This window comes from Episyrphus balteatus, chromosome 1 (genome assembly GCF_945859705.1).
Source record: "Episyrphus balteatus chromosome 1, idEpiBalt1.1, whole genome shotgun sequence".
NCBI lineage: Eukaryota > Metazoa > Arthropoda > Insecta > Diptera > Syrphidae > Episyrphus > Episyrphus balteatus.
Window position 1 is genome coordinate 153,738,334 of NC_079134.1, and position 144,179 is coordinate 153,882,512.

A 144,179-nucleotide genomic window follows, 5' to 3' on the forward strand; every position below is an offset into this window, starting at 1 on the left:
CCGGTGTGGTCAAGCCTTTAATATAAATATATATTTATTTCTTAAGTAGCCGGCTTAGCACCCAAAAAGGCGTTTTGGGTGTTCACATTATCAACCTCGCGACGATCCGACCAAAAATTATACGTCTGTCCGATAAGTTAGCGAATGAGAACCTTCCCTTAAAGTTAAGATACTCTTTAAATAAAGGCTTGACCATACCGCCCAACAAACAATATCACTTCTATAAAGCTTTATAGGAGCAATATTAACACCTGTAAGGCTTTATAGGAGCAAAATTGTTAGTCGGGCGGAAGGTATGCGGTAGCGGTACGGGTAGCGGTAAACCACCACCAACCACGAACAACATTCAATTTCAGTGAAAAAAAAATAAATCTTGTTCTTTTTTTTGTTGCGAATGCGAAACGTCATCCCTTTTTTGTTCCTCTTTCTGGTAGGTTTTCGCTACTCCGACTCGGGTCCGACTTCGGCTCCGTTTTCTCGGAATGGAGATTTTCGCCACACCAATACATATGCAATCGACTTTGCGGTGATTATAATTTCCATACTATTTTGAGCCGCCTTCGGACCAGTTTCTGATCCGAAGTCGGACTCAGCTCCGCCTCAGGCGGAGTGGATTCGGACCGAGGTCGGACTTGTTTGCTTGAAGGGCAAGTACCGTACCGTACCGTACCGCTACCGCATACCTTTCCGATGTGGTCTTTCCTTTAAACATTGATGTTCCAGTTTGGATTTGTTTTTATACAATTTTACCCGTACCACAGATATCTTGTCTGCTCAAAAAAATATGAACCATTTTTTTTTCTTACCAGATAAGCCTTAAAGCCTGGTACGCTGCTCGCGCTAAATTTTAGCTGAGATAAAATTCCCATACAAGTTATCGATAACTTGTATGGGATCCATTTTATCTCGGCTAAAAATTTTCGATAATTTGTATGGGAGCTAAAATTTAGCGCGAGCAGCGTACCAGGCTTAAGCATGGTACGCTGTTCGAGATAAAATTTAGCTCCCATACAAATTATCGAAAAATTTTATCTCAGCTAAAATGGATCCCATACAAATTATCGATAACTTTTATGTGAATTTTATCTCTTCTAAAATTTAGCGCGAGCAGCGCACCAGGCTTTATCAGACAAGGAGCTTTCAAAAATAAATCTGAAAAAGCTCTTTTTCGTTGGACATTTTTTTCTTACTCAGGTTTTTTTTCAAGAAAGAAAGAAGATGAGCTAAATGATTTTGTGTGTATTTACTGAAAATTTTAAAGCTTTTAGAAAAGATTTGTTTTTGTCAATTTCAGTTTCATATATATCATTTCTCTCCATATGAATAGGACATGTGTATAATTTATTATTATCTGATTATATGACCGTTACATATGAAATTGAGTCTTATTTTAGCGGAATATTGAATAACAAAAAAACTAATCGAGCTACAAAATCGAGGTTTTTGGATTTCGTCTTAGTCTAGGTTACTTCAAATTTCTGGAAAAAAAAAAATTTGGAATTTGGCATTTTTTTGGATTTTGAAAGGGTACTTTTGAGGTGTATTTTTAAAACAAAATCTTGAATATTTCAAAAACGGTTTGAGCTACAAAATTGTGGTTTGTATCAAAAATAATGTATTCAAAAGCTACAATTAATGGCAAAAGAAAAAATTTAAAAAAGTCTTTTTTTTTAATTTCGTGCATTGGTACAGCGAACAGGAAGTGCACTTTTTAAACTTCAAATTTGAATTGAAAATGACTGGATGGAGCTACAAAATTAATTTTTGCGCAACAAATTTTGTTTTGCAAAGCTACAATTTCTAGAAAAGAAAAAAATTTGAAAATTCAACTTTTTTGAAAATTTTGACCGTTACATATGAAATTGAGTCTTATTTTAGCGGAATATTGAATAACAAAAAAACTAATCGAGCTACAAAATCGAGGTTTTTGGATTTCGTCTTAGTCTAGGTTACTTCAAATTTCTGGAAAAAAAAAATTTGGAATTTGGCATTTTTTTGGATTTTGAAAGGGTACTTTTGAGGTGTATTTTTAAAACAAAATCTTGAATATTTCAAAAACGGTTTAAGCTACAAAATTGTGGTTTGTATCAAAAATAATGTATTCAAAAGCTACAATTAATGGCAAAAGAAAAAATTTAAAAAAGTGATTTTTTCAAAAAGTCTCCACTGGCCTCGTCAAACCGGAAGTGCACTTCTGAATCTTTAAGTTTAAATAAAAAATGACTGGGTGGAGCTACAAAATTAATTTTTGCGCATCAAATTAGCATTTAATTAGCTACAATTTTGGGCATCAAAAAAATATTAAATTTCCTACTTTCGTCCGCTAACTTCAGTCTTATTTTAGCGGAATTTTTAATATCAAAAAAACTGTTAAGGCTACAAAATCCAAGTTTATGGAATTGAAAAGCATTTAAAAAGCTACAAATTCGGAGACCAACTTAACTCATTTATTTTAATTATTTCAGATTTTGTCCGCTAACTTCAGTCTTATTTTAGCGGAAAATTCAATAACTCAAAAACTAAACGAGCTACAAATTTTTGGTTTGCGCAACAAATTAGCATTTAATTAGCTACAATTAATGAAACTAATTTGGTTTTATTCCGCCACAAAGTGTCCGCCAAGATAAGGGACGTAAGTAATCCGGTTTGTGCATTAGATAAACCCTCTGCAGGAAGACCTTCGTAAGGCCATTTTAAGCTGTTTGTCACAAGCTATTAGCTTGTGGATTACCTGTGAAGGAAAGTCCTATGCAATTTCGGTAAAATGCGCCAAAATGATTTGCATAAGACCTGTCCTTCTTGTTATGAAAGCCAAAAAAATAGCTTGCATTGACCCTTATGAAAGCAAAATTGTTACTTGGGTTATAGAAGCAAAGTTGTTAGTAGTTACTGAATCTCGCCTTTATTTTTACGAAACAAATGTTTAAATTAAAAAAAAGTTACGTATACACCACAGTCTCCGAGTTAAAACTTTGAAAATTGTAACAAACTACTGTCTATTCGCAGAATTTTTCGGTACTAGCTCCAAATCCTCCTATTTGTCCTTAAAAAAAAACACTTTTTTCCCTGATATATTAAAATTCAATTTCTAGATTCGTCAGAGTTAAAGAGTTTAAATATTACACATACACCACCGAGCACCTGCAAAAATGTTGTTAAAGTTTTGACTTCTCAATGCATACATTGAACTACTAGGATGATCAAAAAAATAACAGTTTTTTTTTTTTGGAAACGGTTAAATTTATTGCAAACTTAAATTTATAGTAAGAACCATATTGCTATTTTGGGCTAACTAAAGGTATGGTATAGTGATAAAAATTCAACTCTCCCAAAGGGAGATCTAAAAATAAAAATAGGCTTAAGCGTCAAGCTTTTGGTATTAAAATAAAAGGTACGCTTAAAAAACAATAACATTAAATTCATATTAGCCCCCCGTCAGGTAGTCTCCTATGGTTGTCAATGTTATTTTGTTTTCATGTGTGGGAAGTTGTACCAGAGCCAAAAAAAAACTACAAGAAACACCTTTGTTCGCCTAATATAAAAATGTAGGTATAAATTTCACTAGGGAATATCCTTTTCTATATCCAAATCGCATATCTACTCTACACCCACAATCAGCAAAAACGACTATAATTTTAACATAAGCATGGTCAACAACAACGTATAAAATTCCTCATTACTTTGCGTCAAAGGATGCCCATGTCCTCCAGTCCACATCTACACGTCCAACTCTACCCAGAAGTTAATTAAAACATTTTCCCGATTTTATTTGTTCGCTTGTCACTGTTTTTGTTTGTATGTTCTCTTTTGCTTGTTTTTTTTTTGTTGTTGCTTTGTTTGTATTTTCAACAAAGTAGCTCTGTTCAAATTATAATATATAAAAATCCTTGGAGCAAAGGACGAGTGGGGGACAGGTACTTATAGTCATGGACTGTGGACTCGGACTGTGTGGACAAATGAACATGCGGACAGTGTTTTCATATTTAATTTTGCAGAGGAAACTTCAACAAGTTCAACATCAGGTTCTTTTCAAACACAAACTTGTATATAAAAAGAGAGAAACAACGAGAAAGGTGTGGAAAGTTGGGGGAAAAACAAAGTTCTTAGACACGCGTCCTTGTTATTAAGTATAAAGCAACTTTGTATACTTTCTCATTAAATAATAAAAATAAAACAAAAAAAAAACAGGTGAGATTAGAACAGAAAACGCCAAGGACAAGTCGCGTTCTCCAAGTCGAAAAGAGATGATAAAACAAAAGGATTGCGATAAGGACACTATTATACTTCTTTGGTGGAGAACTTTATTTCGTTATACTTTTTTTTTTTATGGCTATCTTCTTGTCAACCATTAATCAGGACCTTACCCCGGAACGAGCGCTGCCGGAAAAGGCAAGTAAATTATTTAAACCGTTAACAATAAATTCCTCACTGGGAGCTCTGGATATCGTTTTTACAGGTGGACTTTTACGTTAGACGTTTTCTCTTCCTGCAATTCAACCCTAAAAATTGTGTGGTGATGTGGTTTGGTTAACCACAGGCGCGTTCGCAGGACACCTCTGTTTAGTTCTGACTATGAGTCAATATGTGTGTCTTTCTTTCTCTGTTATCCTTTCACCAAAACAAACCGACACAACTATACTACAACATTGTGTATAAAAATTTACTACTTCGTTTATCCTTGGTGTCACAAGGATTAAGAAGTTGAATAAATTTTAATCCTCGAAATTGGTAACATAAACTTTGGCCATAAAAAACACGTAAGGAATAACAAATGAAGGCATCCGCAAACAATACAACGACGACCGAGCCACTTGAATACCTACATTATACGATTATAGTCAAGGAATATAAAGGAAAAAGGATACTCTGTGCGATTCGACATCTTGCTTGTCTTTAACTTATGGTTTTGGGGCGTTTTAATTCTATAAGGATATACACGCTCATAAACTGAGTTTTTCTTTCGTCCTTGCATCCCTATGCTGATGATGCCTCTAAAAGTTGGAACTGAAAATGAGCATTCAATTTGATTATTGTTGCCTTGTTGATTTTTGTTTTAACTTGTGTCGTTTTTTTTTGGGATAATTTTTGTTTTTGGGGGAAAAGGATATACGACAACAGAGAATCACATGTACACATATCTGATTTGATATGTCTGGGTAAATATTTAGAATATTTTATATATGGGTTAGACACATCCGCAACAGCAGCAGATTTTGATGGCGTAGAATTAACTTTATGAAGGTCTATTTTTATAAGGCAAAGCATAATTATAAAGTTTTCAACGGGATATGTGGCCTGCATTTGATTGAGATTTTGAATGAAATTTTTTGGATTTAGTAAATTTTGGTTTGTTAAAAGAGAAATCAGCTAATTTGGACATTTAAACAAACGAGGATTTAAAATATTTTATTTTAAAACAATCATGTTAACTATCTTGTCACATGTCATTTCCAAATTTCTAGCATTAATTTTATTTTGACTCGTCTCAAATAAATTTACTACATTTGATTTTTCATTTCATTTAATAAGATAAAAACTATTTTAATTTGTACTTCGAAATTACAAAATAAAAATAAGTTTAGCTTTTAAGTTCAATAAGTGAGTAGATGAGAGGCAAAACTCGCTATATCCCATAATCATTAATTTTGAGAAAAACCGAAAAAACTTTTCAAGTCTTAAATGGGGCTTGTACACGGAGAAAACAGACCACATAGAATTAAGCGGATCGCACATTAATTTCTTAAATGCGAAAATTAAAAAAAAAAAACTGGCAGCCAACGGGAACTGATCCTACAACTGTTGGGTTACTAGGCAAGTTATCTCACTGTTGGAAATAAGTATGATAAACTGGAAGTAAAGCTAAATTGTAACTATAATTTTAAAATTTTTATTTTTGGTCGTTTTTTTTTTAAGAGGAACATTCACATTAAAATAAGATGAAGTTCACATTAAATTTAACTGATTTTATGTGGAATCACCTTATTTTAAACGGATATCACCTTATTTTAAGGTGGTGAAATTTAATATGCGCATCATCTTATTTTAAGGTGACATTTTTTTCTCCGTGTAGTTAAGCCTGATATTTAACTTGAATTTTGAATTGGATTTAAATAATTTTTCTACAAACCTAGATGGCAAAACTTTTAAATGATACATATTCTATAAATGTGCCACAAAATCTCATTTTTGCAAAAAAATGGATATATCGAGTTTTGTTTCTCATCGCACACGTGGACAATTTTTGCTCGAAATATTTTTGTTCGCGCGGAATTTAAAAAATCTATTATAAGTTTCATCGGAAGTAAATTAGCATTTTTCGCTGAACGGGTTTATTGTTTTTCACCAACATTTAAGTGAGCTGCTTACCTCACTTATTAACTGAAAAATACGAGGAGTTTTTTGGTCGCCCGAAACTCACAATAGAGGAAAAGTGAAATTTTATTTTTCCGTTACCAACTTAATTCGAAACTTGTGCGAGCGGGGCACCAGAACGACAAACTAAGCTTTGTCAATTTTTTAACTGTATAAATGGTCCAAAAACGGAACATAGACCGACCGACGAAAATACTCTCCTGGACCTCCTTCATAATTGTCTCGGTTCCTCTATTTTGCAATAATGTGTGTACTGCCAAAAGCAATTCCATATTATTAGAAATTTTCATAACTGCAGCAAATATGCTTCAAAATCATTCTTCGTAAAGTAGTTCAGTCAATGGGAAAAAATCTGAAAAAAGTTGTGGCGTCAGCTTAGTTTGGATGGAGCATTGAAGAGGCGTTTGTTCTGAGTAGTTTAGTTTTAGTTTAGTTTAGTTTATTGACTTCAACCCTCAAACCCCCCTCCTCCTGCCAGTAGCGTTGTTTAACACTTATATCACGAACTGATATTTCGTTTCTTGAACACACCATTAAAAACGATTTCAACGGGTTCAATCTTATTTTATTAAATTGAGCCCACCCCTGAATATGTAACAGATTTTCATTTATTCGGACTACGCAGTCTTCTAGACAGATAAATGGTAACATCACCTGCATAACTATGCACATTACAGTTTATAATAGCATCAGGGAGATCATTTATGAAGGTGCAGAAAAGAAACAGGCCTAATACAGATCCTAGCGGGACACCTGTGTTGACAAGCAAAGGATTAGACTTTCCAAGTTCTGTTTTGACTCGTAATAAGCGATTTTTTGTCATGGCCATGGGTGTTCGAAGAAAAAAAAAAAAAACAATTGAGCTCCGATCCGGATGAGGATATCCATGGTACGAAAAAAAACATACATTTTATTAAAGTTTGACGCGAAAAAAACTTAATTTGCAAGATACCTACCGTCAAAGCTGTTGCTGAACGCATTTTCAAAATCGTTTGAAGAACGTCGAATACAGAAGACAAAGAGGAAATAATGCCTTCGATTCTTTTCAAAAATCTTAAACAAATCGATTGGTTTACCTATGAACTCATATTTTTAAACCAAAACTTGTTTCGACACTGTGTTTCGAAGATATGTGCTTCCAAAGTATCTCAAAAATTCTTTAAAAAAATTATATATTCATCTACCTTTCTCGCTGCGTGTTTATGTGAAAATGTTATTTAGCAACTTAAGAAGATTAATGACCAGAAGGTATAATTTTCCTTCAACAGCTTGTGAAAAATACAAAAGTGACGATTAAGTACCATCCCATTTAGAAAAAAAAGGCTTTACAAAAATAAAAGCAAATACACATCTCTCTACATCAACTTTATTACCTACCTTTTGAAGCTTTTTGAATTACTTTGAGTTACTAATTCAAATTTATATTACACAACCCTTCAATAGCATTTTAAGTTATGTTGAACACCTGATGCCATCAAAAAATCAACACGTTAAATAAAGGCAAAAGAGTGTAGATATAATTTATTCAAAACCATCCATCCTAATAGCAGTTAAAAGTAAAAACTCATTTCAAAAACTTTATAAATATTTTAACATTTTTTTTTGTGTTATTTTTATTATGTGATAAGGTTTATCATTTTTTTAATACCTTGTTCAAGAAATGTTGTACTTTTGATGATTTTATTTAAATTTTTTATTTGAAAATTTTAATGTGTACTTTCCGGTAACAAATTAACTTGTTTTAAACCAAACTTTAAAATTTGTTTAAGATAAGTAGAAAAATCTTTCAGAAGTCGTGTCTTCATCCAATTATCACAGATCCAAATCCAAAATGTCTCGTTTATCCAGTTCTGAGCTCCACATTGGGCGCCATTTTCAAAGATACGCCTCTATTTATTTCAGAATTTAAAACAGAATGATAAAATTTTTTTTGCATTCATCTTGTCAGGATGTTCCTTACTTTTCAAATCGTAATCAGCAAAAATCTCTAGTAAACAGATGCTCCTGTTTCAACACACTCATTCAAAGAAGCTATTTTTTTCTTGCTCATTTTCAGGATTTTTTTTTTACTTTTTTTTTTCAAATCGAAAATGTGTGCTCTTGACAATGTAAGAGCTCCTTTTCAATGTTTGCCTTCAAATACTACAACATTATTTATTTCCTTCATTTCTTCAAATTCTTCGAAAAATTGCATCCTGTGAGACATGAGTTGTAACCATGAAAACGAGTTGAAAAAAAAAAAAAAACACAAAATTCTATCGAGAAAAAGTCAACAAGTCACCCAAAGCTGTTCACTTTTTCTCCCATATTGGTATGAAAAAAGGATGGGAAATCACAGACGATAACAAAAACAATAATCAAACAGTCAACAGAAAAACAGAAACAAAAAACTTAGTAGCTTCATGGATGGCTTCGGAATGGAATCATTCGAAAATGGAGAGCTTTTTTCCGCAGAGTATCAGAATGTGTGATGATGAAATGCATGCGGCATAAGGACACGACACTGAAAAAGGAGCAACATCAAAAAATAAAACCAAAATGACAATTCCCAACCTACTCCTTTCCCTCCTCTTCTCGTCCTTATCCGTGACAACGCAGTCAATATCGTCTAAATAACAAACCGAGTATCGGGAAAAATACTTTTTGTTGTTGTTGTTTTTTTTGTATAAAATCCCTCTGTTAAACAAAAGGATCTATGTGCGACATCAGCAGTGTTTTGTTTTGTCCCAGAGAAATCCATGGCACAATCAATTTATGCTTGAGGTTGGGCGAAAAGACGAAAAGGAATCGTGACTAAAAAAAAAAAACAACAAAATAACCGCCAACCATTAAGTCTGTGTGACAGTATCACACGGTATTTTTTGACATCGATTTGGAGACATAAAGAGAAGATTGCAAAGAGAGAAAAGAAGGAAGGACTTGGTTCGGTTGCCTTGACTCCGATTTGGCCTGGCTTATGCTTGGGGGGGCTATGAGAGAGAGAGTGATGGTACTTGATAAGTGCGTGTGAAATTTATGAAGTTCCACCAGGCTAGATGGTGAAAACTGAAAATTCTTTATTGGGGAAGAGCATATAAAAGGACATCATCGTTCGTTTGGTCGATCCGTGTCGGTGGGCTTCTCGTTGAAATTGGCATTGGAAAGGACACAGAATAACAAGTAGAAGAAGAGAACAAGGGAAGAGAAGAAAGAAATAACGAAACGGTATTTGATGTCCTTTGACATGGAGAATATCGATTACTTGTAATAGCACACTCAAGCTGTTGGGAATTCCTCCTCTTTTTAGCGCGCACAAAACTTATCCTTTCACAAGGATACCAGCAAGCACCAAGGACTAAAATATGTATATGTATACAAAGAGAAAAGAAATTGAAGGTATTAAATATAGGTGCCTATAGATACATATAACTGTTGTTTTGAATTAGCTTTTATGAACAACGGTGTGGGAAAAATTTCTCTTCTTACCGGGGAATTTAAGTGCTTGGGAAAAATGAATAATGTGGGCATGTGATTGATAGACTTATTTTTGTGTTAAAAGGTCACTCGGTGTATTTTTTTGTCTTCTTTTGGGTTGGAGAGAATTAACCATATGGCACACCAGAGAATTATTGATAGACGAGATTATCGATTATCACTTGACTAAACATGCACACACGTTAAATCGTGTATTTAATTTTGAAAATTTTGTGTTTTGGGAAATTAATGAAGGAGAAAAAATGTTCACTGACTCTTGCAGCAATTTAATTCAATTTTGATGTCTTTTATTTATGATAAATTCTTTTATTTGGTTGGAAGTGTAGGTAATAATGAAGGTTAACAAAACATTGAATTGAAAAATTTAGTGGAGGAGGTCTTTAAAAACAAGAGCTTTAACATTTTAGTTTTTCTGGTTTGTTCTGACGTCTTCGAAAATTGTTCTCACAAAAAGCAAATTTTACAGGGGATGATTTTTAAGTTTCAAATAGGTTTAAAGCGACAATTTTCTGCTCGTTTACCATTCAAGTTATGTTTTTTAAAAAGTTTGTTCTTTTCTCTTGAATAAAATATACAAGTTTACCTCATTAGTAGGTGCATACTATTTTTAAATATTTTTTTAAACTAAAAACCCAAAATTGGACATAGAACAATTCCTATACAAGTAGGTTTTTTCCTTAAATAAAAAGTGAACTTAGAACAAAAACGGTTTTCAAATTTGGAAAGAGCACATTCAAATTAGTAAAACTGCATCATTTACTCATTTTTGGTAAAAAGTGGATTTAGAACAATATTGCTTTACGCCCGCCCGACGAAATGTTGATCTAACTTCATTTAGATATCTTTTTACTAATCACCATAAGGACAAAATTGTGCCTTATCAGGTAGCTGTTGGTTGCTTTAACAGGAGCATTCCCTTTTTTAATTGCTTCGACAAAGTTTTTAGTTCAATATTGTCTACACTAGTCTTTCCTATTGAAATTATTTATAAGTCAATCAAATATTTCTTATTAATAAATGTAGCCAAAATATACAGGAAGAATTTTTTGTCGACTTTTGGGCAGCATTTGACTCCAATCACACGGGTCTGCAAGGAAATCCTCCTTTAAATAAAACTATACTTTTCTAAAGGATTTTTGTATGCTGATTCCGAATGCGAAGTCAGAATTGATCTAGCACACCACGTTTTTTTTTTAGATATTCCCGTTAGAAAATCTCAAAAACCCATTATTTTTTGCTGTTTTCGAAGAAATATTTTGGCACAAAGTAATCTTTTTCAATTAAAATTGATACGGTTTATGAAAGAACTTATTTTTTTCTTTCAAATACAATTTCAATCTTCTCAATATCTCTTTCTCTCTTTCTTCTCCGATATATCTTAATTTATGTAAGTTTGGTAGGTTTGGCATATCTTACCATAAAGAAACTGATCTCAAAAAATTAATATATCTTTCTCCCTAAAACAGAGGTATACTTTTTTAATGGACTTTAGTGTGCTGATTTTGAATCCGAACACAAAAAATTTCGGTCAGCTCTGGTTTTTGAGATTAAGTAGTTTTTTTTGGATTTACTTTTTCTAAATTAAAAAGGTCACTGTGGTGTATACGTACTATTTTTTTTTTTTGCGAGGTGAATAAAAACTAATGTTTCTAAAATTTTTAAACTAAGAATAGGATAGCGAAAATAAAAGTTGGGCTATTCTGGGCAAACAAACCACGGTTTTAAACTAACGATTTTTCTTACATGAATAAAAAAAATATATATAATTTTTTCGGTTTCTAATAATGAAAAAAAAGTTTTTACTTGCTCTATAGGGCAAGTATTGGTTTCGTGTCGAAAAAAAAAAAAAATTGAAATTTTAATCAAAACCAACATTACGATGATGGAGAATTCCAAAAAAGTGGGTCTCGCAATTCCGTCCGTGCGTCTGATGTGCGTCTGTGCGGTTGTGCGTCCATCTGTACACATTTCCACAGCCTAAACGGGTGGACGGATTTTCTTCAAATTTGGTACAGATGCTTTTTATGGAATTCTGAAAGTTGGTTTTTTTGGTTATTTTTTTTTTTATATCTCGCTTAGAAAGTGTACCTCTCATACAAATTTTTCAATTCAAACCAAATAACTCGAAAACGGCTCTAACGATTTTGATTAAACTTTACAAACGTAATATTCAAAGCAATTGCAATAAAACTGCATTTTTATTATTTTCAAAAAAAGTCAAATAAAAAACAATTTTTTTTTATTTAACAAAATTTTGCCTTAAATGTCGGCTCTTCCCAAAAATCAACAAAATTTCTTTAATTTTATATAGAGGCAGCTCTTAAAATCTACTAGTAAACTAACATAAAAGTGTTTTAAACTGCAAGAGCAAGTACGTGCGACCACAGTCGTGCATTTTATTTGTTATATCTTTTGAAAAAATAGCGGAATAAAGAAAACTAATTAGGCTATCCTGAGCTAATATTGAGCAAACGATCCACAAAACCAACAATTTTTACACTGAATAAATAAACAAATTTTTCTTGTGATTTTTGAGGTGAAAAATAAAATAATTCCGTTATAATTTTAGAACTAAGGATCTATTTGGGATATGCTGCGCTAACCTTGTACAATCGAACCAGGTAAGTTTGGTGCCAACTTAACATAGACCATTTTTTTTTTGGCTTCAACAGTGTTTTTGACAAAAATGTCCAACATATACCTTCTAATCTGCTCTAAGCAACAAATTACCATTTGCGTACCACACCTTTAGTAGAGTTGAGCTCTTTATCGCAACCAAATCACTTAAGAACAACAAAGCGGTAGGATTTGAGGATTTGATGGTATTCACGCACAATCGGCACCAATGATATCTACCGTATTGCTGCTGGTGATGAAGTGCGAAAACCTTAGACGAATTTGTATTTCGCCTACATATTCAGAAAATAAAAGAAAACTTATTCTGGAGTTGACCTGGAAGGCACATTTGATGCTAAACAAGAAGAACACTGCACTGAAGCCCGTATATTAAACACATCAACACCATGAGGGTCATTATTGAGCTGGTTGTTGAATAACCTATCATAATTTCACCTACTTTTCAACGACTTTCAGAAGGTTTTGAACTCTGTAACTTTATAAGTGTTATTTACACTATTTCGCCAATAAAATAAGCTCACAATTTTGCAAAATAAGTTTATTTATTTCTAAACCAAATTCACTCCTTTGCAATTCAAAGTCACCTTCAAAATATAAGCTCTTTAAACTAACTTTGATAGAGAAGGTCTATTTGATTTGCAAAAGAGGTGAATTTGCTTTGCAAATTATAAATATAGTTAAGTTCATTCCTAGTGAGGCGGCTTAGCATCTAAATCGTGCACTTTGTGATAAAAGCATGAAATTTATATCATGGGTATTACTCACTATTAGAGTTATTTTGAGATATTGGTCCACTTTTTATTCCATCCAGGAGCGTAGATACAAGAGATTTTCTGTGTTGCACCCGCATTGTTGCATATCATAGTATAGCTGATGAAACCTTTTTATTAATATAATACATGATTTCGAGGTAATTTTTAACGCCCGATCGAATAAAACCAATAGCAATATGCCTGGACCGTCATGTAAAAAGTTATTGCACTTTTTATAAATTGTCTTTTACTCTAACAGCAAGATTCAGAATATTACCAAGTACTCCTTGAAAAAAAGTGGTAGGTTGATAAAATTTAGTGTGGACTTTTCTAATACCATAGAAAAAAATAATAAAATATGTCCATTAGACTGGGCCAAAAAAAAAAAATATTTTTTTTTTTGAAATTAATATCGAAAATCTTGTTCAGGACGATGAAAAAAAAATTTGGTGAAAATTTGAGCCGTTAAAAAAAATTTTAAGAGGTCTATCATCGGTGTTTTTTATTTTTATACATGATATGACGTTTTACAACAGAACTGCTAGACGATCAAAGTAAAAAAAATTTCTGTTCATTTTTTCTTATATAAAATTAAATTTCCTACAAAAAAGATCTTATTGAAAATTTTCGTCAGACGAGCCGTATTCGAGTAATTAAGCTTTTTAAATCGAAGTGTTTTTTCAATTTGACTGTTTCACTTTGGAATTTTGTGATGAGCAAATAAGTGAATAAAAAAATAAAATCACGACAGATTCTTATAGGAAATTTAATTCTCTACAAAAAAGGTCTTGTAGTAATTTTCCCTAAATTGAAATCTAAAAAAGTTATTCACGATTTAAATCGAGAAAAAAATTAAAAAATCAATTTTCAATTTAAAAATTTTCTAATTCACTGAAAATTCAATATTTTCAAATTAGCAAGATGTTTTCTTGTAGGGAATTAAACGTTCTATAAAAAGTTCCTTGGCAGCAAATTAATTGCTTTAACCGTTAAGAAGATATTCGTATCAAAACCAATGCCCACTGATTTCAATAGTTTTCTTATGACAAGTATGCATTTGCGATTTGAATACGATTATCTTCTAAACGGTTATAGCAATTAATTTGCTGCCAAGGAACTTTTTATAGAACGTTTAATTCCCTACAAGAAAACATCTTGCTAATATGAAAATATTGAATTTTCAGTGAATTAGAAAATTTTTAAATTGAAAATTGATTTTTTAATTTTTTTCTCGATTTAAATCGTGAATAACTTTTTTAGATTTCAATTTAGGGAAAATTACTACAAGACCTTTTTTGTAGAGAATTAAATTTCCTATAAGAATCTGTCGTGATTTTATTTTTTTATTCACTTATTTGCTCATCACAAAATTCCAAAGTGAAACAGTCAAATTGAAAAAACACTTCGATTTAAAAAGCTTAATTACTCGAATACGGCTCGTCTGACGAAAATTTTCAATAAGATCTTTTTTGTAGGAAATTTAATTTTATATAAGAAAAAATGAACAGAAATTTTTTTTACTTTGATCGTCTAGCAGTTCTGTTGTAAAACGTCATATCATGTATAAAAATAAAAAACACCGATGATAGACCTCTTAAAATTTTTTTTAACGGCTCAAATTTTCACCAAATTTTTTTTTCATCGTCCTGAACAAGATTTTCGATATTAATTTCAAAAAAAAATATTTTTTTTTTTTGGCCCAGTCTAATGTCCATCAAAAAATTTCAGGTCAAAGGGTGTTTTTTTTTTTAGCGAGAAAGAACACTTTTGAAATGGTACCATTGCAACACATGGAAAATTTATGAATTTTTTTGAACCGCATATATATTTTATACATCGTATGAGAAACAAAAATAATCAAAAAATGAATTATATTTACCATTTAACATTGAATTTTCAGGCAAAACTTAAATTGCTTGCTTTTATTTTTTATTGAATTTTCATACAAATCAATGTTTTGAAGGAGTGAGGTGCAAAAGTAAAAGTATGAAAAATAATTGTGCAGTTTGTGACAAAGGGATCAAATTAATAGGATTGTTAGTACAATATATAACCCTCATTTAAAGATATTGGGCCACTTAATATTTTACCTTTAAAGATGTTTATAACGATGCACAGAAAGCAATTTAAATGAAGTTTTGTGAAATTTGTGATTATTAGATGGCTCATGTACATCCTCATAGGTGAAATATTAAAAGGCCCAATATCTTAAAATGAGGGTTACATATTGTACTAACAATCCTATTAATTTGATCCTTTTATCACAAACTGCACAATTATTTTTCATACTTTTACTTTTGCACCTCACTCCTTCAAAATATTAATTTGTATGAAAATTTAATAAAAAATAAAAGCAAGCAATTTAAGTTTTGCATGAAAATTCAATGTTCCATGGTAAATATAATTCATTTTTTGATTATTTTTGATTCTCATACGATGTATAAAATATATATGCGGTTCAAAAAAATGCAAAAATTTTCCATGTGCTGCAATGGTACCATTTCAAAAGTGTTTTTTCTCGCTAAAAAAACAAACTTTGACCTGAAATTTTTTGATGAACATATTTTATTAGTTTTTTCTATGGTATATGAAACGTCCACATGAAATTTTATCAACCTACCACTTTTTTTCAAGGAGTACTTGATAATATTTTGACTCTTGCTCTTTGAGTAAAAGACAATTCATAAAGAGTCCAATAACTTTTTACATGATGGTCGAGACATTTTGGTATTGATTTTATTCGATCGGGCGTTAGAAAATACCTCGAAATCATGTATCAATATTTCATTGCCTATACTTCGATATGCAACAAATCGAGTGCAACACAGAAAAAGTCTTGTATCTACCCTTCCGAATGGAATACAAGGTGGCCCAATATCTCAAAATAACTCTTAAATTGAGTACTACCAACGATGTTAATTTCATGCTTTTATCACAAAGTGCACGATTGAACTCTTTTTTAATGCTAAGCCGCCTCACTATCACTATCCCTCAAATCACCTTTTAAAGTAAGTAAATTGAATTTTATCTTTAATTCTTCTTCCAAATGTTTAAGATTACAGATTTAATGACTTTATCCGTAGACAATAAGATTCCAATTCTAAAATTTAAGCAAAACAATTATTATCACAGCAAAATATTGTACTGCATTTAATACACGCAGTTAAAAATGGTATATTCATTCGTCGCCCCTATAAATTTGAAGAAGAAGAAGATATCTGCAGTGCAATTTCCCTTCAGAGTATGCTGCAGCATAAATTACCAGAAAACCCAAGAAGACTTAGAGCGAGGGTTGTGCAGCTGCAACAATATTCATAACATTTTGGTAATAATAATAATTAATGCATCTGGAGGAAATTTGAAATTATATTTCTGCATTTATACCGCAAAATTGACCACCTGAGCCTGGATGAAGGTACCTACCAGGAATTCACAAATAACTTTGTATATGTAACACGGACATTGCACTGGACTCTGTTGTGTGCTTTTCTTGTTGTTTTGCCTATAATATGCAACCCCAGACCGAATAGTTCAACTGGAACCACTTCTCTGGGGAGCATATACGAGAGTATAAAAGGTACCTACTAGAAGCCAAAAAGCCTGCCACATCTTGCATTCATGTCGCCCATGCATTATTGATAAACAAATGTGTCCCGAGTCTAATTACCCAGGCTACCTACATATTTCCTTCCTTTTCTATACCTATTTCATGCCGGCGCAGATAGTCCAAGGAATAGGTAATATTCGTTATCTCTCGTCTATACTGGCCAGCCGTGTCGTTGTTATATGTTTGTTTGTTGCTATCTTTTATCCTCGAATCGGCTCGTATCTCATAAATGCCATCTATTTTGTGTATGTACCCTACCTGCCCTAGCCATCTCTATAAGCACTTTTGCATGCGATGCGTGATGGTAGACAAACAAGTGCAAGATGCTAGAAGGACGTTATATAGCCGTTGGTCACATCCGAATGCACGCCGCCGTTGGATTCACATGGATGATCTTAAGGGAAATAGGGACGCAATTTGCACAACATATTTTATAGAAGAGGGTGCGTTGTTTTTGCGCAATTGTTTAAATTGTGTGCTACAACTTGTGTATGAGTGTCCCTAAGGAAGGTACCGACTTATGCAGAAGTAACGAACAAGAAAAAGAGATTTATGTTCTTGGGATAAGGCATTGCAGCAGTGCACTGCTTATAGTATTTTTTTCTTCTTTTAGAATAAAATATGAAGTATTTCTGACAACTGTACTTGTTCTACACTATACAAAACTTAGCAAACAAGCTAAAATGCGGTACTTTCGAGTCATAAAAGTAACACAACTTAACACATAATTCTTGTTATTTTTTTTTAACTTACTGTAGGTACCCTATATTTTTTTTCTCAAGTGAACTAGCTTACAGACAAAAATAAGTTTTATTTTTAATATAGAATCTGTTTAATACAGTAAAATAAGGAGAAAAAAGGGGTAAATCTCGGAATGAATGTTAGTAGAAATTTTTTTTGCTCAATATCTTCCTTTTGCCATTCTATAACATATCTCAAAAGTCTAGAAAAATCTCATGTCCGCTTGTCGCGATTTCAAGGTCAAATCGCGAAATGGAGATTTTCAAAATTAGCAAAAATAGGCTATGGTATTATATACACAAATGATACATGATTTCAAGGTATTTTTTAATGCTGATTCCAAAAAATCTAAAGTCAAGGTAATCTGACGTCTCTGAAAAAAGTGATACCTGTTTTTCATCTGTAAACCCATATTATTATAACAGTTGCTAACTTACTACCGAAAAACCCTTAAAAGTAATGGTAGCGGAATCATATTTTGCATGAGGGTTTTCATATCCATTATCATTAAGAATCAAAACAATGCAGTGTAAAAAAAACATTTATATCTATGACAAAATGGTATTTTTTGAGAAAAGGGGAAATTTTGGGATGTGCACTAAAAAACATCCTGGTACAATCTTGGAATTAGTGCTAATATGCTAATTTTTTTGTTTCTATCTTTGTTTGGATATTCTATAACTTATGTCAAAAATCTAAAAAAAATCTCATGTCCGCAAGTTCTAATTTTCCAGGTTAAACTAAGTTAGGTGCAGATTTAAAAAAAATAATAAGAAAACTTTAGATTCTTATATGTATACCAACATAACACATATCATTTCAAGGTATTTTTTAACGCTGATTCCAACAAAACCCACAAACAAATCAATATGACCATCCCTGAAAAGTAATTTACCTTATTCATGTTGATCTGACACAAATATCTGAAGAGTAGTTTTTCAATTTTTTCAAATCTGCACCTTATCTTCAAACCAGGAAAATTAGGACTTGCGGACATGAGATTTTTGTAGATTTTTGAGGGTAGTTAAAGAATATCCAAACAAAGATTAAAATGAAAAAATTAGCCTATTAGCACCTATTCCTAAGATGAACAAGAATCTTCTTTAGTGCATATCCTAAAATTTGCCCCTCCATCAAAAAATACCATTATTTCGTAGGTATATATATTTTTTGTAATGGATTGTTTTGATTTTTAATAATGATGGATTCTAAAATCTTCATGCTAAATTTGGTTCATCTACCATAACTTTTAAGGGTTTTTCGGCAGTAAGTTTGCAACTGTTATAATAATATGAGTTGACAGATGAAAAACAGGTATAACTTTTTCCAGAGACGTCAGATTGTCTTGATTTTAGATTTTTTGGAATCAGCATTAAAAAATACCTTGAAATCATGTATTATATGTGTATATAATACCATAGCCTATTTTTGCTAATTTTGAAAATCTCCATTTCGTGATTTGACCTTGAAATCGCGACAAGCGGACATGAGATTTTTCTAGACTTTTGAGATATGTTATAGAATGGCAAAAGGAAGATATTGAGCAAAAAAAATTTCTACTAACATTCATTCCGAGGTTAAACCCTTATTTGACTGGATTAGTTAGGGAAAACTAAAATTGTTATATCCCAATAATGTTATTTTGAAGTTAAGCCATTATTTAATAATTCTAGTTCATCATTCAAACAAACGATAGTGTTATAGAAAAAATACATAGATAGAAAATTTATTTTTGATAAGTAGGTAATAAGGAGCTAATGTTAATGGGATATTTAAAAAAAATGGTGTTCCACAGGGTTCTGTTCTGGTTCCGACTTTATTCATAATTTAAATTAAGTTCTAACAGATGATATAGCTTTTAAGTTCACCTAATTTGAAGTTATTTTCCCACTCGCATGATTGCCAGTTGTTAGCTTAACCCTCACATCTAATAAATACCAAGACGAAGTTAAATACGAAACAAAAGCATTGCGTGTTTTTGATTAAATTTTTACAAAATCTTGAAAAGTAAAGTTTGTGCATATTCCAAGTTTAGCAATGAAGTTTTGTGAGCGGGAAAAAGGATTCGAAAAGGAAGTTTAAATTCTGAGAGGTGGAAAAGCGGGCAAGGTATAAATAAATAAAAAAAAAATGCAATTCACACGTGGTTAAAGTGAAACCTTAAAAAAATCATTTTTCATGAAAAAAATGCACAATTAAAAAGCTAACAAATTTTCTTGAAGAATAGAGCCATACTTGAATTTTTACAATCCGTAAAAAGTATAAACATAATTTATTCATATCAATCATTTTTCATGAAAAAAAAAAAAATTAGTTTAGTTTTTCTCTTCTAAAACCATTTTTTAAAATGACAATCTATAATAAATTATATATCATCTGAAAGCTTATTATTTCACCTCTTATATGACGCTTCAATTATATTTCTACGATGCCTACAAAAGAAGTAAGAATTTTTTAAAGTCAACCATGTCGAAATTTCAAACTGAGATTACGGTACTTCCTACACTGGTGGCTGGTCATGGGCAACACAGGTGTTTTGATGTATTTTGTGGAGCACGTACCGTTGTGTGTGATATATCCAATGAAAGGTAATATTATCATGCGTATTAAAGTTAAATCAGTTACGTGTTCTAGATCAAAAGATATAACGTGTTTACAGAAAAAACATCTTTTCACTGTTATCTCAGGATTTTGAATATGAAATTGATTGAAATTTTGTACAATAATAGTATATTCGATTACCTATCTACATTATAAATTTTATTCATCTATCTATAAAAAAAAAGTTGTAATCGATTAATTTTTCCTGTCGTTTTAACTTCAAAAAAAAAAAAAAAAAAAAAAAAAACAGTTGATTTTAGCGACTTTAAATATCCTTACTAATACGCCCACAAAACATTTATTTTTTATGACTAATAATATTTCTAAAAAAAAATAAAACTTAGTTTTTCGTTTAAGACATTTACAAATTTTGCAAACTTTTTATCAACATTTACAGTTTTACCTAATTTTTTAGTAAAACACTTCAAAACTACTTGTAATTTATTGATATTTTGTATCAAACACTGAAAATTAATTCGGCACCGGTTAATGTAACGATAGACATCTGAAACTTTGGGAATATTTTTTACTTGCGATATAGGTACTATAGGGCAAGTTTAGGATTCGTAAAAAAAATCGAACTCGAGATAACAATTTTACATGACATTACGATGATGGAGAATGCCAAAAAAGTGGGTCCGGCAATTCTGTCTGTCTGTCTGTGTGTCTGTCTCTATCTGGAGCTGCAGCCTAAACGAGTGAAGTGATTTTCTTCAAACTTGGTGGTTAGCAGTTTTTGGTGATTCCCTAGAGGGGAAATTGAAATTTTTTTTTTATGACCAAAACTAACGGTACCTGCCATATAACGGAAATAGAAAAGTTAATTTTTTTTCAAAAACGGCTCTAACGATTTTGATTAAAATTTTTGTGTGTAGTACTACACATAATAGCCAACTTTTTAAATAAAAAAAATATTTTTTGTACCGTTATTAACGGTACCTGTCATAGAACGGTTTTTTTCGTTTCTGAATATCTCGTACAACATTAACCCTATTTAAATGAAAATTTTTATACAAAAGTGTGTAAGTAAAGATAATATTAAAATTTTAAAAAATTTTCAAAAAACGCATTTTTGGTTTTTTTAAAAATATTTCAAAATTTTTTTTTGAAAAATCAATTTTTTGAAAACGAATCAATAAAAAATTTTGAAATTTAGTTTTTATGTGTAAATTAATTATTTCTTCAAAATGGCATACCAACTTTTTTTTTGAAAAATGTTAAAAAATTTGTATATATAAAAAATTATTTTTTTAAAAAACGGCTCCTACAATTTTCGAAAATTTTTTTCTAAAAATACCTTTTTATACAAGAAATAAAATGGCATATTTTTTATTTTTTTTAAGATAATTTAAAACGGAGTTTAATTAATTATAAAAACAGATTTAATTTTTTTATACTATTTATGAAATTTCTTCAAAATATCAAATTTTAAATTTCTTGAATGAAAAGCTTTAACATTATAGTTACTTTAAGCATAAGAGCAAGTACGTGCGACCCCAGTCGTGCAATTTATTTATACTTATTTAAAAACTTTTAACCCCGTATAAATTTAAAAAATCAGCCTTGTTCAAAATAAGAAACACCCTAATGTAAATTTATAATTAGTATAGCTTAACTTCTGAAAGAGAGTTAAAAGAGTAATTCTGGTGTGTAATTGTAATATTGATATTAATATTGTAATATTAAAAAACAACGTTTTTTTTTTGTCAGTTTAAATGATTTAAAACCTTAAATTCCCAATTATTTGTTTAATGTTTGGCTTTTGTAATGTATTCATAAAAATAGAAGAGAACACTTTACGAAGCCCAATATTTTAAATTTATAATAAAGCAGTAGCAAATCATTTCATACAAAAAACGGTCACTGTGGCGTATGTGTAACATTTTTTTTCTCAAATAATGTATATAAATTAATATAATTAATAAATTTAACTCTTGGATAGTTCAAAATCAATCAGCATACACTTTGTTGAAAAAAAAAACAAATATACATAAAAGAAGAATATTTTTTTTGAAGAGAGCTATGTTTCGCATGAACTTAACTAAACTAAACTAAACAACTATTCTTTGCCGCAAAACTTCGATATGATATTAATATTTTTAATTAACGCATTGCAGGTGGCAGAAAAAAGTGTAAATTTCTTTTAATTCGAAGGACTATCTGATGAGTCAATTGGAATTGAAACTTTGAGAAAAAGTTTCTCCAACTTGTCCGAAATAATTTCTTTTGAAAAGATAGAAACTAACTACTACTGCTGTTCTTTTTTTAATTAAAACACCAGAGTCTTTAATTTAAAAAAAATATAGACTACGTAGTTCAATAATTACAAAAAATTAATATCATTTTCACCAAATAATTCTGTATTAATTAGATTTGTGAAAAATAGCTTTAAGCTATCATCTAACTAAAACAACTTTCATAATTATACTCGTATTTATTAATTCTTTTAAAAAAAATATACTAAACTTAAGAAAACAATTTCAGACTTGAATTTCTTCAAAAATTCATAAGATCAAAAATAGTGTCCTTTACTCTGATGTATATATTCGTATATACCCAATACCTACTTTGAAGAATAATTACAAAGTTTCAAAATATATATAACTTTCGCCATCACACCACACCCACAACATTGAATAACGACAAGGACATCATTATACCAAGTAACTGATGATGATGAACTTTTTAATAATAAACAAGAGTAGCGAACAACGAATGGCTTGTGGCAGTGTTTTGAACTTATCCGAAACACAGCCATGGCGTAGTATCATCATCGAACAAGCCTTACAGCAAAGTCCAGACTATATAAGTTATATCAACCACTTAAAATTCTCTAATGGATTCTCGCAAGGAAAATTCTCTTGCCGATTATTATCAAGGCTTCCCACTATCCGCTTTAATTAGCAGTTGAGATGCTCTGGTGTATACCACTACCACCACTTCTAACAGTTTCTTATACCCATGATAGAGCCCTGAAGATAAAAACCAACCAAAAAAGTTTCTCAAGGACTTTTTAGTGAATTTCTGCGTCATCTGTCCATTCATCTGTGCATTCCTATATTTTCTTCTTGACAATCATCATTAAGATGCATATTCAAACAGTTTGAAGTCGTCGATGATGATGATGATGATGATGATGATGATTTGTCGTTTGAAGAAGGCGAACCTAGCATCCAATCGAAACCAATTTGGATCTTTTGTGCAACAAATTGGTCAAATTCATTCCTCTTCAAATCCAAAGTTCTAATCCAAATCTCTTTGTCCTCTAGCTTCGATGGTAAATAGGGTGATGAAAGATGTACCAATACATTTTGACTAGAAGCATACAGCACTCAAATCCAAATACCCAAGCTCAGTTCGTGGATGATATGATAAAGCCCTTGGTATACCTCTACTTTGCTCCCAGTCAAGTCGGATGTATACCTCGATCCTCTCTGTCACAGAATAGTAAGTCCAATGTCAACAAGTAACCACTAAAATCTACTGAAGCGTAACAAGTTCTCCCAAGCCACTTATTCACCCACACCCACACACTCTATACCGAGACCAAAATTTTCCTATCCACGAATCCTTTCAAAACTGGCACTTTCATAATATAAGAGAGTTTATTTGAATGTGTATATCTTTTCTCTGTATAATATTGGTGTGTAGCAGATAGCAGCTTATTCGTACATTTGCCTGTCTGCCAAACTACTCTATGAATGGAAACTTGAAGTGGAAATAGGTAAACCACGAATACGACCCAATGAACTTAAAATTAATATACTTACAACTTCAATAGAAAATCTATATAATCACTGAATGAGGGAATCATGGAAAGCTGGCTGGATTAACTTGATTTCAAAACAGTGTTAAGGTAAAGTAGGTATAAAGGATGAGGCTTGAATGAATGTTCTAAATCGTGTATAGGTAAGATAAAGGTTTTAAAATGGTAATTGTTGTGTGGGTATTTTTTTTTTTTAAGGAGATTATATGGAAATAACCCAAAACCAAGTTTTCATAAACTACTTTAAATAATTTTGATTTGTTACAATTTTTTAATTTTTATCGGCGTTATTATTTTTTTTGCACTTTGGTGGCACTTTATAATAAACCCTTTATAGCATTGTTTAATAAATAAATTATACTAGTTTATGAGATTGAATAACTATTTTTTTATGTGATAAGTGGAAAGTGATAAGTGACAACTGAAAAGTGAAAATTGATAAGTGATAAGTCAAAAGTCACAAAAGGAAAAGTGGCTAGTGAAAAATGATTACGCAAGTACAGACTGAACATTTTAAGTGATAAGTGATAACTGATAAATTATAAATGATACCTAAAAGCAAAGAATGAAGATTGAAGAAGAATAAGTTATATTTTAAGAGCATGCTCAAAGTGCACATATATTGCTGAAATAATAAATAATGCCATGAATTGACAAATGCATGACTTGGCCGCACGAACTTGATCTAGAAGTTGAAGTTACTTAAATTTCTTCTTAATAAACTTCTTAATAAAAAAAAATAAAATAAAAATAAAAAACGGTTTTCAAAAGAAAAACAATTTTAGCTCAACAAATTTTAGAAAAAAAAATTCAAAATTGTTAAAAACGTTTTTTAAAAATAATATTAAAAAATTGGGTATGTCATTTTGTTGTAATTATAGTTAATTAATATTAATTTATCACCCATTTACCAAAATTAAAAAAAAAATATCGGTACACTTTCCGAAAATTTGGTTTTACGAATAAAAAAAATTTGCTTTTTAAATTCATAAAAATACTTTAAATGAAAAAAAAAGATTCTATGGAATTAACCAATGATGTTAACAATGATTTTCGAAATTTAATTTGTCTTTCATCGAAAAATAGATCTCTTTTTCAAAAAATAAAACTTGTATTTTTTTGTATCAAATTTTTATACATACCTATTTAATAAATATTGGAAGGAAGGTATTTCTTCTAGGAAAATAAAAACTTTCAGAATCCTAGAATAGTACCGAATTGGAAGACAATACTTCAACCTGTTAAGGATGTGGAAATGTATTCTGATGAACGTAGGGACCTACAGACGACATGACAAAACTTACAGTTTTGAATTTCTCTTTTATCGTATCGTTCTGTTGGTTTTTATTATACCTAAAATCTCGATTTTTGCAATAAACAGAGTGCTGAAAGTTTTTGCAAAACTTTGACTTTAAAAGTTCATATGTATTTGTAACAAAATATTGAATTGTTCAAAAAAAATTAAAAATTAGATTTTGTTTAAATATAAAGAAACTTTAATTCTATAAGAAATTAAACAAAATCTCAAACAAAAAAATTTTATTTTAAAATCTCAACTTGAAACTCCGAAGCTAAATTTTTTTTTTGTAAAAAAATTTTAAAATAAATAGTTCGATCTTTTTTGTAAGAAAAAAGGTTTTATGAATACAATTTTCAAAAAAAGAAAACAAAATTGATACGCCATTAAAAAAGTAATAGGTAATATTTGAAATATAAGAAAGTTAGAACAAATTCAAGTTTTCCGCTTTCAAAAAATTGATTTAAAAAAAAAACGTTTTTTAAGTCCAAAAATGATACTTTTGAAATATTTCTTCGCAGTTGCCCATAAAAAACACTTATTTTAAAAAATACTTCACTGTTGCAAAATTAGTTGTGTCAATACAAAACTTTGAAAGAAATTGCTGTAGACAATTTCCAGACAAACTCCAGTTACAGAGACGTATTAGGGTTCGAAATGTTCTGAACTTTCACTGTTTTCAATTAACTATCTTTGTTGAACAACAGCTTTATTCTCTTTGTTTTAATATAAATTTCTTGAATAACTCTTTGTTATTGTCCTTTTCTAATTTCTTCAAGTTTAAAAGAAGATTAATCATTTCCTATATATAAAATATTATATAGTCGATTATATTATATTAATATAATATTATAAAAAGTATAGTAAAAATTAGATAATTAATTGCCAAAGCTCCAAGCACTTCAAAATGATGTAATTAAACTATTATTAAAATTATAATAAAACTCACTTGACCAATAGAGAAATCATAATCAAATTTTCTTTCCTTAAAATAAAGGTAATTTTCTCTAAAATTTCTTCAAAATTTCATATTCTTCTTTGTTTATTTATTTTGTAAATACAAATTTCAAGGAAGTAAAAGGAGCTTAAAACCATTCAACATCAATCTTTCTTTTGCAGTTGAGTGATTTAAAATTGGGTCTTGCTAATTTTTGAAAACCTCTTTCACCTTAAAGTTCAATTTATCTTCTTTTCATTTCTTTTTTTTATAAATCGGTTAGTACCGAAATGAAAAATAAAATATTCCTTTGCTTTCTCTTCCCCCTCAGAAAAAAAAAACAATCTGATTGAACTCACCAATCGTTGTCGTGGCCACAGCAGACAACACAGTCGTCATCGTCGTCGGTATTCAGTAACTCTAAATACTGAAAAGGACTCTTGCAATCTACAACAACTGCCACTGCTATTGCTATTTGCGCTGGGGGTCTACCATAAATCAAGGACTCTTTTGTAGCAGAATTTATCATCTGCTTGTTTGCATCCGCCAGATGATTGCAATTTGCATCCTTCGCACAATAAAAAACCAGAAATAAAAATAAACATAAAAATACATCAAACAGAGAAAGAGAGAGAGAGAGAAGCAATTTATACAAAGTTGTAGAGGAAAGGAATTCTTTTATTCCTCCGAACACGATTTGCATTGGGTCCTTCGCTCCTTTTTATGGATGTACATGTACCAGCTAACTATTTATAACCAAACAAACTTTTAACCCACTAAAAAAAAAAAACACCAACAGGTTCGTTCTCCCGAGTAACCCGACTATAACCAATTCTGATTCTGACACCTCCATCAGACAACTTCGTTTTGAAGTTTCTTCCTTCTCTGGTTAAAATCTGGTCACGACCATCAGCGTCATCCCGGGAGCTCTGTAGATATAATGATGTAGAACTTTTTTTTTTTTTGAATTCCTGAAAAATTATCCTTTTATGCCGATTGCTCAAGGAGTTCTATCAATGCCAGAAAAACCTCAAACCACAAGAACACCACCAACAATATTTATGCAAAGACACAAGACAAGAGTGCTGAACAGGTAAATCGGCAGGATAAAAAAAAAGTAAAGATGACGATGACACACATCAAAGACAGAGTTATAAAGGAGAGAGGTCCTGGGACTGAGTCTTTGGGTATGGGTTTCGGGTATTGAAACAGATATTTTCTATTAAAAGAGAGAACAAGGATATTATTTAATGCACCTGCGACAGATGTGAGAAGTACTAAAGAATAAGCAATCTGGATATTCGATATCTCAAGAATTTTGTTTCAGTTTTTTTTCTACATCTTCTTATTTTTGTTCTTTTTGTTTTCTTTCGTTCTAGATTCGAATTCAATGTGGAATTATTTTTATGTGCATGAAGATATTATTCCTGTCACATGGCATATAAAGCAGGTAATACGGAAAATTCAAGGATTAAAGAAGAAGAAAAAAGAAATCATTTTCAACATTTTATGTTTTCTTCAAAAATTGAACATCTTGAATGTCCTTTTTAAGGATTTTCCAGGAAGTGTTTAGATATAGAAGAAATATTTACAATATTGTTATGATATTAAAGTGGGAGGATAATTCTGAGAATGTATACAATAGAAACCTATGAAAAAGGATGAAACCATTTTTGTTAAATTAACTGGTTTCAATTGTTATAATGACTTATTGGTATATCCCTTGGATTCAAACACCGTTGATGGTATGGAATTTCCTGCTCAAAAGGATAACCTTTACCATTCCGTTGATATGTTTAATTATTTAGTGAAATATGACATTCCACGTTTTCGATAATATTTAAATTTTTGAAGAATTTTTCTCTATTTTTTTATATTTCATTTTTTTATATCGATTAATCATTTCTCAGAAGCCAGATAGATATAAAATAATATATCAGCTTACCTCGTGCTGATAGAGTCATATCAAATTTACCTACTTCTATATTTTTTTATACATATATTTTGAAATTAATTGATTTGTGTGTATCAAAAAAAAATATAGTATATATCAGCACGTGCTTCAATATAAAATACGTGATAAATCCAAAAATATTTTCAATTGATATAACACATTGCGCATAAGGTTGGTTGGTATTTTATTGTTCCAATGAAAAATTGCAATAATTTATTTTAGAAATTCAAAAAGAAATTTTTAACAGTTATGTGATTGAGATGGTTATAGTCGTATATTGAAAGCATTTAGGTAATATTATATATTTGAGGTTAAAAGGATATATGCAGAGGTAGGTAAAATATTGCCATACATTTTAGAATATAAATGGAAAACAATTTTTAGGCCAATTAAGGAGGAAATTGGTTATTGAGTTATTTTTAAAAAGGATTTTTAGGATGAAAAAAATATTTTTATTTTTTTCTGAATTTCTTTTTTGAGATCTATGTAATTACCTATTGTAGTTAGAAAATACCTTATAAAATTTGAAAAAAAGGGTAAACAAAATTCTTTCCCTAAACAAGTTGTTGATTAGAAATAAAACATGAATTTTCAGAAAAAAAAAAACAGTCATAGTGATGGCTTTTTCTTAAATTTTTTTTTATTGTTTTGAGTTTAAAACAATAACCAAGTCGTTTTTTCCGTCTCGTTAGTTTAATGTTGTATATGTTATGTATATCGTGAACATTGTTTTTAATTAATTTTAATTAATTCTTTAACTGTTTAAATTTGTCTTAATTATTTTAAACCTTATTAAAATGTTAGTTTTTAAAGTTTCTGCCTCACACCAAAAAAAAAAAGAGTTAATAATTTACAACAATCAAACTAACATTTTTGAATGAAAAATGTAGTCCAACAATTCAAAAATGTATTTTAACATGATAATCATAGTATTATGACGTTTTTTAATTGTCGATTTGAAATATTGATTTCAAAGTTTTAATGACATAAATTAAATATTAAAATGCTGATATGGTATGGTTACTATAACATTTTTAATGTGGATATTATTTATAAAATGTAAATTCACCAAAAAAAACACCCTTTCATAAAAAGGCTCCTTTCATTTTTGGTTCCTATGACAAATAAAACATTTTTATTTAAGTTCCAAAACCTATAAGTGGAGTAACTAAAGCAAATTATTAGGGAACCCGGCCGAACAGCTCTGATTTTGACGATTTTTTTTCGAACGTAGGTAATTAAAAATACTTGTTTAAAGTCTATAGATTAAAAATTGCCGATGTTGCCGTATTATTTTTACAAATTAAAACTACATTTTTTTTAAACAAATCCATTTTTTTTGCTTAAATTTCATAAAAATAAAATGCACGACTGGGTCGCACGTACTTGCTCTTCTAGTTCAAAGTAGGTATCATTATCTTAAATATCTATTGGAAATTTAAGATTTTGTTTAGTGTCGGGAAAAAATACTAAAAAAAAAATTGAAATTTAAAAAAAATTATATTACAATTTTTTTTTCAAAAACCTTTTAAAAAATTTTTTTCAAAAACTTCTTTATAATTTTTTTTCACATTCGACACTTCAAAATGATGTCTATAAATTTTGAATAAAATTGACTTATGCTTTGAAGAAATATATGAACTTTAAAAATATGTCAATTTTTGAAAAACGGCAACGCCATATTTCCGTTCTCCGCATTTTTTGAGAAAAACTAAAAACGCAGTTTTGTTAGAATCAATAAGATTATTACGTACACCAAATTTAATCGAAATCGTTAGAGCCGTTTTCGATAAAATTGTAATACCTCGAAAACGTTATATGGGAGATATGCGTTAAAATGGAGATATTAAAAAAATAAAAAAAAACGGGTCTAGGGAATTACGTAAAAGTTATCTGTACCAAGTTTCAAGCAAATCCATCCATCCGTTTAGGCCCTAGCTCGATGTACAGATGGACGCACAGACCGACGGACGGCATGACCAAAACTACTTTTTTTATCTTCTCCATTATCGTAATGTTGGTTTTGATTTAAACCTCGAATTTTTTTCTACACGAAAAAAATACTTGCCCTATAGAGCAAGTAAAAATGATAGCAAGAAATTCTCTATGTAATTTAAGGAAATTAAATCAAGGACAACCTTCCATCGTTTAAGCGATAAATGCAATTTTCTCACAAACTAACTTAAAAAAAAAAAAAAATTTTGAACACAACGGCAACACCTACAATATTTACAGACGCGTTTTTAAAAAGCCAGAATCTCATTTCTATCTGTAATATTTAAATCCACTTAACTTAATCAAGAGTTTTTGAAACAATAGTCCTCAACTCAAAATTTTGAAAAAAAACTTTATTAAACAATTTTAAATGGCTTTTTTTTTCAAACTTTTTTTGTAGTAAAATATGAATTTATTTTAAAAAATATTATCAGTTGAATTCCGAAGAGGAAAAGTAATATAATATATATTACAGTTTTGAAAAAAAAAATATACAAATTACTTCAATTTCATTGGATTTTTTTGATGAATTTTCTCAAAGACTTTGGCAAATAAGAACTTTAAATTTTTGTTTTTTAGCTTTCAACAATAAGAGCTGTTGAATGAATACAAAATAACTTAATATTTGAATGTTGAACTTAAAAAAAAAAAATAAGTTAATTTTTTTTCAAAACTTCTATTAAAAAAAGTTCTTCGAAAATGAAATACTTTTTAATTTTTTTTCATAAACCGTAATACATATTGACATTTCCTTTTAAAATTTCAAATCATAATAAATGTAGCTAAAAAAATTTGAAAAAAATGTATTTTACGAAAAAGTTTTAAAACCGACATGTTAAAATTTTGTCAATATTTTTTTTTTTTTTTCAAAAATAAGAGTTTAAATAACCTTCTTTCAAAAGCCCTTCATTCAATTAACTTAATTTTAATTAAGCTTCTAGCTATTCAAAAATGTATATTACAATATTGTAATTGTTGCCGTTGTTTTCAATTATTTTTTTTTTGTGTTTGAAGTCAATTAATGAAAAAATTGCATCTATCGCTTAAACGATGGAAGATTGTCCCTCACTTCCATATATTTTTGTTTCCTTTAATTTCCTAGACAATCTTTTGGCATCAATTAATTTATGGATATAAGCAAAATTTTTTTGTTCAAAAAAATCTTCAATTAAATTTAAAAAATCAAAATGGCAACACCGGCAATTTTTAATCTATAGACTTTAAAGTATTTTTAATTACCGATGTTTGAAAAAAAGAAACTACTACTAAACTAATCATTGCGTTGTATTGACCAAACTTTCTTTCTCCACTAAAATATCACCCTTTTAACCAGAATTATTCTATAAATTCTCTAAATTCTTGGTTCCTTTCCTTAAAAATAGTAAGGTTCTTTCATGAATTATATTCTGTTATATTTTTCTTATACAAAACTCCTAAAACCACTAAAAAATCCTTTTATTTTAAATTAAGATTTTTCCAACAAATAAAAATTTAAAATTTGAACAAAAAAAATGATGTTGATGAAGTCAAAAATTAACGAATAAAAAAATAAAAAATCATATTCATAAAATCAATAACTAGATTGCTTCAACTATTAGAATTGAACTCTTTAAACTTTTTGAACCGTAATAAAAGCACTTAAAAAAAAAAAAACTGTCTGTTATACCAAAAAAAGAATAAAGAAAAAAAAATTACTCATAAAAGAACATTCTTTTTCCGCATATACCACATTGTATTTCCTTTTAAAAAGCCAGCCAACAACAGCCTTTGCATATAAAAGGAACAAAAAGAACTGACCAGGAAATACTTTTTTTTTCGACAAAAGAAAAATACAGATGATGATTTTTGTTATTTTTTCATTAAAAAATATAGAATCGGAAACTATATTGCAGTTTTTATTCTTTATTGGAGGAGCATTCTTTATGTCTGCTGGCTTTTTCTTTTTTTTTTTTTTTTATAATTTTCCAATGCAGCAGATGCATTCAAATGGCTAGCCAATGCAAAATGAAATAAAGCCATTTGTGTTTTTTCATAAAAAAAAGTTATACATAGTAGTTTCCGGAAACAACAATAGAGAAACCATATTTGTCATAAGGATACTATCGCAATGACATGTGTTGTGTATCAAATTGAAACCAAATAAAATTCATTTATTTTGTTTTCATCTTCTGTTGTATTACAATTTCACAACATTAAAGTTTCTCATCATCTTTAATTTCATAATAATAAAATCTAATAAAAAAAATGACTTGCAAAAAAATATCCTTATTTTTTGTGTGATATTTTGATTTATTTTGTAAACAATAACAACAGATGTCATCAAAATAACACACATAAAATTTTAATTCGTAAAAAATGATGCTTCTCAGTGACCAACTTTAAGCAATTTTATCCTTCGTTGAACACCTGAAGTTATAAAAAAAAAGAATAACAAAAAACACGTACGTAAACACCTTTCTCAACAAAACTGCACGTGCATGTACCGAAAATAGATATCCTTGTTGTGCGAACGAATTATTTTCTCACACATGATTACAAAGTACGTTTTTTTTTTTTTTTTGGTTTTTCGCAAAATCTCTCATGAGTGATATGATCCGTGATGAAGAGAATAAGATTAACAAATGGGTCGCATGAAGTTGCTTAATATTTTTGTTTATGAAAAATATGAAAAACAAAACAGTAATGAAATTGATCTCTTAATGTAAATTACCTTTGAAAGGACTTGAAGTTAATTTCTTTTATTGATTGATTTTCGTTTTAACGTGCGTTTTTTTTTCTACAAAAATTTCCTTGAGGTATTCTGAAAATTGCCTGTAAATTTAAAACACATGTACAGGCGACTGAAGTTATACTTCTCACTCAGAATTTCCTTTGATATTTTTAATTTTTATTATTTTTGTTTTATATTTTTATTAAAATAATCAAACAGCGTAATTTTTTAACAATCTCAGCTTATGGTGATCTTAGGACAAAAAAAATGCAATCTGCCACATACAACTTGCCACATGTAACTTGCCACATTCAACTTTCCACATGCAACTTGGAACTTGTCACATGCAACTTGGCACATACAACTTGCCACAGACACTTCCACATTTTGCTTACTGAATGCCACATGCCTAGTGCTACTTGCCACATGAAACATGCACTTGCACCATGTTTCATGCTATATGGTACTTTCCACATGCAACATGCGACATCAAACATGCAGCTTGCCACGTGTTGTGTTTTTTTTCCGTACTTCAGCGTATTGGATTTTTAAATACTAATTTCTGCCAAATCTATAGGTGAAACGACAGCCCTGCTGCCCAATTGTCAGTCTCGAAAATGGCGATCGCTTCATAGTCCCTTTGACATCCTTGTCAAAAAGTAAATTTTCATGGCTCACCGCCGCAAAAGAAGTATAACTTCAAAAAATGAAAAATCAAGGAGCGACATTATTTATTCGGCTTTAAATAAAAGGTTTTTGACAAAAAATGGTCAAAATTTTAAGGACGATAGTTTTTGGTCTCATTTTGATCATCATCTACCTATATAGGAATTGAAATAAATTAATTTCAAAAATTGAGGAGGTGGGGGAAAAAATCATAGAGAGCGTTATGCGCCAATTAGTAGCTATTAAGAAATCATGGAACAGTAAAATGCAAAGAAAGTCTTGGTAATATTTTTTCTTATGTCATGATTTCGTTCGTAGAGAATGCCAAAAAAGTGGGTCTCCTTACTTAATCTGCATGTCTTTTTATACAAATGCACTTCCAGCCACAATGATTTTAATTTAACTTGGTACTTAACAGTTTAAGGCAATTCCTTAGTGTTAAAAATGAAATGTTTGTTTAGGACCAAAAGTAGCGGTACGTTTCATGTTAACGAAAACAGAAAACTGGTCTAAAATGTTTGTTAACCCTTTGCTTCCTAGTGGTTTCAGCATGAAACCACCTATTAATTACTTTGTTAGTGTTTTTTTTTTTTTTTTTACTAAAAAATGGACTTCTCCTTTTGTACTCTCAGCTCAAAACATTCCTTATACAATGTTATTACTAGTACAATCATTATTTTTTCATTTTAGTGTGTAATTAGAAAATATCAAAACTTTTTTCAAAATATTTGTATTTTTTTCCGGGAGCAAAGGATTAAATTTTTTTGCAATAAACAAGATGGTACATTTAAGAAAATACTCACCAGATAGGGTTTTTTTTTATTTTTGAGTTTTCGTAAGCGATTTTGCCGATTTCAACCAAAATTGATTATAAAAGAACCTAAAAAAAAACGTAATGTTAAAATTTTAAAAGTGTTACAAAATTGTTATGCACAAAAAATAAATTTTTCAAAATCCTTCTAAAGAATTAAAAATTTTTTTTTTGTCAAAGAAATAAAAATTCATACTTTACCTCTTTTGGGTCAAAATGATCAAAAACGGATGTTCAGTAATTAAAAACGCGGCTAATCCGAAAAAAAAAATGTACCTTAAAATTATACTGCCCATAATCTCGTAAAGGCCCTAACTACACTTTTCTTAGTTCTGAGCTATAGAGGGAAATAGTAAATGTAATATCGCAAATTTCATATAAAAATGAAAAAAATCAAAAGTTCGTTTTCAATTTTCTGACGTATTTGAAGACCTAGGCTAAAAAAATAAATGAGGATAAATCAGAGACAATGCCCTAACTCCAAATATGCAAAAAAATCAAAATCGAAAATTTGTAGATAGGGCCTTTACGAAATTATGGGCAGTATATTATAAATTTGTTTACATTTCTGACTTAATTTCTTAAAAAATCAAATTATAATTAAATATGGAATTTCGGAATGGTCACATCTCCTAAAATTGAAAATGTTGAGAAAAAAAAATAATTTTGAATTTTTCCTATTAAAGTAGTAGGTATATGTACACATATTTTTCATCAGGTGTTTTCTTATGTAAAATGGCCTTTTAGTAATTCACTGAAATAGACAGACCAAAATAAGAGAAATATTGTATCAAAAATGAAAGAGAATTTTTTCAGAATCTTCTTTTTAGGGATCAATTTTTTGTAGTTATAAATAAATTACGTACATTTTTAAAAAGGACAACTGTCTTATAGAATTCTAATTTGTTAATATTTATGTCAATTTCGTATTTTGTAAAGTTTGGAATAAATTCAGGTTTTTTGAGCTAGAAGATACTGGAAAGCAAATATATACATTTCAAAATTTGAATGTGTCAAAATCAACTTATTTCAAGTACTAACCTTTTTTTTATGACAATTTTTTTGTATTCTTCATAAATACTATCTTTAGAAAATTAGAATATTTTTTTGTTTTGTTAGGAATTTGCTGGCACACAAATAAGAAAATTGAAAAAAAAATGTTTTAAGTTTAACAGTTTGATAAATTTTAAAATGGGTATGTAAAATATTTTACATTGAAAAAGGACATCCGTCGAAATACTTTTTTCAAGGGCAAGTCCGTTCCACACAGTCGTGCATTTTATTAAAAACGATCAAACAATTTTTAAAAAGTATTCACGGGCTGTCATAATTTTGTCTGATAAGTATGGTAAAAATTTGGAAAAAGTTTTAGAAGAATTCGTGCAGTGTTAATTTTATACGATTTTAATGAAATTTAGGTGCATAATTACCATTGCATATACTGTAAATGCGGAATAAAGATCTTATTTAAATTGGAAACCTAGAAAAACATCTCAAAAGTTTTAAGCTTATTTTTTCGTTAGTTTTTATAATATATTCACTTGGGCGTATACTTACTTTTTTTTATGAAAATATTTTACGTAAATACCAATCTTTTCATAATTTGAAAGAATTGATGATCAACCCAAACATTTGGTCACAAAAAAAAAAAAAAAATAACAAAAACTAAATTTTTTAAATTTTAATACCGATCTGAATGACATTCACATTCATTAACAAATGACTCCTTCCTTATGACAATGCTTTTCCAATTGCAGCGCCAAAAAATCACAAAATCACTTTAAACCTTGAAAATTCAAATTTGTTACGGTTCCAAAATGATGCCCTTATGAAAGTAACTATTCACATCACAATTTTTAAAAATAAATCCCCCATCAATCAAAGCCAATCTAAGTATAAAGAAAAAAAAAAAAAAAAACGAGAAAAGATACCACCCGCATGTTAGTATGAACAATTTCAGCAAAAAAAAAAAAAAAAACAAAAAAAAAAAAAATATAATCCTAAAATTAACCTGAAAACAAATCTGTGCAGCAAACGAGATGTGAGAGATGTCCTTGGTCATTTGCCGCAATGCCTCTTCGTGATATCTTCTCAAACCAATAACAAAAGAAAAAAAAAAAAAACAAAAACTCTTGTTGTTGTTTTGCTGCTGCTGAAATTGATCCACATGGTGCCGCGTAGCAATTAACATAACAATTTTCGATCCGAAACCGAAACTACAAACAAGGCCTCATCATCCAGTCCTCCTGCAAAAACTGACCTCTTGAGAGCAAATCACTTAAAAACAGGTTCCACCACCAAACCAAGCTATGGCCTCTGCTTCTGATAGAATGCCATCAATGCTTCAAACTTACGTGTTTTATCCAAACGGCAGGTGCAAATGTTTGCCTCTTCACCATCATCTACCTGATTTAATTTCGTGTGTTGTCGTCGTCGTCGTCGTCCTCCAGTCCTCACAATTCTCACCGAGTCTACTATACCTATTCTCTGGCTCTTGACTCCTCCTTGACGTTAATCGATCGGTCACCGTCACAATGTTTTATCTTTTTTTTTTTGTTGAATACATTACCGAGCCATGGAACATAAAAGATGGAACTTTTTGGGCTGATAAAGAAGACAAGGAGAGTGGAAGAGATTGGGAAATGGGCTATAATGGGATTGTGTTTTTGGGCCAGCTGGTCGGCGTGTGCATGCGATAAGGGAACGTATGGCCAGCATAAGGCATAAGGATTTCACTCTTCTTTCAGCCGCCTCTCAGCATCATCATGCGACCAGCTGTTCCTCGCATTTGGTGGAACTAATCAGCAAAAAGAAACAACTAAACCATCAATGCTGAGCTGATGCATGTGTTTAGTTTTCTGCTGTACACAACAGGAGTTGTAGGTTGGTATTGCTCCTAGCAGAGTAGGTACCTTTTTTTTTTGTAGCAGGTTCTAAAAACTCAATCGTCCCGTCCGTCCGTCGTTAGCTCTCTTGTTTTACTCTTTAGTATGATTACCACGTAGGTGAGTATTGAGAAGAGTTTAATATTTTTTGGCAGCTGCTGCGCATTGAGAAGGTCGATGGATTGTTGTTTTGTGTCTTTTATTTCTTCCGAAATGAAGTTTCGGCTCATGGCATGACATTTTGAACAATGTTTTTGAGAATAAATGGTACAATTGTATTTGAAATTAAAGTGTTGCCATATTAGGATTACTATGGTATCAAAAAAAAACTCAAAAGTTGAGTTAAATTGAAGTGTTTATTCATCAAATAGCAAAAACACAATACAATTTAATAATATAAATTAAGTAAGTCCTTAACAATGTTAAATTAAAGTGATTTACTATTTAATCCTCCGTTGTTAAGCCTAGTTTTTAAATCAACGTTGTCACAAAAAGGTTAATAGACGAAATTTCATCATTGACTGTTTCCAAGGTTATGGCAAGTTTATACAACATGGTTACTTTATGTTCTAATTTTTATAGTGACATTGCTAATCTCTCCTATCTAAAAAACTTATTCCGTGAAGTTCGTCAAAAGTTTGAAACCAAAAAAAAAAAGAAGATCTTAATTCACATGTACACTAAACGAAAGAGCTGATCTGCGAACTTACAAAAAAAATCAAATTAGACTAAAATATATTAGTTGAATGTGATTAACCAAAAAATAGCAAGTCAAATTAATAATAGCGTTATGTGATTTTCTATGAATTAAAAAAAACTAGACAAACTTAAAAAAAATATAGGCTATAAGTGCGGCCTACAATAGTTAACTAAATATCCTATGTTGTTTTTTTTTTCTTAAATTTAATTATACAATAACATAAAAGTTGTTTCAAAGCCTGCGTGTAAAAATTGTTGAAATATATTCAGTTGTACACATATTTAAGACGTAAGTAAGAGTATATTGAACTACCCTCGTTTTTCATTTTAAAACAGTAATTGCTCTCGATGTAGTTGAGATGCAATAAGGTTTAAAAAGCTTTATTCATTTGGATTCATACTAAAAACCTATCAAGGCTATAAAATATTCCGTTTCAAAATGCATTCGCTATTGGTTGTACGTATGTCTAATTTTTGTCTGCTTTAAACGCGTTGGGGTCAAAATCCCGAAAACCCAAAATTCAGTTATATTTAAAATTGTTTTTTTGTTTTTATTGGTTTAATTAATTAATTTAAATTAATATTAATTTTCAAATAATTAAAAAAAAAAATTGTTATTTGATATATTTGAACAAAATTTCAAAGAAAATTATCAGCCTTTTTTTCAAAAAAATTGATTCTTCAAAAAAAAAAAATTAATAATCAATAAATTAATAATTCATGTTTCTAAAAAATCCAAAAATATTTTTTTTAATGAAAATAAAAATAACGTTTTTTTTTATTTTTAAAGTAGGTACTCATTTCTTTTTATTTAAATCTGTTAGAGCCGTTTTGATAAAAACAACCTTTTCTTTTATGGGAAGTAGCGTACCAACAAAATTTCAGGGCATTGAAAAGTTTTCTTATTGTATGACTTTCTCGTATTAATCAAATTCAACGAAAACGGTACAAAAAAGTTAAAACTAAGAAAAATAAAATCATCTGTTTATTACACTGGCCAACAATTTTCAACTTTTTAAAATTTTCCAGAAAGATTTATATCTAATTTTATAGATTTGGATTCAGTAAGCTCAAAAATCATATTAGTTTCTTTCTAGCAGCTCTAGTTTTTGAAATATTTAATTTTTTATAATTAGGGAATATTCATACTAATTTTTCAGTTTTCCTTATTTTGAGCGTTTATTCGAATTTTCCAGAAAAATTTATATAAAACATAATGTATTAAGGGTCAGTAAAAATAAAAATCACATTCATTTATTTCTAGGAGCTCTATACAGGGTGTCCCACAGTCACCAACCCAAATAAAAACCATGGATTCCTGAGGTCATTTTAAGTCGAAAAACTTAAGAGGTAATTTTCTCGTTTTCGTCCCGTTTTCGAGTTACCACGGTTTTTATGATTTTTGCTCTCTTGTCCTTTAACTGGCCTTATCTTTGCCAAACTAAGTTTGATTTGAAAGATTTTTTTACAATCAAGCAAGAATTTATTACAGTTTAAGTTTGTCTCAAAACTTTTTTTTCTGCGGACAACCGTTTTTCCACAATTTTACATCAAACACAATTTTCTTCGTTTTTTAAGTTGTTTTTTACACTTTCATATCATTTAAGTCAAAAAAACACGTTAATGAGTATTAATTTTGTGTCCTTTTTATTAAAGCCCAGTTTATTCTCATAAAAAAAATAAGTTTTATTTCATAAAAAAGGCTACTGAAGGTAATTAATTTTGACTTAAAATAAACAAACTGAGTGAATTAAAAAAAAAAAAACAATTTTTAAATAAAAAATTGATTTAAATGACTTAAATTTTTTTCTGAGCTTTATCTATTTGTTCTTTTCTTAACCACAATAGCTCAGAAAAAGTTTTTAGTTCATTTAAATCAATTTTTTATTTAAAAATATTTTTTTTTTATTTCACTCAGTTTGTTTATTTTTTTTAATTATTTTCAGTAGCCTTTTTTATGAAATAAAACTTATTTTTTTTATGAAAATAAACTGGGCTTTAATAAAAAGGACACAAAATTAATACTCATTAACGTGTTTTTTTGACTTAAATGATATGAAAGTGTAAAAAACAACTTAAAAAACGAAGAAAATTGTGTTTGATGTAAAATTGTGGAAAAACGGTTGTCCGCAGAAAAAAAAGTTTTGAGACAAACTTAAACTGTAATAAATTCTTGCTTGATTGTAAAAAAATCTTTCAAATCAAACTTAGTTTGGCAAAGATAAGGCCAGTTAAAGGACAAGAGAGCAAAAATTATAAAAACCGTGGTAACTCGAAAACGGGACGAAAACGAGAAAATTACCTCTTAAGTTTTTCGACTTAAAATGACCTCAGGAATCCATGGTTTTCATTTGGGGCGGTGACTGTGGGACACCCTGTATAAATAAGTTTTCCACAAAGTGTAAAAAACAACTTAAAAAACGAAGAAAATTGTGTTTGATGTAAAATTGTGGAAAAACGGTTGTCCGCAGAAAAAAAAGTTTTGAGACAAACTTAAACTGTAATAAATTCTTGCTTGATTGTAAAAAAATCTTTCAAATCAAACTTAGTTTGGCAAAGATAAGGCCAGTTAAAGGACAAGAGAGCAAAAATTATAAAAACCGTGGTAACTCGAAAACGGGACGAAAACGAGAAAATTACCTCTTAAGTTTTTCGACTTAAAATGACCTCAGGAATCCATGGTTTTCATTTGGGGCGGTGACTGTGGGACACCCTGTATAAATAAGTTTTCCACATTTTGGGGATAATTACGTACTAATTTTAAAGTTATGCTTATTTTAAATGTTTGTTAAGATTTTATAAAAAAAAATTTTTTCGAACCTATTGCATTTGGGCTCATTAATCTTAAAAATCACGGTGGTTGCTTTCTAAAAGCTTTAGTTTTTTTAGATATTTCCATTTTTCACATTTTGGGGTTATCTCATACTATTTTTTTTTTTTAATTTTTTTTATAACAAGCGTTTTTAAAGTATTGCTGGAAAAATTTGTTTTGAATCTATTATATTTCGGTTCAGTAAGTAAAATAAAAATACAAAAAAAAAATTTTTACATAAAAAAAAATTAACAAAAAAAAATTTGTATGAATTTCTATGTCTTTTCATGTATGAATAACTTAAGAACTAGAGCGGCTAGAAAAAACTAATGTTGTTTACGGAATCAGCACCCTAAATTTAGTAAGAAATGATAAACAACGCTCTGGAAAATTTTTATGTGTTGGCCAGTGTTATTATTTAAAAAAAAATCATATATTTTTTTTTTGAAAAATTAATTTTTTGAAAACAGACAAATTTTATAACACTTTGTTTTTATAAGTCGATTAATATTTTCATTTATTAGCAAAATTTTTTTTTTTTTAAATATGTACTTTAAAAATTGGTATACAATTTTCAAAATAAAATACTTAACACTTAACTGAAAATAAAAACATAGTTTAAAAATCTCACATTTTTAAAAGTGTATATTCTTGGCTTCTGAATTTTTTACATTCGACTTTTTGGCTCTAAATTATTATTCTTGCAACACTGAGTCTAAAAATATTGCTTCTTTTTTAAATGTTTTTTGTTTTTTTTTTTTTAAACATTGTATAAGCCTTTGCAGGAGTTATAATCGATAAGCTGAAAACTGATTGAGAATTTCGGCTCAAACTGTTTTTTCTAGCAGACCTACAACTGTAGTTAAATTAATACTTTTATGCCCAATATTTTACGTAATCCCACATTTTTCTTAAACGATCTAACCATATTGATACCTAATATTTTTTTATGCGAATGAAGCCTTATAATATCCCTCTACTCACTCAATACACAGCGTTGTTATTCAGTTCAATGTTTTGCTCCATTTCAAACTTGCACCTGTTATAAAAAGTACTTTTTGCTGCTACAGCAACACAGCTCTACCATTTCAATGCTCAACTTCACATTTTCATACATTTCTCTTTAACCTCATTCGTTTAGACTCTTTCGTTGTTTTTCCATAAAAAAAAAAACATTTCTGCATTCGCCCTTCTCTGGCAGGCAAAACAACATAGAAATTCTGGCAAAGTGGTCGTTCTCGTTGTTGTCATTTTCAGTACTAAAAAATACTCCCCCCCGTCTGGTATGTTCCAATATTCTACCATCCGATAGTATAAAAGGACCCTCCACTTTCGCACCGGCTTTAGTTCTCAGTTATTCGTCAGTCCGTATTGTAGTTAAAAATAACGACAAATTTTCGATATTAAAATCGAGAATAAAAAAAGGAAAATCCTTGCGAGTATATTCCATAACCATTTCGTCGTGTCGTGGGTTTTCTAGCTCTGATCTACTACAATATCTAGTAACATAGTCATGCTTAAACGAATGGATACACTAGTTGCTACTACTGACCGAATTCACTTATCATAGTGTTGTTAAGGGTGTGTGTGTCGTTTTTTGTTGTTTTTTCTTTTTGTTGAACGAACGCGTGTTCATCATCTATTTTGTGTTTTTTTGTGTATATGGTGGTGACATAATTCCCTAACACGCGAGTTCCGTTATATTTGATTTGATTTGATTCATTTCGCAAACCTTTCGTTACATTTTTTTTTTTACCAAACCCCTGATAGATTTTTTATTATTTCCTTTTTTTTTGTATTCGATACTCCTTTTTGTATTCTGTTCGTGCGGCTTAAGGCTTAAGTTTAACGGTCATTCAGGATGACGTGGTCGTGGTCGAACTCTCATTCAAATGTCCTTATAGGACTTGTGCTTCTGTTAGCCTCAATGGGATGGTCTAATTCAAGTGTTATTAATGGCCGAAAAAATAATAGCTTCGATTCGGATAGCATGCTGCGTGACAGTAGCACAACTGTCAAAGGTGTAGTTGATAATAACGATTTGATGGGTGGTAGCTTAAATGGCGCCCAACGTCAGCAACCACAATATCGTAGTGTTATTGTTGTTGGCCAACAGCAGCAGAACAATATCGAAGATGATTCCTTGTCATCATCAATGATGATGAATGGTAAAGGCGCTAAATTACACTCATATGTTGCGGATTCTGATGGTCGTGTTATGGTAGCCTCGTCGTCGTCGTCGTTGAATAACGGTGATGATGGAACAAGTAGTGATATTAGTGATTCTGATGATAATGGTGTTGCAAACAATAATAATAATGATGATGTAGGCATTAAGGACACCAGTGACGATAACGACGATGATGATGATAATATCCTTCTTCCGTTAAATGATCAAGTGCGTTTGTTAACAAAACAGTTGAACGCCCTAATGACACGCCGTCGAGAGGATTATGAATTATTGGAGAATAATCTACGCAAATCACTAAGGATAACGAACAATGCTCAGAATATGGATATGAATATTCGTTCTGAATTGGATCAACTCAGGTGGGTACATATAACAAAAAAAAAAAAAAGGACAAAAGCATTTAACACATAGGAAAGAAAAGAAGAAAAAAAAAAACTATACCTATTTCGTGTGACATGAATTTGAAAGGATAATGGCTTGGCAAAATATTATTTTTTAATTACCTTGCTCATTATTGCATATTATTTCGTCCTCTTTTGTTATTTTTCATACTTGATGGTAGAGAGTATAGATTGAAAAAGGGGAGGAGGGGGTCGATGGGTGGTTATGAATGTATTGCGCAGTTTAACACTGAATAAGGATATCCAGAGGGCTGAGTAGGTATCAGGAAGGCTTTTTTTTTTATATTTCTGTTCGTCGTTGTCTCATTTTTATTGGGAAATTTCGTCGGGTTACAAATAGGTTATTTATGGTAATTGTATAATATGCCCCAAAGCTATATGGGAATTGATGGGGCCTTGAGTGATTTATGGGAATTGCTCTTAAGCAATTTTTTTTATTTTTGTTTTTGCTTACTGATGTGGAAATTTGTATTTTTTTTTTTAGTTTGTTTTCGAGGGTCCTTCAATACATGGATACTCGATTATTTTTATCATCAATTCAAGGATATAGTACGAACTTTGATTTGAAAAATTTTTGAACTTTCGTTATTTTGGGCTAATTCCCTTAAGGAAGGAGGATGAAAAAAAAAAAATAAAACAAAAAATAAAATGTTTTCTTCGTTATTTGTTTTAGGAAAGAAAATTTTCTAACGAAGATGTCCTTTTTTTTAAGTTTTTTTTTTGTTTTAAGGACGTTATGTCTGTCTTTTCTATTCTGTTTAGTACTTGAGACATCATTCGATTTAAAGTTTGATTTGTTTGAACTTTTTAAACTTTTCTTTTTTTTCTTTTTTCTACTTTCATTGTATTTTGTTGAGTAGGGAAAACTTTTTTTTCTGCAGAGGCTTGAGAGAATTGAGACAAGGAAATTTTTGTTATTTGTCTAGATGTTTTGTTTTATTTTTGTGGATTGAAGGGTATTTTATATTGGAAGGTATAACTAACGAGAACAGTTTTTTAGGTTGATTTTGAGTTTTTTTCTTCTTTCTGTTCCTTTAAGAACTTTTCAATTTTTAATTGGATAAGTTTGCTAATTGATATTCATTTATTGATGATGTCTTTAGTTTTTAGGAGATTTGAAAGAGACTTTAAGTTGAATGATTTCTATGAATAATTGAAAACAGTGGTAATGGATCTATAAAACTATTTTTTTTTGGTGGAATAAGGATTTTTGTGGGTAAAATTTTTGAACTAAAACCATTTTCATGACTTTACTAATAATTTTCTTGAAAGTAGGTACTCAGCCAACATTCGAGAGGTTTAATGTTAATAGTATTTATTTTTCGATTAGTAAATTTTTTTCTTAAAAATATCTTTTAGTTGAATGTAATTCAATTCATAATGATGTCACTTTGTAGGTACTGACTTAGCTTTCGACTGCATGTTTTTTAATACATTTTTCACTGCAGAACTAACAGTCAGTACTTGTTTTCTGACTGTACTTAGTTGATAAAAAAATTAAATGGATTTAAGGATACCTTACTGCAGTGTGCAGTTCTTTTTTTACATTCGATTGTTTTTAGCCAATTCGATTTTGTCGATTTATGTACCGAAGTTTGTCTGGTTCTTGACAAATAGGTTTTATAAAAATAAATTGTTTTTTCAAGTCAAGAAAACAGTATTTTATAAGTATAAAGAAGATGAACTGAAGAAATGTTTTCAAATCTTTTTTTTTTTTCTAAAGTTTTTTAGGGGTGGTCAAAAATGTTAAAGTGAGTGGTCAATGGTCTGGTCAGTAATGTTTTAATGGATGCCTATCAAATTAGTTATAAAATTTGAATGAATCAATTTTGTGTTGGTTGTGTTTTGGGTCTCAATTTTTCTAAACAAAACAAAAATTGTCATCTTTAAAGAAAAATTTGATACATTTTGGGGCCAAGTTCATACAGCTTCAAGTTAACGCAGTTTGCATTTTTTTAAATTATTTTTTTTTTAATAGCTGAATCTTTCTGAATTTTACTAAATCTTTCTAAAATTTTACTTTGGTTAGTTTTTTCAACTATCATAAAAAATGTTTTATATGAACATTTGAGAATAAGTACTCCCAGTTTCCCAATGATTTTTTCCTTGAGATAATAGTGGTTGGTATAAAAATATTATGATTAAAGTAAAGTAGTATAATAGCCCAGTTAAAAGTTTACTATACCAATCAACAGGTTGAGTAGAGACTCGACCTTGTTTATACAAATAAGATTCAAAATGTAACGAAAGACAAACATAAAAAAAAACTTGCAATTTGCATCTTCATAACAATTTTTTTTTGGTATCTATTTGTTTATAGACTTTTTCATACAAAATCGAATGGTATAAAATAGCATAAGGCATGTTATTTTTTTACATTCCAAATTAAAACAAATTAAATTTTTTTTGCCACAAAAAACAAAAATATAATAAATCATTAAACATTTATTTCATGGGAAAACGATTATCTTAACGCAAACAATCTTAAAAATGTTTTTTTTGACTAGTTTATACCAGTTGAATAATAATAATACATTATGTATTTATAAAAAAATTGTTTGCACTTTATTCACTAAGAAAATTGAGTATCAATTCTGATACTATTCCTTAGGAAAATGATTTTTTTCTTCGTTATACCATTCAGACCAACACAATGCAATAAGACACATATTTTACGGTGGCTCCGCGAAATTAGGCCCCAGGAAATAAGGCCCCAAAAGAAAAAATGAAATAAGGCCCCAAATTGGGGTATTTTTTCATAATGAAAATATGCCCCAGTGAAACAAGGCCCCATCGAAATGAAAAAAATGTCCCAAAAATAAATGAAATATAGCCCCAACTTGTTTTGAACTTTTTTAGAAAAATGAAATAAGACCCCAATTTTTCTTTTTCATAATTAATTTATTTTTGGTAATGAAATATCACCCCAAACCAACAGAACCATCTTTATGGACGGAACTTTTAAAATTGTTCCTCAAGGATGTTTCAAACTGTTGATGTGTTTTTTTTTTCGGTTATTCTGTTACTTATTAATGCTTTTTTCAATGATCCCTGATGGTTTTTTACATTGAAAGGCATTTGCTTGCAGTGCAGTACGATCTTTACATTGAAAAGCATTATTAAATAACAGAATAGCTGAAAAAATTGCGCGATTTTTTTCACCTATTCTGTTATTTAATAATGCTTTTCAATGTAAAGATCGTGCTGCAAACGAATGCCTTTCAATTTCTTGCTGCTTTTCTGTTACTCCCTGTTGGTTTGCAGCAAAACTTTACATTGTAAAGCATTAGTAAGTAACAGAATAGCTTAAAAATCGCGCGATTTTTTCAGCTATTCTGTAAAGATATTGCTGCAAACCAACAGGGAGTCCACAATGTGCGATACTTTGCCAATTCTGGGTCCTTGATAAGCGGAATTTTACAATAGTTTTTTTGAAAGATAATTTGGTATAGCATTTTTATGTACATAAATTATGAAATATGAAATAAAGTCCCAAATTGTTTTTAAAATAAAATAAAAGTAAGCCCCAAAATAAGTGTTGGGGTCTTATTTCATGGGGGCCTTATTTCGTAATGAAATTATGCCCGAAAAACAAAATGAAATAAGGCCCCAAAAAATGAAATAACACCCCAAAATTTGAGAAATTTCGTTGTTGTTGTTTTGTGCGTATTTTTTTGGGGCCTTATTTCATTTTTTTATTGGGGCCTTATTTCCTGGGGCCTAATTTCGCGGAGCCTTTTACGGTTATAAAAAAAACGTAACTCAAAATTTGAAAAGGAAATATAATTCAAAAATAAGTATGTTCGAATTTATCCCATAGTCTTAAATGTTTTGTAAATATTAAAAAAAAAAGAAAATATAAAGGATAAATAAGCTGTTGTAAATATAACCGCATTCTTCAATGATAAAAAATTAAAGAACCAGCTTTGAACTGAGGGTACAACCATTTTGTAATAAAATTTAGACCAGTTAATTATTACCAATCATATAAATCAGTCCTAAAAAGCAAATACGTGGTTTTGCATGACTCTTGGCATTATTTCTTAGGAATTCAGTTCGGTTTGTATTTATACCATTCAGAAGTACATACAGTTGGTACTTTAAACGAACTCTCTCCATTTTCCTATTCAAAACATAAATTCAAAAGAAAGATGTTAAACTGGTAGGTATAACATGGTATAAATTCATGAATATTTTATCAAACTCTGCATAAGTTAGTAAAAATAAGTAAAGTGTTATACCAGTTTATCATTGAAATCAATTTTAATTTTATTATGATTTTCGACCAATTAATCTAATGGTATTTTGTTCAAACGGTATTTTTGCAAATCAAAGAAAATCCAATATATTCTTTGAAAAATTATCTAGTTTTCCGAACTTGAACAAGGGTTCAAATATATTCTTGTTTATAAATTTCCCAGTTTATACCAATTACTAAATAATGAAATTGTACAGAAAAGTTTTGAAACTTTATGACATATTTCACTGCAACACTTCAAATTCATTTTGTTATTTTCTTCTGAGTCCTTTGAACTTGATTAAAAATTCAATCCTGTTATTTTTAAATTAATACTGTCTCAAAACATCAAAGATATGTCTTTCATTGTCTATATTTTTGCTACACACAAAAAAAACTTGATAAGGATCAAGAAAACACAATAAGTGTATAGATGTGTTTCTCTCTATGTTAAAATCCATTTCCTGTTGTTGAAAATGAGAATCAAGAACAGCAACAGAAGGCAATTAGATATCATTTTCAAAATTTTGTTATTGTATATATAACAAAATCTGCTAGACAAATCCGGTCACAATATGTTCTTCCAAATAGCAAAACCCCAATATCAAAACCATATTTGTGTGTTTGTATGTGTTTGTGAAACCCTAATCTGTATACAACACAAAAAGTAATAAAAACGAAAAATATATATTTTCTGTTATTGTGTTTGGCATTTGTCAATTATTTGAAAATTTTGCAGAAATTTAATCTATCTATCTTGATGTTTTTGCATCAGTACAACAAGGAGATTTGAATATCATAGCTTCAAGGAGGATGTGAGAATATAATGTGTATAGGAGAATATCAAATTAAGTACATCCTTATATCCCTATTTGTGATGTTGACTTGCCATTTCCGTCTCTGTTTTTGCTATTTTTCAGTATATTTATTTATATTCTTCGTAAACGTGCGCTCCTAAAAATATGCAATGAAAATAAACACCAACAACAAAAAACACATGGTAAACATCATAAAAAGGACTCGTATAAGGACCAAAATATTCACAAAACTTTGAAGGATATAGAAAATTATTATAAACAAGACTCTTCTCTATCTTTCTCTTTCTATCTCATAGTTTTATTAAAGAAGTGCGATATAGCATTAAGCAAGATGAATGAAAACTCTATGTCACTGACAAAAACCAACCAAAAAATAAAATACCGTTTTATGATTTATCCTTCATCCCACCAAAACAACAAAAAAAAAAAAATAAAATAAAGAAAACAAGGATAATACAGTACGATTAACTAATTTACGTGTCAACTTTGATATATGGAATAATTAGCTATGAGAGAGAAGATACGATAGAAAGTAGGACACACAAAATCCTTATGCATTTGACTTGATGACAAATATTTGTTTAAGCACACAAAATAATGACTCTTCTTACTTGAGTATACTATGTAAATTTTTTTTTGTAGGAAACAAAAATTTGAAGGATGGTGCGTTAATTTTTTATAATTTTCCTCTCTATGTATTTGAAATATTTTTTTTTTGTAAATCATTCTTATTTTTCTGTTTTTTGTTTTTTTTTTTGTGATATAAAAGAAGATGAAGAAGATATTATTATGCCTAGAAGATTTATATAAAAAACAATGGCCATCATAAAATATGAAAAATAATATTTCTTTTTTTTTGTTTTAAGATAAGTTTTTTTTTATGGAGAACGAAATATCCAGTTAAGTTTTTTTTTGTTTTTATGTCTTTTGTGTGCCAGTGTGTGTTTTTTTAACTTTTTGGTTAGAATAAAAGGTCAGCAAATGGTTACAACCACATGACATTTGGTCTTCTAAGTATAAAAATATATCTAAATGATTTATATACAAAAAATCTTTTGACATTTAAGGCTGACTTTTAGTAGAAGTCAGTAACAATAAATTATAAAAAAAAATTATTTTTAAAATGTTTTTTTTTTTTTTTTTTTTTTTTGAATTAAGGGCTTTTAGTGGGTGTTGCATAATTTAATGCTTTATAAAGGACCTCTTCATTGTAATTACCTTGAAATTTGTTTTCTGTTTCATAATACGATTCTGTATATCTATTTGCCTCAAAATATGACCTTAATCACTACAATTTAAATAAATTTATAAATCATGTCCATCCCCATACTAAAATACATATTTCCACCAAATTTTATCAAAATCCGATAACTAGTTTAGGCTTTATGGAGGAACATATACACAAATAAATGTTCAAATCACCCAAAAATTCGATTTTCTGTAGAAAAACAATGTGGTTCGTTACAGAACGCTACTTAAATCTGTAAATCCTGAAAACAAAAAGACAGGTCAACCTTTTTCTTACAAAACAAACATCCCAAAAGACTTAAAAGCAAAAATCTAAAAGATTTCCATAAGCCCTATGTTTCAACACCAAAAATTAAAAAAAAAAAAATAAATTGAAACAAATCCTTCAACCTACATTTTACATATACATAAATGGATTGTATATATATATGCTATACTGGACATTCCAATCAGTGGAGCATTAAAAACTTCAAACTTGGGAATCTCCCTTAAATTCCCATTAATAATCCATTACTCATTCTTTTAAAATATTTATATTTTTATATAAGGCTCAGTCATTCAGACGAGGACCAAGAATATATATATATTTTTCACTCAGTGTTACAAGTAGGCAGATATAATGTATGTATGAGGACAAAAAAGGGACAATTTTCATTTTTGGTTCGTTTCATCGTTGACATTGTTATACATATTTATATAGCTAGAGGATCTCTGGTCCTTTGTCCCCAAATAAAATTGTATTCCCATAGCCTTATACTTTAAGCTTGATATTCAAGAATAATATTATAATATCCAAAATAGCCCTTATCACTGTTTTACTCTTTCCTCTGGACATTTTTGTTTGCCAGGATACACTTTTCATGCATTTATACCCAAAAAAAAAAAAAGGATCAAAAAAAAAAAAAAAAATGTAAAATAATATTTTCCATTGAAAAATCTAAAGAAACAAGAAATATTGTGTATTTTTGCTTGTTCACATCTCACAAAATCTTCAAAAAAAAAAAAAAAATCATAAAAGGAAAAATAAAGGACTACAAAAAAAAAAAAAAGGAATATGTAACCTAGTATATCCAGTGTCCCCAAAAATAACAAAAAAAGAAACATATAATAATTCAAGAGATTGAATGTATAAATTCATGAGACAAAAGAAAAGGAGTTTTGTGTTGCTTCAAGCAGCAGCTAACAGAAAATATAAGAATATCATGGGAATATATGAGACTGTCCTTAAAAAAAAAAAAAAAATCCCCATTGTTATTGTTATTAGTGCGAACGTTGTTGATGGATACCTATCCTATGCGCTTTTGGGTTCGTTTCTTTTTTTTTCCATTTTCTCTTTTTCTTATTCATTTCTCAGCCATCCATAAAAAAAAATATTTCAAAAAGTTTTCGACTTAAAAAAAAAAAAAAATATGAAAAAAAAAAATAAATTTCCTTTTTTGTGATTTTTCATTTTTAATTGAGTAACTGAATGACAATGAAAAAGATTCTGTTTCTTATGACAAAACAGAAAAAGAGAAAAAAAAATTATGGTTAGAGCTGTAGGAAACCGTATGTATTCGTTACTTAAATGCGGGTATTCACTTCAGTAACGAGTAACGAAACGTTACTGCCCAAATAATTTCGTTACTCGTATGTTTCGTTACTGGTACTGAACAAGTAACGAAACATGCGAAACATACGAAACGTGCGAAACGTGCGAAACATACGAAAAATACGGAACATACGAGTAACGACGATACTCCAATTCCAATACCAATTTGGATTGGATATACGAAATGCGAAACGAAAACAAAATGGTACACTGCATTTGTCGTGTGCGCATTATTTCGCATCTCGTATCGGTTCGGTATCATCATTTATGTATTTTACGATTTTTTTGTTCTGTTTTTGTGTATGTATATCAAAAGGGGTAAATAAGAATTCAGTTTCTTTCTCTTTCGTACCTGTTTTTTATGGACATGTGGGAGTGAGATATGTGAAAGTGTGTTTGAGTGTAGTGTAGATACATTCCAATTAGAATACCAATTTGGATAGGTATACGAAATGTGAAACAAAAACAAAATGGTACACTGCATCTGTTGGGGCATAGCCGTACTTGTATTCTGTTTTCTCCTTTTGTAATTAATAAAAAGAATTTTTCTTTTCCTTTGTTTGATTTGTTTAATTTATTTTATTCTTTAGTTTGATTCAAACAAATAATTACAATTTTGGTTTTATTCGTGGTTTTAAGTTTTTGTTTTTTTTTCTTTTGATTTCAAGTAGGTACTACTTTCTTGCTTGTGTGTGGTGAGGTGGTGTCTGACATGAGTGACGACAACTTTGAATGAGAATATGGAATGAATTTGACTGAATGAAATGATTGAATGGTTTTTTATTTTAGGTTGGCTGCAATGACAATTTTTAAGTTTGGACCGGGAGGAAACGAAACATGGGCGTGTTCGGGAGTGAGGATAATTTGCGTTCCGCAATTTTCCCTAAAACTGAGTACGCTTTTTACGTATTCGTTTGCGGTTCCCTTCGGTAGAACATTCTGAATTGAACAGCATTTATCGCATCTCGTATCGGTTCGATATCGGTATCATCACTTCATCACCACGACGCAACCAATCTGTTTATGGCCTTTGTGTTAATAGTTGATATTTAGCTTAAGAATGTACAAAAGTTTTTTGGTTTTTCAAAAAATTAATTTATTTTCGGTGCAAAATTTTCAACACAAAAAAAAAGCAGAGAAAATGAGGTTTGAAAATCACTCTCAATAGAAAAAATAAATGAAAAATTGCTCGACATGGTTGTATTGAAGTGTTAATATTTCGAGATCTGCGCGTTGCACTTTTGAAATAAAGGTCTCTAAAGAATTGTGATAAGATTACTGAAAGAATATAAACAAAAAATTACCCAAGTTTTGTCTAAAAATTTGGAAAAAAATCAAAAAAGTTTCCACGTTTGATTAAAAACAAAAACGAAAAAAATTCAATATAGCTACCTTTAAACTCTTATTACATGAGAATGCCGCAACTAATTTTAATGTTTATGACCTTAAAATGTAGCTTAGATTATAGAAATTGTTTTTGGTTTTTTTCAAAAAAAAAAAAAATTAACACCCTTATACCAATAATGTACGAAACATACTTAAAATACCAAACATACCAAACGCATCAAAGACATGAAATATACGAAATGTACGAAACACACGAAGCATGCGAAAGTAACGAAAGTAACGAAACATGCGAAACACCCGAAACATACGAAATATGCGAAAAATGCGAAACATACGAAAGTAACGAGTAACGATATTATTGATGCGGGTACTAGTATCAAAAGTAACGTATACATGCGGGTACTCATTTTGTCGTTACTTTTACAGCCCTAATTATGGTCATTCAAAGAAAATGTAAATTTTAAAATATAAAAAAAAATGTTTGAAGAAAAAAAAAGTTATAAAAATACATTGAAATTGCCCTGGTTTTTTTTTTTTTTTTTGTAGCTCCTAAAAGTAGACCATAACTGAGAATGAGCGAAACGGAGAATAACTTTTTATAGCTTGAAAATCCAGTTGGGCGTTTTTTTAAGTTATATTACGAAGGAAGGTCCTTCTCTACAAAAAAAAAAAAAAAAAAAAAATATAATGTCTGCCACACCTCGCGACGAGGAAGAGTGAATACAGATAATAATACCCCATAGAAGCTGTATAGACTAAATGTGTTTACTTGAAATGTTACATAGTTAAAAGACACAAAAACAGTTATTTTGTTTTTTTCTGGTTTCTCTCTTTTAACTTTGTTATACGTAGGTACTTTGTATTCACACTTAAACTGGTTGTAGAATTGTTTTTTTTTTTCTTAAGTGGCGCCCAACAGTTGATAAAAAAAAAAATAATACAAAACAACCGACAAAGAGTTGTAAAACATTTATTGTTTTATTTTGTTAACCCTATTTTCGCGAAGAGTCCTTTAGAGTGGAGGGAAACCATCGATGAAAATGTTTTTTTTTTTTTTTTTTATTGAATATGTCTGAATGATCAAAGAAAAAAAAAAACTTACATGCTCGAGAAACAGAAAAAAAAACGACTGGAATTTTGTTTTTTTTTTTTTTTTTTTTTTTCAAGGATAAAACAACAAAACAAAGAAAAATATGTAGAAACATTAAATTTTACGACGAATCCACCTTCCTCTTTAAGTTATTTTTTTCCATCGAAACAACAACAACATTTACAACAGAAACAACAAAAAAAAAATGTTGTAAATGTTTCATCATTTAACGAAAGGAGGGCAAAATTGTTGTTTTTATGAGCAAAATAAGGCCATGTGGTTTCGAATATGTGTGTATGAAGAAGGTATAAGAAGCTATAATGTATTCCTAGGCGGGCTTAAATGCTATTTTTTTTTTTACAAACACATAATTTGACGATTGTTAATGCAAATTGAATTTTTGGGGCTTGGGTATATATTTTTTTGCTTGATAATGAATTAATAATATGGTCTTGGTCTATATTGGAAAAAGCGGATGAAGAAGCGATTTTGATGATGACCTTGTTATAACGATAAAGGTTATATAAGTGAAGTTATTTTTATAGTGAAATAAATTTTTAGTTCAAGGTTTATAAGGATTTTATGTGTAGTTGTTAGAATTTGGGCGATGAAATTATTCGATTTATTGATTACACAAAATTGAAAAGGATATAGAAGCAAATATTTTCTCATAAATTTAGGCAAAGTGCAAGTTATATTGTGTGACAAATTTGCTGAAAATTGGGTTATTCAATTACAAATGACTCTATTAGAAGGGTTAAAAATAAAATAATTATATTGTTTGATATGGTGAGAAACTTTAGTAATTCTACTACAAGACATACCTATAATGGTGCTTATAGGAGTAAAAAATGATATAAATTTTAAATTAAAGTATTCTTTGGAGTACTTTGATTAGCTTTGCAAGATTATATAATATTAACACGTTTGATGATGAGTGTTTACTCAAAAAAATGGCCTTATAAGATCGTTATATAAACCTTATTGTATGTCTTAAAAAAGAAAAAAAAAAAATCAAATTTTTTTTTTTTTGTTCAAATTTTTTTAAATAAAAAATATCAAATTTCTTTATACAAAAAAAAACGTGATCCTTGTTGATATTTTTAAATTCTTGTAATTTAAATCAAAATTTAAAAAAAAGAAATTGAAATAAAAATTTATTTTCAAAAAAAAAAATTTTTCTTAGAAAATGTTGTTAGTTCAATAAACAAAAATATTATTTTTTTTAGACTTTCAACCAAGATTTAAATTTCACAAAAAAAAAACATAAAAAAAAATTTTGAGGAATAATTAAAAAAAAAAAAATAAAAAAAAAAACTTTTTTACTTTTCGGATTTTCAATAAAAACCCAAAAAAAAAAATTGAAAAAGAAATAAATTTGGATAAATGTCCTAATTATTTTCTCTTTTTTAATATTACTCTTTTAAAGATTTCTTTTAAACAACAAAATTCGTACAAAATAAAACCAAAACAAATTTAATGAAACTTTTCGAAAAAAAAATCACAAATTCCTTAATAAAAAAAATTAAAATAAAAAAAAAAAATTAACTTTTCAAAAAAGAGATTTTTTATTTTTAAATCAAATAAAATTTCATTTATCTTGATTTGGTCAATTTTAAATATTTTTTTTTTTAATTCCAACTCAGAGTAGAAAAAAACTATAACAAAACATTTAGTTTTTTTGTGAGTTTTAGGTATATTTTGAAAGCTGAAATTTATTTTAGGAAGTTTAACAAATTTCACAAATTTCAAACCCAATTATTTTATACATTATAAATAAATGCGTTTTTAATGCAAATATTCATAAAAAAAACAAAAAATGTTTAAAAAATCAAGAATATGAACCAAAGTAAATTTTGAAGACAAAAATCATGACAATTTCACCAATAGAAACTCATATTAAAGCTCTCAACAAAAAATGTAATTTTCATTGCAGCAAATTTTATAGATTCATGAGTTCTTCATACTTTATTTTACCAAGAAACGCCAATATTAATTTTCTAATTTCAAAAATGTGCTCTGAATATGTTGTTTTTTATGATAAATTTCTTCTAAGAAAAGTCTCTTATAAAAATGCTCATAAAAGTATGCAATATATCCTCGAAAGTGTTTTTTTTTTTTGGTGATGGCAATGCACCAATAAAATATTCGGCATATCAGCATGAAGTCACTATACCAAAATCAAAGAAATAAATCAAAAGAACTCGACTATGAAAGTTAACTTTTGAAATTCCTACAAATATGCAATATTTTTAAAACAAGTGGCAGATAGCATTATTATATGCTTGATATTCTTTATCTATAATTTGGCATATGTTCGCCATAAATTTACAACATTTTTAAATGAATGAAGTTTCAATTTTATATGGAAAAAAATACGCCTTCACGTATGCAATTTAAAAAAAAAGATACAAAAATAAACTAACTATAAATGGCTCAATTTGCTTATAACAATATTTCAACAACAGCTAATTACTCTTATATCAATTAAAGGATTGTGTATGATTACAAAAATATTCACAAAAAGACAATTTTCATCATCTGTTTCATGTATTATTATTATTATTTTTGTTCAGGGTAATTGACTTTTCAACATAAAAATTGAATCTATAAAAAAAATAAAAGTATATTAAACTTTGCTGAATACAAAATTAATAATTTACGAGTAAAAAATAGCAGCCATATAAATTGAATCATATTACCCATTAAATCTACATACATTTATATATTTTTTTTTATTGAAAAAGCTATTTAAAAATGAAAATGGCAAACACAAAATGATAAATTGTTTACTCTTTGATTATATTGATTGATGAGTTTTAGATTAAAAAAATGTTTTATATTTTTTTTTTCAATTGATATTATGCCGGTCTGACAGTAAAAAAGTAATTTCCCATAATGGATTGCATGGTGTATAAGAACATGTGTTAAAAAAGCCTAAAAGTATGCATGAAATCATGTTTTGCGTATGTTATTTTTTTTTTGTGTATTATGTTGTTCATTGGTTAAATAAATGGTGGGATAAATTAATGTTATTAAATTTTCAATAAAAAAAAAAAAACTGAATAAAATATTCAAATTATCATTTTGTAATAATAAATACATAATAATTTTAAATTTAATTACTGTTCATTGGTTTATCAATTGGAAAAGAAAAATTTAATCAAATCAAATTTCAAATATTTTTTTTTTATTTTGATGTAGTAAAAAGAAATTAATGTTTTGCATACATTTAGGCGTTTTCAAATTATTTTTTTAATGAATGAAAACAAATACCCCAAATGAACATATGAATTAATTTTTTGGTTAAATGAAATTGCATGTTAAAATAAATTAAATTTAATTAAAATGTTCTGTAATTTAAAAAAAAGAAGAGAAATGAGGTCTACAAATGTCAAAAGAAAATCTCCAATAAGTTTCCTATTAATAGGAGCTTTTACTAACATAATTAATGAAAATATTCTAAATAATTGCCTACTTAAGGGAGCAATTCTTAATAATTATTATTTCTTCTTCATTTTCAAACATAAAACATTAAAAATCTGTCATTTCAATTTAGATATTAAAAAAGAACAAAATTACCCAAAAGCAAATTACAAAACTTAAATCATCTTCAAGACTACCAAAAAATCTTTCTAAATGGCTCATTAAAATAATTACATTATTTTTATTTATTTTTTTTTTTATTTTGAAAATGTCTAAAAGTGAAGAACTCAAACTGTCATCATGAAAGAGAAATCACCAAAGTAACCTCTTGTAGTGGCAATTGCCCATTAAGATGTCTCTATCTCAACAAATTGGATATATCCGATTGTAAATGTAGGTAGGGTATAGAGAGTAGAGAAGTAAAGGAAATTGAAAGGACTTTCCCTCTCCTTGTTTCTTAATTTATTATTATTTTGGAGGTAATAAATTAAGTTTAACTTATATATAGCCGAGGGTCAAAATAATAAAATTGGTTATCATTATATGAAAGAAAGGCATAGACAGTGAAAGAGAGAGAGAGAGAGATGATAAAGTCTGAAAGATTGAAAGACATATATAAAGTAATAAGTCTTTGAGAATAGAATTAATAAGATTATATTATTTATATATTTTAAACCTGAAGGCTATTAAAGGTGAAGAAGACTGCACAGATTTATTATTTATCAAGACATGAATTTATTATTAAATATTTATCACTATGATGAGCCCAAAAAATCTGTAGGAAGAATGATTAGTTTGTGTTTTAATCTGCTTTTCTATAATGAAAAAAAAGGACATCAATCAAAATTAAGTATCGACTTGTTTTATAAATGATTCCTTAGATTTTTAAAGGCTTTATTTAATGTTATATTTTGTCATGTTGTTAAAATCGATGAAAATTCTGATTTATACAAAATCATTCCCCCTCCCTGAGCATCAGATTAAGCGGGAATTAGATTTCTTGTGACTAAAGTTGCTAAGGAAATCATATTGACTTGCTTGTTTATAAACAATATATTATGACTTTTTTTTATAACGAGTTTACATTCAGCACAAGTTAAAACGCCAAAAAGTATGCACTTCTTTAAAAAAAAAAACATGAAAAAATTGCTTGTCCCATTATTCATTATGAAGAGGTTAAAGTCCCAAAATATTTAGACTGAAAACTGACTTGAAACCCAAAAAAAAGTTAAGACTAAAATTCTTTATAGCGATAGTATAAAAAAAAATAGTTACTTTGGTAAAAGTTATAGTAATTCATGCTTCAAATACTCAAAAACTGACAAGCTAGTAAAATCTTAAAAATACCTGAATCTTTCATAATAAAATCTACTCCCTTAAAAAATGTGAATTCTAATTTGTAACTTTTCAACAACTTTTCCACAGCTTTGAGTCACATAAAGAGCATCAAAATAAATCAAAAGACTTAAATTTTTATATATTTTTTTTTCATCTAAAGTCCAAAAGCATTTATTCTTCTTTTATTTTCATTTCTAATTATGTTATATGTAGGTATAGTATTTCTGTGCCCTTTCTAAAAAAATTTAAGGCGCATGGAAATATTTTAATTAAATTGTAATTTCAAGCTTTTTGATATGTAAATAAAAATATTATAAATCGTTGTGTATATAATGAATTAACTTTTCCAGAAAACCAACAAATTTTCCATCTGTGTGAGAGAACGAATTTGAATTTTATTCTGTGAATGAATTGTACACAGGAATCAAAAAGATACCATAGTGATTAGATAGAAAGTTTTTTTTTTTTTCTTTACTTCCTCTTTTACTTTTTTTTCCCTTTGCCTTATACCAACAAACAGGGACATTGGTAAGACTTCACAGAGAAGAGCAGGCAGATCCTTACGGAAATATAAAATACTTTCATTTTTGTATTTTTGTATATTGTATCTAAGGGTAACCTTTGAGAAAATCTGGGAAAATTCATGCAAAAGCAAAACGTACTTTCGTGTCTATTTAAATACATTTGGTACAGATTTTTCTCACCATCATCATCGTCGTCGTTCTTTTTTTCTTTTGAATGTGTTTTTTTTTTTTTTTTTGTATATTTCCCTCTTCTGAATGAAAAGGAGGATTTTTGTTTAAATACTTTGAAAGGAATTTAATTTTTTTAAGAAAAGTTAAATCGGGGTTACAAAATAACGTTACTATAACTTTTGAACTTTTTGATTGACCTTTTAACAAAAGAAAGTCATATTGTAGGATTTTGAATAAAAAAAAACTTATAATTTTATTTGAGAAATGTGGCAAATATGAAAAGAACAAAAAATACACTTAATTTTGAGAGTCATTTCCTATTAAATTGTAAATTGTTACTTAAATAACACACTTTTTTAATTTTAATTTAAATACGAAACTGGAAAAAAGTTGCATACTTTCAGGCATTTAAACAAAAGCAAAGCATATTTTATTATTATTCTCAAAACTCCAAAGCTTCCATTTTAAAACAAATATTTAATGTGACGTTATTTAGCTTATAACTAGCGGACTTGCAAGACGATTCTATCGATACCTCATTTATTAAAATACGATAAGTAGTTTAGAAGTTATGGTGGAACATATGAACATAAAGTGATAAGTAGGGTAGAGTATGAAAAATATCCTATCAAGCCTAAGGACCTTTAGATGAGTGTCCTTTTGTTCGACATTATCAATCAGACATTGCAAAATTGCCTGTCAATGGTATTGGTATAAAAGTGCATTCATCCCATAAGGGATTCAAAACGAGTAAACAAAAAAAAAAGTTAAAAACCACATTTTTCTATCTCCGTTAGGCAACATGATTGGATTAGTCCTTTTTTATGTTTGTTGGATATTGGATAGGTACTGTGTTATATTCAAATAGTTTTTGTGTCTTACCAAAATCTAAATGGACTTTTAAAATTTAGAGTAAAAAAAAAAGAAAACCATTTTTAATTCCCTCCGTTTTAGACTCTTTTTTTTCTTATTAACAAGATACAAGTCCGATAAAAAAAGAAGGATGAGAAAAAGGGCAAAAATATATAAACTCTCAAATCGATATATTTTCCGAATAAGTTTTCTCGTTCATTTAGGAGTGTTTTCTTTTCTTTTTTTTTTTATTTTTATTTTTTTATTTATTGGAAAAGTTGTTCGGATTCGAATACAAAAGTGAGATAGGAGGATAATATACTCTCTCAAGCCCTTTGGCTACCACAAATATATGTCTGTATATCCCTAAATCGAAGGTTATTCCTCTTTATAGACTTCAATATTATTTTATATATATATAAAATAGTGTTTGTTGTGGTTGTTTCTATAAAAATAAAAAAAAAAAAAAATACGGTTTTTCTCGTCCTTTTTCTGCGGCTAGCCTCCAATATGTGGCATGATACGTGCTTTGATACGAAATTGCTATAAATGAAATCTACCCTCTATATACGTCCTATCTACCTCAAAAAACCCATATACAAAACACTCAATATGGTAGAGGAGTTTTTTTTTTTTTTTGTAGGTATGCAAAAAAAATATGAGAAAAAAAAGGACGACTGTTGGGAGGAATGTGGTTTTAGTCGACATATGAATTTTTTATAATCGTTTAATGGCATACAATCACTAATGGAAGTTGAAAGGTTATATTACATGGAAATGGATAATATTATACCTACCTTATACAAGACATGTACAAAACTGGAGAGTGTTTTTTTTACCTTTTCCTTTTTTCCTTTATTTTATTTTAGATCTAAGAATTTTTTGTATTTAAATTAACATTGAATTTATTATCAATTCTGATGAATATCGTGAGTTTATAAGGAAAAAAAATATTCTTTTTCTGTGTGTTTTTAAAAGTTAAGGTCGAAAGTATGTAAAAATGTTGAAGGTCGATGGTTATTTCGGTAAAAATAAAAATCAAATGTAATTAAATTGGATTTTCAAGGACTTTGACGATGATGGTAGGAAAAAAAAACTAATAGGAAATGGAATAATTGAAAAAAATGTTTCTGTGGTTTATAGACTTTTATCGATAGCTAGTGTTTTTAACTTTTTCAAATTCTGAGAAGTCCTTGGTCTTGTGGTCACGTTTAGTGCAGTTAGGCCATTTTTAGGTTTAATCATCATATTTAGGGTTTTTAAATAACTTTCTTTTTGAAGAAAAAACTGAAGATATAGTTTGAAATGTCACACCCGTAACGTTTTTTTGTCACATCCGCAACGGTTTCAAAACGAATCCTTTTGATAATAGGTAATTATTCAATGGGAATGGATCTACCTTTACTAACAAATCCTATCTTTTATGAAAATGCTTGGTGCTTTTGAACTTCACACCCGTAACGCAACTAAATTAAACATTGAAACCAAATAATGGAAATATTAAATTTTATTAAAAATGAGCAATGCCAAACTTGTTGCAGGAAAAATTCAAAATAAAGCATGAAATGTCACACCCTTAACGCTTTTTTGTCACACCCGCAACTTTTTTAACATGATTATTTTTGATAAAAGGTAGTTATGTAATTGGAAAGGATCTACCTTAATTAAAAATGCAACATTTCGTTCTCTAACGACATGTCTGGTGTTTTTAAACCTCACACCCGTAACGCAACTAAATTTAACGCTGAAACTAAATCATGTCAATTTTCAATTAATTAAATAATGTTAGTATAAGAAAACATTCCATTCATATCAAATGGCTGAATAGTTTACAAAATTATGGATACATTTGTCACACCCGTAACGGTGACAACTTCCTAACATAAAATATCAAAATTGTATGACAACAAGTTTCAAAAACCATAATTTTTGAGTGATTTCAAATACATTTTTAGAAAAGATTGAAAAGGTTTAAAGCATGTAGCACTGCACCCTTTAAATCAGTAGTTCTGCCAAAATAATGAATTCAGTCAGCAATTTTATTTAATTTCATTTAAATTCATTACGATTCATAAAACTAAAAATACCTTCAACCTTTTATTAATGGAAATAAATTTTGTAAAATTAAACTTTGAGTAAAATAATATTTCCATCAAAAAATTGTCTTATATTATTTTCATAAATCATAATACCTACATTCTAATGTGCCAACGCACGATGCATTTTTAAACTGATTTACAAAAATGAATTTTAATATTTTCCTCCTTCATTTTTTCCCTCATTATAACACACAGCATTGATTTATAAATAGCAAATTAGATGGAAAATGTAAAAAATATCTATTTAATGAGAGAAAAATATATATATAGTACAAAACACCATCACCACATTACACCAAAACGATAATGTATAATGAATAGAGTTTTTGTTTTCAAAACCAAAAACAAAGAAATATATGTGTATATAATCTGTATTCGATGTAACCGATGCATAAATCCTTTTTTCAAAAACCCTAAATTAGTGGTGGCTTGATTTTATACAACAAATTCATCAGAAACAATAGAAAACATCCATTTGTTTTCGTTATTATTAATTTTGGTTTTTGAAAATTTGTATTTGTAATGTTTTATCAATTTCATGGAATTGATTACTCTTAATTTTTTTTTATGTTTTCAACTGGTTTTAATAATTATTGTACTAGCCAGCCAGCGGTGTTGTTTATTTTTCCTAAAAGTATACTTTCATTCATTACTTCTTCTTCTTCTTCCTTTTTCTCGGCGCTGTTATGATCTCGATGTCGAGGGGATCATAACTATCCCACGTAACTGCTTCACACTAGTGATCCGCCTGTGGGGTTCGCCGGGTTGACCTCAGAAATCGGCGGCAAGCCTCCCGGTTTTGTATTGTTCCATTTCTAAGGCCAACTGAATGCTGGTGGTTTTGCATTTGCTTGTACCAGGAGTTTTTAGGCCTACCTTTCTTTCTATTTCGTGTTGGAACGTTGTATGATATTGCTTTTTTGACGGGGTTCTCAGGATCTCTCCTTTGAACATGGCAATACCAACTGAGTCGGTCGTGTTCAATTTTTTGGGAGATGGTGTTTTTAACATGAAGGCTTCCTCGGATCTTCGTACTTCTAATTCTATCAAGCTTTGTTACTCCTGCTGTCATACGAAGCATCTTCATCTCAGCTGCCGTTAACTTACTCTCATACTTTTTGTACATTGTCCAACATTGTGAACCGTATGTGAGTGCTGGACGCACAACTGCGGTGTAGAGTCTTCCTTTCAGCTTAGGGGGCATTTTTCGATCACAGAAGATGGCAGAATTTTCCCGCCACTTCATCCACCCTACGCTTACGCGATGATTGATATCGTCATCACAAGTACCTTCGTTATTTATCATAGACCCCAGATATTTAAACTTTTCACACTTGGGAAGCACTACACCATTCAAATAAATGTCAGGAATAGGCCTGTGTGGATCAGAAAATGGGCAGCATAGGTATTCTGTCTTTTTCGCGCTTATGCGGTACCCACTACCTTCTAGAACATCCACCCATACATCAAGTGCTCGTTGCAGGGATATCGGGTCTTCACTTATGATGGCTCCATCGTCAGCAAAGAATAACTGATGCACTTTTGGGTCCGTCACTTTGCCTTCAAGCAGGTAATCAAGAACGGTAATAAAGAGCAGAGGACTCAAGACGCTTCCCTGGTGTACACCTACTGTGATTTCGAATTCTTCGGTGACTCCAGCTGCACATCTTACTTTAGTTACTGCTCCATCATACATGTCCATAATTATCCGCACATAGGTTTCCGGAACTCCTCGTTGTCTGAGGGCCACCCATATCAGATCTCGTGGTTGTCGATCGAATGCTTTTTCAAAATCAACCAATACCACATGCAAATCCTCCAAGGAATCTCGATGTTTTTCCATAATGATTCTTATACTCTGGATTGCATCTGTGGTTGATTTACCCGCAACAAACCCGCACTGGTCATCAGATAGCCTTATTATTTTTCGCAGTCGGCTACCCAAGACTCGCTCAACGATCTTCATGGTGTGTGACATCAGCTTAATCGAACGGTAATTATCACAGCTTCGAGTATCACCCTTTCCTTTGTATATTGGAAGAAGGTAACTTTCCCTCCATTGATTAGGCATTCGATCACCTCGTATAAGCTTGGAAACAAGAACCATGAGCCATCTAGACCCGATGTCTCCCATCTTTTTCCAAAACTCTGAGGGTATTTCGTCTGGCCCAACAGCTTTTCCCTTTTTGGAGTATTTTACAGCCTCACTAACTTCTTCGACTGTGACATCGGATACTTCGCTTAAGTTAGGTGAAGCTATTGGAAAGTGTAGCCTTGGAAATTGTTCATTTAGAAGTTCGTCACAGTACTGTCGCCACCTGTGGAGGATTTCGTCGTTTTCCACAAGTAGTTGGCCTTGAGCATTGTTAATAAACTTCGGCGAACAGATCTCCTGAGCATTTCTTCTTCTTTGAGCGGCTATTTTGAAAATGGTTGCGCCCTTATTCACGTTTTGTCGTAGCTCTTGAATAGCACCAGCAGTCGGGGTAGAAATTTCATCTAGCTCCCGATATAGGTCTTCCGTATTCTTGGCTTGAATTTGGGCACATATCTTCTTCGCTTCTTTCTTGCAGTTTCTGTATTCCACTTCGAGGCGTGACTTTTGCTCTGTATTATTAGAGGGGCACTTCGACCAAGCTTTGAAAGCCATTTTCTTTTTACTTACAACTGCTTTAGCTTCATCATTCCACCACCATGTTTCTTTGCCTTGTTGGTTGTGTCCTTTTGAAACCCCTAACAGTGTTTTGGCTTTTTCTATGCAAGTTCGCTGTAGGAGGTCCCACATACTTTGTGCTGTACTCTCTTCATTTCGAAAAATGTTGGTGTTGTTATACAGATAGTTTTGCATATTCGAAATAAAAGCTTCGCCTTTTTCCTTACTCAGATTATACCATTTGATCTTCCCAAAAGTCTTTGTCTGTTTGTTGTCGTTCACTGTCTCCATAAAAAATTCTGTCAGTAGGAGACGGTGTTGGTGGGCGATCGCTTCTCCCAGTATCACTTTACAATCCTTGACCCGAGGTTTCATGAAACTAGATACCAAATGGTAATCAATCTGGGTCTCATTTCCACCACTGCTGTAAGTGACCAGGTGTCGGCTTTGTTTGATGAACATGGTATTTAGTACGATAAGACCATATGTTTTGCACGAGCTCAGGATGTCTTCACCAGGAGAGTTCCTAGTGCCGTATCCGAGGCCTCCATGGCAATCTTCATAGTCTTCGTTTGTTTTCCCGACATGTCCATTTAAATCTCCGCCCACGAACAAAAACTCTTCCTTTGGGATATCCTTAAGTTGGTTGTGAAAATCAAGCCAAAATGCATCTTTTTCCACCTGCTCACATCCAATTTGGGGAGCATATGCAGTGACAATATTCCACAACTTTCCTTTAATCACCAATTTAAGGGACATCAAACGGTCACTGGATTTCGAAATGGATAATATGCTGCCTAAGAGGTCTTTTGTAAGGATGATTCCGATTCCGTTCTTACCCTTTTCCGTTCCATAGTAGAACATTTTGTAATTTTTTGTCCTTGTATCCAAGAAACGAGCCCTATTTCCCGTGTTACGCCATTTCGTTTCTTGGACACACAAGATGTCTACTCGCCTTCTTATCATCATCTCTTCCAGCTCGAAGCTTCGACCTGTCATACTCCCAACGTTCCAACTCGCAATTCTCAGATTCTGTCTAATCTGCGGCATTACTTTGCTAGCCCCCGGAATCCGTCTAGCTCTGACCCGAGCATTGCTGCTCGGTCCAGGATCAGTACCATTAGTAATGGTAGTGCCTGGCGGGGTAGTGTCATTTCCTTGGACGAGTACTTCCATAATGCTTCAGTTCACAAAATCTTGCGAAACGTTGTTGTTGTTTTGTTTCGACGCGTGCATGCTCCAGTTTTGTATTTGATCTATCTTTAACAGCACCGGTGATCTCCAGTCGTGCCAACCCAGGGACTGGCATGCACACTTTTGGGAAAGTTTACAGGTGTTAAGTGTCGCTAGGTTCACCTTGGTGTTTGTGGCCTAGTTAAATTTACTCCTTTAGTCGCCTTTTACGACAAGCGGAGAGGCGCTGCAGGAATATTCTAACCCGTCCCTGCACTTTCATTCATTACTAATGAGGTTATAGTTATACAATTATAAATTTCCAAAAATCAAATTAAAACTGGGCTGGAAATATCAGTACATTTCTAATATTATATTTTTTTTCGTGTAAATTGAATATACTAGCACCCAAAAGCATGGAATCTATTTAAGGTTCTGTATGGAATTTAAGAAAAATGTTTTAATAGATAAAAAAAAGCGATAAGTTTTGGAGAAAAATCAAAGAAAATAAGAAAAGTATGAAATGTCACACCCGTAACATTTTCGTTTATAATACCCCTAACTCCTTTAAAATGAATAGTTTTTATAATAAATACAATTATTGAAAAAGAACTTCCTTAGTTACACATGCAATGTTTTTTAATTTATAGGAATGTCTACTGCTTTAAACCTCACACCCGTAAAGCATTTAAATTGAACATTTAAACTTAACCATGTTAATTTTCAATTTATTAAATATGTTATAATAAAGAACAGCATGCATTGTATTCATAACTCTATTCAATTAATAATAAATAATGGCTGAATAGCTCATAAAATTGTGAGTAAGTGTCACACCCGTAACGATGGAAAGTCCTTATAAAAAAATCAAATTTGTGCAACACAACAACTTTGAAAACGTGTTTTTTTTTAATTTTGTACTGTCTTGTATGTTTTTGTGTGTTTTTGGTCTTTTTGATTGTGAAGATCATTAGCATAAAAGTATTCTCATGTGTTATGTCTTCGTTGCATTTTACTTGCAACACTATTGTACTTTTCATGTTCAAGTTGATACTTCTTATTATTGTTGAGTTTACCACATCTGTTTTCTCAGCCAATTTCCAATAGATTTTTTTCATAAACATTAACTATTGGTGGGATATATGTATATAGACCAATCGGCTAATATGGACCACCAATTTTTCTTTTATTCCTCAGAACCAGTCCATATTACCCTCCACACTATGTTTTTGAGTTACTTAACTATTTTGAGTTTTAGCTTGAAAAAAAAAAAAATACAATGCTTAAGCTGTGTTTTTTGTCTGTTTTATGATAAGTGGTCCATATTTACCCAACTCTCCTTCTTTCCCCCAAAAAAGGAGGCATACAAAGTTTCGTGTGAAACTAAAAGAAACATTTTAGGAAAAGTGAAGAAAAAGACAAAATTTTGAGAAATGTTCTGAATCAATAATTCTATGCGGTGAATTTTGATGGCTATTTACATATGTGTTAGGAAAAATTTTCGACGGCAAAATCACCATCAACAATAAATTCATTAAAAATAAAAACAGAAAATTCATTTAAAAGTTTTTAATTTTAATCCCTTTTATTCAATTAAAAATTAAAATAACAATACATTTTCAAAAAAATAATAAAAAAAAAATTATTATTTTTTCGTGTAGATTATTTTTTTTTTTTTACTTCAGTACCGAAGAGAAGACCATTGAAGTTTAGACTTAAATGAGTTTGAAAGTGAAATTACAAAAATATTTAAAAAAATTGATTAAAAAATTTTTTGAAGTTATACTTCTTATGGGAGGGTGGGTATGAAAATTTACTTTTTGACAAGAATGTCAAAGGGATTATGACGCGATCACCCTGGGTAGCAGGGCTGTCGTTTCACCTTTAGAGTAGGCAGTACTTTAGTATTTAAAAATGCAGTACGCCGCAGTACGGCAAACATAAAACACACAACACGTTGCAATTTACATGTTTCATGTGGCAAGTTGCATGTGGCAAGTCGTATGTGGCAAGTTGCATGTGGCAAGTTGCGTGTGGCAAGTTGCATGTGGTAATTTCCATGTGGCAAGTTGAAAGGGTTGCAAAAAGCTCACATTTCAGCTCAGCTCACAGCTCAGCTCAAATTTGAGCTAGGTACCATAGCTTAGCTCATTTGAGCTGAGCTGAAAGTGAGCGCCCCAACTTCCAACGCCTATATCTCGGAATTTTGAAGAAAATGAAAAAAATTTGTTTGATGCCAAAAGGTAGCGGGGACTCTAACCTACATTTGGGTACAACTCTCATTCCTGTAGGTTCACGCGTTCTCAAACCGGGAGTACTTAAAAGTAAAAAAAAAATAGGCACGATTCTGAAAAAATAGGCATGATGTGGCGGTTTAACATGGAAGGCGATTTTTTAAAAATCTGATAATATGCAAAGCGTAGGCCCATGACACAAGCTATCATTTGGCATCACTCCCAAAAATTGCTCCCAAGCGGTTTAGCTTCCAGGAGCGTACAAAGATTCGGGGATTTTTCGAAAAAAAATTTTACCCCAACTTTCAAACGCGATTTTCTCGGAATTTTGAAGAAAATCGAAAAACCGGATTATACCACCATCGGCTAGCTGAGAATATAAGCTTTCATATGGCACCACTCCCCTGTCTCTAGATCAAAGCGTTCCAACGCCTATATCGCGGAATTTTGAAGAAAATGGAAATAAAATTTTTGATGCCAAAAGGTAGCGGGGACTCTAACCTACATTTGGGTACAACTCCCATCCCTGTAGGTCCACGCGTTCTCAAACCGGGAGAACTTAAAAGTAAGAAAAAAAATAGGCACGATTCTGAAAAAATAGGCATGATGTGGCGGTTTAACATGGAAGGCGATTTTTTAAAAATCTGACAATGTGCAAAGCGTAGGCCCATGACACAAGCTATCATTTGGCATCACTCCCAAAAATTGCTCCCAAGCGGTTTAGCTTCCAGGAGCGTACAAAGATTCGGGGATTTTTCGAAAAAAAATTTTACCCCAACTTTCAAACGCGATTTTCTCGGAATTTTGATGAAAATCGAAAAACCGGATTATACCACCATCGGCTAGCTGAGAATATAAGCTTTCATATGGCACCACTCCCCTGTCTCAAGTCAAAGCGTTCCAACGCCTATATCGCGGAATTTTGAAGAAAATGGAAATAAAATTTTTGATGCCAAAAGGTAGCGGGGACTCTAACCTACATTTGGGTACAACTCCCATCCCTGTAGGTCCACGCGTTCTCAAACCGGGAGAACTTAAAAGTAAAAAAAAAAAATAGGCACGATTCTGAAAAAATAGGCATGATGTGGCGGTTTAACATGGAAGGCGATTTTTTAAAAATCTGACAATGTGCAAAGCGTAGGCCCATGACACAAGCTATCATTTGGCATCACTCCCAAAAATTGCTCTCAAGCGGTTTAGCTTCTAGGAGCGTTTAAAGATTCGGGGATTTTTCGAAAAAAAAAATTTACCTCAACTTTCAAAACCGATTTTCTCGGAATTTTGAAAAAAGTGGAAAAACCGGATTATACCGGAATTTTTTTTTTATGATAAAAAAAGAAATATTTTACTAAAAAAATAGAAATATATTTACTATCAAAAACACCAAGAGAAAAGATCACGAAAAATTATCTGTCTTATTTATAAAAATATCTATGTGTTAAAATAATTCCATTAATAACTAGAACCAAACATCTTAAGCTATTGTGTTTTATAAAAGTTTAAAATATCTTCATATTTCATTATACTTTCCAAATAAAAATCAATGTATCCTCTCACCCATCACAGCTCAGCTCAGCTCACTTTACCTTAGCTCAACCAACAGCTCAGCTCAGCTCAACCATCAGCTCAGCTCACTTTCAGCTTAGCTCAAATGAGCTGAGCTATGGTACATAGCTCAAAAGTGAGCTAGCTCAAAATTTGAGCTGAGTTGCGAGCTGAGCTCAGCTCACTTTTGAGCTTTGTAGCAACCCTGCAAGTTGCATATTGCTACTACTAGTGCTAAAGCACACACAATCCTCATAAAATTACCATATAGCATATTTTATGCGCAATTTGTTTACTATCATTAAGCATATACCATACGTTCTGAACCGCACAACATGAGTAAATTTCACAGATTAAATTGAAAACTACATGGACGCAAGGAGGATGAAAGAATTAATTTATTGTTCACTTGATAAAAATATAAAAAACGAAGTGTGGATTAATTAAATTAATAATAGAAATTAAAAATATCAAATGAAATTCATTTATTTACTGAATTTACTGAATGAGAAGTATAACTTCAGTCGAGTGTACATGTGTACACACACTCTTTTTTTTTTTTTATTTTAACATGTCTTTGGGCTTATAAATGATTTATTAAGCTCTATTTTAATTTAGGCCAAGAATTAAAAAAAAAAAAACTGGGAATTTTTTTTTTTCATTTCATAGGAAAATTGAATTTTGTATAAAAAAAACTAAGTAAAACTTCTTGAGTTTTTTATTATATTTGGAAAGATTATGCAGCCATTCCTTCAAAAAAAAAAAAAGGAAATTAGTTAAAATTTTAAGAGTTGTTTTAATTCACAATTAAAATATTTTATATTCTAAAAAGACTTTTGAAAGTATTTCCGTTTACGCGAAAAATAAATTTAATTATTTTCTTTCTTTATTTTTTTTTTTAATCATCAAATTTAGCCTGCAGTGACTCATTTAATATTAAAATTAAATTACAAAACAAAAAAATTACATAAATAATTTGAATGTCAAGACAAAAAAAAAATCTAATTTGATATCTTTTTTTTTATTATTTGCGTTTCTTTTCATGTTTTTTGGCTCTGCTGGTGGAATTCCTGTCACATTACAATCATCATTTACCATGTTTTCTTCTTCTTCTTCTATCTTTTTTTTTTTTGTTTCTTCTGTTTCCGACAATGATGCTGAATGATGATAATAATGATAATGATGATGATGATTGCCATTTTGTCAGGCATGAAATTAAAACGTTACGTGATAGTCATATTGGTGGCAATAAAGAGAAACTCACTGTCGAATGGATTTCACAGTCAATAGCTGAAATTCGAAAAGAACTAAGCGAGCTACAGGGTGTAGCTAGCAAAGCTTCGAAAGATGTTAGCCAACGTACGCAGAATTTTGAAGATTTGGCAACAATCAAAAGTGATTTCCACCAATTCAAATTGGAATTGGAGGCACTTAAGGAGCGCCAACAAACGACTGAAGTATTTGTTAAGGAATTACGTGAGGATGCTATACAGCGGGAGGAGGATATGCGAAGGATATTGTTGAATCGTGATCAAAGTGATGAGGTAAGTTTTTTTTGTCCTTTATTTTTTGATATAAAATAAAAATGTAATTTTTTATTACAAAGATATTTTGGGGTTATTCTGGAATAAATTGGTTATAGCCATCAAAAGTCAAAATGTATTATATCGTCATATTAATGTAATATTGTATACCTTTTATCCATTGAAATAATATTATCCTCTAGATCCTCTCTCTTCAATATTTATATGATTATATCCATTTATTTTTATGGTATTATTACTTCATCCTACCAATATTTTTTTTTTTTTTTGGTCTGATATTGAACCAAAATAATCTTATTACCTCATATTCACATTCAGTTTTAGTGTCATTAGATTTGATGGGAAAAATTGTATCTTTATTGGTTGTGTGTATGTTTTTTTTTTTATTTTATTTTGTAACAAAATTATATCAAATAAAAAGATTAACTTGGGTAGAAAACATTTGTACCTTTAGAAAAGGCCCCCCTCCATAAGCTAAGAAATATCCGATTGCGTTTAAGACATTTGGTTTGAAAGTTTAAGAGGAGTAAGAATATTTGAAAATCCAACTTGTATAAAAAGTTGAAAAAAATATGAAGTTTTTTTATTTTTCAAAAAAAAATTTTTTTTAAAACAAAAATTAAAAGTTTTTTTTTTAATAAAAATTAAAACATATTGGAATATAAAAACCCAATAAAATTTTTAAAGAACAAATTTAAAAACTTCTTCCAATATCGTCTTTTATTTTTCTAAAAAAAAAAAAAAATACTTTGAAGTAGTACTTAAATATTTTTTATATTATTTTGCAAAAAAAAAAAAAATTGTTTTCAAACGAAAAAAATAAATATTTTGGAAAAGTAGGTATATGGTACAAAGCCAAATCAAAAATTTTAAATTAAAAAATCATTAATTCCATTACAAATGGCGCCCAACGCATTGTTGTTTTATTTTTTTGCTAAAAAGTAAAATACTAGGTATTAAGTCTTTCTCCTCTTTACGTGATTTCTAGCACCATAAGATCAAATTATAGTTAATTTATTTAATTTAACCAAGAAAAAAAAAAAAATAACAAAATGCCCAACGCATTTTTTTTTTTTTTTTTAAACTCAGACAATATAAAAAAAAGATGATGAATAAAAGAAAGGTAAATGTATTGTTTTTTTTTTTTTAGCCTTATTTTGTTGATAAAATTTTATTGTCAAATATCAAAATTTCCTCATAAAACCTTTAAGAAAATCTTCAATATTTTTTTATTTCAAAATACCCCCACTCTCACTCAACAATATTTACCCAAAACGAATATTGCTTCTATAAAAATAAAATATTTAAAACGAATTCTTATCAATGCCAATACATATTATTATTTTTTTACGGCATTTGCAAAAATTCCACATGACTGCATCATCTCACTGTTAATATACTTCAAATCAGTAAAGCTTACAAAAAAATAAAACACGTTTCAATACTTCAATTTAACATCATTTTAATCAAATTTTTATCTTAATATACAACAAAAACACAAGAGACACAAAAACAAAGTAAATAAAAAAAAAAAAAAAAATATTTCTGTACAAGGAGAGTCTTTGTCATAAAATCACGACATTGTGTCAAAAACAAGAACAAGATACAATTTTGTGTATTCTTATGAGAAAAAAAAAAAAAATTTCCTTGTTTCACAAGAAATTGCTCTACTCGAATAGCATAAAATATTAACACAGAAATTGTAAAATCATTGAACGTCAATTGAGCAAAAAGTTAATGGAACGGGGTGAGGTAAGAAGAGAGAGGGAGGATGAAAAGAAAATGAAAATATAAACAAACAATTTCAATGTGAAAACCTTTTCAAAAAAAAAAAAAAAAAAAAAAAAAAAACGAACCTACTTAGGACAGAGGAGCTTTTTTTTTGTCTCTAAACTCTATATAGCTTTCTCGTTTGTGAGAAATTTCATTCCCCGTTCAATTTTTTTTTTTTTTTACTCAAACTTAAGATGTTATCGTCACGTAAGGCAGTTGCTTACATTTTCTCACGAATCTCTCTCCCCCATCAAAATAAAGTAAAAATAAAAAAAAAAAAAAAAAGGACTCGAACAGAGGAAATAACAAATTTACATAAAATTCAACAATTTTTTTTTTTTTTTTTGTTCGAAAACAGTTTCGCGGAAAAAGTATATACACAAACCTACCAACTTTAACAAGAGGCTAAAAGAAAAAAAAAAAAAAAAAAACAAAATAACTTGTGCTTCTCGTCGCAGGATAATAAACAAGGAAATTGGACATTTTCAATATTCAGTGAAGGCTTAACGAAAGCCTTTTTTTTTATTATGTATAATGGAAACATTTATAAAGTATACGAATATGTTGGAATGGAGTTTTTCGAAGATTGAGATATAAATATATATGTGAAAATCCAACAGGATACAGTAAAATATGATGTATAAAAGAGGAAGGATTCCTCCAGTGATGTGTGAAGAAATCATGTCTTCATTATCCCTGACACATAATAATATTTTTATTCTTAGCTTGTCCTCCATCACACACCCACCATATAATCACTGGAGAGGGTGCCATTTTCCATTTTCTCATTTTTGAATTTTATTTTAAGCTTGAAGTGAAGATTTCAAAAATCAACCAAAAGATGACTGACATTTTAAGGGCGGTGTGGTGTTGGCGGGTATATATAAGACTCATGAAACTCTCTAGAAATGGCATGGTAAAATTCACAAACATTCTTTATTAAAATTTTTTTTCTGTTAAATCTCTCCGTTGAGAGTAACAAAGTTACAAAAAAAAAAGAAGAGAAAATGAAAAGTTATTACCACTGGAGTAGTGATTTTTTTTTTTTTTTAGTTTAAGTATTAAAGAAGTAGGTAACACAATTTTTAGTAAAGACACTTTTGAGAACGTTGGCTTTTGGTTATAAATTTTGACATTGAAGGTTCAATTCGCAATGGGAGTTAATTCAAACTTCAAAAGTTTGCACAAGTAAAGTCAGTTACTGTTAACTGCGATGAATATAAAAATAAACTATAAATGAAAATGAAACAAGGGATTGAGGATATGAACTGAATAGTGCTTAAAGTTTCAAATAAAATTAAATCAGTCTGAAAAATGAAAAACAGAGGTATATTACTGACAGTCTTATTTATGAGATTTTATGAAGAGGTTTTTCAAAAAGACAATTTTTTTTTTTTTTCTTTGTTAAATAAAATTTTTTTTTTGATATTTTATTTGGTTTTTTTTTTTACTATAAGAATGTCTTCAACTATCCATGGGATAGAATATATCGTTTTCTAAAGAAAAAATAATGCGTTGGGCGCCATTTTTCCTTTTTTTTCATTTTTAAAATTTTAATTTATACTCTTTCCATATAAATATTTTGTTCTGGACTGACTGAGTTATAGAGTAGCTATATAATGTTACTTACATTATTAAAAAGAAAACAAAAAACCATTGGCGCCATTTTGATTTATATCCTTTTTGTTTAATGTCGACATAACGTCAAATTAATAAATAAAAGCCATAATTCAATGTTAATTTCCTCAATAATTTCAAGTATTCATAACATTGCTGTAGGTTTGAAGTTTTCTTGGACCCACGTTGGGCGCCAATCTTGTGAAAATTCTAATTCCATTTTTTATAGCAACTCAATATTAAGTTTCTCAATAATTTTAATGGAATAATCACTTCTTATGATTAAATGTTTGATAATTTGTTGGGACTCACGGTGGGCGCCAGTTAAGGGCAAGTCCTAAATTGATATGAATCACATATATTTCCTTATAGAAAATATTGAACAGATTAAACAGATGGAAATTTAAAACATACAAATATTATTTGAATTTGAGAAGTTTCTTCAAATATTCTGTTATGTCTTGTTTTTTTTTAATAATTTGTTTTTTTTTTTTTTCATTTACGACCTATTTTTATTGAGACCAATCAATAAAATCATCTTCCAGGTTAACTTCATACATTTGTACACAAAAAAGAGCATAGATTTTCATGAAATCTTTTAATAGTAACTTGTGTTGGGCGCCATTTAATATTTTCAATGTATTTATTTATTTTTCTTTTGAACGAAACATCTTATTAATTGACATCTGTCAGGGCTGTGAATTATGTCAATAATTTCAATAGAGAAACACGTTTTCCTAGTTTTTTTGATTTATTGGGATTCATGATACAACTCACGTTGGGCGCCATTCTTGTGCAATTCTTATTAAAAATGTGTCGAATGAATCTAGTGCTCAATCAATATTCCTGTCAAGAAGAATTTCATGTTTTATTTTTTTCTTATTTAAACAAGAAACCGAACTGATGCATTTTCATACTTAAAACAGAATCTTGCGTTGGGCGCCATTTTCAATGATTACATTTTTGTTTTTCTTTTTATCAATTGACAGAATAATTCTTTTACTATCCAATACAGATGAGTAAGCATCCCAGCGCTTAAATTCACTTATCAATACATACTTTTGACACCTCCCACCCAGAATCTTCACGTTGGGCGCTACTTAGTAACAAACACTTTTATTTATTTTTATTTTTTATTGTTCTATTATGATAAGACATAAGATTAGACCATCACCCACTTCCTGAAATTTTATAGGTACCAAGAATAAAAAAATATAAAACAATGCTGACAGGACCCAAAGGAATTTCGTAAATTTACCCCAAAAAGAATATAAGTATCTTCTCTAGCTTTTTCGCAAAGTTTTTTTTGGAAAAGGATACCCATAAAATAGCGTGAAACACCGCAAAACACCTGGCACCACTTAAGGGATTCTATCTTGTATATGTATTAAACCATTATAAACATATATCATGATACAATTTGACAGGACGACCGACGAGAGAAAAGCATCTCTATACACTTGCAGCCAGGTCTGAGTATAATAACAAAATGAGAATGCACAGGGGCAGTGTGGGGGAGGAGGTAAATGGGAGTTGGATGATATAATACTATAAAATAGATGTGGCTATACACCTAATTGAGAAATAGGGTGGCTCATAAAATTCAACAAGAATGCATAGAGTGCATTTTTGTAGGTTGTGTGTGTTGCATGTTGGAGAGAAAAGGATAATTTGTTGGTTGGCTGTCATCTAGTCTCCGCACTGTTATCTTCATTCTCAATCAGGATCATGATGTTGATGGGTTGATGGGTTGGTTTTTTTTTTAAATTCCATTCTATATACTGTATAACTGAAAAAGGACGATAAGTATGTGTTTTTCTTTGTTGTTGTTGTTTTTTTTGTTTTACGTTTAAACCAGAAAGCTTTTAAATGGGTACCTCTCTACGTTGTTGCCGTCACTTTGTCCGTCAGTCGTTCGTTCTCGTCATCACAAAATTGTGTTTTCCCTGGGTAAACCCACACGAACATTTTTGTGGTTTCGACCGTATTAATTATACGGAACTAGTGGAATTTTTCGGTAAGGTGGTGGTGGCGGTTGATGACGATGATGACGATGATATGGTTGAAGGGTAGTGTGGCGCATCGAAGTGCCGAGCCACTACCACACACTACACTTCAGCCAGCAACCATATCGCATCATGGCCAAATGCCAAAAGCACAAGTTGAATGTGCCAGCGCTAACGGTAACAACACATTTATAAATAAAGGTAGAAAGCAGACACGGCATCGGTTCGCCCGCCGCCGCCATCGCCATCGTCAGCCAGCGGGTGTTTCTAAGTTGGGAGGGTGTGAGTTAGATGATGGTAAAAACAGGACATGAAATCTACAAAAAGGAGAGCTGACAATAAGCCTTGAAGGAATGTTGGGGTGGGGGCAGGATTGGTTAGGTTGAGGTTTTTGCGGTTATTGTTTATTATACTTTATTTCATCATGAAGGCGGGGCAGAGAATAGTGGAAAAAGGATACGAGTAAACTGGATTGCAGTAAATAAGAAAAAGGCACCAAGGATTCAGCGGATGTGAAACAAAAGAAGGGAAAGAGAGAGAAAGAAAGTCATTATTATATCCACTATGAAGAGAAATGACTTAAGGATTGATATTTTCTTTCATTTTCCTGCAATCAAGACAGTGTAGTATAGTGAAATGGAGGTATTTTTTTGATGGTTATAAAGGAGCATTATTCTCCAAGGATAGTTTCTACAATTTTCTTTTGTTTTTTTCTTCCTGTGAAGACACGTTAAAAGACACTAAATATTAACGACTTTACTTTATTGTAATACTGCTGTTACCATAAAACCCCATCCTCCCCTATCCCCTGCTGTTAAGAATAAATCAGATATTTCCCTTAAGATAGGGAAGTCCTTACAAGACGCATTTCATCTGGAAATGGGACATTAGAATCATAAAGATAATTTATAATTACTTTCGTGTGGATAATAAGGCATATTTTATTAGTTTAGGGGAGAAGGGGGGTGGATGCGCATATTCATTTTTTTAGCCAATTTTGAATACTTGGAAGTATTTTTATTTATATTTTTTATAGCATACTTATAGGATTAGGTGTATTTTCATTACTTTAGTATGGGAAAATTGATTTTTTTCTTCTTCTTCTTCTTTTTGTTCGTGTTGGGGCGTTCTAAATGGTTTCTCTTTATTTATGTGTTGTTTTTTGGGTAATTTGATGTGATTTTGTTTTTACATAATCACAATTTTGTGATTTAAGCAAAAGAGCTTAGCTTATAGAGAATTGTTATAATATTATTTGGGTTATTGTGTGTTGGGCGCCACTTAACGATTAAGTAAAATTATTATAATTGAAATTGAGGTGATGATAAACCAAAAGGAGATTTGAATTTAGATTGGTTCATTAAATGGGTGCGGTTCTTCGACATAAATAAAAGGATACTTCTGGTTATTTAATTGGTAGGAAGTCCTGAGGATTAATAAAATAAAAAATTAAATCCTCTGATTTACCTTGATTTTTTTTTTGTTAAAGGAGATTTCCTTTAATTCCTTGTGGTTTTTATTTTATTTACAAGGACAGTGTAAATACAAAAGTTAAACACAACGCAGAAAAAAAAAATCCAAACAAAAACTTTTTCACCTTTTTTTTTCAACACTTTAACAAATTGTTTTATTTTCTTTCTTTCTTTTTTTTTTGTATTCTTAATAAATATTTGTGTTGAGTTTTTTTTTTATTATTAATTCATAGTCGTTGATTGTTATTTCTCACCCTTTGTTTTATATTATTAATAAATTAAAATGAACAAACAAAACAAGGCATATCCTTTGAGTCCTTTTCCAGCATCCTTTATACAAGAGTATTTGTATATACCTATCTTCTTCATCTAAAAGCGGTTAAGGTTTTATAGAAATGATGAAATTGAATTTTTTTCTTTTTCTGTCTTTTAAATGAAAAAAAAAAAAAAAAATATTCAAAGACAAATAAAAAATGAAAAAAAAAAGAAAAAAATGGAAGAAAACAGACCTAACAAGGACACAAAGGAAATGTCATAACTATAGCTTCAAAATTGAAGGAAAGACTTTGGTTCTCTTTTTGATTTAGCATTTCAATTTTTTTTTATTATTTTTGTGTTGATTTTTGTGTTGTTTGATTCAAAGAGGAAATAAGATTTTTAATTTCACAAAATGAAATATAACGATGACGGAGAAAATGGTGTGTCACAAAAAAAAAACAAAAAATCAATTACTTATCTTCAGTTTCTGACTGGTCTCTTGAATATTTTTTTAACATGACAAGAACATTTTTTTTGATAAGCTTTTGTTTGAAGAAATTTTTTTTTAGTTTTTAAATTTTTAATAAATTAAAATTTTTTTTTTTAAATAAAAGTTTCTTCAGAAAAAACAAAAATAGATTTCCGTTGGGCGCCAGATTCATATATGACTTTCTATTCTATTATGCTCCATGATCTAAAGAGATCAACCTGTGATACTTACTTGGCGTTACCAGTAGGTGCGTTAAGTGCATCTTGGAGTTGGACTTCAACCAACAAGGGTCTCCAACCAGCTGTATGCTTAGCTAGATGCTTGGGCAGCTTGTGATAATTGTCAAAGTAGTTTGTGATACAACCGATTCACCGAAGAACTTGTGATACTTAGCTGAAAATTTCTTAATGCATACTGACGCAACACGGTGGTGTAGCAAAGAGGAAAGCGTGATACAATCTATCATGTTATGAGATCACTACAAAGTTCGTGATAAATTCCGATGATAGTAATCCGTGATAAAAACCAAGGCTACCCGTGAGAGATATTGGACAACCGACGAAGCTCAGTTGAGAATTTCATGACATGGGTTGCAGAAACTTATGATACCAAACCTAATAATCTGTGATAGGTATAATGCCAAAGTAACTCATAAAATTATCAAAATTATTCCTTATGCATTTCCATGCAATCCGTTATACATATCACAACAATTCTTTATATGAAGTAAGAAACTCATTATACATTCTGAAAAATCATTCATTCTTAGCTGAAAAATCTATGATATCTTCGGGAAGAGCCTGTGATATTTACCCTTTCAATCCGTGATAGAAGTCAAAATAATCAAATTTTACCGATATAATTTGTGATTTTATACTATGCTGAGCTCCCATTTTTCTGAAAAGGATTATCTATGATATTTATCTAAGTGACCTGTGAGTTAATTGTTCAATCCATGAATCTAAGTTGAGAAACTTGGCAAGCTGTGATACAAACTACAAAAAAACGGAATGACCTGTGATATGTATTATCTAAACACTCCATTATCTCGTAAAAAAAACTATTCTTTCTTAAGCAATCGGTGATATGCACTAGTGCAACAAATGATACTTGCCTGTGCAACTTGTGATAACTACAAGACAATTAAATTGTGTGTTTTCGAAGTACTTGTTATACTCTCTGAAACAACCTGTTATAAAAAGCTCCCAGAAAAATGTATTATACTAAAACTAAAACTCCGTGATACATACAAAGGGCGCCGGTGATACCTTACTAATGCACTAACGAAACTTGTGATATTTAAAGCATTTGATAATATTAATTGAATTCAACCGTTATGTGTGATACCTGATAGGGATAATGGCGAATGTAACCAGCCTTCGAAAATATGTATTTTTTGTGATACATTGAATTTTTGTCTTAAATTATTCCTTTCTAATTAAGATTATATTTTGTCAAATCAAATAATTTAGTATCACAAATTAAGAAAAGGTTACACCGTGACTCAATCCTTGAGATTTATAAACATAATCTCATCATAAGGTTTAAAAAATGTTTTTTATCCAATTTCTTAAATCTCGTTATTACATATATAAAAAAAAGTGTTTAAATTAAGTTGACTTGAGTCATATCACGTACATTTAATTATCTACATTAAACCCCTGTTACGAGGTGATGATATTTGTGTCCTATAGAATTAAAAAACAATATTTATAGGTACCGAATGGAAATTCAAGCAACCAAGTTGATTATTTTTACATACATAATTACCAATTTTTAAGCCTATTAGGGAGGTTGTGGGTATTATTTAATTTATATTTCTTAAAGAAAGTAAGATGATACAAATGCAAAAAAAAAACAGAAAAAACATGAATAAAAATACAAACTTTAATGCTCACACACCATTTTATTGCAAAACGAATAAAAAAAAAACTGTAAACGACCTACTTAAAGACCTCCTCTTTTTTCAAGATCGTTGAACATTTCAATATGATGCCCAAAAGCCCGTGAAGTAACGAAATGAAACCCCTTTTGTATCCATTTGTAACCATAAGAAACAAAAAAAAAAAAAAAAACATCAACTATACCAACATCCAGCAGATGTAACCAAAAAATTCCAACTCTCTCACAAAAGGCCTGGTTTTATTGCAAAAAAACAAAAAAAAAAACAAAAACACAGACAAAACGAGAAGATAGATTTTGAGGCATAAAAACCCTCAGGAAAAGAAAAAAAAAAAAAAACAGAAGATAAAACCGCGTGAAGAATTCCCTATGTGCCTCGTTTTTGTGCTTCCACATACAACACGATACAAAACATACGTTTCGTGTCTTCCTTTTTTTTCTTTAATCTTGCAGATGTTTCCTGCTTCTTTCTTTAGTTGCTGTATGTCCCAATCTCCCAAAAACCTCGAACAACTACAACACAACTTATATCACTTTTGGTAGTTCAATGAAAAATCAACCATTGTACCAAATAATATACCAACAACACAGACTTTGTCCCAGATGATAGCAGATGGATCCGAAAGTTCCCTTCTCTTTAATTTCGATCTCAACTCTCAACTCAACGCACTCAGAGGTAGAAATTCCAGAAATCCACAAATTGTTAAAAGGTTTTTGTATTTTTTTTTTTTTTTTTTTTTGACAATCAAGAGTAAGTCGAACAGGTGTTTCCACATTTTTTTTTGTATTTCGAATTTCTTGGAATTTATATTTTTGGCGTCAAGAAAGAGGACGAAAATACAAAATATTTTTCTTAAAAAAAAAAAATATAATTAAAGACCAGATTCGCAAATTTGCAACGTCGTGTGCGCAAATTATCTTGGGTTGGGTCTGCCTGATGATGGCAGGAAATAAAATTAATGCTTTGTTGTTTTTTTATTTCCTCTTTTTTTTTTTGAAAATAATTTTGAATGAAATACAAATTAAATAGATTTTTTTTTTTTAAATAATTTGTAAATAGTTGGTTTTTGATCCTTTTTGGTCAATTTATTAAGAATTCATTGAACTCATTTAGGAGTGGTCGAAATGGGGTGTCAAAAGAAGAGAATAAAATTCACACATTATTTGGCATTTAATAGCACTTTCACTTGTATGTAATTAAAAAAAAATGTATTAAATGTTGAATTTAAAAAAAAAAAAAAATTAAATGTAAATAAATATTTCGCACTGAAAACAGGGAAATTGAGTTTCTGAAATAATATTTCTGAGTAGACTTAACACTAGTTCAAATTAAAAAAAAAAAAACAAAAGAATGTTTGTGTGTTCATCAATATTTACTTAAATCGAATAAAATCTATTTTGTAGAAATACCAAAAATATTAAAACTTATTTCACTAAAAACCACTTTTTCTAGTAAAATTAATTTTGTTTATTAGTTTTGAAATTTGTGTTTATTTAAGGTGGATTTGGTTAGAATATATTAAATTGATTTCAAAGGAAATATATAGGTGATTTTTCAATTTTCTAATTTCTCGGTAGTGAATAAATCAATTTATAGGCAATTTTTTTTTTACCGATGCTTTGGGTTTTACTTAAAGTTTTTTTTTTTTGTATTTTAAATGAGTTACTTGATTAAAATGATATTTATTAGATGTATACAAAAATAATTAAAAAGCTTTTAAAAAAAAATCCTTTATCTGGAAAAAAAATTGATTTCTGAAAAAAAAAATTTTTTTTTCTGAATATATTTTTTCTTCAGATATTCACTTTTGAGACGCCATTTATAATTTTTATGTTACAAAAAGTCTTGTAATACTATACAAAGTAGCTTTAAAGGATGTGTATCCACTTAAAAAAAAAAACGTACTACCTGTCAAAACAAAGGCATCACAAAGTTGTTTTTTGTTTTTCCATCACAAAAATATGCCTTTCCTGTTTTCAAAAATCAACTTGTCATTTACAGTTTCACCTGTCACAAGATGACATAATATTGAAAGTCAATAACATGACACACAACTTCTAAGCAAAAGGTTGTTGATATTTCATAAATAAATTCCAAGGACAGTTTAGTTTTTTTTTTTTCACTCAAACATTTATGTATTTTTGTTTACCAAATGTCAAATGTCAGTGGAAGTAAAACAATAATAAATATTTACAGGATATTTATACCTGCTATTTCACCTATATAGTCCTTCTTCAATTTCTTTATATTATAATTGATGTAGATAAAAAAAAAAAAACACATCTTCGTTATTTTCAACTTATTTTTGTTGATATTTTGTATGTTTGTTTGTGTTTTTCTGCAATTCGAAAGAAACATCTGAATGTCCTTGAAACAAAGCACCATACTCATGGTTGAATATGAGAATCCTTGAAAATAAAAAAAAAAAAAAACAGAAAAAGTATAACATTCTTCAATATTTTTCAGATGGTTTTCTTCTCAAAAAGTTTCACCCAAATTAAATACATATGTACATAAAAAAAAACTTATACATATTTTTATATATAGAGTTTTTATATATTTTTGTTTTTATTTAATTTTTTTTTTTTTTTTTTTGCTGAATGAATAGAAATTTATTTCAACAGAAATATATTTTATTTATTGATTTTCTCCGACATTTATTAATGTGTGCAGATTGTATTTATCTTTTTTCATGAAATGACTGAGCAATTATAATGGATTGGTTAGAGTAGGAAGGCAGAAAAAAAAATGTATAAAATATCTGCCAGACGATGATTTTATTTACACACTCTACTGACCAATATGACTGATGGTTATTCATTTATTGAAACTATTCGAAACTTTTATTTTATAGATATAATTTTAAATTGAGACTAACATTTTTTTTTAAATTTTTGTTTAATTATTTAATGAATTTAATAATTTTAAAAAATAAATAAAAAGAATGATCAAAATTAACTACTTTAAAATAAAATGAAAAAAAACTACAACTTTTTAAGTCTTCAAGCATCTTTCAGTTGATTTTCTCTGTTCATCACTTTTACCTCTAGAAGGCGCCATAATAGCAAACGATGTATACCCTATAACCAGCGGGAAAACAGAACGCTTCCAATGATATCTCGTTTATGAAATTGTGATAAGTATTTTAGGAGAAATGAAAGAACAAACATACAAAAAAACATAAAAACTCTTTTATTTTCTCTGTCGTATTTTGTGAGTTGTTTAAATCCTGTTTTTAAGAACTTGAATATTTTTCCAACTTACTTAATTTTTTTTTATGTTTGTAATGAATACTTTCCCACAAATAAATTCCTCAAAGAACAAAATAAAGAGTTTGGTATACCTACAAAAAATATACACTCGCCTTACAATAATATTACCTCTAATTAATTCATTAGTCTCTTATTTTTTTTGTATTGCCTTGTAATTTCTTTTTCTATATAAAAATATGTATCTTCAGAAATTTTTGTTGAAACCTTTTGTGACCCAATTCATATTCAACCGAAACCAACCAAAAACCAACGAACTAACTGGCCAAGCCAAGGAAGAAAGCTTTTCCCTATTTCCGGTTGACTGACTTTTCGTATTTTGCCCTCGTTTTTTTTTTCTTCGTCTGTTATCCTTTTTTTTTTGTATTTATAATATAACTTATACCACCATTCAAACCAACCATATACACCTTTATGTTTATTCGTCCTTGGGTCTACTGAGGGGCTTTGTTGAGGGGGGTAAAAAAGCTATTTCCATAAAATATTTTCTGTTTGGTATGAGATTTTTGTGAAATAGAATTAAATCCTTTGTGGCATGTGTGTCGACAGGAATGACAAATGAAATTGATTAAATGCCCTTTTATTCTATACTTGAATTGTTTTTTTTTTTGTGTCCTGTTTTTTTTTCTTATACACAATATAAGCACGTACCTACTAAAAACTCAGTATGTAGTTAATTTCAAATACAAATACAGACTAACATTCATAACATTAAAGCAACATTTTTTTATACTAAGTTGAGTCAGAGTTTCATTATTGAGGATAGGATAAGAAATCCTTTTTTTTTCAATGTGTGTATGGGAATTTGTAGAAGGTTTATGTATGTTTATTGTTTTTTTTTTTTTTTTTGTAGCAATAAAAGTGGGAGTACTTAATTCTTTTTGCTATATTTGTTCTTTGTGTCTGTCCCATGTTTTTAATGTTGTATAACAATGAAGTAATTGTGCTTTGTAATCCATGTAATTGCTTAACAAAAAAGATTGTAAAGGGCTATGACATATTTGAGTTTAAGTAGACAATTTATTGTTGTGTGAGGGATAAGACCAGTGTTGCCAATTTATTAATTTTTTTTTAATAGATACAGTTCCACGTTGGGCGCCAGTTTTTTAAATTTTTTGTTCCCCAATATCTGCTGTTTCAAATGATTATAACACATAACTTTTATTCTCAGTAAACATAAACATTGTAAATAGTACATATATACACAAATAAAAGCTTCAAAAATTTTTAAGAACTTTTCGTCCCACGTTGGGCGCCATTTTTGTAAATTTTTAAATGACTGGCGTTATATTAGGATTATGTTGTGAAGCTTATTTATCATCAATCAGCATCAATATTTCATAAAGTTGAGATAATATAATTAACTTTAAAAGAGCTAAGCATCCATCAGCATCAACAATTCTGGTAGGTTAAATAAAAAAAAGTTATTTTTAATGAAAAGAGAACAACAAATTTTTTTTTTTTTAATCATTGCCCAACGTTGGTCACCAACATTGTAATTTTCTAAATAATTCCACTTAAAAGGGATTACTTTCTTTGTTTTAGCCAAAAACATTAACAAGTCTGGTTGGTAAAACAAAGACAGTCGTTTAAAAAATGTTAAAGAAACTCTTTGCCCCACGTTGGGCGCCAGTTTTGTAATTTGTTGCTTTTTATACTTTATTATTTATCAATCCAGATGAAATATTGTGGTGATAGAACAGGAAGAATCATTTAAAAACTGTTAAATAATTTTATGTCTCACGTTGGGCGCCAAATGTGTATTTTTTTAACAGATCAATTTAAAGGTTATTTACTTGCACGCTTCATTATTTTTCGAAACAACATCAACAATTCTGATAGGTGCAACGCAAAAACGAATCGTTAAAGGTCAGCGCTTAAGAACACTTTATCCCGCGTTGGGCGCCATCTTCGTAATTTTTTGTTTGTCAATAGCTGCCTTTAAAATTAATTTACTTGAAATCCTTATTAACTCATGAATATTATTTCGAATTCTGGAAGTTACTGAAGAAAAAAGGTTAAAAAGGAAAAATCCCACGTTGGGCGCCAATTAATTTTTTTTATTTTATTATTTTTTTTCTTAAAATTAATCAATTTTTTCACCTTATCGTTCACTATTAATATACCTTGCAGAAAAAAAATAAAATTAATCGATTGAATATTAAAATAAGTAACTTTATATCCCACGTTGGGCGCCAACAAAGTTCAATTACTTTTCTTACTTGTCTTATCAACACCTGTCTTAAAAAGAGATTAACTTGTAGTCCTCATGGTTCTTATTTACCTTATATACTTCACAAATCTGATGGACATCAAGCAAGCACGTTAACTTGACTTGGTTATGACTTTTAAATTAACTTTATAATTAATAACCTTTTTGTACTCTTATTCTTATATAAATATTGATATAAGGTTCTTTAGAGATTTAACTATACAAATATCAACTGTTAAAGGTTTTTGGTCTAAAGATACTTAAATTCCATAGAGAGGTATCTACAAAATATACACACTATTATGGAAAAACTTGAGAATTTTGTAATAAAAATAAATAAAAAAAAAAAAAAAATTTAACACAAAAATGAAAAGAGAGCAAAAAAAAAAGGATTAAATCCACTGACTTTCCAGAGCAGAGTGGCAAGGGATTGTATGGTAGATTGTAGATGATGTTCCATCACACGAAACGTTGAACAAAAGTGCAATGAGCGAGTTAAAAATGTGGTGGTTTGTGTATACAGTTAAGGATTTCATTGCTCTGTAAAAAACCTCTCTGCCAAGAGACTAGCTTCCTGACTCTTACCACCCTTTACTATGTACATATTATGGGCATACTATATACATAGATTCAGGCTTATAGATGGCATTCCATTCTATATATATACCTTCCGGTATTATATATATATATAGAGAGAGAGCTTATGGTCCTTTGGAGGTTTTAATTAATATTGACGGGGACTTTTGTAGAAGCATCAGGGCATGTGAGCATGTAATTTGCTGGCAAAATGCACATCGTTTTTTTTTTTTCATCTTTTGTATTCGTAAAAATACAAAATGAAAATGTATAGGTATAATTTTTTTTTTTTGTACTCTTGTATACACAAGAGTGAAAGCCAGAATGTGTGAAATTGTTAAATTGTGGTCGGGCTGAAGTAGTTCTTCGGTTCACAAAAAAAAAAAAAAAAAAAAAAATACCAAGCCTGGTTTGCCTACGGAGAATATACAAACAAAAGCTACAAAAAAAACGAATTCGACATTTAAATAAGTAGAAGAGCCAGGGCTATTGAATCAATGAACGTCGTTTTTTTTAGTTTTTTTTTTTGAATTGTTAAGAGTTTAAAATAATTAAGGTTTTTTTTTTAACGACATGGAGTTGTTTGTGAACAACTTACGTAAGAGTGGGTCATAATTAAAACGATTTACTTAAATTGTTTTTTATGGGGCTTCACTTTGTGTGTTTTTTTTTTTAATTGCAAGTGTATAGTCCTTCTGAAAGTGAATGTTCACAGTAAAAAGGTGAATTAAGTAATCCAACAGGTGTCTAGAATAACGACTGTCGAGATAGGTGAGTAAAAGACAGTTTCCAAAAAAAAAAAAAAAAATTAATTGGCGCCCAATTGAAACCCAAAACTATCGAAATTAAGAAGTTAAATTTATGAGTTGAGCATGTCTTTCAAAAAAACTTAATTTAACTACAATAAAATAACATAAAAAGAACTTTATTAAACTTTACAACTGTAAAAAAAAAAAAAAAAAATCATTAAAGTGGCGCCCAAGTGACCCACAAGAAATTGTCTTCGATGACTTTTTTTGAACCGTCGAGTTAGAGTCTTTTATTTTTTTAATCAATTGACTTATATACCAAAATTAAAACCAATTTTGACCTAAAAAAAAAAAAAAAAAAAAAACATAACAATGGCGCCCAAGTGTAAACCACAAGAATTTCCTGAAGGAATTTTTTTTTTAAATCGTCTCATAAAAGAATTTTTTTTTAATCCCTGAACTTTTGTTTCAAAATAAAAATCAACAAAAAAAAAAAAAATTTAAATGGCGCCCAACTGAAACTCTTCAATTGCTCAAAAAAGATGATATTTTCTTGTGTTTTCAAGCATTTTCATGGCTTCGTGGTAGAAGATACTATTTTATTGTTGCATGCAAAATAAAATCATGTGGTCAACTCCTTTCCTCATCTCAATGAGCAATTTATAGGACCTTCGTCAAATATTGATGGCCAATAAAAGAACAAAAAAAAAAAAAAAAAAAAAAAACTCTTTCTCAACTCGACCGTTATAAAATACCCACTTGCAATAGATACATCAATTGCTAATAAATCTTAACCCTTGACATTGATGTAGGGATAAAATAAGCAGAATACCACCATCGTTCGGTAGGCGTTCAACAAAGTTCAATAGTCACTCAATACTTACTTGGATGGGGAAAAAAAAGTCTCACAGAGTATTATATTTCAAAACTTTTAAATTCTCAGTGGGAATCCTTTTTTTTTTCTTCATTTTTTATATCGGTATCTTTCACAGTCTTCGTCTTCTTGAGGGACTTATCCCCCAAGGCACTTTGTTGTGAAAACTTATACCTAATTTTCTTTCTTCTTTTGAGATTTTTTTTTATTAAAATTTTTTTTTTTTTTTTTTTGTTTTAGCTATCAACTTTGACATTGCAATAAATTTCTTTATCAAATTTTGCCGCTGCTGCTGGCTGACTGGCTGCTGCTACTGCTGTTCGTCTTTTTATTATATCCTTGGGCTAGGCGGCGGCGACTATATCAAATTACAATTTTGTGCTTTTTCTTTCTTGCGCGTATAATTTTTTACTGTGAATGCATTTTGATTTTTTTCTTTTTGTATTTCTTGTTACTTTATACTTCTTTAGTCGGTCAGAAGAAGAAGAAGATAAAAGAGACTGTGGTAGTGGTGCAAGAGCCATGATATTGTCTCATCTGTTAAAGTTGCAAAGATTCTATTATCTAGAAAATTTTTACTTTCACACAAAAACCTTGGGTCATTTTTTTTTTTTTTTTTTTTTGATTGAAAAAGTTTTTGCATTTTTGCATAAGCCCAACGATGAGTTTTTAGTAGTTTTTTTGTTTGTTTTCTTTTGAAGATAAAGTTTTGTACTTTAGCGAAGCAATTGTCCCTTCTGAACTTGTTTTTTTTTTTTTATTAAATAACCAGGGGAATGGAAAAACCAGGAGGGGGTGTATTAAATTGCAACTAATTTTTCCTCTGTTTCTTAGAAAAGAAAAATGAAAATTTTTCACAAAGGATAAGACAACTCGATAAATGGGAATGAAAATTATAAAAAAAATAATATTTTTTATGAAGGAATTTCAGTGGAAACCATTTTTTTTTTATTTTTTATTTCTCATCAAGACAATAGAATAATTAGCTACAGAATTGAAATGTTTGAAAAGAAATGAAAGCATTGATAATGACAACTTAGAAGCTCAAGAAAAAAAAAAAATAAAAACAAAATTAAAAGAGAACCAATCTTGGAATGAAAATAAATTATTCTAAATTACGCCCAACGAGAAACTTAAACAAAAACTATATGAAATTAAGAAAAATTTCTCAGAAAATACTTCATTTGAGGTTTGGGCAAATGATAGCATTTATATCTAAGTAATCTAAATGTGTAACTTAAAAAAAAATACATTGGCGCCCAACGCCGAGCTTAGTCTTACTTTTTTTTTTTCATTCAGTTAAGTTAAGTTGTTCAATAATACTTTCAAAAATGTATCCTTATTCCGACTCATTACCAATATTTAATTTAAGCTTGTTGAATGTCCTTAAAAAACTTTTAAGTGGCGCCCAACGTTCATTTTCTTACTTTCATTTGAATCGTTTTCATTTCTTTACTAAATTTACATAAATTTGTAATGGCACAGTCAAAGTCTCTTGAGAAACAAACTTAAGGATTTACAAGAAAAAAAAAGAAAAAAAATTTAAAAATGGCGCCCAACGTTTGCACCATCTCTCAGTCATATCTTAACATAATTTAAATTATTTCTTAGTGAAAGAGTAGAAACATTTTTACAAATAAACTAAATTATTTAAAAGATTTGTAAAAAAAAATGGCGCCCAACGTACGTATATTCTTTCTTTACTTTACCGCCTTCTCGTCTTTTAAAAAAATTTTAAATACATTAAACTTTATTAAATTGATAAATTTAAATTTCTTTACTTTCTTTTAACGATTTGAAAAAAAAAAAACAAAAAACATAAAAGTGGCGCCCAACGTACATTTGTTTCTATGTTTTTCTTTCGTCTCCTTTTATTCTTTTAAATAAGTTAAATTAAATTTTCGCACAAAAAAAAAAAACAAACTATTAAATGTAAAAAAAAAATATCAACAACTTGTTCTTTACAAAAAAATCTTTACTCTATTCAGCAGCATTAAAAGATTTTTATTTTTATAATGAGCACATTCATTAATACCCATTGAAAAATAATATTCACATCAAATGCCATGCAAGCATACACGTTTATATCAATTTTATTTCGAAGAACTTTCCCTTCCTACACAAGTGCACTTAAGATACGCAAACACTTGTGAACACTCATTTGTAAATACATAGCTTTTTTGAAATGCAAAAAAAAAAAAAAAAAAAAAAATGAAAAAAGTTACAAACTTCATTAATGTAAGTGTGCGTTTGGAAAAAAAAGGGTGATACGTATACACGCTTTTCATTTCACAGATTTTTTTCTTAAAATTAATTTTGTTACTTCATTCTTTTTACAAAGATATACAAATGTTTATGTATATATACAAACTTGTACTGTTTTATATTCCCTCTAATTTATTTTGCTTATGGCATTTGAGGGATCATCAGAAGAGAATCCCCATCCTTAATGATACACAGAGAGAGAGTAGAGAGCAGAACGAAAAACAGACTTTTATCCTTCTGTTTTTTTTTTTTTTTTTTTTTTTTTTTTTTGTAGTGACTACACAATTTTGAAAAAGGGATCCTCACACTGTGGTGGGAAGAAGAATAATTCAAGAGTTCTGTATGTTATTTTTTTTCCAATGTGCACCTTCACAACCTACATAAATATTTTATAGCTATATATAGAAAGTTCTTCTCTCTCACATATCGTTAAGAATTTATGCGAACATCAATGCATTCTTGAGTGATGGGTGGTGTGGCGTGCAAACGACTGACGACGATGACGACGATATAGAGGTTGATGATGTTTCTTTTTACCATGACACACTCATCAGCGCTCGGTTTACTTAACTTAATCCGCAATAATATGTATAATACATACCATTCATGAGGAGGGTATATTTAATTTGTTTTAATTCTCTATACTCTTTGCAATGCATCGATTTCACCCTGCAGGAGTTTTTTTCGTCTTAAAAATACCGAACAAACAACCTTCAAAGTTTTTCATACAAAACAAAAAAAATTATAAGAACATTAAATTGAGTTTTACAAAAGAAAAGAAAACCTCACTTTCAAATTAAGATTTTGAATCATTAGCATTTTATACGGTGTTTAATGTTAACTTAAAGTTTGAAAAAAAAAAAAAAAACACTTTTGGAGTAGGTTTCACTTGGGCGCCACTTAATAATTTTATTCTAATTAACTTTTGAAGAACACACTCACTTTTTTATTTTTTGTTTAAATTTATCTAAAATTTGTTGAATTTTTTTTTTACACATAAATTAGTACCTTTGTAGCAGTTAAATAAAATTGGCTATAAAAGTGGCTCCCAATTGGTGTTTTTGTCCTTTTTCTTAAAGTAAATCTTACAAAATGGTGCCCGATTGAGGCGCCATACAGTTTGAAATGCTTCATATCGAAATCAATATACAAACGTTCCCTTTATGTCCATTTCTAAGAAAATTAAAATTTAGAATCTCGCCCAACGGTGGGCATTTGCATGCTTTCTTTAGTTTATGAGTCCATTATTATTTATTAATGTGCTTATTATCCTACTTACTTCTCAGTTATTCCTAAATATTCGTTTGTTTAAATTTTGACTGAAAATGGCGCCCAACACAGGATCATTTATTTCTTTTGACTTGAAATAAAAACTATTTTCTTACATTTAATTCCAGTTTTAGATCAAATAACATTCTTTTTAAAAAATTGTAAGCTTTCGACTCAAAATTTGTAGCCTTAATCCCCCCCCCCCAAAAAAAAATAAATTATATCCATAAATAAAAAATGGCTCCCAACAACGAACCATTTATTTGTATTTACCTTAAATTTGAACTGTTTGAAATTTCAAATAACCAAGTTTAAAGCAAATAACATTCTCATCGAAGCATTATATGTTTGCAGAATTCGAAATTTTTAGCAATTAGGTATCCCCAAATCAACTACAAAATTCCCCAATCCCCAAAGTAACCTATCTAATTAACAATAATTATTCAAAAATGACTGCCCAAAATCAATAATATAAATTGCCTCACATTTAAATCAGTTGAATATCTTTCATAAATTCAGAAAAACAATAATGAAAATGGCGCCCAACGTTGTACTTTTTTCGTTCTGGCTTAAGTATCTGAGTCTAAAATGATATTTTTGAAGTCTTAAACACTCCAATAAGTTAAATTGTAAAACATAAATAAAGTTTTGCTTACATTAAGCATAAAAATGGCGCCCAACAAAGACCAATTAATTTGGTTTGACATTAAATTTTAACTATTTACTTTCGAGGAGTTCCGAAATTTTAAAAATCAACACAATATTCCAATATCGACCAATAAAAGCTCTGCTATTACCGAAGTCATCTCTAGGAATATCCTCAAAAATGGTTGTCAAATTGTGGATCAGTTGTATTTACTTCAAAAAAATCAACATCAATTAAGAAGCATTATTGTTAATCGTATTAAAATTATGTAAATTTTATTATTAATTTACGTCCAAATAAATAACATTCAAAATGGCGCCCAATGTGGGATATTTTTCTTTTTATTCAATTTTGTCGGTCTAAAATTATATTTTTCGGTTGTTTATACTTAAAAACAATTGAAAATAAATTCTTAATCCTATAAAAAATGGCGCCCAACAGAGGATTGATATATTTCTGGCATTAAATTTGAGTAGGTTAATCTCTTATAGTGCATGCTTGCAATGCATGCCATATTGAAATAAAAAAACTAAACTAATAACTATTAACTATCAAAGTCAATAAGTAATGTCTATGAAAAATGGCGCCCAACTAAAGTCTCATTGCTTTCAACTGCTAAAAATTTAAAACCAAAGCAAATAATTTCAAAATAAGAAAATAAAAAACATAGAACATTGATCCCTTCATCGAAAGATCATATCTTAAATGGCGCCCAACGTGGACTTTTTTATGTCAGTTTAAATATATGAGCTTCAAACAATATTTTAAGATTAAATATTATTAATATTTTAATATATATATATTTTAAATATTTTAATATTAAATTAAGTTTTGCTTGCATTAAATTAAAAAATGGCGCCCAACCGAGAATGATTATGCTTTGTTCACGTGTATGGTGTAGTTGCAATTCAATATTTCCAGCAAAATTACCAAAAACCATTACAAAAGAACTGAAACTCTGTTAATTTCTATAGTCTCATTAATAATTTCCTGTGCTTTGTGCGCACAATAACAATCCTTCTAATTGCTTTCTAACCACTCCAATTTACACATTTCAATTAACGATCTGATCTAGAACCATAGAACAACCCAAAAAACACCTCTAAAACACACACAAAGTACAGAGAGAGAGAGAGAGTTACAAACTCCCTAAAAATAAATTGAACTAATTGTTTTTCTCATTTCATTTATGTATGTATTGAGGATTCCATGTGATTTATTTTTTTTTTCTTTCATTGCAATTCCAGACAAACACCAACAGTGTCATTCAATTGAATACCGATTCCGAAGCTGATCACAAACGTCGCCATCATCGCATCCAGCGTCAGCAATTGCACGAATTGGAACTAGCACAACGAGATGTAAAACGCCAACTAAACGAATTGCAATACCATCGCATCGGCGAACGTGTACGTAATTTAGAAATCGAACAACATCGCATTGCTGGCGCCAATTTCAATCTCAGTCGACAAATCGCCAGTCTCGATAAATTGCATACTTCGATGCTCGAACTGCTGGAAGATGTTGAAGGCTTACAAAATAAAATGGACAAAACAATGCCGGATGTGCGGCGTGAGATTTCCAAATTGGAATTCAACACGGCACAATTAAGCTCGGAACAGAGTTTGATTCGTGAGGAGGGTCAGAATGTGGCGCGTAGCGTTCAGGCGATGGCTGTTAGTGTGAGTGCGCTGCAAGAGGAACGTGATTCATTCAAGGATATGCAAATGAATGTTGACACCTTGCGGAAAGATGTTGAACGTCTGCAGAGCATAACGGAAGTTCAAAAATCAATTGTTCATCGGAGAATTGAAAAGGTAAGAAACTATAAAAAAAAAAAAAATGTCCTTTTTGCCACATTTCTATGAATTGTGTTGAAATAATGAAGCCATTTTGCTTGTGTTTCCTGGAAAGAAGAAGAAAGTAGGTTGGGGCTAATGTTTGTGTGCACTGACTTATGTGATGTGTGCGGTTAGGTCTGGTCAAAGGCTGGAAGTTTTCATGAATACCAAATTATGTTGGTATATCCTTCAACATTAAAAAAAAAAAAAAAAGAATAGGAAGAACGAAAGGGATTAGTATGAAAAATCTTGAAGCATGACGACTGCATGATTGTGGTTGACATTTTAAAATTTTCAAGAGGAAACAAGCATTCGGACATGTTCTGTCATTTTTCAGTGTGTCCTCCACACACACACACACACATCCGGAGAATGTTAAGTGCAATTTGACAGAAGCTAACATCTTTCTTTTCTCTTCCTGTATTTTTTTTTTTTTTTTATGATAAAAAGGATTTTTTTTTTTTTTTTTGATTTGACAGACAATCGTTTTGGCTTTTAGAAGATATTCGGGAAGTTATCCTCTGTGAAAACGCGTATAAAAAAGAACGAACAAAAATTCTTTGAGTTGGTTGACAGAAAATAAAAAAAAAAAAAATAAATAAAACTTATGACGAGTGCTTGCACATTCCCACATTGCACATTCAGATTCGAAATAAGGATTTAAAAGCAGAGAGCAGAAAAAAAAAGAATCACATACATCAAAACTCAGAGAGAGAGAGAATGAAAAAGAAAGACAAAATTAAAAAAAAAAGGCAAAGGGATTATTTTCGAATCAGTTTCTGGTTCTTTTGAAGTCTTTTCCATCCTTGAAACGTAAATATCAAACGTGTTTTTTTTTTTGTCTAGTCTATTTTCACTCCTTAAAAATCTTTCTTTTTAAAATTCGTATTTCTGAAGAACAAGAGCTCTCTTTTCATTTCTAAGCAAAAAATTGTGTAGGATGAGTTTCAATTTTCGATAGAAATTCTGATTGCAAGGTTGTTATAAGGATTTTTTCCCTTAAAATCATAACACCCTACTAAGTATGGTGAAGAATCCCAAGAAATTTGCTTTTGGAATATGGCTAGTTTTCAAATTTCATCATTAGTTGCATAAATCGTTTTTTTTTTTTCTGAAAAATTGGCGCCCAACAGGAGGTTCGTTTGTGGTTAAATCCACAGTTGTCCCTAATTGCTATTGCTTTTAATGATAGTAAAGCTTCTAAGAATGATACCCAAGCAAATGTTATTCAGTTTGTCAAAAGGTTCAGAGTATAGGCTCCAGTTAAAAGGAGAGGATGTAGATTGTAGATACTAAAAATGTTTTATGTATATTATGTAGGTTATTGATTTGCAAGCATAAATTAAAAAACTAAGCAAAAGTCTCAAAACGAATAGCACTTAAATTTTATTTCTAAAGTATTAAAAAAAAAAAAAAAAAAAAAAAAAAATGGCGCCCAATTCGAAAACTTATATAGTTAATTGATTTGTGTGTTAAAACTTTGTGTTAATGAGAAAGCTGAAAGCCAATAGCTTTTTAGATTAATTTATACGCGTTGCACATCAGGATCTTGATTTCAGAAAGTAAAAAAAAAAATGGCTCCCAATGTGAATTATTATGAACTTAGAAATAAATAAAAAAAAATGGCGCGCAATTAGAAATTCATATACATTCATTCGTTCATTGGTTTTTGTGCTAAAGTGACATGGTTGATCAGAAAACTGAGAGTGAATAGCTCTTAAATTTCACTTCTATGTGTTTTCCATCATAATACTGATTTCAGAACTTAAAAAAAAAAAAAAAAATTGCGCCCAATTCGAAATTTACATATGTTGCAATGTTAAGCAGAAAGCTGATAGCCAATATCTTTTTATCTTTGTTATTTCATAGATATTTCCCATGATGATATCGATTTTTGAAAAAAAAAAAAAAAAAAAAAAAAAAAAATGGCGCCCAAGTAGGTATATCTCATCAGGATCCTAGTAAAAAAAAAATCAAATTCGTTATTGGTTTCCCTTTACCAATTTTCACTGGAATACTTCAATTACAGTACAAAAAAAAAAAAAAATTGCAGCTAATATACAAAAAATCCATTTGCAATAAAGAATTCCTAACAAGTCATTCAAAAAAAAAAAAAAAAAAAAAATCCAATCAATCTCAACCAAAGTGTGCGCGCGTGTACATTGCAATGCAACTTCCTCAATTTTCTAAAATTGAATTTATTTGGAAAGCCTGCTTTAATATATATAGGCTACATTGCATATTGAACTAAATATGTAGATTTCTTTTTTATTTTTTACATGTCAGATTTTCCAATCAAATCCTTTTTTTCCATGAATACAGTTGCAATTTTAAAGGAATGAATATAAGTTTCTCTCTCAATCACAAATAATAAAAATGTATTTCCATCGTTATATATATTTAAAAATCTATCCACTCGCCGCCACCACCGATGGATAAAATAAGCAAAAACCTCTGTTTACCTGTTATTTTGTTTCACCCGCATAACTCTCTCAAAAATGTGAAATTAAAAAAAAAAGAAAAATAAATTATTGAAATGCCCCTTGGGCCACCTGGCTACGCAGTCTCTAGTTGCTTCTCTTTTTTTTCTTTGAGAGGAAAAGTTAAAAAAAAAAATTTTTTTTTAGTTTTTTTTTTTTTTTTTTTTTTGAAGAACAAATCAACTGAATTGAATTTTAATGAACAAATCGTTATTTTTATTTTTATTTTTTCTGTTTGTGTCATTGCAGATGGAAATGGAAGCAAAACGGAAAGCAATGCTTGCCTTGGATCTGCAGAGAGTGAACAAGGCCGATGCCAATATTGTGATGGCCGACTACAATGTCAACAAAAGCAATAGCAGCAGCAGTAGAAATGACAATAACCGTCAGGCAAATGCTGAGAATATTGAAATTGCTGCACAAAATTTAGTTGAGAAATTGGAATCCGTCGAATTGCAATACGAATCGATAATCAACAAATTGCCAAACGATTGCAGCCAAGTGGAAAAAGCAACGGCAGCCAACTCCAATTCGGCGGCGGTGGGCGGCACAACCGCCGCTACCTCGTCCGGTCTCTATTTGATTGCGCCTGCTGGCCAAAACAAACCGGTCATGGCCCACTGCAGTGGTGACGGCTGGACGACAATTCAGCGCCGCTTCGATGGCAGCGTTGACTTCAATCGCTCTTGGGAGGCATACGCCAATGGTTTTGGGTCACCATCTGGTGAATACTGGATTGGCAATGAGATGCTTCATCATCTAACCGCTGACAATTGCACCGAACTAAAAATCGTCATGCAGGATATCTATGACAATACGTGGTACGCCCAATACAAGAACTTCTACATTTCACCACGCGACGACGGCTATCGGCTGCATATCAAGGGCTACAGCGGCAATGCTTCGGATGCGCTCGATTATCAAAATGAGATGCAGTTTTCGGCGATAGATGTGGATAGGGACATCTCGAATACACACTGTGCTGCTAACTATGAGGGTGGGTGGTGGTTCTCCCATTGTCAGCATGCAAATTTGAATGGTAGATATAATTTGGGTTTGACATGGTTTGACGCTTCCCGCAACGAATGGATTGCTGTGAAATCAAGTCAAATGTTAATTACAAAACGTCAAAGCTGTAGCGTCGATACCACCACGACTGTTGTCCGGCCGTCGTCGTCGTCGTCAAATCAGAGCCATCATAAAAGTGCAGATGCTTCAACAGCAACGATGACGACGACGGTGACGGGGGCGGCGGCGCTAGTGTCGTCGTCGTCGTCGTCGTCAACGACGCCACTCACAGGTGCGGCGGTATCGACGAGTAACAGTAATGATGATGAATATAATACGCTGACAATAGTTAGTGGTAGGCGGGCTGTTGTGATGAAATCACCTCAAACAGCCGTAATCACTAATGCCGAACTTACTTAAGTAAGAACCACCACAATCATCGCATCTGTAGTTTGAAGCGCAGTGTTTTTAATTTTTTTTTTGTTATTTTTTTTTTTTTACATTTTTTCATAAGAAATAATTTAAAATACGCACACATAAAGTCATAGGATTTTTCTCATGTCATCTCATAGAAACATTTTGCACAAAACAAAAAAATATGATTCAGAAGACAAAAAAAAAAAAATTGTAAATAAATTTCATATGAAAATTATTTAATTTCCTGACAAGAATATATAAAAAAATTATAAAAAAAACTTTTAGTAAATTATTTATTTTTTTTATTAAAAATTATTTTAATTTATAAACAAAAAATTGTACACAAAACGTATAACGATATTTAATAATTATATTTCTAATAATTGGGTAAATGGGTAAATGGGTGTAAGTCGGTGAGTGTTTGTATTTTTTTTTTTTTTTTTTTTGTGAAAGCAGATAGCATTTCAATCAAAATTAATACATAATATTCCAGATATTTGCTGTTAATACTAAAATTAAAGTATTTTGGACTTGTGTTGGGCGCCATTTATAAATTAAAAAAAAAAAAAATATTTTGAAAAAATAATTTTTTGGTTAAAATTGAAATTTGAAATCTTTTAACCTGACGTTGGGCGCCATTTTTACTACCTACACAAACACTTTTGTTAAGATTGCTTAAGACGTTTTTTTATTTCAAAACAATATAGATTGGATAAGAAGTGTCTCCCTTAGGTATATCATACATTATTAAGAGTAAAAGAATGTAGAACTGGCGCCCAACGGAAGTCCCATGTAAATTCCATTTTACAAAATTATAGTTACTCTGAATTTTAATCTCCCAATAATGACTTGAAACGGGGTATTATTTAGAGATCGAAATCCACGTGAACTGTTTTATTATTATGTAAAAAGAGTTCGATTTGGGCGCCATTTTTAAATACAAAAATAGTTGCAAATTGGTTTTAAGTCCACATCGTTAGGGAAATTATTTTAATATTGGCCCCTTGTTAATACCGAACACATTTTTGTAGCTTTTTAATGAACTAAAGAATGTTTTTTTTTTGTCAATTTGTTTTTATTATGTAATTCAAGGCACTGTTGAGAACGATAGTCACTTATTGATCTTGATACAAATTTTCGATAAAATACCTTTTCATTAATTAAAAATTATTACTATGTTCTACGTTGGGCGCCATTTTTTCTTTGACATAGGATTTTGATTTAGGAATGCAAAAAATTTTCGGCCCACTTATTGAAATAAAACACCAGTAGATATCAAATTTCTGCGACTAATAATCTTTTTGACAGAGTTCACATTGGGCGCCAGTTAAATAAAAAATATTAATTTTCATTAAATTGGGTAGCGTAGACTCTCACTTCATCTTCTTTTAGATTTTATAATCATTTAAATGCAATTTTTTGTAAAAAAAAAAGTCTTCAATTGGGCGCCAATTTTTTTTTTTTTTTTCATTTTGTGACAATTTGTTTGTTTAATAAATATACTTGTAAAAATCAAAATTCAAATTAAAAATGTATTATCTTCTTGAAACTTCTCTCTGTCCATGTAGCCCACGTTGCGTTGGGGCTATGTGGTATTTTTTGGTATGTAAGTAATTTTTTGTAAATTTTTTTCAATTATTGGGCTCCATTTTTTTTTTTTTTTTTTTTTTTTGACATGTGGGCGCTATTTATTTTATTTAATGCACGTATTAATTTAAAACGAAGACCAAGTTATGTTTCAAAGTCACTAATTCAAACAAGTACAATTAGACTGCGACTAAATGTTTCATCTAAGAAGTCACGTTGGGCGCCAGTTAACTAGAAAATCTTTATTTTCATTATTATGAACTGCAAAATTCTAACTTAAGACATTAGTTTGATTTTATTTTCCTAACTAAAATTTCTTAGAAGCATTTGAACAATGGCTGTGATGTCCGACAAAATAAAAAAGAAAAAAAAATCATATCCGTCCCAAACAACACACCATAATATTGTTCATACAAAATTTGACATCTTGAAATGTTATCTGCTTTTCTTTTTTAATTTTATTTCAAACTAGAATTTACAAAATAATTTTTCGCATGGTACTTATTATTATTTATGAATTATTTAAAAAATAAAACAAAAATAATCTTAATTTTCTTAGTCATAGTTATGTAGGTGTTTTTAATTATTTTTTAAGTCAAACATTTATAAACGTTTTTCAAAAAAAAAAAAAAAAAAAATAATAGATAAAAAAAAAAAAAACTCATGTAAATGTTAAGTAGGTATATATAAAATAAAAAAAAAAAATAGTTAATAAGACCAGTTGTAAGATCTCCAGACAAATAAATAGATTAAATTATGTAATAAAAAAAATACAAAAAAAAAAAATAGCAGTAAATTTAAGCTGTAGCTATATTATTAAATAAATATGAATTAAATAAGCTACTCCTAATTACATATTCCACATTTAATCATGTCGTCGCTTAAATTATTCATAACAATACACTAAAAATACAAAAAAAAACATAAAACTTGTCACTTGTAATTGAAAAGGTTGAAATAAATTAAAAACAAAATAAAAATTGCTTAAGTTTTTTTTTAGTTTTTTGTTAAATAAAAAAAAAAAAAGAAAACAGAAAACCTTCATAGTAAGAAATGCCAAAGAAAATATAAGAAAAAAATGGAAAAAATTGGTCAATACACATCAGTAATATTGTACAAATAAAAGAATCCCCCATATCTATCACTGTTTAGTTAGTAAGTTTAATTATAAATATAAAAAAAATAAATTAAATTAAAAAAAAAAAAACTATATAAAAAATCGACTATGTATAAAAAAGTAATATTTATGTTTTTTTTCTATATTTTATTTTTTATCTTTATTAAATATAATTTTTTTTATGAATAGTTATGTGAATACTTTTTAAGAAAGCCGAAAAAAATAAATAAATAAATAATGTAAAATAAAATAAAAAAAAAATCTATTAAATAAATAATAAAAAATTATATGAAACAAAGTTTTTGGAAATAATTGATGTTTTTATTTATTTAATTTTTTTTTTGTCAAGAATAAATTTAATATTTTCAGCATCAATCTTTAATTTTCACTCACAAAAGTATCCAATTGAAAACTGTCAAAGAATGTTACACAGAGATTTCAAATAATGAATTGCCAATTAATTTTAACAATCACAATGGAATAGCTACCAGGTTTGTGGAGATGTCCTCTTTTTGTATATTAAAAGGACGAAAATCATTGACGAGAATAATAAGAGTGAAAGCGACATAGGACAATTTTGCTATAACTGAAATTCAAGCGAATAAGGTAATTAGTTTGGTGGATTGACATCGAAATGACATTGAATCTGTGTTTTTTGGGGAGGGTAAATAGACATTGATGTAATTAGAAATGTGACTATAACGTGAACATGACCATCAATCGATGTAACACATTGTGATTTTTGATTAGAAAATAATACATAAGATTGTGATGTGTTACAGTCGTATTAAATAGCGCCCAACAGAAATGTCAAAGTAATTTTTTTTTTGATAATAAACTTGATAGCATGGAAAACTTTATATCGGTTTATTTCCAACGACATGAGTTTTCAAAAATTCAGTGAATTCAAAAATTGATTGAACCAGATGCCTTAAGTTCTTGAAATAAATATACAACGCAGTAATTTTCAAGAAGATGCAATACACCGTTTTTCCAGAGTCCGTGTTTGGCATTTGCATGGATTCGGGGAAACACCATTTTCTCTATTACAAACAGTAAAAATATAAACATTGAAAGCCGTAGTTCAGCGTTATCTAAAGGTAAGTGGGCTTTCGGACGCGTTTTGGGAGAGTTTTGGACGCGTTTTAGACGCGTTTTGGACGAGTTTTGAACGCGTTTTAGACGCGTTTTAGATGCGTTTTAAACGCGTTTTTGGCGCGTTTTGGGCTTTTTTTGGCGCGTTTTGGACTCGTTTTAGACGCGTTTTTGGCGCGTTTTGGACGCGTTTTAGACGCGTTTTTGGCGCGTTTTGGAATCGTTTTGGACGCGTTTAGGGCGCGTTTTGGACGTTTTGGGCGCGTTTTAGACGCGTTTTGGACGCGTTTTGGACGCATTTTAGAAGCGTTTTTGATAAGCGTTCTTTTTAAAAGGAATCCACTTAATTGAAGTCGGAAACTATCTTTTTTAATGGGGAAACATGTTAATAAAATTAAAAAAATTGAAAAGCAGTGAGGATCATTGGGTCACTAGACGAGTGCTATCAACACGTTTTCTGATTGAATTTACCAAAATCACTTTATTTTTAATTGGGATCCTATAAAGTTACATTAATAAAATATCAAAAATTTTTATATTAATTCATCTGGCAAAAAAATATTAGCTAGCTAACATTTATGTTTTTATCAAATTTTCACCTTAATTTAAAGTTATTCCTCTTCTTTTAAGAAAAGCTTTTAATACCAATAGCTTGCACAATTGAATCTTTTCATTTTTAGTCGAGTTTTTTTGAAAATAAAATGCCTACCTACTTATTGATATTAAATCACTATTACTTGATATAAAAGTCAATAATATCCAAGGAAAGTATACAATGTAGCACATTAAATGAAATGGGTCACTGTGGCGTATGTGGAACATTTTTTTTTTTAAATTATTTTTAAAAATCAATTTGCCCATTAGCCATAGCTCATTATATTATTATGACCGTATTTAATAAATATATGTTAGCGTTCTGAACTGTGGAGCCATGTTCAAATATTTCTCACAATATTTTTTTTTTTTTTTTTCAATTTTTATATCGTTTTTCGCATAGCAGCGAGCAAAAATCTTTCACTTTTTACCCTATTGAACCTTTTTTTAGCCTCATCACTTCAAGAAAATAGTAGATATATGTTCATAATAAAATTTAAAACAAAGCACAGTGGTTACACAGTAAAATTTCCATAATATCAAATTTAATTTCTCAAACAGATCTAATGAATGTCACAAATAATAACGAAAAACCATTTATAATTTCTCTAAACACATAATTCTACGAAAAAAAAACCAAAACCTTAATAAGCCTGTGTGACATTTCTCTATTAAATCATTTCTAATCAAATAGGTACTCATTATGTCTTCATTTAATATGACATTTAAAAATATCAATAATTTGAATGAGAAATGTATGTATACCAATGCCAAGATAGTTGTTAAAGAGAGCATTTTGTTTTGGCAATCAAGACTACTTATTTATTGATGTAGACAGAACACTGTCACCGCAAATAAATTTTCCAACCAGCCCTCCAAATGTTTGCTTTGAATAATTTATAGAATACTTCATTAATCATCTAAGAAATTTATGTAGTTCATTAGTGCCATCATCTCCATCTTCTTCATCTTGATTTCATTCAACCATTTTGTTTCATCACAATCTTCATCATTCAACATCATTATTATGTACTATCCTTTGGCAAATCAAATATTTAGAAGTATTTTGAATTGATTTAAAATTTTGAATGAACACAATATTCACATCGGCTGGTAGATATAAATTGCAAAGAAAATATATTTTTTTTCACAGTTTCACCACCCACTTTTTCATTTTTTTGGCATGGGAAATCCTTTAAAAAATTCTATTTACAATACTGAAGTTTAAGGACTTTAAAGAGAGATGAGACTTTTATAGAAACAAAGTTGGAGATTTCAAAGAGAAATGAGACTTCATGAATCTTTGAGAATTCAAAGAGAGATAAGACTTCATGAAACTTAGAGACATCAAAGAGAGATGAGACTTCATGAATCTATGAGACATTCAAGAGAGATGAGACTTCATGAATCTTCGAGATTTCAAAGAGAAATGAGACTTCATGAAACTTCGAGACATCAAAGAGAGATGAGACTTCATGAATCTATGAGACATTCAAGAGAGATGAGACTTCATGAATCTTTGAGATTTCAAAGAGAGATGAGACTTCAGGAAACATCGACACATCAAAGAGAGATGAGACTTCATGAATCTATGAGACATTCAAGAGAGATGAAACTTTATGAATCTTCGAAACTTCAAAGAGAAATGAGACTTCATGAATCTATGAGACATTCAAGAGAAATGAGACTTCATGAATCTTCGAGATTTCAAAGAGAAATGAGACTTCATGAAACTTCGAGACATCAAAGAGAGATGAGACTTCATGAATCTATGAGACATTCAAGAGAGATGAGACTTCATGAATCTTTGAGATTTCAAAGAGAGATGAGACTTCAGGAAACATCGACACATCAAAGAGAGATGAGACTTCATGAATCTATGAGACATTAAAGAGAGATGAAACTTTATGAATCTTCGAAACTTCAAAGAGAAATGAGACTTCATGAATCTTTGAGACTTCAAAGAGAGATGAGACTTCATGAAACTTCAAGACATCAAAGAGAGATGAGACTTCATGAATCTATGAGACATTCAAGAGAAATGAGACTTAATGAATCTTCGAGATTTCAAAGAGAAATGAGACTTCATGAATCTTCGAGATTTCAAAGAGAGATGAGACTTCATGAATCTTTGAGACTTCAGAAAGAAATGAGACTTTATTTAATAAAATTTCTTCATGAAGTTTATAAAATTTTTAAGGAAGTAAATTTTTTAAGAAATATTCATGGAAATATGTAAGAAACTAAGAACATAATATGATTCTGGGATTAATTCTTGCTAGATATTGTGTTTAAGCCAAAGAATGATTTTGACAGTTAACCTCTTTGGCAAATTATTCAATTAACTTAAACGATTCTGTAGCCTTCTAATAATATCATTTGCTACAGTGCTTATTTTATATGTCTCAGAAATACATATAAATAAAGGTAATGTATGAACACAAGAATCCAAGTGTTTCCATATTAAAGCAAAAAAAAATCTCATTCGTGACATCTTGTGTTTTTGTTTTATGTAACTTTTTGAGATTTATTTTATATCATAACTTGGTTAATAGGTTGCAATAAATCCAAACATAAGCAACCTACTTTATAGATGAATTCACATACACATACCCTACAACTCCTTAACGTGAATGTGTGTGAATTTGTGTTTAGTTTGATTGGAAGGAAGTTTAGGTACTCGACTCTCACAAAATAAAGACATGTCGATTAATTTTGTCCTAAGTCTCCTCTTTTTTGAAACATAATCAAGTAGCAAAATCAGCAATAAAATAGATTGACTTTTATTTTTTTTTATGTCAGATAGAAAAAGTTGTTCCTTTAAAAAAGTTTAACAAAGTTTTGCAAAATCAAGCAAGAAAAATTGCAACTAAACTTGCACAAGGATGCAATTATTTTTGTTAGGGACTTTTAGAGTTTTTATTTATGAGTATTTTTAGTGAATTGTAAGGAAAGTTTATTTTTTTTTTCATTTTAAATTGGAATTGCAAGTCAATAATCATCAAGGATTAGAAATGAGAAAGTTTAAAATATTATGTTTTACTGAAAAGTGAGTATATTTTCGTCAAATATGCCAAAAAGATATGTCAATCCAAATGGACGTGTTCAGTGAAATGAAATAATTTTGATAAATGAACGGAAATAGGATATTCAATAAAGCTAAGTTTAAACTGATGATTGGTATGGATTTATTAAAATTAAAGTTTTTTTTTTAAACAAATTTAATTTTAAATTTAAACATTTGACTAAAAGGAGATGAATTTAACGAGAATTGTTTTATGGCTCAATAATTTTATTTTTATATGAATTGATTTATTTATAAGCTGTTAAAAATAAAAATAATAACAATAGTCCATCAACACAAATGAATTAAAAATAAATTGATAAGCACAGTCTAAGTGCATTCATGCAACACACGCGATTGGAAATATCACCAGATGCATTCAGCAATATAGTCATCAACAGCAGTTGAAGTTCATCACATCTTGAAAAACTAAAAAAAAAAACAATTTGTATTGTTTTAAATTCCGCTATTGAATTTTATTTTTGATGAAAAAAGTAAAAAAATTATAAAAACTCTAATAAAACCCAAATCAAAGTTGCAAATATTTAAAGCACACATTTGCATTGATTTTCTCAAATGCAAAAATTGTTTTTATATGCGATAAATGTTTTTTATATCATTTATATTTTAAAATAACCACACATTTTTGGATTAAAAATAAAATGAACGACTGGGTCGGACGAACTTGCCTTTAGGGTTCAAGCTGCTTGACTTTTTATGACTTTTAATATAGAAATTAAATAAATGTAATAACTGTAGGTATATAATAACAAAAAACAGAAATTAAAAAAAAAAAACATAAAAATCATTTTTCAAAATAATAAAACAACATCTGAAATCAAATTGTCCCCCAAAACAATTATTATGCAATTTTATTTGTTTTATTTAGATGCAATTTTAGAAAAAAATTTCAAAATAGTTAGAGCCGTTTTAAAAAAAAAACTAATTTTCTATAAATGATTTTTTGGAAAAAAAAATTTTAAAATAAAATTGGTATGCCATTTTGTAGAAATCATTAATCAACATCTAAAACAAAAATTTCAAAATAATTCAAAGTTCCGTTTTCGAAAATTTGATTTCTCAAAAAAAAAATTTTCAAAATTTTTTTCAAAATCCAAAAATTAACTTTTTTAAAGTTTTATTTTTGGCTTATATTTAAATTATATAAATGCTTTTTTATTTAAAGTTTTGTTGCAATCGAATAAGTAGTTTCGGAGTTAATCGGATTTAAAAAAAACTTCTATGGCAGGTACCGTTAATAATGATTTTCAAACAAATTTTTTGAGCAAATTCAATTTTACTTAGATTAATATATAACAGGTACCGTTAGTTATGGTCAAAAAAAAAATTAATTCCAAGTTTGATGTTAATCGGTCCATCCGTTTAGGCTGTAGCTTCGTATACAGACAGACGGACTTCCGGGACCCACTTTTTTGTCATTCTCTATCATCGTAATGTCATGAAAAAATGTGATCTAAACTTTTTTTTTGTACGAATGCATAACTTAATATATATAGTACCTATATCGCAAGTAAAAATCAATTGTTGATTAATATTTTCTTAAAAATAACTTGACAGTTTTTTTATATGCGTCCATCTGTACATTAAGCTGGCAACGTAAACGGGTGGATGGTTTTTCTTGAAATTTGGTACTGATGATTTTTTCTGTACTAGCACCTCCCATACAAATTTTTTGAGTTATTGCATTTTTCTCAAAAATGGCTTCGTTTTTTTTGCCTTTGAAGGACGAATATTACATTTTTGTTAATAGGTAATAGGTTAGGTACCTACATACGAGTATATTGAATTTTGAATTTTGGCCATCCTAAGTTGGTCATTATAGACCGAGAGCCAACGACATAATGAATCAAGTCATCTAAAGAAAGTTGTGAGGCATATCATTAGAAAGGGCCTGGGGAGTAAAGCACGAATCGTGAAGTCTGGCAGCATTTTGGTGTGACCAACATGGGTTAAATTCGACCCAAAGTGTAAAAAAAAAGAAAAAAGTCAACCTGGTTGGGTAATTTTGTAAATTTAATTCCTAACCGAAAGTAATTTGCATAATATTTTTTTTGGTGAAATTTGTCACATAATATTCCCAAAAGTGTCAGCGCAAAAAGTCAGGCCAAATTTCTTTGACAAACACCCCGGTAGGCAACTTTAAATTGTCGAAATTTCGAAATTTTCGAAAAAAAAAATCCTGTTTTTGTTTCTTGTTTAAGAAAACCAGTCATGTGAAAAATGTGATGCATATCCAGAGAAAGGTCTTGATATGTAGTATAAGAATAAATTTGTCTGGCAGCCTTTTAGTGTGACCAACATAGATTTAATTCGATCATATGGGTGAAAAAACAGAAAAAAATCAACTCTTTTGAATAATTTGGTAAAATTAATTCCTAACCGAAAGGAATTTGTTCAATTTATTTTTTGACAAAATTTGTTACACAATACTCCCAAAAGTATTTGCGCAAAGAGTGAGTCTAAAATTCTTTGACAAACATCCTGGTAGAGAACTTTAAATGTCGAAAAATTCAAAATTTTCGAAAAAAATTTGTTTCTGTTCCTTTTTTTTTTAGTTAAGTCATCTAAAGAAAGTTGTGAGGCACATAAATAGAAAGGTCTTGAGAAGTAAGACAAGAAAAAATTGGTCTGGCATCATTTTGGTGTGAACAACATTGATTTATTACGGTCTGAATGTGTGCCAAAAATATGAGAAAATATATTTTTATTCATTATACAGTGCGATTTAGGAGAAATGGGTCAAAAAGCTAGAGTGTATAGGTTACGTTGAGACAAGAAAAAAATCATATGGGAGGGGAGGGTCTATTTCCCCCGTTTAGCCAGGAGCGGCAATTTTCAAAAAAATTAACTTTATTTGGGAAAAAAAAATAAAATAAAATCAACGGTTTCACCTTCAATAACGTGTTGTACCTTTTTGTAAAGCCAAAAACATTGTTTTTTATATACTTTTTTTCTGAAATAGTTTTTGATAAAATAATTTTCAAAGTCAAAATTTTGAAGAAAAAAAATGAAAAAAAATATTGAACCCTTTTTTTTTAATTTTATGTAAATAAGTATTAAATTAGCTTTCAAAATTTAATGGTCTCATTGTTTTTAAACAAAAACGGGAAGTAAAAATGTTGCACAGTTTTCGAGAAATGAAAAAAAAAAACCAAAACTACTTAAAAAAAAAAACCTTTTTGTTTTGTTTTGTTTTTAAGTGGCTGGACTTCTGGAAAATTATTTTATGAAACATTAACTTCTTTAACATTCAGATAATGTTTAGATACTAATTTTGAGTGAACTTTAGACCCATTTGGGTGGATTGTAAATCTATAATTGATATGGAAACCCTCTTTTAGCAAAGGGACTCATGACTCTGAACCGTCTGAAAATTTACTCAAAAAAAAAAAAAAAAAATTCTTAAAGTAATAAAAAAAAAATAACTGAATAGTTCTTCAGATATAATTATGACATCTTACCAAGTATTTTGCATTAGACCTTCAAAAGTTTTTGAATATACATAAGTTCTCATCAAAGAGCTTTCTTGGCAAGTTCAAGTTTTCTTAATGACTTCCGATTCGTTTTTTTTTTCTTCAAATTGTGTGCTAAGATAAATCATAACATTCTGGTAGTTTCAAGTAGTTTAAAATTTTCCCTATTCTGGACACACAGACATATGATCTGACCACCAATAAAATGTGGCCTATTTTTTTTTTTACCCAAAACCAATACTTGACCTACAAAGAAACTAAAAAAAAGGGTCACATATCTATCAACACACACAAACAAAAAACAAATTGAATTGCCCTACTCCATTTGTTTGATCCTTTTTATCTCAAAAAAAAAAAAAAAATATTGACCAATCATACAAAAAAAAAGGATCAAAAGACAAGGGATAACAAGGTACATATTGGCTGTCGAAAATATTTAATTGACGTTAGTTTTTATTTTATCCAATTTATATGAGTTTATCCTTTTTTTTTTGTGGTCGAAAAAGTGGTCTGCATAAATTCCATATCAACCCCACTCCATATTTAAGTTCACCAACACGGACCTACATAATAATCATCCTAGGAAACCATATGTGAATAATTCTTCTTTTATTTTTTTATAAAAAAGTTTCACTAGCCACATGGTGTTGTCTTTTAAACGTGCCATTGTCAATGGCGAGTTCATGACCACAAAAACGGATATTAAATGAGATATCGGTAATCAGGTCAATTTCCTAAATATCCAACGGTATTTGCTCTTTCACTAGCCTCTGTGTGTTTTTTTTTTTTATTCTCTGCTTCCAAGAATTCTCTATACAATGTTTAGTTCATGGTGCATTGTGTCGACTTTGTGTCCTAGCTGGGTATAGAAATCTTTTGCAATAATGAAAGTTTTGCTTTGGAATAAAAAATAAAAAAAAAAAATGAGAAAAGAAAAAAATATTAGCAAGAATATCCTTGCTAAAAAGGATCTACACTATAAGCATTTTATATATATGCTTTAGCCTCTGCTCTATATTTTGCGGACCTAGAATTAAAAGTTTATCTTTGGCCATTGTGCGGTGTATCTGGTGGCAATTACCTGCGGCCAGCAGCGGATGAAAACTTTTCTCTCCTCCAACTTCACTCGCCGACCAACTTCTCTGTGGGCTATTTGTGTATTTTTGTCGTTAAGGTTAGACGGAGACAGGATATCCTGGTGGCACAACAACCAACAGGAAGTTGACTTTATATTATATATATTTTTGTGTATATTTTCAACTTTAAGGGATTAAAATAATCCCTAAATTAACCGTTGAATACTAATGTATCCATAAAAGCTCGAAGGAATCTTTAAAAAAAAAGATTGTTATCTGTTGTTGGTGTTTATTTCCTTAGAAAGGACACACCATCAATGGCGTGATTTCATAAAATCCAAAAACAAATCTTTTTCTTTTTTTTTGTTCTTTTTTATTGAAAGGTTTATGTGAGAGCTGCGAGAAAGAAGTTCGAGGCAAAATTTCATAAAAAATAATAAAAACAGAAACAAAAAAATAAATAAAGTCAAACGGGATTGTAAACACATAGACACACACTTTGGCGAGAATTAAGGAGAATATTAAGTTTTTGTTTGATAAAAGTTTTCCAAACTCTCGAACTATGCGAAAAATATATATCCTCTTCGAACTGCGAAGAGGCTCTGTAGAAGAATAAGATAGCACACAAATGGTTTATAGAACTTTAAAAATTATATCAAGGAGAGAGATCTGTATATATGTTGTGTACCCTCAAGGCCTCAAGGATTGCGTCTTCTTTCGACTTCCTTTCGCGAGCGTTGTCGTTTCTTAAGTTGGAGAAAACACAGAAGAATTATAATAAAGTTTTGGCATATTTTAAATAAGTTTTTTTTTTTTCTTTTGGTTGTCTCATAGATTTATTTCTCAATACCAAAGCTATGCAATTTCAGAAAATTTCTCAAAAACTATGTGTTTTACGAAAAATTCCAACTGCGGAATGAAAGTTTTGTGTTTTTATTTGAAAATAGTTTTTTAAGAGATTTCTTAAAAAAAAGTTAAAAAATGTAGACATACATTTTTTGTTTTTCTTATAAATTTTGGAAACAGATTGAGTCTTTTTAAAATGCATTGATAAATGTTAAGTGCTTGGTAGAAGTGCTTTTGTTAATAAATTTTCAGCAGTAGAAAGGCATGGAATGTCTAAAAAGGTCGCGTGTCAAAAAATGAAAAAGCTTGAATTCGAAAAAAAATTTTGTATCTTTGTTTACAATTTTGGCCTATTTATTCAAATTTACACGGATTTATCAGTGTTACATGAAATCTTACGTTTTTTGAGTAATTAAAGTGTAAATTTGAATAAATAGGCCAAAATTGTAAACAATGATACAACATTTTTTTCAAATTCAAGCTTTTTCATTTTTTGAATTTTACTAGAACATGTTCTATAGTATAGTAATGTAAATTTTTTTTACACCATCAGAAAACAGACATTTTAACGAACAAAATGCCCACCGACTTTTTGAAAAAAGCTGATATTTTGACACGTGAATTTTCGAATGAAAATTAGGGTGTTTTTTTTGGTATTAGGTCAAAATAAGGTGAGTAAATAAATATTTTAAATCAAATAAATTACAGTGTATTTGGGACATAATAAGGTAAGCTTTCACCAAATTTCGTAGAAAAATTTTTGTTTTTGAAAAAGATAAAAATAAAAAACCAAAAACTCGGTTTTTTGAATTTTTCACAAAAATTTTGAGGTTATGTGAAAAAATTGTTGATACAAAAGTTGTAGATCTTTTTATTACCTAAAACTTTGCTATACAACTTTTTTCTATAGGATTTGTAGTTTTGCCGGAAATCGAGATATACCATTTTTTACCATTTAAAACTCAACCCACCCACTTCCCGAACTCGGCTCGCCCGTAATTTATTTTTCCTTTCATTTTTATCATATTTACCTCCTTTTCCAATGGGTTTCATTCTACTATGATTTTATTTTGGTTTCAAAAATTATATCGACCCTGGTCTAACTGTTTTTTTATTTTTTTTTGTTTTTTATTACTCCGCTTCTGTGAGTGGTGCCGAGAGTGTACAAAATTGTTTTGAGTAAAGTGATTTAAAAAAAATCAGAATTAGTATCACAAAAAAATGGGTACCCTAAAATTGTACCCTATAATGAAAATTCTTAAGAAAGTATCCTGATGTTGTCTTAGCCATGAAAATAACGAATTAAGTAAGACAATAAAATTTTTTTATGTGAAAGGATGTTTTTTTTTAGGTGTAGAGAAAATGTGGGTTTATTGGAAATTTCAAACTAAAGAAGTATGTAATTTTTAAAAATGGAAGCAAGATTCTAAAGTGTCTATAAGAATACATATATATCTTTTGGATCTATTTTCAACCCAATATTAAGAAAATTTTTCCAAAATATCATATTTATGAAACTCAAAGGATCTAGTTTTTCCTAGATAAATATTGTCCTTACAAAAAAAAAATAGGTTGTTTTAACAATATTCAGAGACTCAATTTCAACTATTTTGTAAGTAAAACGAAATTCTTTATCAGGAAATCATTTAAAGGATCATTTAAGGATAAACCCCTTCTAACATTAAATCTGGGAAAAAAAAAAACAACTAAAAATAAGCCAAATATTTCTATGAAATCATTTACAGGAGTTTGTATAAACACAGAACAAGTTCAAGTAGCTCCACTTTGTGAACTGGATTTAAATATTTCTTCCGAAATTCATATTTATTTCTATAGATAAACCAGAGAAAAGGCAATTTATAGTACTTACCCCTTTTGGGGACCCTTACGTGAAGAATCAGAGTGCCATTGACTTGGATCAAAAGTACAAATTGATCCTTGAGAGTGATTTTCTCTACTTTTCTTCTTCTATTTTATTGCTATGGCTGTTAACTTGTGAAAGTAAAGTAAAGGTCAGTTATTTTGAATCTCAAAAAATTCATTAATCTTCAAAGAACTTTTCCCTTTAAAGATCAAGTTCATGCAACCTATCAGAACAATCAAGAGTTTGAAGTTTAGACAAACCAAATCGAGACTTATATGAGTGCTTCCTTTTTTTTTCCTTCCTAAAAATTTCATCAAGGAAGCTATCATCATTTAAATTTAGGGTCAACAAGATCAAACTTTTCCGGCATACAGAACTTATACAATCCCTAATCCAGACAAGGGCGAAGTTCATCTTGAATATTTTTTTTTTTTGGAGATTTCCAGAAAATCGTATGTCTGCAGCCAATTTATTTTAATGTCCTTGAGAATGAGAATGCAGATGAATGGTATAGGTAGATTTAAGGACAAATAATAAGAAAAACTGTTGCCCTAGAGACAAAATATAATAATATAAAAGTTCAAGTCATCATATTGATGGAAAAGGGTGAATTCTTCTCTTTCTTTTGAATAATTTATTTACTTAGATAGATTTAATCTGCTTAGAAAAAGAGAGGACAGGACAAACATATTTTAAAAGATTGCTTTTTTGTTTAAACGAGTTTGGGTTTTTCAGTATTTTTCATGATATTTTGTTTGTCATATGGTTATTTCTGTTCAAATATATTATTTTGAGTGGTTTTACATAAAATGTATTTGAGTATTATTTTAGAATTATGAATAAATTATGCTATGATAGTTTTCTATGTATTGCACATGTTTTTGAGTATGTTTACTTGAAATGGTCGCAGAAAAAGTTTTTGGTAAACAGGTCTAGGATTTTGTGGAAGGGTATGTTGAGACAGTAAAATGTATGTATATGAAAATTGTATCTAGACAAGGTATTGTTATTTTTTTGTTTTTTTAAAGAATTTTAAAAAACTTTTGTACAAAAGACAAAAATTATTTACCTACACAAATGGCTCCTGGAATTTTTTAAAACTTTATTTCAAAAATTCTGTTGATTATGGGTTTTGAGTGATTCCTTAAAGGTTTTTTTTTTCAATTCAAATTGGTATTTAATTCAAACATTATTTATTACTTTAACCACTAAAACTTTTAAATATTATTAATTTCTTTTTAAAATATCTTTGAGAGAAAAATTTAGTAGGAATAAAAATTAATTTATACATATGTATATAAAAATTATATACAAAATTTGTTATTTTCGATTTTAGAATTGTATGTTTTCTACATTTTGAAAAATTGAAAAATATTTATTGCAACTACAAAAATATTTTGCATTAAAAAAAAAATATTATTGCAAATGAAAAAAAATTAAATTGAAAATAAAATTTGTATTGCAAATATAAATATTATAATTAATTTTAATTAATTAATTATTAAAATACATTAAAAAATATACATTTTTTGCATTAAAAAAATTGATTACAAATAAAATTATTTCTGCATAAAAAAAAATCATTGCAAAATGTGCGCAATATTTTGCATTAAAAAAATGTTATTGCAAATGAATAAAATTTAAATTGAGAATAAAATTTGTATTGCAAATTTAAATATTAATTAATTTTAATTAATTAATTATTAAAATATATTAAATATATGTAAAAAAAAATATATATAAAAAAAAATTCATTGCAAAATGTGGGCAAGCGCATTGAATATTTTTTTTTTAATATTCGTTGATTTTTATTTAACAAATTTGACTAGGCTTCTATATTATAGGTATTTAAAACTGCTAACCAGGGGCGGATCCAGGATTTTTTTCTGGGGGGGGGCACAAGGGATGGATTGGCAAAAAAACAGCAATAACAGTTAGAAATAAAGTGAAGTATCATACGACTGACTAACAAGCAGAAAATTTTAACGACCCACAGTGGTCTAAAACCTGGCCAAAAATATTTAGGCACATTTCCCACATCAAATAGGTACCAAATGACCAAAAAGTTATTCGGAAGGAAAAATTTTCATTTTCTTGTTACAGTAAAAACCACTTAAGTGCTTACCCACTTACCCCTGGATTAGCCGGGAGAAAAAAAAATATAAAAAATCTGAAAATGCACTTAAAATCCTGTGCTATATTAAAGTAATTAGTAATCTATTCTTTATTTTATTTTTTGACTTAAGTTGTTTCATCAAATAGTTTTTGAGAAATTAAGTTTTAAAGATGAAATTTTGAAAAAAAAAAATTGTTGATGTTTTTTAATTGATTTTGTATAAAATTTTGCAATATTATTTTGCAATAATTATAATATTAGTTAATGATCTAGTAGTTTTTAGTCAAATACTAAAGACTTCAATCTAATAAATATTAAAGTTCCTAAGAATAACAAAAAAACTGAATCATACTTTTTTGCTGGGAAACCCAGTTTTGTTTTTTTTTTTTTATTTGCATTAACCTTTTGTAACCCAAGGTCGTAAATTTAAAAATTAATAAGTAATGGCCTTTATCTTTAATAAAACACGTATTTTTTAAAAATTCAATAAAGTCATTATTTACTTAGTTATTTTGATATTTAGGGAGTAAAAAAAAGTTTAAATAATTTATTTTTATATAAAAATGCAAAAATTCAGGCAAAAAACTATCTAATATTAATTTTTAGGCACTTTCCTAAAATCCAAAAATAAAATAAAATAAACTAATGAAAACTTTTTTTTTCTGAATTTCGTAGTTTTTACACAAATTAGCTTATTTTCAAAAAAAGCCCAACTTTCAACATTAACTGTCAATTAAAAACTATTGGTGCTATTTATTAGAAATTTGAAGTAGGTACTATTTCGATAAAGCAATACTTAAAGATTATATTAGAAGCTTCAAAAGAAAAAAAATAGTTTGTAGCAATCTTTTTTGGTTTGTTACAGAAATGTCACATGGGTCTACAAGGGGTTAAATTGTTTTATATCTCAAGAATATTGTGATCAAATTGTAGGTCTCTTGCAGCCAAATTGACCAAGTTATAAGTATTTTAATACTACCCTTAGGAACGTTTTAGTCTTTTAGTCCAGAGTTCAAAACTTTAAATCGTTATCCCCACAACTAATGTTATCAACGCCGGTGCTACTCAAAACTACTGCACCGATTCTTTTGAAATTTGAAACACTATTTTTTTTACATATTTTTAAAGGTATCCCTGGAGAAATTTTTTCAATAAAATAATATTTATAAAAATCTATAAGTAAGGGTCGCTTTTGAGGAGTTTTTTTCAAGGGGTCTTTATTTTCGGGGTGCAAACTTGGGCAAACTTCTAAAATGCAAGTTTGTTCTACATATCCAGCAGTTCTATAATATATAGTTTATGCAATGTTGTGGCGTGTTCCGCTATTTTGAAAACACTAATGTTAAAAAAAACAACGAGAAAAGTGCAAATTTTTTAACCCCTCCGTATGAAAAAATAGAGTTGCATATACAATTATTTTTTTTTTAGAATATCATTCAATGTCATTCGATGTCCATATCAAAATTTTTCACCAAAATCACTTTGAAAATTCACTTTTTCTTAAATCGAAAAAAAATTCGTGTGTACCCAACAAATAGCCGTTTATTTATTTGTGAGGAGGAGCTTTTCATGGGAAAGGGATGCAACAAACAATAAAATTCGCATTTTCAGCCAGAAATAGACAAGAGTTTCACTCAAGTTCTTTCTGTTATTATTCATATAGGTATTTTAAAAACTCTTATAGTTTGATTTCCTTTAAGTATGAACTTTAAGTTCTGGGGGGGGGGCACGTGCCCCCGTGCCCCCCCCCCTGGATCGGCCTATGCTGCTAACTGTTTGGTTTAGTAGACAAAATTATTGGAAATCCGACAAATATTAAAAATAAAAAAGAAATATTCAATGCAGACATTTTTTTACTTAAAAACTGTTTTTTTAAAGGAAAAATATTTCAATTTGCTATAAAAATGTTATTTTCAATGCAATTTTTTTTTTCATTTACAATAATTTTAATGTAAAGTATTTTTTTTTTATTGCAAATATTTTTCAGATGCAATAAAATAATTTTTTTAATAGACAATTTTTTTTACTTGCAATTAATATTTTTTTTTATATACAATTTTTTTTCTCCAATAAATAATAATTATTATTTTTTATTTTAAATTCCAATTTCTTTTCTTTTCTGGGAATAATGAAATGCACATTAAAGTACTGATTAACTTGATTTCTAAGAAATTTATGATGAAAATAATAAAAGTGATATACCTAGGTAGTGTTGGATTTAATAATTTCGATGAATATGCAAAATGTTAAATATTCAAAAAGCAGAGGCGGCGCTAGACCAAAATGAGACGTGTGCGAGAATAAATTTGCGGGGCCCCTAGGAAAATGATTTTGGATTATCATTTTAAAAAAGGATCAAATATTCCGTCCAAGTTCAAGTTCAAAATTGTTATAGCAAACTTATAGGTGTTTCATTTCAATGTAGATGAAAAACAAAATGCACGACTCGATATCACGAACTTTCAAATTGCTTTAATTTTTTTTTTATATATAAGATTTGTTAAATGTACGTAGATATCGTTCTTCAACGAATTTTTTTTATCTATACAAAGTATTTTAAAAATCATTAAAATACAAGAAAAAGCTTTGACAAAAGGTGTTATGCAAATGTTATTAATATAGGATTTAATGACATCTTCTTTCAAAATTAAGAGGTCTACCGGATCGAAGCTTGGCATTTTACCCTCAAGCCTGTGGGAACCTTAGAAGTGAAAAACGCTCCTAACAGGCTGCATGACTTAAGTTCCAATTTCTGGATTGAAAGACCTTTGGTTTTCAAAAGTAGACATTATTAGCTTTAATTTGAGATTAAATTTGCCTTTTAACTCCATAAGTTCAAAGGGACGCAGCGTACTATATGAGACTTTTTCCTGAATTATTCGTAGGTTTGCGCATATACATACTTTGGGTCGTAAGAATCTATCATTTGTATTAAAATGCTAATGACTTTTATGTTTTATTTTATTGTGAAATAATTCCTTAACTCGTCGACTAACAAATTAAAAAAAACAAGACTTTATGAAACTTCCATCGCTTCTAACCTTAAAACCAGCTCTGTTATGAAACTGACAACCTTTGACCAGGAAAACGTATGAATTTGAGAAGAAGATGGCATTAAATTTAATTTAACACCAATATCGTCTTTAAGCTCTACCTATGAGATACACCATGCACTTTATTAAGCCAACGCCCAACAGTGCCTAATGCAGACGGGAAGACCTGAACTACTAATAGCCCTCTTTCACTTCAAATTTGAAATTTTCTTTAGCTCGATGAGTTAAGCGTTTCTGCAGTGGCCCAACAAAATCTTGAGTGAATTTTGAGCAATTTGATTCAAGGCGCATTTTTAGAAAAAATATCAAAACCGTTAGAAATCGTTATAAACATTTTTCGGAAAAAAACTATTTTAAGTGAAATTGTTATGAAATTTTGCAGAAATTATTTATCTACATTCCAAATTTCAGAAAAAAATTAATTAAAAATTTTCTAAAATTAGACTATTAAAAAAAAATCAAACTTTCTTCATCAAAATATTGAAACTATTAAAAACTAGCACTTGATTCCTTTTTGCATAAAATCGTAAGTAATTTTTGAGTAAATTCTAGGTACTTTTCTAAAATTGGTATAATATAATATACATTAGGGTGGTCCTTATTTTACTCTTTTGCGAAAATTGAGTGCGACGCCCCCTAGATTGGTTCCAAATCACCCCATTTTTTTCAAATTTTTATCTCTGACCCTTGCTGGCCCTATTTTGATAAGAAGTTACTATAGCAGGAGCGATATTCTGTGTCCAGTGTAGGGTAAATTGCAAATATTTGATATAAACTTCTTAATGAAATAGGGTCAGGAAGGGCATTAGGGCATTTTTTTCCTGATTTGGAAACATTCTAGGGGGCGTCCAATTTTTTTTTCCTAAGGACCACCCTAATATACATCTTATTAGATATTTATTTTATAATGAAAAAAGTCTTGTTTTCGCCAGTTTGTTCTCGGTTTCTTTTTTAGAATATAAAAATATCAATTGAATCACCAATTGGAAAAGGTAATAAATTCATCTCATCTTATTGTTGGCAAACCGCAAATAACTGCATAACTTCTTTATTTGACGGTTCTAAAAATGTGGTTAGGCTAGTCTCACGTTAGTCATAAAATTTGAAAATTGTCACTTTACAAACAACCTGTAATATCGCTGAGTGTCATTGCTATATTGACATACAACATTAAAATTTATCAGTAGGAAGAAGGTAATAAAGCCGGGATTTGTTTCTTTCTTTAAACTATTGTTTTTAAAATCACTTGTTTATGATTTCTAGTAAAAAAAGAGACCGGAAAAAAACAAGGGCGGCAAGGGACTTTCCCTGCTAGATGCAGGAAGATATATATATATTTTTTTGTTTTGATCTGTAGGGGAGGTTAATCTGAGTATACAATCCAGTTTTCGGGGTTGAAAGCCCCCCCATTTGGCCGCCATCTTGGAAAAAGGGGTGTTAACTGTTTTTTATCGATATGCAACATGCGAACCGTAAGTACCTTGGAAAAAGGTAACAATTTATTTTCGTACTTTTATATGTTTATTTTATTTTTTTTTACTTCAATACAGACTGATTCAAAAAGATATGTAGGTTGGGTTGAAACAAGAAAAAAATCAAAGTACGGGGGTCCATTCCGTACCGTTTAGTCAGGAGAGCAATTTTCTAAAAAAAATGTCTTACTTTTGAAAAAAAATTACTGAAAATCAACGATTACACCCATTTTAACGTGTTATTTTTTTTTGTAAAGCCGAAACCTTTTCTTTTATATTAATTTTAATTAAACCTGTTTTATGGAATAGCTTTTGAAAAAAATAACACTGGTCAACAAGGTTTTTGCCACAAGAACCAAAATATACTTTTCTAGTAGTTTTTGATGTGCTGAACTCGAATCTGAAGTCAGAAAATTGTTATTGGCCTCCGTTTTTGAAATATTACCGTTATAAAATGCTAAAAAACGTCATTTTGGCTGTTTTCGAGGTTCTGTTTTAATGTGGGGTAATTCATTACAAACAAATTTGTAAAGGTGATTATAAGAACAGATATTCTTCTTTCAAAAACTGTTTAAATCTTTCCGATATCTCTTTTAATGCCCGAGATATTTAAAATTTAAGTAGCGGTCTTTGAATCAGAAACAACACTGGCCAACCAAATCAAAATTTTTTTGCCACAAGAACCAAAATATACTTTTCTAGTAGTTTTTGGGGTGCTAAACTCGAATCCGCAATCAGAAAAATTCTGTTAGCCTTCGTTTTTGAAATATTACCGTTATAAGATGCAAAAAAAAAAGTTTTTTTTATAACGGTTATATTTCAAGAACGAAGGCTAATAGAATTTTTCTGATTGCGGATTCGAGTTAAGCACCCCGAAAACTACTAGAAAAGTATATTTTGGTTCTTGTGGCAAAAATTCTGTGACCAGTGACTTAAACTTTAGATTAAATTTAGTTTCTCTTTAGCTTATTAACTGAAACTTAAGATATCTCGAGCAATAAAAGAGATATCGGAAAGATTTAAACAGTTTTTGAAAGAAGAATATCTGTTCTTATAATCACCTTTACAAATTTGTTTGTAATGAATTACCCCACATTAAAACAGAACCTCGAAAACAGCCAAAATGACGTTTTTTAGAATTTTATAACGGTAATATTTCAAAAACGGAGGCCAATCAAATTTTTCTGACTTCAGATTCGGATTCAGCACCCCAAAAACTACTAGAAAAGTATATTTTGGTTCTTGTGGCAAAAAAAAAGTTAAATTTTGTTGACCAGTGTAATTTTCAAAATACGAAAAAAATATTTTGAACTAATTTTTTTCAAAATTTTATATAATTAAGCACTAATTAAGTTTTCAAAATTCAATGCTGTAATGTGTTTTCAAACAAAAACAGAAAACCGTATGCAAAAGAGTCTTGTCGTTTTCGAGAAATTAAAAAGAAAACAAAACTACTTTTTGAAGTTATACTTCTTATGGGAGGGTGGGTATGAAAATTTACTTTTTGACAAGAATGTCAAAGGGATTATGACGCGATCAACCTGGGTAGCAGGGCTGTCGTTTCACCTTTAGAGTAGGCAGTACTTTAGTATTTAAAAATGTAGTGCAGTACGGCAAACATAAAACACACAACACGTTGCATGCGGCAAGTTGCATGTTGCAAGTTGCATGTGGCAAGTTGTATGTGGCAAGTTGCGTGTGGCAAGTTGCATGTGGCAAGTTGCATGTGGCAAGTTGCATGTGGTAATTTCCATGTGGCAAGTTGCCTCTCACATTTCAGCTCAGCTCACAGCTCAGCTCAAATTTGAGCTAGGTACCATAGCTTAGCTGAAAGTGAGCTGAGCTGAAAGTGAGCGGCCCAACTTCCAACGCCTTTATCTCGGAATTTTGAGAAAAATGAAAAAAATTTTTTTGATGCCAAAAGGTAGCGGGGACTCTAACCTACATTTGGGTACAACTCTCATTCCTGTAGGTCCACGCGTTCTCAAACCGGGAGAACTTAAAAGTAAAAAAAAAATAGGCACGATTCTGAAAAAATAGGCATGATGTGGCGGTTTAACATGGAAGGCGATTTTTTAAAAATCTGACAATGTGCAAAGCGTAGGCCCATGACACAAGCTATCATTTGGCATCACTCCCAAAAATTGCTTTCAAGCGGTTTAGCTTCCAGGAGCGTTCAAAGATTCGGGGATTTTTCGAAAAAAAATTTTACCCCAACTTTCAAACGCGATTTTCTCGGAATTTTGAAAAAAATCGAAAAACCGGATTATACCACTATCGGCTAGCTGAGAATATAAGCTTTCATATGGCACCACTCCCCTGTCTCTAGATCAAAGCGTTCGAACGCCTATATCGCGGAATTTTGAAGAAAATGAAAATAAAATTTTTTGATGCCAAAAGGTAGCGGGGACTCTAACCTACATTTGGGGACAATTCCCATCCCTGTAGTTCCACGCGTTCTCAAACTGGGAGAACTTAATAGTAAAAAAAAAAATAGGCACGATTCTGAAAAAATAGGCATGATGTGGCGGTTTAACATGGAAGGCGTTTTTTTAAAAATCTAACAATGTGCAAAGCGTAGGCCCATGACACAAGCTATCATTTGGCATCACTCCCAAAAATTGCTCTAAAGCGGTTTAGCTTCCAGGAGCGTTTAAAGATTCGGGGATTTTTCGAAAAAAAAAATTTACCCCAACTTTCAAAACCGATTTTCTCGGAATTTTGAAAAAAGTCGAAAAATCGGATTGTACCGGAATTTTTTTTTTATGATAAAAAAAGAATTATTTTACTAAAAAATTAGAAATATATTAACTATCAATAACACCAAGAGAAAAGATCACGAAAAATTATCTGTCTTATTTATAAAAATATCTATGTGTTAAAATAATTCCATTAATAACTAGAACCAAACATCTTAAGCTATGGTGTTTTATAAAAGTTTAAAATATCTTCATATTTCATTCATTATACTTTCCAAATAAAAATCAATGTATCCTCTCACCCATCACAGCTCAGCTCAGCTCACTTTACCTTAGCTCACCCAACAGCTCAGCTCAACCATCAGCTCAGCTCACTTTCAGCTTAGCTCAAATGAGCTGAGCTATGGTACATAGCTCAAAAGTGAGCTAGCTCAAAATTTGAGCTCAGCTGCGAGCTGAACTCAGCTCACTTTTGAGCTTTGTAGCAACCCTGCAAGTTGCATATTGCTACTACTAGTGCTGAAGCACACACAATTCTCATAAAATTACCATATCGCACATTTTATGCGCAGTTCATTTACTTTCGTTAAGCATATACCGTACGTTCTGAACCGCACAACATGAGTAAATTTCACAGATTAAATTGAAAACTACATGGACGCAAGGAGGATGAAAGAATTAATTTATTGTTCACTTGATAAAAATGTAAAAAACGAAGTGTGGATTAATTAATTTAATAATAGAAATTAAAAATATCAAATGAAATTCATTTATATATAGGTACTGAATGAGAAGTATAACTTCAGTCGCGTGTACATGTGTACACACACTCTTTTTTTTCTAATAACCCCATTATTGTTTGTTTTTACTCAAAAAAAGTATTTCGTGGTTCTACATACCACCAATGATTTTTTTACGATGTTCGCATTTGCTAGTAATAATAACATATTTCTCCATTGAACAAAAATGGAAGGTGTCAAATTAGCCTTTGGACTTGACCAATTCAGCTTTAATAAACAGTGATAAGCTTTGGAGAATGGGCCACTTCTCATTCTCAAAACTTCAATTCAAGTGATATTTTTGAAAATCTTTATTTTTTTTTCATAGAATAAAGGGGTCGAACGACAACTTGAATTTTGGTCTCATATACTTTTTTTTCTCAATTGTTTTCATTTTCATTCTCCGGGGAATGTGATAAAAACCAAAAGCGTTCCTTATACTGCGTGGAAATTTGATTTTTCCATATTTGTTGGCATTCCGTTTGTGACTTGGTTTTACATATAGGTATCGTTGTGGCTTTTTAATACCCTAGTTTGATTTTTTTTTAAAATATTTATTAAAATAAGTTTTTAAATTTTAATCATTAGGACTTGATAACTAACTTTAATGAATAGTTATTTAAATTTGCTTCTTGCTACCGATTTTGCCGCCCCTAAAATTTATTTGTTTATTGCGCATTTTAAGAGACGTGACCTTTCAAAGCAAAAGTTAGTTTATAAAGTAAAAAATGGTACAAATTAAAAGTTATTTGTATAGAAGACTAGCGTTTTTCTACTTAAACCAAAATATTAAAGGACTTTCTTGCGTTGGTTGAAAGAGCGTTGTGTTGCCACTTTCAAAAAATATTTGCAAAATAAAGTAGATTACAAAATTTTAGCAGTAGATTTTTGAGCGAACACAGAGTCAACTTTTTTCATTAATAACACCTGACACTTACCTGAGAAGTTTTCTTACTATGTCTGGGGTGCTAGCCGCCCATGGATTCTTGCTGTAAAGGCCTTAAGTAAATTAAATCGCAATATTGTAATGAAAATTGAACAACAAATAATAAATATAAATTTTTTTCGAATCAAAAAAACTGAGTAAAACAAATAGAAAATCTACTGACATACAAAAAACTCCATATTCACCTTTAGGGTTTTTTCATTTTTTTTTTTTCAAGTGACTTGTGAACCTTCTAAAACTACTTTGATCGATCGGAAAATTTTTTGCAGTTATTTAAGTTCCAAATGGCACCCATCCTGGCTATGTATATCAAAAAATAAGACCACTTTTTTACTCCACCCTAGCGTACACATCATTTGGCACAGCAACATAAAATTTAATCAAAAAAAAAAACATTACCTCAGAGGTCCCAATGAAATAAATTTTTATTTTTTAAAGAAAAATTACATAATATCTTGAGGCCTCAAACAATATTACTTATTGAATAACAAATGATAGGTACATCAGCGTGTCTAAAAAAAATGAGAGCGTATACGTACATTTTTGTCCGTTCCCTAGATATCAAAGGGTCCCCAAAATTAAGTCTTGCCCCGGAGCGGAGGCCCCGACAACTCAACGTACGCCCCTGAGGAAAAGGAAGATATTATGTACATTAGTAAAACCATGGAAAATATGTTATTTGTCTCTTTTGATGAACAGTTTGTTTGTCATTTATCATTTATTACTCAAAATATATGTATAGCGTACATAGTACACCACTACACAACGCTTCACAACGCTACACAACGCTACACAACGCTACACAACGCGCCATAACGTGAAACAACGCGATAAAAAGCGAACAACAAAATTAAAACACCACACCTAGGAACGGAGGACTAAACTAGACAAAAATAAAAACATAATTAAATTAAACATTTAAATATTTCTCTGGGGGGAGGGGTCATATTTTCCTATAAAAAGGGCCACACCACACACAAATTATTCAGTCTGTCCGTGGTCGTCGACCAGTGCACATCGGTAAGCAGCTCCTGGGGATCGGTAAGTGATCGCATGTCTCATGAGACATGAAACATGTTGCATATTTCATGTTGCATGTTGCATGTTGAATGTTACATGTTGCATGTTGCATGTTACATGTTACATGTTACATGTTGCGTGACACGACGCGACACAACGCGACACAACGCGACACGACGCGACACAACGCGACACAACGCGACACGACGCGACACAACGTGACACGACGCGACACGACGCGACACAACGCGACACGACGCGACACAACGCGACACAACGCGACACGACGCGACACGACGCGACACGACGCGACACAAAGCGACACGACGCGACACAAAGCGACACGACGCGACACAACGCGACACAACGCGACACGACGCGACACAACGCGACACAACGCAACAAAACGCGACACAACGCGACACGACGCGACACAACGCGACACAACGTGACACAACGTGACACGACGCAACACAACGCGACACAACGCGACACGACGCGACACAACGCGACACAACGCGACACGACGCGACACAACGCGACACAACGCGACACGACGCGACACGACGCGACACGACGCGACACGACGCGACACAAAGCGACACGACGCGACACAACGCGACACGACGCGACACAACGCGACACAACGCGACACGACGCGACACAACGCGACACAACGCAACAAAACGCGACACAACGCGACACGACGCGACACAACGCGACACAACGTGACACGACGCAACACAACGCGACACAACGCGACACGACGCGACACAACGCGACACAACGCGACACGACGCGACACAACGCGACACAACGCGACACGACGCGACACGACGCGACACGACGCGACACGACGCGACACGACGCGACACAAAGCGACACGACGCGACACAAAGCGACACGACGCGACACAAAGCGACACGACGCGACACGACGCGACTAAACGCGACACAACGCGGCACAACGCGACACGACGCGACACAAAGCGACACAACGCGACACGACGCGACACAACGCGACACGACGCGACACGACGCGACACAAAGCGACACGACGCGACACGACGCGACACGACTCGACACGACGCGACACGACGCGGCACGACGCGACACGACGCGACACGACGCGACTAAACGCGACACAACGCGGCACAACGCGACACGACGCGACACAAAGCGACACAACGCGACACGACGCGACACAACGTGACACGACGCGACACGACGCGACACAACGCGACACGACGCGACACAACGCGACACAACGCGACACGACGCGACACAACGCGACACGACGCGACACAACGCGACACGACGCGACACGACGCGACACAACGCGACACGACGCGACACAACGCGACACAACGCGACACGACGCGACACAACGCGACACGACGCGACACAAAGCGACACAACGCGACACGACGCGACACAACGCGACACGACGCGACACGACGCGACACAACGCGACACAAAGCGACACGACTCGACACAAAGCGACACGACGCGACACGACGCGACACGACGCCACTAAACGCGACACAACGCGGCACAACGCGACACGACGCGACACAACGCGACACAACGCGACACGACGCGACACAAAGCGACACGACGCGACACGACGCGACTAAACGCGACACAACGTGGCACAACGCGACACGACGCGACACGACGCGACACAACGCGACACGACGCGACACGACGCGACACAAAGCGACACGACGCGACACGACGCGACACGACGCGACACGACGCGACACAACGCGACACAACGCGACACAAAGCAACAAAACGCGACACAACGCGACACGACGCGACACGACGCGACACAACGCGACACGACGCGACACGACGCGACACAAAGCGACACAACGCGACACAAAGCAACAAAACGCGACACAACGCGACACGACGCGACACGACGCGACACAACGCGACACGACGCGACACAACGCGACACAAAGCAACAAAACGCGACACAACGCGACACGACGCGACACGACGCGACACGACGCGACACAACGCGACACGACGCGACACGACGCGACACAACGCGACACAACGCGACACAACGTGACACGACGCAACACAACGCGACACAACGCGACACGACGCGACACAACGCGACACGACGCGACACAACGTGACACGACGCGACACGACGCGACACAACGCGACACGACGCGACACGACGCGACACAACGCGACACAACGCGACACGACGCGACACAACGCGACACGACGCGACACAAAGCGACACAACGCGACACGACGCGACACGACGCGACACGACGCGACACGACGCGACACAACGCGACACGACGCGACACGACGCGACACAACGCGACACAACGCGACACAACGTGACACGACGCAACACAACGCGACACAACGCGACACGACGCGACACAACGCGACACAACGCGACACGACGCGACACGACGCGACACGACGCGACACGACGCGACACAACGCGACACGACGCGACACAAAGCGACACGACGCGACACAACGCGACACAACGCGACACAACGTGACACGACGCAACACAACGCGACACAACGTGACACGACGCAACACAACGCGACACAACGCGACACGACGCGACACAACGCGACACGACGCGACACAACGCGACACAACGCGACACGACGCGACACGACGCGACACGACGCGACACGACGCGACACGACGCGACACAAAGCGACACGACGCGACACAAAGCGACACGACGCGACACAAAGTGACACGACGCGACACGACGCGACACAAAGCGACACAACGCGACACGACGCGACACAACGCGACACGACGCGACACGACGCGACACAAAGCGACACGACGCGACACAACGCGACACGACGCGACACGACGCGACACAAAGCGACACGACACGACGCGACACGACTCGACACGATGCGACACGACGCGGCACGACGCGACACGACGCGACACAACGCGACACAACGCGACACGACGCGACACAACGCGACACGACGCGACACAACGCGACACGACGCGACACGACGCGACACAACGCGACACGACGCGACACAACGCGATACAATGCGACACGACGCGACACAACGCGACACGACGCGACACAAAGCGACACAACTTGACACGACGCGACACAACGCGACCTGACGCGACACGACGCGACACAACGCGACACAACGCGACACGACGCGACACGACGCGACACAACGCGACACAACGCGACACAACGCAACAAAACGCGACACAACGCGACACGACGCGACACAACGCGACACGACGCGACACAACGCGACACAACGCGACACGACGCGACACGACGCGACACGACGCGACACGACGCGACTAAACGCGACACAACGCGGCACAACGCGACACGACGCGACACAAAGCGACACAACGCGACACGACGCGACACGACGCGACACAACGCGACACGACGCGACACAACGCGACACAACGCGACACGACGCGACACAACGCGACACGACGCGACACAACGCGACACGACGCGACACGACGCGACACAACGCGACACGACGCGACACAACGCGATACAATGCGACACGACGCGACACAACGCGACACGACGCGACACAAAGCGACACAACTTGACACGACGCGACACAACGCGACCTGACGCGACACGACGCGACACAACGCGACACAACGCGACACGACGCGACACGACGCGACACAACGCGACACAACGCGACACAACGCAACAAAACGCGACACAACGCGACACGACGCGACACAACGCGACACGACGCGACACAACGCGACACAACGCGACACGACGCGACACGACGCGACACGACGCGACACAAAGCGACACGACGCGACACAACGCGACACGACGCGACACAAAGCGACACGACGCGACACGACGCGACACGACGCGACACGACGCGACTAAACGCGACACAACGCGGCACAACGCGACACGACGCGACACAACGCGACACAACGCGACACGATGCGACACAAAGCGACACGACGCGACACGACGCGACTAAACGCGACACAACGTGGCACAACGCGACACGACGCGACACGACGCGACACAACGCGACACGACGCGACACGACGCGACACAAAGCGACACGACGCGACACGACGCGACACGACGCGACACAACGCGACACAACGCGACACAAAGCAACAAAACGCGACACAACGCGACACGACGCGACACAACGCGACACAACGTGACACAACGCGACACAAAGCGACACAACGCGACACGACGCGACCCTCCAGAGAAATATTTAAATGTTTAATTTAATTAAGTTTTTATTTTGGTCTTACTAGGACTACTGTCCTGGATGTGGTGTTTTAATTTTGTTGTTCGCTTTGTATCGCGTTGTTTCACGTTATGGCGCGTTGTGTAGCGTTGTGAAGCGTTGTGTAGTGGTGTACTATGTACGCTATACATATATTTTGAGTAATAAATGACAAACAAACTGTTCATCAAAAGAGACAAATAACATATTTTCCATGGTTTTACTAATGAACATAATATCTTCCTACTCCTCAGGGGCGTACGTTGAGTTGTCGGGGCCTCCGATCCGGGGCAAGACTTAATTTTGGGGACCCTTTGATATCTAGGGAACGGACAAAAATGTACGTATACGCTCTCATTTTTTTTAGACACCCTGATGTACCTATCATTTGTTGGTCGCTAAGATTATTCAAGTAATATTGTTTGAGGCCTCAAGATATTATGTAATTTTTCTTTAAGAAATAAAAATTTATTTCATTGGGACCCCTAAGGTAATATTTTTTTCAGAATAAATTTTATGTTGCTGCCCCAATGATGTGAACGCTAGGGTGGAGTAAAAAAAAGTGGTCCTATTTTTTGATATACATAGTCAGGATGGGTGCCATTTGGAACTTAAATAACTGCAAAAAATTTTCCGATCGATCGAAGAAGTTTTAAAGGGGTCACAAGTCACTTGAAAAAAAAAGGAAAAAAGCCTTAAGTAACGACAAAATGAGTACCCGCATGTATACCCTACTTTTGATACTAGTACCCGCAGCAATAATATCGTTACTCGTTACTTTCGTATGTTTCGCATTTTTCGTATATTTCGTATGTTTCCTGTGTTTCGCATGTTTCGTTACTTTCGCATGCTTCGTGTGTTTCTTACATTTCGTATATTTCATGTATTTGATACGTTTCGTATATTTGGTATTTAATGTATTTTTCGTACGTTGCACATAGGAGTATTTGCAGTAAAAACCTGGTCATAAGTCGATTTTCTGAAAATCAAAATTGACACCAAAAAGTTTGGCAAAGTGGGTGCAAAATAAACCTGTGTCAATATGCTGCACTCAGTTTTTTGTTTTTCGATCGTTTCTTGTTAAAAAATGAGTTCAAAGTTAACTGTTACATCTACCTCATTTTTATTTGAATTCGAAGTATTTTGGTAAGTGTTATTCTATATGCGATATCGAAGTGTTGTGATAGAAATCTAAAAAAATTTAAATGGAGAATTCTTCTTCAGTTATTTATTAAAGATATTAATAAAGTTTTGAAAATGTTAGATGGTTTTTTCTATTTTAATTCGGGCTTAGAACTAGTATCTAAAAACTTGATATTTTTGGTAAGTTATTATTTGAACTTTAATGATTTTGTTTTAGTATACCCCTATGAGTTAGTTTATATATTCTTTAACACAATGCAACAAAAATTGGGTGCTCTTAGGTGCTCTTTAGAGAATCTGATAGAAAATACTCCTTACATTATGCAATGTTTTTTATTTTCAAATTAAATTTATTGATGTTATTAGTGTATTTTATTTTGGGTGATCTTAATTAAGGTTGGGGAAGAGAGAAAAGAAACTGAGAATTGCGTATTAGGGATGAGGAAAAAAATTTGAGAAAAATAATGTCGACAGGTGGAGTACAGGCCATTAATAATTTTTTTTAGTTTTTGGTAAAAAAATAAAAATAACAAAAACTAGGTTAATATTGTATTTTCTTGTAGGAATACTCATTTTAAACAGAAATAATAACAAAAACCACGAAAAATAATTATGGCCAGGTTTTTGATGACAATACTCCTATGTGCGTTGGTAGGTATAAGGGTGTAAATTTTTTTTTTTGAAAAAATCAAAAACAATTTGTATAATCTAAGCTACATTTTTCGAAAAAACTTTGGTAATTTTTTGTTTATATTCGTTCAGCAATCTTATCACAATTCTTTAGAGACCTTTATTTCAAAAGTACAATGCGTAGAGCCAGAGGCGGCGCTAGACCAAAATGAGGCGTGTGAGAGAGTAAATTTGCGGGGCCCCTAGGAAAATGATTTTGGACTATCATTTTGAAAAAAAGGATCAAATATTCCGTCCAAGTTCAAGTAAAAAATTGTTATAATAAACTTATAGGTGTATCATTTCAATGTAGATGAAAAACAAAATGCACGACTCGATCTCACGAACTTGTTCTTAAATTTCAAATTGATTTAATTTTTTAAACTTTTTATATAGGTAAATAAGATTCGTTAAATATACGTATGTATACATATCAGAAAAAAAATTAATTCGTTCATCAACGAATTTTTTTTATCCATACAAAGTATTTTTAAAATCATTACAATACAAGGAAAAATTAGACAAAAGGTGTTATGCAAATGTTTAATAACAATAGGAATTAATGACTCAGTGATGTCAAAATAAAGGTTATAACATCTTCTTTCAAAATTGGGAGGTCTGCCGGATCGAAGCTTGGCATTTCACCCTCAAGCATGTGGGAACGTTAGAAGTGAAAAATGCTCCTAACTTTAAAACAGACTGCATGACCTAAGTTCCAATTTCTGACTTCAAAGACCTCTGGTTTTCAAAAGTAGACATTATTAGCTTTAATTCGAGATTAAATTTGCCTTTTAACTCCATAAGTTCAACGGGGCGCAGCGTATTATATGAGACTTTTTCCTGAATTTTATTCGTAGTTTTGCATATACTTTGGGTCGTTGTTAAGAATCTATCAAGCTTTTTCCAAAACACCATTTTGTATTTTAATGCTAATTCCCTAACTGTCGACCAACATACCAAAAAACGCACTTCCATCGCTTCTAACCTTAAAGCAGGCTGCTTTATGAAACTGATAACCTTTGACCCGAAAAACATCTGAATTTGAGAAGATGGCATTACCTTTAATTTGACACAATGCACGTTTCTGCAGTGGCTGCCCTGCCTAACAAAATCTTGAATGAATTTGAGCAATTTGATTTATTAAGGCGCATTTGTAGAAAAAAAAATCAAAATCGTTAGAAACCGTTATAAACATGTTTCGGAAAAAACTATTTTAAGTGAAATTGGTATGAAATTTTGCAGAAATTATTTATCTACATTCCAAATTTCAGAAAAATTTAAATGTAACATTTTCTATAATTTGACTATTTAAATAAAAAATAAAAATCAAACTTTCTTCATCAAAATATAGAAACTAATAAAAACTAACACTTGATTGTTTTTTTTTCATAAGATCGTTAGTTATTTTTGAGTAAATTTTACTTTTCTAAAATTGGATATTTATTTTATAATGTAAAAACTATTACTACTAATCTGCTCCATTTTACTTCTTTTTTGATTCCTTTGAAAACCGGAAGCAAGTAGACTGTGTGTTCACAGACTTTAGTAAAGCCTTCGACAAATTGTGCCACAAGACTTTAGTCCACAAACTAAAGGCCTTAGGATTTAATGACAAATTTTTACTGTGGATTTCGTCATATTTAAAGAATAGAAGTTATACTGTTACTTTCAGAAATGAGCAAAAGGACCAATTTCATGTCAACTCTGGTGTTCCACAAGGTAGCCATTTAGGTCCCCTTTTATTTATTTTGTACATAAATGACATAACATCCATTATAAACAACTCGTCTGTTTTAATTTACGCTGATGACATTAAAATTTTCAAAATTATAAACTCAATTAATGACTGCTCACAGCTTCAGGAAGATCTACATAGATTTAGAGAATGGTGCAATATTAACCGACTTTATTTGAATATAGACAAATGTAAAACTATGTGTTTTTCACGCAAAAAAACAATTATAACTTATAATTATATTTTAGATTCTTCTTCTCTCTGTAAACTTTCCGAGTTCTCTGATTTAGGAGTTATTCTTGACACTAAGTTGACGTTTACTGACCATTATAACTTTATAGTAAAAAAAGCTAATAAGATTCTTGGTTTTATCAAACGATTTCTGTGATCCCTATGTCCTCAAGCTTCTTTATATTTCTTTTGTTAGACCTGTACTTGAATACGGCTGCGTAATATGGGCTCCTTACTATTCTGATCATATAAATAGACTTGAAGGTATACAAAGGAGGTTTTTGCGTTTTTGCCTTCGTTTTCTTCCATGGTCCCAAAGATCCATATACCCACCCTATTCTCACAGACTCCCTTCACTTTTACAACATAGAAAATATATTCAGCTTTGTTTTATTGTCAAATTAATCAATGGTTCAATAATATGTCCATCAACTATGTGTCGTCTAAATTTCAGCTATAGTCAAACTAGCATAAGAAGACAATTGCCTTTATGTCCGATTTTCAGCAGAACAAACTATGGTGTGAATAGCCCATTAAATCAATTGATTTCAGTCTTCAATAAATATTACTTTTTGATCTCATCTGTAAACGACAATGTCAAAAGCAAAACATTTAAAGAAAACTTTTTTAACATATTATAGTTATTATTTATTTTTTAGGTAAAATTTTATTATTAAAATTGTATGTACATAAATAGTTTTAAATTCGAACGTTAGGCTATTAACGGATTAAATAAATAAAATTCTTGTTTTTGCCAGTTTGTTCTCGGCTTCTTTTTTAGAATATAAAAATATCAATTGAATCAATAATTGGAAAAAGGGAATAAATCCATCTCATCTTATTATTGGCAAAACGCAAATAACTGCATAACTTCTTTATTTGACGGTTCTAAGAATGTGGTTAGGCTAGTCTCACGTTAGTCTTAAAATTTGAAAATTGACACTTTTCAAACAACCTGTAATATCACTGAGTGCTATATTGACATACAACATTAAAATTTATCAGTAGGAAGAAGGAAATTGTTTCTTTCTTTAAACTATTGTTTTTTAAAATCACTTGCTTATGATTTCCATTGAAAAAAGAGGCCGGAAAAAACCAAGGGGCTTTCCCTTCTAGATGCAGGAAGATATACAGGGTGATTCAGGAGTAATGTGCCAAAAAGCAAGAGCGTGTAGGTTAGGTCGAGACAAGAAAAAAATCGTATGGGGCGGCGAGCACCCCAGACATAAAAAGAAAAATTCTCAGGTAAGTTTTCAGGTGTTATCAATGAAAAAAGTTGATCAACTCAGGGTGAATCCAATACTCTATCACTTTATTGCATCCTTATTTAAGTCTGAATGTTTAAAAAATAATTGGCTAGTGGTTAATGTTTCGTAAATTAATTTATCAACAAGTCCAGCCACATAAAAACAGAAAATAAAGAGGTTTTTTTTAGAAAAAAGAACTTTTGGGTTTTTGTAAATTTCTCGAAACTGACAAGATATTTCTTTTCCGCCGGGTACAAAGGTGTTAAGTCAGAAAAGGTGATTTTGAGAAAAGTGAAATTGAAGTTTCAATTTTTGTTTGTAAATCTGAATACGATTATTTTGAAAAAGTAATGATGCAGAAACATCATTTATAAAATCTTTTCTAATATCCATATGCTGTTAAGCAAAAAATGACCGTTCTTAAAAAAAATTGTGTTGACTTAACATTTTAGAGATATTTAGTCTTCAAAAATAAACTTGGTCCAAAGGTGTTATATCAAGAAAAATCTTTGTTTACATTGATAACAAAGTTTAATTTATAAAAGAAGGTTGGAAATATCAATGTGATTAATTACCAAATGTGAGAATTCTTTTTGAAATAATATAATACCATAGAAAAATAGTTTTTCGTTTTCTGTCTTCTTCTTGACTTAACGCCCTAGGATCAAATTTTTCATTTAAAAATTAAAAATAAACGCAAAAATAAAGGAGTTAAGTCAACTTACGCCCTTAGTTCCATACAATTTAAAAAAATTTTGACTTAAACCCTTTGTACCACATCATTTCTAATGGAAGGAGATACGCTAGAGCTATGGCGATAGGACCAAACGAAATAGAAAAAAAAACTGACTAAAGTCCAATAAAAATCCGAAAATCGATTTTTTTGGCTTAACCCCTTTGTACCCGGCAGCAAAGATTTTTGAATCTGGTTTTCTGTTCTTGTTTTAAAATAAATAGGTAAGAGCATCGAATTTTAAAAACTAAATTAGTACTTAATTACATAAAATTTTGAAAAGAATTAGTTTTAAATTTTTTTTTCCCAATTTTTTTTTTCAAAATTTTGATTTTAAAAATTAATTTTTCAAAAACTGTTCCATTTTATGGCTTTGTTTAAAATTTTTGTAAGAGAATAGGGTTTTGGCTTTACAAAAAGGTATAGCACGTATTGATTTTGATTTCCAATAATTTTTTTTCCAAAATAAGTCAATTTTTTTTTAAATTGACCCTCCCCGCTAAACGAGGGGGGATAGACCCCCCTCCCATACGATTTTTTTCTTGTCTCGACCTAACCTACACGCTCTAGCTTTTTGGCACATTACTCCTGAATCTCCTGAATACGTTTGTTTTTATTCATCATCTAGTTGGAAGTTTTTCAATGAAGTTATAATGACTAATGGGAATTTTTTTTGTTGATATTTGCTTTCCTCTGTTAGATATACTTATCAATAATTTAATATTTGTTTTTTAAGAAATAATTAATAAATACATAAATTATTCACATTTTTCTTTGAGCAAAATTGTTGATATAAAAGGGAAAAGTTTGGTGGATTGTGAATCCGTCCGTATTTTAAAACATCAATGATTCCGCAAAACTTGTTCGAATACGAAATTTCGAAAAGCGAAAAATTCCACTTAATAAGATTGTCCTTTTTAATCATTTTTCAGGAGATCAACAAATTGGCGGCGGAAAACAGGGGTCGAAACACCGCACACGATTACGATCATACGTTAACGTTTTGACTATTGCTCTCTCTATTTAATCAGCAGAAAAAGAAAGGGGCACATAGCAACCATACGTTAACGAACGTATGCCGTAGTTCGACCCCAGAAAAGTTCTAAGTCCTAATTTTAAATTGGTACAAAGTGTAAACAGTATATATTAATTGCGAGCCATAGCGAGAAAACAATTTTTTTACAGGAAATAAAGTTGGCCCATTCTTAAGCTCTGTACAAAAAATTATTTTATCCAATTTTAAATACCTTTACAAAATTGAAAAATAGAAAAAAGAGAAAAAAGTTTTTATCACTGAGATTTTGTAAGAAAAAATGTAAAAATGTAAGGCGAGAAGGAGGTTTCATCAAACTCAAATTTCTCCCTTCCTTTAAATTTGATTGAAACGATTACGTCCTATATTTAACGCCTCGAAGTATATAATTTTATTTTCCTTTATTTTGTTCAATTACTGTAATTGCGCAACAAATTATTTCGTATTTTGTTTTTTGTGAAGTGCAGATGTAATTTTTCTTGGTGAGTTCTTAAGCGATACGTTTTTTGTTTTAAGTTTTTGCGATTTGTTGATAAATAAATTAGGTAAATAATAGTATTCTAATAATTGTATTCATTTAACGTGAATATCAATGTGTAAATTTTCTAAATAAATTTATAAATTGTCTTGTGTTGAAGGAGGTTTCGGCATGTTTTGCGTAGGAGGTTAAGTCAAAATGTAGGAACATCCTTATTTTATTCTTATAGTACGTTTTAGCTGTTTTCATATTAAAACCTGTATAACCTTTCAGTGAAAATAAGAAAAAAATAAAAAAGTAGGTATCCTTATCCTGAGAAGACATTTGATAAGTTAGCCATGCTAGAAGCAGAGGCTACGTTTAGCTGCTGGGGTCCCGGAGCAAAACTAAATTTGGGCCCCTTTGCTCTTTATTTTTCTTTGTAAGACAATGTAAGTTTACTTTTATTTTTGTTTACCTTAGGTATTCAACATTTTGTACCTTGTTTCGGCCAGTTTTTATATCAATTTAAAGTTTAATAAGTGCACTTCTGGTTCGTTTTACCAATGAAGAAAGATTTAAAACTTTGTGGAGCGTTTTTTTTCACCGGAGCCCCTTTTTTTACAAAAGCTTGAATATTTTAAAAAACGTTCAAATGACAAAGCAAATTAAAAAAAGATATTTTTTTTAATTTCTCAAATGGCTTAAGCAAACTTGAAGCGCTGCTACTATTATTTTATTGCAACAAAAATTTACTCGTAGGAGGAAAAAAATAATTTTGGCACGTCAAATGAGCATAACTACCTAGAGTTCTTGAGATTGAATTTTTCTGACTCCTCATTTATTTTTTTTTAGAACCCAATAAATGTTACGGGCCCCCACCTATTGTGTGGTTAGCCAAAAAGGCCCCTAATTTGAGTTTCTTATGTTCCTGGTGATTCGTCGATAAATAATTTTTCGAACTGACGGAACCTCCTATGGCATGATGAAACCTATTACTTAAAAGTCGGAACCTCCTACAAGGTAGGATGTTTCATCACTTTTTCTTTATTTACAAATTTACAATAAACTTCGATATGGTTAGTAATTTACTTACTAAAATTTGTTTTTGAATGAGCTTAAACCTTAATAAAAAGCATTTTATGTAAAAAGATGGCTATTTATAAAAGGAAGTTCTTAATTTTTAACATGTCCGTTAACGTGTCAAAACCTCCTCGCCCTACCCTATACATTTCATTATGTTTTAAATTGAATTGGGAATCTTAAGGCAAACATTTTAGATAATCCAAGGTGATTGCAAACTAAATATGTGCTTCACTTTAGAAAAAAAAAAAGTTAAACAATAATCTTAAATTGTTTAATTTTCTTTTTCTATCGAGTGGAAACAAGCCAATTTCAATTATTTATTTTTGTTTGATTGTTATAAATAAAGACATTTTCATTTGGCACCCGCGGGGCCCCTCAAAGCGCGGGGCCGTGTGCGGGGGCACACTCCGCACACCTCTTCCGCCGCCTCTGATTCAAAGCTTACCTATTTCATATTTCTTTTCTGAGAGAAATATGAAATATTTATTTGTCCTGACTAAACCCCTAGCTCTAGAAAAATGGTTTATATCTTTTTGAAAAGGGTATTTAATATAAATAAGAACATCATCAAAAATTTTTACACTAAGGCTATATCTAAATGACCTCATACACTGAACCAAATCCTTACGTAAATACAACGAAAAAATTCGTTGAGCCAACGAAAATTTAATTAATTTTCAGCCGATGAAAAATTTAATTGGCTCAACGAAATGGCTTTCATACGTTAATGAAGAACTTCATCAATTAACGAAAACTTTCGTATTTTAATGAAATTTTTCATAAAAATTTTTGATCGAGAATTAATGAATTTTTACATCACTTTACGAAATTTTTTCATCAATTAACGTAAAATTTAATTAAAACTTTCGTAAGCTAACGAAGTTTTTCGTAAATTTTATGAATATTTTAATTAAATTACGAAAAAATATTCGTTAGCTAACGAAACTTTTCGTTGTATTAATAATTTTTTTAGTAGATTATTCTCACATTCTTTTCGTAGAATAACGAATTTTTTCGTTAACCTACGAATTTTTTCATTCATTTTTCTTTTTATAAATATTTAATTGGACCTGTTAAATCATTGATTTAATAGTCCAAACAAAAAATTGGCGTTTATTCCGGTGGAACTCACTTGGACTCATCAGTTGACTGACTTATCGTGAGACACCTTGTGAATACGCAAATATTGTTTATATTCAGCTCAACTTACATAGATTTTTAAACAAAATGTGAATGTGAACTATATCCAGCAAGATTTAGTTTTTCATCATTACAACAGAAATGCACCCAAGTCTAGGTTTTTTTTTTTGTAAGGCAACGATTTTTTTCGTTAACTGATGTATTTTTTCATAAGCCGATGTAATATTTCATTAGTATATGAAGAATTTTCATAAGCTTATGAAGATTTTCGTTAGTTAATGTTGAATTTCATAAGTTAATGAATTTTTTCGTTACTTAATTAAATCTTTGATAAAGTAAGGAAAAAATTCTCATTTTCATTCTTTAAAATGAGTATGAAATTTTTCGTTAATTGATGAATCTTTTCATTAAATTGGATTTTTTGGCACTTAAAAGGGAGAAAAAGTGTATGAAACGTTTTCATTAATTGATGAAGGTTTTCGTATTACGAAAAATTACATACTTTCGTTGAGCCAACGAAAGTTTCGTTGGGCCAACGAAAATGTAGTGTATGAAAGGATTTTCGTAATTTTACGAAATTTATTATTTTCAGTGTAAGTCAACATATACCTTTTTAAAATGAGAAAAAACTTTAAACTTCTTGGGGCGCCATCTAGCTTCAAAATAATAATCTGAAAAAATTAGGGGATTATTTTTTTATTATTTAGAAACAGTTTTTCCACTTATCAACTTGATTCCCGAAAAAAACCTAAATAACGAACGTCCTAGTGTTTACTCTTAAAGAAGAAGTAGTAATTTATAATTGAACCAAATAATGTTAAACTTTTTTTTTTTATGAGTGTAAAAATATGTATTATCGAAAAAACTACACCATTTTCTGACATTCTGACAAAAATCTACTATAGCTTATTTGAAAAATTATATCCTTAACGTGAACACCAATAAAGAATTTTTTTTTTAAATTAAATCAATAAATAGGGTAAATAGGGGTAAAAGGAGATGATAAAAAAAAAAATATTTTTTTTAAACGGAAAGTCGTAGTGAGTTTTTTTTTTCTTTATCGATAGGTAAATTTGTTCCAAGAGAATGGTATCGACAATGAAAAAATTCTAAAAAAATTTGGCATTAAGTAATGAACGGTTTTCTAAAACAAAATGTAAAACCTGCGACAAAGGTGTTATTTAAGATTGCGAAATTTGGAAGACTTGAAAGATGCCACTAAAAAGATATTGAAAAAAAGATTAGACATTTGCAGATTTTTTTTAATCCTCTAGATATCGAAATATGATTTTTTGAAAAATACCTACTTTTTAGCGTTTTTATGAGTGCTTTTTTATTTTTTAGATTTTTTTTTTAAACATCTAGAAAATCTAAAGCTATCAAAAAAAAAAAAAAATTGATTTTGTAAATTGATATTTGACTGAATAACGGGAAAACCAATTTCTTTTGTCCCAAATTTGTTTGACGGTTTTCAACCTTTTTTTTTTCAATTAAAAACTTATTTATTTTAATACATAGAGGAATGAAATTAACACAGTAGATAGATTATAGGCAAGATTATATTTGTACGAAATTTTAATCATTTTTCACTGACGAACGTTGTACTTCCAACTGCACACTTTAAAAATTGCAAAATCAAAATTATTTTTTAGAAACCAGAAGAATATATCACACGCCATTTTAATCAAAAAAAAAAAAAAATAATATTAATGAATTAAGAAGTGTCTTACCGAAATTATTATTTTCTTCTTATTTTGGTGTAGTGGCTTCCACTATTAACTTAAATAAAACAAATTCTATCAATTTACGTATAAATTCAAATTTGAAAATTAAGCACTAAAGCGCTACCAACATCAATATCAATTCAAAAAATGATGTAATTCAATTTTATTCATCAAAACATTTTTTATACAAAAAAAAATCCATTTAAAACATTTCCTGAACTAGAACTCTCCTGTTGGAAATAAAAAAAAAAAAAAAGTTGATAGCTATTCAACATTGCATCAATGCTTGATGCATTTAGTGATAAATTCAAGTTTTTAAAATAAAAGCTTTTAATATTTTTTTTTTCACTCTCGCTTTATATGTATAAAAAAAAAAATTATTTCAACTTAAATTCATTTCAATGAAAAACCATTGGCTCAATTAACATTTAGATATCTAAATTCTATTTATTTATATTTCATTTTCTATCCATTACCCATCAACAAAAATTTTGAATAACATTTTTGTTTTAAATAAAAAAAAAATAGATACCTAAATAAAAGTAAAGAAACAACTTTTATCGAACAAAAAATAAAAACACTTTTTTTGTTTAACAATCAGATTCACTTGATAAAAAACAAAATAATTATGCTGGATATTAAAAAAATACCTACAGAATTTGGTATAGGTAGTAACATCTTTCAAATTTCCACAATTTTCAATCCCTAGATATTCTTAGTTCTTATTTTAAAATTCAAAAAAATTATTTAATGTAAGTAAAATAAGAATAAGCGCTATTATTTAAAGACAGGGTTGTAAAAATATCAATTAAAAAACAACAACAAAAAAAAATGCATTTGAAATTAAAAATAAAATATTTGTTGCAAACAAAAAAAAATTGCATTAAGAAAAATTATTGCAAATATAAAATGTGCATTCAATATTTTTTGACGTGATAAGGATAACGTCTTATAAATCGATGAACCATGGCAGCCACCACGAAAAAGTGATGCCATTTTCTAACATTCCACTTGAAATTTTTAGCAGTGCGGCAAAAATTTCTATTCAAATTTAAAAATAAACTATTAGCGATACAAAAATCTTCTATAGCTTATTTGAAAGATAATAACCTAAAGTTAAATAAATTTGAAGGATTTTAAAAAATTCCATCTTTTAATAGGGTAAATAGGGGTAAAATAAAATTTTAAAAAATTGGCTATTTTCTAAACGCGACAATGTAAAGATACATTTAGGTATTGCAAGACTGACAATGGTATTGAAAAAATTCTTAAAAATTTCAAAACCAAGCTATTAATGGTTTTCTAAAACTTAAACATGAGGTAGACCTTTGACAAAGTAGTGATTATAGGTAGGGGAATTTTTTTTTTTGACAATTTGAAAAACGTCATTAGAAAGATAATAAAAAAAAGGTTAGGGGTCTGATACGGATTTTTTTTAAGTTTGTGCGTTTCAAAATATGAATTTTTGAAAAACACCTACATTTTGGAGTATTTTTGGGTGAGTTTTTTTTTTAATTTTTTGTAACATTCAAAAAATCTCAAGCTTATGGATTATTTGTAGTCTATGACTGTGCGCATACATGTGCAAAAAATTTTTTCAAAATTTCAAAATGGTTTTTGACCGAATAACGGGAAAAACAAGTTTTTTTTGTCCCAAGTTTTTTGACCTTTTTCAACCGTGTTTTTATTTTTATCTTTTTTTCTTCAACAGATAGCTAAATGAATGAAATGCAAAACACCAGTGAAGATCTGTTGCTCCCCGAACAGCCACCAGTGTGGGAAGTACCGTAATCTCAGTTTTTAATTTCGACATGGTTGGCTTTAAAAAATTCTAACTTTTTTTCTAGGCATCGCAGAAATAAGATTGAAACGTCGTATGAAAGGTGAAACTATAAGCTTTTACATGATATAAAATGTTTTATAGGTTGTCCAAACAAAATTTATTCAATAGCGTGAGAACATAAAATTATATTTTTTTTTTTTTGCTTTTTTTGATGAAAATTGACCGCGTTCAAAAAATTCTAGCTCTTTTTGGAGATGCCTAATAGACATGATCGATAAATATATTTTGAGCTGAGGCAATAAGCTTTCAGGTGGTATAAAATTTATAATAGGTTGTTCTATCAAAAAAAATGAATTTTTGGGTGATGAAAATGATTTTTTCACTTTTTTCATAAGAAATTATTGTTTTTAATAAATTATTTTAATACTTTTTGCTCATTGTAAAAATTTAAAAATGGTTTTATTATTTAGAAGAAATTTTTGGCTTTTTAATGGTATAATTTTTTTTGTAAGCTTTTAAAATAAAAAAAATAATATAATGAGACAAGAAAAAACGTAATTTTTTTTAGCTTTTTCTTGTAAATTATGATTGTTTGAAATAAATAAACGCTTCAATTGACTCATTTTAAAAGCACACAACCTGTTTTCTTACGACGTTATCACGTTAAATCATCGTCCGTAAACCGGCTTTAAAGACAACGTCTTTTTTTTAATATGATGTACCAATAGGTTTTTCAAGAAATAAATAAATCAATTTTGGCTATTTGACTATAATATTGAACATAATGTATGGCGAAATAGCCAAAATTGTAAGAAAGTCGAAGAATATTTAAAAAAAAATATTTATACACACATTTTGATTTTTATTTGCAGTAAATTTTTTTTTTTAATGCAAAATATTTTTATTTGCAATAAAAATTTTATTTTCAATGCAAATATTTTTCAGTTGCAGTAAAAAAATTTTTGTAATGCAATTTTTTTTTCATTTGCAATAAATATTTTTGTTTTAATAAACATTTTTTTTATTTGCAATTAATATTTTTTTTTTAATTTTTAATGGAAGACAAATGCATTTAAATAAAAAATATTTTTTAAAACCCAATTTCAAGACACTAAAAGCATACAGTTGATTTTTTAAAAAATTTAAAATAAGTGTCATCATTCAGTGAGCTAAATAACAATCGCGTTTTAGTTTTAAAATATTTTTCAAACTAATTCTATATAAATCCTAAATTCATAATAACCATACAAAAATAATAAATCATAAAATACTCATTTTGATGAAGAGGGTTTTGATCAAAATGACACGACAAAACTAAAAAGCTTGAATTAATTTCCGGTCCTAATCAGTCAGTCATTTTTCATTTTCATATTTTCCTCTCTTCTTTTTTTTTTTTTTAATAAAAAAATTAAAAATATATCTCTAATATTAATGCAAGAGGACGACGACACATCCGTGCAATGAGGACGACCGGATATTTTCATTTCTGGATGATTTATTTAAATGAATTAATGCAATTTTGATGATATTTTAACACGACTGATGTTGGCAGTGTCAAATAAAAACTTGAAAGTTGACATAGATGGCGCAATTTCGTGGACAGTCGACAGGACAGTGTTGGCATGAGAAACTTTTTTGATTAGGAAATATATCACGTTTTTAGAACAAACTTTCATGAATTGTCCTTATCAAATTTTTAAATATATTTCCACCTTTAAAGGATTAAACACAAACATATTAAAATACCAAATAAAGTTACAACTTA

The 144,179-nt window shown here is 30.6% G+C and overlaps 1 protein-coding gene across 1 annotated transcript; it reads left to right on the top strand.

Annotated features, from left to right (window-relative positions):
- Positions 1-42,024: 42,024 nt before the first annotated feature.
- Positions 42,025-98,408, top strand: LOC129921181 (protein scabrous). Its single transcript, XM_056002888.1, has 4 exons — positions 42,025-43,266; positions 70,862-71,198; positions 93,825-94,394; positions 97,148-98,408. The coding sequence occupies exons 1-4, from the start codon at positions 42,578-42,580 to the stop codon at positions 98,324-98,326; spliced, it is 2,775 nt and encodes a 924-aa protein (XP_055858863.1). The 5' UTR covers positions 42,025-42,577; the 3' UTR covers positions 98,327-98,408.
- Positions 98,409-144,179: the final 45,771 nt, after the last annotated feature.

Excerpts from the sequence above, each read along its gene's own strand:
- LOC129921181 (XM_056002888.1), top strand. The coding sequence starts at position 42,578 with ATGACGTGGTCGTGGTCGAACTCTCATTCAAATGTCCTTATAGGACTT. Across the intron at positions 43,267-70,861 it reads TCTGAATTGGATCAACTCAG|GCATGAAATTAAAACGTTAC; the intron begins GTGGGTACATAT and ends CCATTTTGTCAG. Across the intron at positions 71,199-93,824 it reads ATCGTGATCAAAGTGATGAG|ACAAACACCAACAGTGTCAT; the intron begins GTAAGTTTTTTT and ends TTGCAATTCCAG.